Source organism: Salmo salar, chromosome 14 (assembly GCF_965601325.2).
Source record: "Salmo salar chromosome 14, fSalSal1, whole genome shotgun sequence".
NCBI lineage: Eukaryota > Metazoa > Chordata > Actinopteri > Salmoniformes > Salmonidae > Salmo > Salmo salar.
Window position 1 is genome coordinate 34024601 of NC_138304.1, and position 122900 is coordinate 34147500.

The following is a 122900-nucleotide window of genomic DNA, read 5'->3' on the forward strand; positions in this document are numbered from 1 at the left end:
GTGTTCTAAAACTTTTTACCGGTAGTGTACATTGTGGTATTGTTGTGTGGTGGGGTTTTTTGTGTTGTGAATATGTAGTGGTGTAGCGATGTTATATGATTTACTGTTTAATTGTTTGCTTAATTGTAATGTAAGTGTCTTGATGTGCTTAGACCCCAGGAAGAGTTGCTGTTGCCTTGGCAGAAGCTAATCTGCATCCATAATAAAATACCAAAAATAATAATACAAATGTTTGATGGCCCTCATATGCACAATTTTGAATCTGTTGTTATGGGGTAGGCTAGTCAAGGTAGATAAGGTATACCAGCCTGTCCAGCCCCCTGCTCCAGCACCCAGGCTATATCTACAGTAAATGACAAGTCTATTTTGGGAAGGAGGCTACACCATAATAGGAACGTCAGCTACTTGGCATCATGAGGTACCAATGAAGAAAAAAGAAACACGCGTAGTCAACCACTCACTGCAGGAGACTGAAGGATGTTATACTGCCCTGGATACAAATCATCATTGTAGGAATATTGACCAAACATAAATTTGTTGAATCTCAACGGCAAAGATTGGATCATCTTTCGGACTGTAAAACTTTGTTAAAGTTTTCGTCCACATGTTTCAGCGCTTGTTTTACCAGAGAGTGTCTGAAGACTCAAGGTGAGAAAATTATTGCTGAAATTGAATTAACCCAGTTCCCAGTTGAAATAGTCTAAATGTAAATTCAATTTGCAATAACTGAACAACATAAATTGTAACTTAATCAGGCCTAATTAATTTAGGCCTATTTTTAAATGTTGAGTTTCTTATTTTTAGACAAATCATCTTCATTAGTGTGCTGTTCTATGTTTGTGGTGACAGTTTTACACTGTCTAAAACCTATGTTTTTATAACTTATATATTGAATTGCAATGAGTAACTTGTAGGTCCGAGAAGACCATATTTAAAATGTTTTTTTGTTGCCGACTCTCTACAGTACATCAAACCAACTACATAAAACATGTATGATTTATTTGCATAATTGTAATGGTACATTTATCAAGTAATATCGAATAACGAAGCTTTTCCTTCTCTTGTGGGTTCCCTACCAAACAGCTGAACTCTCTTTGCTACTACAAATGGCAATGGACAGAGACGCGGCCTGACAGCTGAGGTTATTTTTGGGACAGGCAGCTCAGGGGAGGGAGGTGACAAAGATGGCAAATGTCACCCTTTCAAAGACAATATTTGCTCTATTTAACCTAGTTAAAACAGCATTTATCGTAATCTGACGGTGCGCTGATCAGTTTGGGTAGGCTACAGGCCTAATAAACCACCCGCTCCCCTCTGGATACGCCTTTTTAGCAAGTGTGTAGGTGTTATTTGATCTTGATATGGGTCTGGTTGATGTCCTATGCAACCGTGCTTCTCAAGTCCTGTCCTGCGGACTCAAATAATGTATAAATAAAGAACCCTGTGGGTTCCCAGGACCAGAATTGAAGAACAGTAGGCCTATGGCACCAACTAATCTAAATATTCCACTTCAGTAGGCTAGTATTGTTTTAAGTGTAACAAATAGGCAGAAACCTATGAAATATGTACCTCTAACCCAAAAACCTACTGTAGGCTATTATTTGGAAAGAATGAGGAGGATTGTTTTTCTATGCATCCCTCTTTCACTCTAGAATCTCCCTCCCTCTTGGTTAGCTCTGATGATTATTTATCATCAGTTGGACTATTTTTGCTAGAATATGATCCATTTTATGGTTGTTACTTGTAATCTTGTTAGCCTACTCTGTATCACGGTGTTTTAGTTGGAAATCTGTCCTGGGTAGGCAAATGTGCTGTACAAAACAATAAAACTGCAGATTGTTACATTGAATGGGACAATTTTATGTTCGACCTACATAGAGACATTATATACAATATTTAAGTCAGTATTCTGTATTGTTTATGTAAATGTAAACATATGAAGGCTGAGTGATTTGCTCTATACATTTTTTAATTAGTGAGATATCATTGTTATCTGTCCATTGCAGACAGACGTCACTAAAAATATCTAGGCCATAAGTGAGACATGTTAACACATTCCTCCAAGTTCCTATGAAAACAATCTTAATTTACAGCAAACAATTAGCTCTACAATGGCCCACCCAAACACAGTGTGACGCTATGTGTGAACAAGGTTTTCAAACTTTAGTCATTACTTGCTGATGTAGAGTTGTTACATTATTATGTCAGGCATGAGAAGGATGAGACACTTGAGGCTGTGTAGTGTCATGCAAGTGACATTGTAGTTCAAGAGGCAAGTGATTTAAATGATTGACAATAAGATTAGAAGGATATCTCATAGTTTTGGTTGCCTTTCGTATGCACTTCTTGATATAGCCCAGTATTCTTGATTATTCTATTCTCTCAACGGTGTGTTTCAATTCTAAATGACACTATTTTCTTGGTACTCTAGGAACTAGTAATGGACCAGAACCTGTTTGGAGGGGCCCCCAGGTTTCTCACGCGGCCCAAGGCCTTCGCAGTGTGCGTGGGAAAGGATGCCACCTTGAGCTGCACCATCGTGGGCAACCCCACCCCTCTGATTACCTGGGAAAAGGAGAAGCTACGTCTGACCTCTGGGGGCCGCTTCAAGATGGTGGATGATGGTGACGTCTACCGCCTCACCATCTACGATCTAACCCTGGAGGACAGCGGCCAGTACATGTGCCGGGCCAAAAACAATGTTGGGGAAGCATATGCATGCGTAACCCTTCACGTAGGCCTTCCACAGGAGATGGTGGAGAGGGCCCCCGTCTTCATGGTCAAGCCTACCTCCGCACGCGTAGGCCTGGGGGGCGACGTGGTCTTCCACTGTCGGGTTGCGGCTTACCCAGAGCCCAAATTTGACTGGGAGAAGGACGGGCGTTACCTGGCCGAGACGAACCGCATCAAGGTGACATCGGACAGTGACAGCAGCTCTCTGAGGATCCAGAGCGTGCGCAGCCTGGACAGCGGCACATACACTTGCCGCGCCCAGAATTCGGTAGGCCGCTCTAACTCCGCCGCCACCTTGGTTGTAGACACCCAGGACTCCCGTCATCTGGGCAAGGACAAGAGCACCTCCCTCCTCTCCCACCTGCAGAAACGTAAAGAAGGAATCTCTATCTACTGCACCGCCGAGACCAGCAGCTCCACTTACAACTCCACCACCACCTCCTCGACCGCCACCACTATGGTCACAGACGGGCTGAGCCTTCTGGGTCTAGACCACAGCAGCGCAGCACTGGTCAGTCATCTGCCCAAAGGCGTCTTCACCCGCACCTGCACAGTGACTGAAGGCAAGCACGCCAAACTCAGCTGCTTCGTGACGGGCCACCCCAAGCCTCACATCATCTGGAGGAAGGATGGGGGGAACATTGGCGAGGGACGCAGACAGATCATGTATGAGGACCAGGCCGAGAACTTCATCCTCAAGATCCTGTACTGCAAACAGAGGGACAATGGTCTGTACACCTGTAACGCCTCCAATATGGCCGGACACACCTACAGCGCCGTGCTGGTGATAGTTAAAGGTAAGCAGAAAAATATATAAAAATCACAAATGGTTGGTATTTCAAGAGCGATGTTTGATTGGAATATAAATTATGTAGAATAGTGCATTTACTCCATGGATTATTATTTTAATTTGATAGTGCATCACATCTAAGTCTTCTACAAATAAAATGTTTAGCATTAGTTTTTCCATATTCTGCCATTATCATACTCCCAAGTCTAGTTCATCACTTGGCTGTTAAAGGAAAAAGTGAGGGTAGTTTTCTTTAACGTTTCCATAACGAGGCAAAGGGATTCATGACTATTTAAGGGACATGACAATGCTTGTCATGTGGGGAGATGACCTTAGATTAACTCTCTCTCATTGCTCTTTATGAATTGCTGATAATCGACTAGTATATAACATATATAACATTTGTTTAAATATAGCTCAAATGTCTCTGCAATGCAGGCCTGCATAACATTGGAGTTTGTCATTCTTGTGATGTTGAGGTCCCCCTGTACATGGGCTTATGTATGTGAAAGCATTGATTTCAAAGAGTGTTTAAAGACCCAATGCAGCCATTTTCAAATTTTTTACATTTTACATTTTAGTCATTTAGCAGACGCTCTTATCCAGAGCAACTTACAGCAGTGAATGGATACATTTTTTAATTTTTTTCCCGTACTGAGCTCAAATAATTTCTGAGTGACAGTTAAGTACCTTATTGTGATTGCTTTCAATTAAAATGGTCATAAAGAAACAAAAATAGCTTCTTAGCAAAGAGCAATTACTCCAGCAAGAATTTTACTAGGACTGTCTGAGTGGTCTGAGTGGAGAGGTTAAAAACGAAAGAATTAGCTGTTATTCACCGCATGTTGATGTCTCAATGGCAAGGCCAACACTCCATTCCACCAAAACAGGCTGAAATTTCAGGCGGTCTTTACAAACATCTTTTACACTAAAAGAGCATTATCAACAATTTTACAATACACAGTATTATTACAATCTCATTGTGTGGAAATATACTGTATATAAAACACAGGAAAATCACATGGTCCTGCACTGGGCCTTTAAACATGATAGTGCAAGGACTCTGAAGAGGTTAACCGAGGGTGTGCTGTCCTTGAGATATCGGATAATGTCATACAGTCATGCTCTTACGGAAATTAGTCTCAACAATTCTATCCACACTAAAATAATTAACCAAAGTGAGCTAAAACGTTCACCTGAGCACAGTTTTACTTTGCCCCAACATAGACTTAAACTGTGCAACTAAGTGGTGGAATGCTGGGAGCGAAATGAAGGGGGAGTGTCATGTTTCATCTATTTTCTGCTAGTGATGAGTAGTTCACAGTTGCAATGATGGCCATTAGGTGCCAGAGCTAGGGTGATTTTCCATGAGCAACTCCTGATTTGCTAGAAGCCTGGAGCATGGAGATCTATCAATGGCGGTTGTTAATCTCTGTCTCAATTTGACAGCGAGTGCAGTGCCCATGGCAGTGATTTTGGTTGCATCTGGTTATACAGTAATTGACACTAGATAATGGATTCTTGAGAGGCTTTGCAAGCGAGAGGGACTGTATCCCTCCACCCTTTATGTACCAGTGTTTTTATTAACAGCAGATCATTTGATGACCCTCTGGTGTACAATAAGCAACTCTAGGAAATTTCATAATTGAAACATACTCAGTAGTCACAGTCCCAGCCAAACATTCAAAACACACATTCAAATGATAAGTTATATGGAAAGATGAAAGCAACACATAAACGCTAAACTAAAATGTAAGTGAATATGGTTTAGCCTCTGTTCCTTCTCAACTGTTTTCAAAGAGCATAAGCCATTATTTAATATTTTACTGCAGTGGGCTAAACAAGGGTCACACAGTATTTCTTGGTAGTCTTAAACAAATATACTTTTAAACAAAAGTCTACACCTCACACACATGGTTATGGTCTTAAAACAATAAGACTCCTGTACCATGTCAGATATGGAGTTTTAATGTATTACATTTTGAGTTTGCATCACAATGTTACACTTGATATATATCACATAAGACTGAAATATAGATGCACTATTGTAAAGTGGTTGTTCCACTGGATATTATAAGGTGAATGCACCAATTTGTAAGTCGCTCTGGATAAGAGCGTCTGCTAAATGACTAAAATGTAAATGTAAAATGAAAATATAACAAAACTGTGTGACATAGAAACACCATATTTTCGGGTGGGTTTTTGAAATAATGTTTATTAATTAAGAAATTATGAAAAATATGAATAACATTCCACCCATGAGGCAACTAGATCATTTGACTGAGTTGCCTATTTTGAAATTATGAATAAATAGAGCTGATTATTCTGAGTGCTGATGTCTTGTTCTAATATTGTCCAAATGGAAATGCAGTACATAATAATAGCCCTGTAAGTAGCCTTGTAAGCTCATTCCATAATAAAGTAAACAGACAGTTAAATCATAGAGAACTAAAGCATTCCCCAAATGGAGATGTTTCCTTTTGTTGCTGAAAATGGAACAGCACTTGTCTATCTAATCTGCTTTCTATGGACTGTAAATGTTAGTTTTATTTGATGGAAATACTCTGTGATGTATTGGAGCACATAGAAATCAGTCCTATAGAATGTGTGTGTATCACATGAGGTGGATACATGACAAAATGCTGGCTTGGACTGGTTCAACCGTGGGTTGTTGATGGAGTACAGCTGAAATACATATGTGATTGAAACTCTAGTACTGTACAAGTACTTTAAAGGTAGATTCAGTGAAATTACGTTGCCACGAGCAGCACCGGAGATATTGAGATGAGCGAGAGTCACACATAGTATCTGCGCATGTGCACAGGTTCGCTTTGTGCTGTGTACAGTGTGATAGCCAGGGCACCAACACAGTGGAGAAGTTGAGTCTCGCGCTTCAATGCTCTTAGTTGTTGCTGAAATTGACCCACTATGCTGTTTACTTTCTGCTGAGAAGTGTTCAAAAGTAAGATACATGAATTGAATTACTGGAGTCACTCACCTTTTTAAAAATGTTCTGCAATCCTCCTATGTCAGAGCCCATGGCAGGGTATGGCATATTAAAATAAATACATCCATTGTATCGGCAAAACAGAAAGAGATTGACTTTATGAGCAATTGATTTACGCATCCACCAATTTCCATAATTTCACTCACCTTCTGACAATTATTCTGTGTTCTTTCAATGATCCTCAGAGCCCAAGGTGCCGTTCAGGAGGAAGCTGCAGGATGTGGAGGTCCAGGAGAAGATGACGGCCACACTGCTGTGTGAGGTGCCCATCTCCACCACCCAGGCCAGCTGGTTCATGGAGGAGACGCGACTAGAGGACTGCTCCAAGTACCGAATGGAGGAGGAGGGCACCATGCGGCGCCTCACCATCCACAACGTCACCACCAATGATGATGCCGTCTACATCTGCGAGATGAAGGAGGGGAGCCGCACCGTGGCCGAGCTCACTGTGCTTGGTACGAGAGCCATTTTCTTGTCTCTAGTCTTCTGATAAACTCCTAATGCCTCCAATAACAAATATTATGCAACATTATCAACATTGAGATTGTTCCTACATTATACTTCGATGGAAAATATATCAGACAGAAGTTTACAATGAAATGTTGTGCAGTTTCATCATGTAATAGGCATTACTGCCTATTACTGTCAAAATACTGTCAAAATATACTGTCAAAATACTGTCAAAATATACTGTCAAAATACTGTCAAAATACAGTGTCAAAATATATTGTCAAAATATACAGTCAAAATACTGTAAAAAAAACTGTCAAAACATTTAATGATGCAAAGGGAGTCTCCAATTTCCTTTCTGACCTTTCAAGGGGGCAATAACCTTGGTATTTAGTTTACACAGTGTTAGTGCTGCAGCGTTGTAGACTACACTTGCCATTTGGTGACCCTTGTACTTGTCACTCACAGGCAACATCACTAAGAAGCTGCCCAGGAGGACTGTAGTGCCAGTGAGTGATACAGTGATCTTCTGCGTTGAGCTGGAGCACCCCTGTTCTGACGCCTACTGGACACGCAATGCCGAGCGTCTGAAGCCGGACACACGCATATTAATTGCATGCACCCTCAGGCAGTACACTTTAACCATCAGCCACTGCCAAGCTGACGACTCAGGAGAGGTGGCCTTCATGGCTGGAGACTGCAAGACCTCCACAAGATTCTCTGTCACAGGTGAGCTACAGACATAGACCTACATGCATAGCACAGACTCTAAAGCCCTTTTCCTATCGCAACATCAAATTAGGAAATCCTACATTTAAATTCCCTTTTGATTAATCTGATCACAAAGGTTAACTATATTTATTTTATTTCACCTTTATTTAACCAGGTAGGCTAGTTGAGAACAAGTTCTCATTTACAACTGCGATAACCATGATAAAGCAAAGCAGTTCGACACATACAACAACACAGAGTTACACATGGAATAAACAAACATACAGTCAATAATACAGTAGAAGAAAAAAAAGTCTATATACATTGTGTGCAAATGAGGTAAGATAAGGGAGGTAAGTCAATAAATAGGCCATGGTGGCGAAGTAATTACAATATAGCAATTAAACACTGGAATGGTAGATGTGCAGAAAATGAATGTGCAAGTAGAGATACTGGGGTACAAAGGAGCAAGATAAATAAATAAATACAGTATGGGGATGAGGTAGTTGGATGGGCTAATTACAGATGGGCTATGTACAGGTGCAGTGATCTGTGAGCTGCTCTGACAGCTGGTGCTTAAAGCTAGTGAGGGAGATAAGAGTCTCCAGCTTCAGTGATTTTGCAGTTCATTCCAGTCATTAGCAGCAGAGAACTGGAAGGAAAGGCAGCCAAAGTAGGAATTGGCTTTGGGGGTGACCAGTGAGATATACCTGCTGGAGCACGTGCTATGGGTGGGGGCTGCTATGGTGACCAGTGAGCTGAGATAAGGCGGGGCTTTACCTAGCAAAGACTTGTAGATGACCTGGAGCCAGTGGGTTTGGCGACGAGTAAGAAGCGAGGGCCAGCCAACGAGAGCGTGGAGGGTATTTTGTAAATGACATCGCCGAAGTCGAGGATCGGTAGGATGGTCAGTTTTACGAGGGTATGTTTGACAGCATGAGTGAAGGATGCTTTGTTGCAAAATAGGAAGCCAATTCAAGATTTCATTTTGGATTGGAGATGTTTAATGTGAGTCTGGAAGGAAAGTTTACAGTCTAACCAGACACCTAGGTATTTGTAGTTGTCCACATATTCTAAGTCAGAACCGTCCAGAGTAGTGATGCTGGACGGGCGGGCAGGTGCGGGCAGCGATCGATTGAAGAGCATGTATTTAGTTTTACTTGCATTTAAGAGCAGTTGGAGGCCACGGAAGGAGAGTTGTATGGCATTGAAGCTCGTCTGGAGGTTAGTTAAGACAGTGTCCAAAGAAGGGTCAGAAGTATACAGAATGGTGTCGTCTGCGTAGAGGTGGATCAGAGAATCACCAGCAGCAAGAGCGACATCATTGATGTATACAGAGAAGAGAGTCGGCCCGAGAATTGAACCCTGTGGCACCCCCATAGAGACTGCCAGAGGTCCGGACAACAGGCCCTTCGATTTGACACTCTGAACTCTATCAGAGAAGTAGTTGGTGAACCAGGCGAGGCAATCATTTGAGAAACCAAGGCTGTTGAGTCTGCCGATAAGAATGTGGTGATTGATAGAGTCGAAATCCTTGGCCAGGTCGATGACTACGGCTGCACAGTATGGTCTCTTATCGATCATGGTTATGATATCGTTTAGGACCTTGAGCGTGGCTGAGGTGCACCCATGACCAGCTCGGAAACCAGACTGCATAGCGGAGAAGGTACGGTGGGATTCGAAATGGTCGGTAATCTGTTTGTTAACTTGGCTTTCAAAGACCTTAGAAAGGCAGGGTAGGATAGATATAGGTCTGTAGCAGTTTGGGTCTAGAGTGTCACCCCCTTTGAAGAGGGGGATGTCCGTGGCTGCTTTCCAATCTTTGGGAATCTCAGACGATACGAAAGAGAGGTTGAACCGGCTAGTAATAGGGGTTGCAACAATTTCGGCAGATAATTTTCGTAAGAGAGGGTCCAGATTGTCTAGCCCAGCTGATTTGTAGGGGTCCATATTTTGCCGCTCTTTCAGAACATCAGCTATCTGGATTTGTTCTATACGTCTGCAGATACATCATATCACTGACTTTTCTCAGAATTTATCATACATACATGAGCCATTTCAAACTATACCTCCCTCCCTCCCAGCTGCCAGAAAGCATCCTCCTGATCCCCCCATCGATGTGGTGGTGCGCAACAAGACCGACTCATCCATCACCCTCCACTGGTCCCCCCCAGACAGTGACCGCCCTGTACCCATCAAGGGGTACATGGTAGAGAGGAGGAAGGTGGGTGCCCAGACCTGGCAGAGGTGCAATGGCATGGAGATTAGCCCCTTTACCGAGATCACAATCCAGAACTTCACAGAGGAGGCCAGCTACCAGTTCCGCATTTCTGCAGTCAACAACTATGGCCAGAGCCAATACCTGGAGGTGCCCGGGACCTTCTACCTTGGTGAGACAGACAAACATCTTCTTACTCCTTATTACTTGGTTTTATTGAAGAAGAAACTAATGGCAGTCTAGGAATACTCCTGGAGATGTATGAGGTAGACAAGAAGAATGTGGGTGTGTACCAAGACTTGTAGGTAGAAGGTGACTTGTACGTAAGAGTAAAATAACTAAGTACACTCTTAGAAAAAAAGGTGCTATCTAGAACCTAATAGGGTTCTTAGGCTGTCCCCATAAGAGAACCCTTTGAATAACCCTTTTTGGTTCCAGGTAGAAGTTTTTGAGGTTCCATGTAGAACCCTTTCCACAGAGGGTTCTACATAGAACCCAAAAGGTTTCTACCTGGATCCAAAAAGGGTTCTACCAGGACCCTAAAACGGTTCTCCAATTGGGACAGCAGAAGAACCTTTTTGGAACTTTTCAACAGGTACTCACAATCAAACCGTAATAAGAAAAAATATATAAAAACACCACCATGCTACTTTTGTAATGCTGATGTGATTCAACCCTTTCTTACAGAGCCCAGTGCAGAGGTGAAAACAGGCCTGATGAACAGCACAGCCATCTCAGGTGAGGAGGCCTCACTCTCCGTGGATCTGTCTGCCGTGTGCTCTGGCTTCTGGTCTATCAACGGACGCCTCCTGCGTAGTGGTGGTGACTACCTCATCACCCGCCAAAAGACCACACACACGCTGATGATCCGGACGGTCTTGATGGAGATGAACGGAGCCGTGGTAAAATTTGTGGGCGGTGGCTCTGAGAGCACTTGTATACTCAAAGTGAAGGGTAAGCACTGGAATAGGGGGCAATACCAAGAATAAGAACTGTGGATTGAATATGCATGTCTTCATTAGCATGATGCTTTGAGTTGCCTGTATAAATCAAATCAAATAAAACATGCTTTGTAAACAACAAGTGTAGACTAACAGTGAAATGCTTAATTACGGGCCCTTCCCAACAATGCAGAGAGAAAGAAAATAGAGAAATAATAGAAAAGTAAAACATGTAATAATATAATAAATAATAAATACACAATGAGTAACGGTAACAATAACACAATGAGTATAAAGGCTATATATACATAATCAAAAATTGGTATTATCTAGAACCTAAAAGGGTTCTTTGGCTGTCCCCATAGGAGAAGAACCCTTTGTTGAACCCTTTTTGGTACTACTGTAGATAGAACCCTTTTGATTCCAGATAGAACCCTTTTGGGTTCCATGTAGAACCCTTTCCACTCTTTCTTATTGATCTGTTAACTAATTTACCGCATGGTGATGTCACCAGGCAGACCAAAACTCCATCCAACCAAAACAGGCTTAAATTCCAGGCTTTCTTTACAAATAGCTTTTACACTAAAAGGGCGTAATCCTAATTTTTACAATTTCACAGTATTATTCCAACCTCATAGTGCTGTACAAGCAGTTAGGATCCTCATCTGTTAGCTGTTCTGTTGGTAGACAGTCACCATCTTTCCATTGGAATTTCCCATACAACAACTACAATTCAATACTCTGTAATTAGCATAGCCCTGGTAGCTTATGTGAAACCTCTATTTACAGCTCCACCTATCCGGTTCACCAGTAAGTCTGCTCACACTGAGGTGGTGACCTGCAGCGCCCAGTCCTCCGCCCAGCTGACCACAGAGGTGTCTGATTACCATGCCCAGGTGTGTAGTGGTCCTTTTGTAGCTCAGTTGGTAGCGCATGGCGCTTGTAACACCGAGTTAGTGGATTTGAATCCCGGGACCAGCCATGCATAAAATGTATGCACGACTGTAAATCACTTTGGATAAAAGCATTTGCTAAATGGCATATATTATCTAATGGCACATATTATATAGAAGTCCAGATGACTGAATTCATTAATGAACAAATTAATACTTTATTGGTCTGTTAGGGTTAGGCGTAGTGTTATAAATACAAAAATACTTAAGACTTTCTCTTTTGAATTGTTCAGATTCAATTCACTGTGTAAATCACTGTGTAATGCTGTCTCTTATGAGGATTGTGCATTTCAATGTTTCCTCTAACTCTAGGTGGTCTGGATGAAGAATGGACGGGAGCTGAAGATGGGCAAGAAGTATGAGTGCATAACCACTGACCACAAGAGGATCCTGATGGTACACAATGTCACTGAAGAGGACACGGGAATCTATGAGTGTGTCCTAAACGAAGACAGAATGTCCCTGAAGCTTTCTCTAAAAGGTACAACAGGACAGCCGAAATATCAAGAATAAAGACTCAACTCCTGTAGTAATCTATCATGCTAGAAATAAGAAACCACTCCAATGTCTACAACATATTAATAACTTGTTGACACCTGGTGGAAAGTGGAAACCTGATCCCTCAGATTCCCATATAATTGTAATACAATAACAGAAATAGCTACATTTTGTACAGCTTCACTGAAAACCCGTTTTTTATTTTATTTTATTTTTTACATATGACCGATATTTTTACACTCGAAATCCAGTAGGTTAGTCTGACCCCAGATCTTAAACTGACACGGCGTATGAAGTGCAACCTCTAACCTACATTGCCTACAGAAAGCCCCTCTCACACCACGTGGCACACAGCGACAGACTGGGACAACTAACACCAGGTGGTAGTGAGCCATCGAGCACGGGAAAGAGCTCTCTGTCATCATGTAATAAAGTCCAATGTGTCACTGGTACCGTCCCCAATCCTCCAACCACGCACAGGCAGATACCCACCTATCATATGATGGTGTTTGAAATGTAGCTGTTCGGTTATAAAAGCATAATCAAATATTTGTAAAGAGAATAAATCATCATAGATGATTCTGTTATTGCATATTTTTTTGTCATATTCAATTCCACATGGGCCTTTGTTAACATTTAATTATAACCTTAAGGTATTAATAGATTTCTACCACAACTCTATAAATTAAAAAAGCGTACAAATCATGTTTTTGTTCTTGATGACAAATCCATCCATGTTTCTCTTCCAGATGAAGCAAAATTCCTGAACAAGCCCAGGGGTCCCATGGGGGTGGCACCTGCCCTCAGTGGGCACCTTGAGTTGAACTGTGAGGTATCGTCTGCCAGCGGGGTGGTGGTGTGGAGGAAGGATCAGACAGTGGTCATTGAGGACCAAAGAACTACCATTGTCTCCAAAGGGACACAGAGGAGACTGGTCATCAAGAACGCCAAGAAGAGTGACGAGGGACACTATTCCTGCGAGACAGCGGAAGACAAAGTCACATTCCAGGTCAAGATAAAAGGTAAGAGAGAGAGGGAATGTCTGTAGAGCACACCGGACAAACAATATCATTGTATTCAGCTTGTATAATAACCTAGTCATATATTTTTTTTTCAATGTTTAAGCTAGAAAAACTAGTATCCCCTCAGAATCCCAGACTGCCCATACAAATACTGTTCCTGTTTTTAGTGTTCAACCCAAAAAGAAAGGTTTCTGATTTTACTCTGCCATTCCATGACTGTTCCCTCAGAAGTTCAACAGGCTGCCTTCACCAATAAGGACTCTGTACAGAAGGAAGTGAGAGCTACTCTCTCCCAGAAAGCCACTCTGAGCTGTGAGGTGTCAGATACCAAGACAGAGGTGAAATGGTACAAGGATGGCAAACAGATCATTGCAAGTAAAACAGTCTCCATGGAGACAAAGGGCAAGAGTCGTCTGTTGGTAATAGACAAAATGGAGAAAAAGGATGCTGGAGAGTACACCTGTGAAGCTAGAGCAGAGAAGCTGGTCTTTAAAATACATGTGTCAGGTAAGCCAAATATTGATTGACTGTCTATTGTCTACTTTTGACCGAGGTTGCTGGAGTGGTTGTCCATGTGCCAGTCTTGCAAATTTGAAACGTTTTCCCCCTTAGTCCTTGGAGATGGTTTGAACAATGTACAACATTTGAATTTCTTCAGCTCTGCTCATTATGTCAGAAATGTATGGTTGTTTTGTTAGTTTCAATGTGTTCTAATTGAGACTTAAAAATGTGTGGGGTTATCAGATAAAATATTGTTTGTAGATATGGGCTTCAAAGTTGTTTCATTGGATGATTTTGCTTTCATGGCTTCTGAGGACACCTCAATGATGCGATGTGTCTGTCTCTGCTATATTAGTGCTGTAGCTGGTTGACTATGACTGTTATGTATGTCAATGCTACCCATGTCTGTCCAGTGTCCAAAAATTATTCCTGTTTTCATTATTTGACCCCTACTATGCCCCTCCATGATTGTTCCCTCAGAAGCCCAACAGGCTGCCTTCACCAACAAGGACTCTGTACAGAAGGAGGTGAAAGCTATTCTCTCCCAGAAAGCCACTCTGAGCTGTGAGGTATCTGACACCAAGACGGAGGTGAAATGGTACAAGGATGGCAAACTGCTGACTTCCAGTAAGACAGTGTCCATGGAGACAAAGGGCAAGACTCGTCAGCTGGTGATAGAGAAGGTGGAGAAGAAGGATGCTGGACAGTACACCTGTGAGGTTGGAGCAGAGAAACTGGTCTATGAGATACAGGTGACAGGTAAGGAGGATATCGTCTTGTCTCCTTTCTGCCCGATTGCTTGAACGGTTGTCTGTCTGCTCTTCACATTAATGAGGAATTGGACCTTGCATGTTACAGGCACCAGCAGTCCCCACCCCACCCCCCCGCACTCTGAGCTCTTTAGCCTACTGGAGTATTTCATATCTATTGCTTCTGATATTGTTATGTAGCCCAGCTCGTTGTCTTTTTTCAATTATATGTGACATTTGAATTGTCAATTTTTTTTTTATTCTTCCACATATTCCTTGCTAATATGTATTCACTCCTTATTCGCCAGTATCTGATCAACTATCTGCTTGCACCTGTTGCCCCTGTTACGCACAGCAGGTGTGTCTTCTTAAGTACGTCTTCCTGATTTGTTTGTACATTACTGATGATCAGGCCGAAACGTATGCTCCGTTTTTGTTTATTAACTTTGTAATTTTTGTATTCTTTTGAGCGTGGATTAAATTAAGTATATTATTTTTGAACATCGGCCTCCTTGGGTTATTCCTTTTCATGGTTTTGAGTGCCAGTACCTTTTGAACTCTACATATATTTTTTTCTCCTATACACCGTCTGCCTTCCATTGTAGCCTGACTGCAAACCCTCATACTGGCTTCCTGCTCTACACATTGGACATGTTTATCTTAGGAGAAGATAACTATGAAATAGTTAGCTCTCCCCTCAGATGCTTTGGCAAGTGTACTGTTAAATTACATTTAGCTTTTGTCTCAGTAAGAAACCAATGCCTAGTTTTTTGTCATAATGATAAAGTTGAGATCTTAGGATTAGTTGATTCCATCAGACAAGGGGCTATGTTTGAGGCTTCAAGGTTGTTTCCTTGCTTGATTTGGCTCTGGTTGTTTTGCTTTGTGGCTTATGGGGATGTCTCACTGGTCTCTGTCCCTTTTGCAGCTGTGTGTCTGTTCCCATTCTATATTTGAACTGCTAATGGTTGATTTACAGAAGCCCAGGCTGCCTTCACCAATAAGGACTCTGTACAGAAGGAGGTGAAAGCTGCTCTCTCCCAGAAAGCCACTCTGAGCTGTGAGGTGTCTGACACCAAGACGGAGGTGAAATGGTACAAGGATGGTAAGCTGCTGACTTCCAGTAAGACAGTCTCCATGGAGACAAAGGGCAAGACTCGTCAGCTGGTGATAGAGAAGGTGGAGAAGAAGGATGCTGGACAGTACACCTGTGAGGTTGGAGCAGAGAAACTGGTCTTTAAGATACAGGTGACAGGTATGCAGGAGTTATTTTTTAGTTAGATGCCCTCTGTGATGTGATTTAGGTTTTGGTTGCTTGAATGGTTGTCCGTTTGTCTGTCCTATTAATTAAAATTGTATTCTCCTTATTTAAAGATAATCGTAAGAGATGTTCTGATGTCGGAGGAGATGTTATGGGACATACACAGTTACATTTTTAGTTCTATTTTTTAACTTACAGCTATTTAGTTATTTTCTAAGTGTAATTGGTTATATTACCTTAGCATTTGTGAGTTCTATCTTGCAAACATATAGGTTTAATTGGTTGTTTTGATTGCGCACAGCATTGTCCTTTGAATATTTTGTCTCGATTCACTGATGTTTCTCATGGGGATATCTGAGTGCTCTGTTTCCCAGTTTGTTGTTCTGGACTGTGTGTCCGTCTCCATGTCACATTGGAATTTCAGATGGTTTACTTTGCAAGGCTGCTCTATGTCCAATACCTCCCGTATTTGTCCAGTCTAGAGATATGGTTCCTGTTTTGATGTGATATTGAGGTTTCTCATTTCCATCATATCCCTCAATTGTTCCTCCTTCAGAAATGAAGGCTGCTTTCTCCAATAAGTGAAAGCTACTCTCTCCCAGAAAGCCACTCTGAGCTGTGAGCTGTTAGATACCAAGACAGAGGTGAAATGGTACAAAGATGGCAAGCTACTGACTTCCACTAAGACAGTCCACATGTTGTCAATAGGCAAAGCTTGTCAGCTTGTGATAGAAAATGTGTAGAAAAAGGATGCTGGAGAGTACACCTGTGAGGCTGGAGCAGAGAAGTTGGTCTTTAAGATACAGCTGGCTCTATTATTGTTCCTCGGAAGGCTTTGGAGGCTGAATAGTTGTCAATGTATATGTTCTCTACATTGTCTACAAATGTTTTCCCTAAAGGAAAGAGATGTTATATTGTTGTCTTTTTTGATTGTTTTGCAAATGTCTGAATTGTCCGTTTCCCTGTTTGTTGCATTGTCTTGGTCTGTGTCTTACTACTTTATAAATGCACCTGATTGATTTACCTAGCATTTGTATTGCTTTATGTCCCCTAATGTCTGTTGTGTGTAAGATATGTTATCTGGTTTGGTTGTTGGGATATTTTTTACCTTAAGTGTTAGGTTTCTGGTACTATCATGCACCTCCATAATTGTTCCCTCAGAAACTCAAGCCGCTTTCACCAATAAGGACTCTGTACAGAAGGAGGTGAGAGCTATTCTCTCCCAGAAAGCCACTCTGAGCTGTGATGTGTCAGATACCAAGACGGAGGTGAAATGGTACAAGGATGGTAAGCTGCTGACTTCCAGTAAGACAGTCTCCATGGAGACAAAGGGCAAGACTCGTCAGCTGGTGATAGAGAAGGTGGAGAAGAAGGATGCTGGACAGTACACCTGTGAGTTTGGCGCAGAGAAGCTGGCCTTTAAGATACAGGTGACAGGTATGGGACGATTTCAAAGCTGGCTGTCTATTGATGTTTTTCTCAAGGTTTTGGAGGCTGGATGGTTGTCAATGTACTGTGTCTGCGTTTTACATTGTCTACAATTTTGTTCTCCCAAGGAAAGAGATGTTATACTGTTGTTTGTTATGATTGTTTTGTTAGTGTGGAAGTCTGAATTGTATGTTCTTGTCTGTCTCATAATGCTTTAGAAATGCAGATTTTTTTAAATTACTCTGACAATATCGCTTGATTTCCCTTTTGTATGTCATGTGCAAGATACACAAAGGGTTTCTGATTTGGTGTTGGGATTGTTTGACCCTGAATGAAGGGTTTCTGGTTTTACCATGCCCTTCAATGATCCCCATTCAGAGGTCCAGGCTGCCTTCACCAATAAGGACTCTGTACAGAAGGAGGTGAGAGCTATTCTCTCCCAGAAAGCCACTCTGAGCTGTGAGGTGTCAGATACCAAGACGGAGGTGAAATGGTACAAGGATGGTAAGCTGCTGACTTCCAGTAAGACAGTCTCCATGGAGACAAAGGGCAAGACTCGTCAGCTGGTGATAGAGAAGGTGGAGAAGAAGGATGCTGGACAGTACACCTGTGAGGTTGGAGCAGAGAAACTGGTCTTTAAGATACAGGTGACAGGTATGGAGGATATGAAAGCTGGCTGTCTATTGATGTTTCTCTTAAGGCTTTGTAGGCTGAATGGTCCCAAACAAGATGTTGTTTTGTATACTCAAGCCGATGGCCTCTGAATGTATTGCCCATTTTGTTTTGTTAGATGTCTGTCTCTTGGTTGCATATTTGTCTAAAACTATTTTTGAATAGCTGGTTATTGACTTACTAGTCTAGCCATTGTTTTGCTCAACACTTCCCAGTCTCATGTCTGTCCAGTGTAGAGATGCGCTTCCTGTTTGTTTTGTGTTCAACCCTGAATGAAGGGGTTCTAATTCTACTGTGGCATGTAATAATTTCTCCTTCAGAGATTCAAGCTGCTTTCACCAACAAGGAGTCTGTAAAGAAGGAGGTGAAAGCTGCTCTCTCCCAGAAAACCACTCTGAGCTGTGAGGTATCTGACACCAAGACGGAGGTGAAATGGTACAAGGATGGTAAGCTGCTGACTTCCAGTAAGACAGTCTCCATGGAGACAAAGGGCAAGACTCGTCAGCTGGTGATAGAGAAGGTGGAGAAGAAGGATGCTGGACAGTACACCTGTGAGGTTGGAGCAGAGAAACTGGTCTATAAGATACAGGTGACAGGTATGATGGCATTGACTCATTCAACCGTATTTGTTATACCCAGTACTATCATCACTACGCTAACAAGTTTTATTTTTTTCTCTAGAATCCTCTGCCAAGTTTAAAAAGTCTGCCGTGAAGGATGTATGCAGTGTTCAAGCAAGTGAGAAGATTGTTTTGACCACTGAGCTGACTTCGGAGAGTGCCAGTGTTAAGTGGTTCAGGGATGGAGTAGAGTTGAAGGAGGGCACTAAATATGAGATGAAGAGAGAGGGACATTCTCGTACCCTGATTGTGAAGTCCACCGAAGTCAAAGACAGTGGCACCTACTCTTGCCACACTGATGATGACAAGCTTGAGTTCAAAGTTCAAGTCAAACGTTAGTTAGCAATTCATTCATCAGAACAATTGATTGGCGTGTACAGTCAGTACTGACATAAGAACATGCATATAAAATGAAGTAAATTAAGTTCTGTCCATGTTTCCTCTCAGATACACCGCTGAAGTTTGTGGTGCAGTTGCAGCCTGTAGCCACAGAGCTGGGTGTTACGCTGAACCTGACCTGTGAACTGAACCAAGCCTCAGGGGACGTACTCTGGCGCCACAACAGTCGTGAGGTCAAACCCGGTGGCAGGTTCTGTGTCAGCGCTGACGGTGCCAAGCGGGTCCTTACCGTAACAGGAATGACCAAAGAGGATGAGGGAGAGTACATCTGTGAATGCAAAGATGATAAGACCTCTGCCAAGGTCTCCACCAACGGTAGCTAAGGCTTTACTTTCATTAGATTTAACGCTTGGTCTCTCACCACTGCAGCACATAGTTACAGACATGTACAACATAGTTAAAGACCTGTACAACATAGTTAAAGACCTGTACAACATAGTTACAGACCTGTGCAACATAGTTACAGACATATACAACATAGTTACAGACATATTCAACATAGTTACAGACATATAGAACATAGTTACAGACATATAGAACATAGTTACAGACCTGTGCAACATAGTTACAGACATGTACAACATAGTTAAAGACCTGTACAACATAGTTACAGACGTGTACAGCATAGTTACAGACCTGTGCAACATAGTTACAGACCTCTGCAGCATAGTTACAGACCTGTGCAACATAATTAAAGACCTGTGCAACATAGTTACAGACCTGTGCAACATAGTTACAGACATATACAACATAGTTACAGACATATACAACATTGTTACAGACTTATACAATAATTCACGGGCGTCGTAAGGATTGGACCAAAATGCAGCGGGAATGGGTATGCTCATATTCTCTTTTATTGAAGAAACAAAACAAAACACACAAACAAAAATAACGACGAAAACAGTCTTGTCAGGTGCAACAAACACTGAACAGGAAACAACTACCCACAAATCCCATAGAAAAAACACCCCTCTTAAATAGGACCTTCAATTAGAAGCAACGAGGAGCAGCTGCTTCCAATTGAAGGTCAACCCAATAAACACCACATAGAAATAGACATACTAGAACTAACATAGAAATAAACTAACAAGAACATAGCCCAACAAACCCCGAAACACTCTAAACAAACACCCCTCTTAAATAAGAACATAGCCCAACAAACCCCGAAACACTCTAAACAAACACCCCCTGCCACGCCCTGACCAAACTACAATAACAAACAACCTCTTTTACTGGTCAGGACGTGACACAATATAGTTACAGACTTATACAATATAGTTACAGACCTGTACAACATAGTTACAGACATATACAACATAGTTACAGACAAATACAACGTTTTTACAGACTTATGCAATATAGTTACAGACTTATACAAATAGTTACAGACATATTCAACATAGTTACAGACATATACAACATCATTACAGACATATAGAACATAGTTACAGACCTGTACAACATAGTTACAGACCTGTGCAACATAGTTACAGACCTGTGCAACATAGTTACAGACCTGTGCAACATAGTTACAGACATATACAACATACTTAAAGACAAGTCAACATAGTTACAGACATATACAACATAGTTACAGACCTGTACAACATAGTTACAGACTTATACAACATAGTTATACAAATGCAACATAGTTACAGACCTGTACAACATAGTTACAGACCTGTGCAACATAGTTACAGACATATACAACATAGTTACAGACATATACAGCATAGTTACAGACATATAGAACATAGTTACAGACCTGTACAACATAGTTACAGACTTATACAACATAGTTAGACAAATGCAACATAGTTACAGACCTGTACAACATAGTTACAGACATATACAACATAGTTACAGACATATACAACATAGTTACAGACAAAAACAACATAGTTACAGACCTGTACAACATAGTTACAGACTTATACAACATAGTTACAGACATATACAACATAGTTACAGACAAAAACAACATAGTTACAGACCTGTACAACATAGTTACAGACTTATACAACATAGTTACAGACCTGTACAACATAGTTACAGACATATACAACATAGTTACAGACATATACAGCATAGTTACAGACATATAGAACATAGTTACAGACCTGTACAACATAGTTACAGACATATACAACATAGTTACAGACAAATACAACATAGTTACAGACCTGTACAACATAGTTACAGACCTGTACAACATAGTTACAGACCTGTGCAACATAGTTACAGACATATACAACATAATTACAGACATATACAGCATAGTTACAGACATATAGAACATAGTTACAGACCTGTACAACATAGTTACAGACTTATACAACATAGTTACAGACCTGTACAACATAGTTACAGACCTGTGCAACATAGTTACAGACATATACAACATAGTTACAGACATATACAACATAGTTACACACATATAGAACATAGTTACAGACCTGTACAACATAGTTACAGACCTGTACAACATAGTTACAGACTTATACAACATAGTTAGACAAATGCAACATAGTTACAGACCTGTACAACATAGTTACAGACCTGTGCAACATAGTTACAGACATATACAACATAGTTACAGACATATACAACATAGTTACAGACATATACAACATAGTTACAGACATATAGAACATAGTTACAGACCTGTACAACATAGTTACAGACATATACAACATAGTTACAGACATATACAACATAGTTACAGACAAAAACAACATAGTTACAGACATATAGAACATAGTTACAGACAAAAACAACATAGTTACAGACATATAGAACATAGTTACAGACAAAAACAACATAGTTACAGACATATACAACATAGTTACAGACATATACAACATAGTTACAGACATATACAACATAGTTACAGACATATACAACATAGTTACAGACATATACAACATAGTTACAGACATATACAACATAGTTACAGACATATACAACATAGTTACAGACAAAAACAACATAGTTACAGACATATCGTCAAACATTCTAGATATTAACCCATGTATTTTAATATTAACTCATTTTCTGTGTGCCTGAGTCTAATTAAGTGTCTCCAGATAATCTTTTCCATTCTGAACTGTTCAGCCCCCAGACTGGTGAATCTGACTTCCAAGCTGAGCAGCATCGCTGCAGTGGAGGGGAAAGATGTCATCTTCAAGTGTAGTGTCACCCCAGCAGACGTCAAAGTAAAATGGTTCCGCAACAACGTGCCAATCACAGCTGGGCCCAAGTATAAGATTGAGCACAGGGCCACCAGCCACTCCCTCACCATCACGTCAGTCAGTCAGGAGGATGCTGGGGAGATCAGCATGGCAGCTGAGGGCAAAACCTGCAGCGCCACCCTCCAAGTGCAACGTAAGAACCAACCTCTATTCGCTTTTACACTAACTGTATGATATAATATCTGAGCTATAGTTCTGTTCTGTATTATCATCAGATTGTTTTGATTGACTGATACACAATTATAGCCATTGTTTACAAAAATGTATAAGGCTTTTAAGCATTTTAGCTTAGAAGGGCTACAGTTATCACGAAGGAGTTGTAATATCTGTGTTTTCTTTGTACCCTGACAGTGGAGCCGGTGATGTTCAAGAAGAAGCTGCAGAACGTGACGACGGTAGAGGATCAGAAGGGAGTGAAGCTGGAGGTGGAGCTTAGTAGACCCTCTAAAGAGGTCAGGTGGATGAAGAACAGCGTGGTGCTGCAGCCCGGAGACAACATGGACATCAGGGTGGACGGGGCCAAGCAGACCCTGGTCTTCAAGAGTGTGACTACCGCTGACCGCGGCTACTACTCCTGTGAAACTCTGGATGACAAGACCCAGGCCAAACTCACTGTGGATGGTAAGTACATTTACATTTTAGTCATTTAGCAGACGTTCTTATCCTGAGTGACTTACAGTAGAAATTAGGGTTAAGTACCTTGTTCAAAGGAACATCGACAGAATTTTCACCTAGTCAGCTCGGGGATTCGATCCAGCGACCTTTCGGTTTGCTGGCCCAACACTCTTAAGCACTAGACTACCTACCGCCCAAGTAAGAGTATGTCCCATTTACAGATGCTGTAGTTTTATGATTATGTATAAATAGCCCCTAGTGATCTTAGTTAAGCACAGACAGTATTTCCTAATCTGACATGCAGTTTGAACATTTGATCTCCACACAGATGTTTATTTTTTTATATATATATTTTTGTACCTTTTTTAACTAGGCAAGTCAGTTAAGAACAAATTCTTATTTACAATGACGGCCTACCCCGGCCAAACCCTAACCCGGACGATGCTGGGCCAATTGTGCGCCACCCTATGGGACTCCCAATCACGGCCGTTTGTGATACAGCCTGGAATTGAACCAGGGTCTGTAGTGATGCCTCTAGCACTGAGATGCAGTGCCTTAGACCGCTGCGCCACTCGGTAGCCCCAGACTATTTATATCTACAGTTTCAGTGCTGAAAATAGATGCACAGGACACTTAGTGATGATTCTGTATAACCTAAACATTTAGCATATTCCAACACACCTAAACATTCCCTCTATCTGTATTTCACAGTGCAGAAGATTGAGGTGGTGAAGGGCCTGCTGGCCGAGGTCAAGGCCAATGAGAAGGAGACAGTGACCCTAGAGGTGGAGCTCAGTCAAGCTGATGTGGAGGGTTCCTGGACCAAGAGCGGAGCCAAGCTCAAGGCAGGGTCCAACTGTCGCATCACGGCCCTTGGAAAGAAGCATGCCCTTACACTGTCCCAACTCAAGATGGAGGACGCAGGAACGATTGTCTTCCAAGCGGAAGGGGTCAAGTCTTCTGGCAAGCTCATTGTTGCAGGTAGGTTATCTCAATGTTTGTCCAACATTAAGCTATTCATCAAGTTGAGTGTTATTTGAAGTGGCACCTCTTATTTAAATACTGTACCTTTTTGCATTGTGGCTCGTACAGAACCTGCTGCCATGATCTCTAGGCCCATGAAGGATGTCAAAGCTCCAGAGAAGGAGAAGGCAACACTTGAGTGTGAGGTGTCCAGAACCAATGCTGAGGTCAAGTGGTTCAAGGTGAGAAAACATATTCTTGTGGTTAATCATAGAACTCGAACATCCAGTCATGCAAAACGAGAAAGTGTTCAATGTCAGCAATTTACTTTGCATAATTGTGTATACAAAGTGAAGTAATCATTTGTACTAAAATATCACTGTTTCCTAGGGTGATACGGAACTAAAACCAGGAAAGAACTTTGGCATCCACTCCCAGGGTCGCACACGTAGCCTCCTCATCCATAAATGTTCCAAAGAGGATGAGGGCACATACGTTTGTCGAACGTCTGACGACAATACATCAGCCAAACTCACTGTACATGGTATGAGTCCCTACATGTTATTCATATGATACAACATGATACATGGTATATTATGCAATCCAAAGATAATGATCGTATAATACAATCCAATGATGATTGAATAGGCTTGTCAATGATAGATGTACTTACAGGTTGGTAAAATAGTGCATGTCTCAATTTTAAATAATAGACATCCTTCTTACCAGATATATAGCTATGAATCAATGGAAAAGAATGCCCCTATTCCATTCAGCATTAGATGTGTTGAAGGCTCTCTGATGTCTCTTTTTATGATCTCTTGTGATTCTCCCCCAAAGCCCGAGACATTAAGATAGTGAAGAAGTTGGAGGATGTGGAGGTGATGGAGAAGGAGAGTGCGTCATTCCTGTGTGAGATCTCTCACGATGAAGTGGCCTGCCAGTGGTTCAAAGGAGACACCAAACTCAAAGTCGGTGACAACATCAAGATGAGACAAGAGGGTGAGGAGGATACACACATTTAGAATTCTTTCCAAGTATATGTTATATTTTAGTAATAGACACTCATACATTTTAGTAATAGACACTCATGCATCAGCTTTTGAATTATTAGCCATCATTGATTAATTAGGTCTAATTTACTATTTCTGTGTTTTACCATTCTGTACTGTTCTTATAAGTTGCCCTCTTTCAATTAAAGGTAAAATCTATGTGCTGCTGATTAAGTCGGTGACACCAGAAGACGTGGCGGAGATTAAATTCACAGCTGAAAAGGCCTCTTCAACGGCCAAACTGACAGTGAAAGGTAAAGAAACAAACCTATTTCCAGCATGCATTCCCCATAGAATGCTATATACGGCACAATATGTCATATGATAGAATACCTTTGTTAAATGAATGATGTTCAGGTCAGCTCATCACAATATACATAACAAATTCACAGAATTCACTAACAGTTATTAAACATACCAATGGTGACTTCAGTGCTCTAACCATAACTAAAATCTGATCCAGTCAATCGGTCAGCTAGTTAGTCTGTCCTCTGTGTCCTCAGAGTTATTGTCCTGAGGTTTATTTTGGTTCAGCAGCCAGATGTCTGTGGATATTGCCTCTTTTATTCTGAAATGTTGGTGTTTTGTATCCCTGGCCAGAGGGCAAGATGACCCCTAAGAATATGTAGAGGTTGTGAGTTGTTTCCATGGAAATCCATGGTGCAGTCTTTTTTTGATATACGGTTATTTTACATCCTCTGGAAACCTGAACCACAGGACCCAGATCCCAGGGTGACCTGACCACCCTCGGGAGCTTGCTCTCATGTTGCTTATGGAGATCCCTCTGGGGTAAAGTCATTTTCTCTGATGAATTCCCTTTCCGATTGTTTGGGGCATCCGGAAAAAAGCTTGTCCGGAGAAGACAAGGTGAGCGCTACCATCAGTCCTGTGTCATGCCAACAGTAAAGCATCCTGAGACCATTCATGTGTGGGGTTGCTTCTCAGCCAAGGGAGTGGGCTCACTCACAATTTTGCCTAAGAACACAGCCATGAATAAAGAATGGTACCAACACATCCTCCGAGAGCAACTTCTCCCAACCATCCAGGAACAGTTTGGTGACGAACAATGCCTTTTCCAGCATGATGGAGCACATAGCCATAAGGCAAAAGTGATAACTAAGTGGCTCGGGGAACAAAACATCGATATTTTGGATCCATGGCCAGGAAACTCCCCAGACCTTAATCCCATTGAGAACTTGTGGTCAATCCTCAAGAGGCGGGTGGACAAACAAAAACCCACAAATTCTGACAAACTCCAAGCATTGATTATGCAAGAATGGTCTGCCATCAGTTAAGATGTGGCCCAGAAGTTAATTGACAGCATGCCAGGGTGGATTGCAGAGGTCTTGAAAAAGAAGGATCAACAATGCAAATATTGACTCTTTGCATCAACTTCATGTAATTGTCAATAAAAGCCTTTGGCACTTATGAAATGTTTGTAATTATACTTCAGTATTCCATAGTAACATTTGACAAAAATATCAAAAGACACTGAGGCAGCAGACTGTGAAAATTAATATTTGTGTCATTCTCAAAACTTTTGGCCACGACCGTACTTACGTAAAAATACTTGAAATTACTACTTAAGTAGTTTTTTGGGGTACCGGTACTTTACTTTTTAAATTATATTTTTGACTACTTTTACTTCACTACATTCCTAAATAAAATGATTTACTTTTTACTCCATACATTTTCCCTGACACGCAGAACTACTAGTTACATTTTGAATGCTTAGCAGGACAGGAAAATGGTCCTCTGAACTGGTGGACTCACTAAACACAAAGGCTTTGTTTATAAATGATGTCTGTGTTGGAGTGTGCCCCTGACTATCCGTAAATGAAAACAAAAACAAGAAAATTGTGCCATCTGGTTTGCTTAATATAAGGAATTTGAAATGATTTACACTTTTACTTTTGATACTTAAGTATATTTAAACCAAGCCTTACTGAAGAGCTCAGTGACTTTGAACGTGGCTCTGTCATAGGATGCCACCTTTCCAACCAGTCAGTTCGTCAAATGTTTACCTTGCTAGAGCTGCCCCAGTCAACTGTAAGTGCTGTTATTGTGAAGTGGAAACGTCTGGGATCATCAACGGCTCAGCCGCGATGTGGTAGCTCACAGAACAGGACCCCCGGGTGCTGTAGCGCTCGGGGGTCCTGAATTACGCTTCACCATCTGACAGTCCAATGGAGGAATCCGGGTTTGGCGGATGCGAAGAGAACGCTACCTGCCCCAACACATAGTGGCAACTGTAAAGTTTGGTGGAGGAGGAATAATGATCTGGGGCTGTTTTTCATGGTTCGGGCTAGGCCCCTTAGTTTCATTGAAGGGAAATCTTACGATGACATTCTAGACAATTCTGTGCTTCCAACTTTGTGGCAACAGTTTGGGGAAGGCCCTTTCCTGTTTCAGCATGAAAATGCCCCTGTGCACAAAGCGAGGTCCACACAGAAATGGTTTGTTGAGATTGGCGTGGAAGAACTTGACTGGCCTGCACAGAGCCCTGACCTTAACCCCATCAAACACCTTTGGGATGAATTGGAACGCAGACTGTGAGCCAGGCCTAATCGCCCAACATCAGTACCCGACCTCACTAATGCTCTTGTGGCTGAAAGGAAGCAAGTCTTCTCAGCAATGTTCCAACATCTAGTGGAAAGCCTTCCCAGAAGAGTGAAGGCTGATATAGAAGTAAAGGAGGGATCAACTCCATATTAATGCCCATGATTTTGGAATGAGATGTTTGATAAGCAGGTGTCCACAAACTTTTGGTCTTGTAGTGTATGCTGGAAGCAACTGTACAGTCAATAGATCAAATATGCTTACAAAGGGTTTCTGCATAGGCTTATAGGCTTCTTTGGTATTGCCATGGCCCGTCAAGTACTTTCTTTTCTTTGTAGACTGTATTATTTTAGTGCTGCTTACAGCTTTGATGTATGATAGAGTTTTTATATGCTACTCTGGTACTGCTTAGTATGGCTTCCTTGTATTGATACGGTTGTTATTGTTACTGTAGAGCTCCCTGTCCTGTTTGTGAAGAAGCTCAGGGATAAGTTAGCCATGCATACACACCGTGGGTTCCTGGAATGTCAAATGTCTCGGGCAAGCGCCAAGGTCAAGTCGTCAAAAACACGAAGGAGATCAAGCCCAGCAAGAAGCACGAGATTAGCAGCAAGAGTATATACCGCAAACTCACCATCAATGACATGGGCGCGGGCGACGAGGATAATTACACCTGCAACGCCATCGACGACAAGACATCCTGTAAACTTGTTGTGGAAGGTAACGGGATGAAAATCAGGACATCGTCTATTGTAAACTTCTAGGAATTTTCTTTAAAGTGTATTTTTATAAAGGTTGATGGGACTTTATAAAAATACACTTTCAATCTCTTTTAGCATGTATGAATACTTCAGGACACAGGATTACCAGTCAGTGAGTGAATGAATGGAAATAGCACTCTTATAATATCCCTAAAGAGTGTAATTAAGAGTGCTTCTCTCTCAAGTTTGACCTATACGCTCGGTATCTATGGTCCCACTAGAGCAGGCCATCAGCATTGTACGGGAGCTAAGTGCCATGGAAGTGATCGAGCCCTTCGCCGCCTTCTTCGAGGTGGAGATCAACATCAACTCAGTCAAGCCCCCCAAGTGGACCCTGAATGGTGTGGCCATGCAAGACAGCGCTGACTTGGAGATGGAGAAGGAGGGCTCCATGCACCGCCTCACCTTCAAGAAGACCAAGGCCTCCATGACAGGACCTGTCCAGTTCAGTGCTGGCAAGAGCAAGTCTGTGTCCCAGCTCACTGTCAAAGGTCAGAGGCTCCTCACACAGAGAACCATATTCCCAGTGGATATAACTGGTTGAAATGACGTTATTACAACCAGATTACAACCAAAACTGGGTTAGGAGCATGTTACATGACTTGCCTATGATCAGAGCAGTTTGCATGTCTTTTTGTCTCGACTACAGAGCGCCCTCTTGAGGTTGTAGAGCCCATTAAGGATGTGACAGCCAAAGAGAAGGGCTCAGCCACGCTGAGCTCCAAGTTCTCCACCGCACCCAAAGAGGTGAGCTGGTTCAAAGGCCAAACCCTCCTGGCGACATCAGACAAGTACAGTCTGAAACAGGACGCTGTGCGGGCTAAGCTGACCATACAGAAGCTGACTGAGGAAGACACTGGGGAGTACCGCTGTCAGTCGACTGCTGCCGAGACCAAAGCCACTCTCACTGTAGAGTGTATGTTTTGTATTGCTTTTTGGTGTTGATTTGACTTCAATGCTATTTGCTTTGCTGAGCAATGATGGTTCAAATGAGATTCCATCCTCTTAACTTAATCCAAATCCATGGTACAATGATGATGTGTGCTGTGGTTTATCACAGTTCGGAAAGTGGAGATAACCAAGCAACTGGTGGACACTGAGGTGGATGAGGACAGTGATGCAGTGTTCACCTGTGAGCTCAACTACGCTGATAAGGAGGTGCATTGGCTGCTCAATTTACAAAGTACTCTTCTCCAACGAAGTCAACACCATCACTCAGGTGGGCAAAATGCACACGCTCACACTCAAGAACCCGGCACCTGAGGATGGCAGCACCATCACCTTCAAGGTCAGGGAGGTCAAGGAGGCTGTGACCCTAAAGGTCAAAGGTAAGGACTCATGACCTAGTCATGACCTAGTCATTCAAAATACTGTAGTGTAGAAGTGGGACTAAAGAATATGTTAAACGTCTTTGACTGGTGGTTGTGGGGTTAAGTCTTGCTCTCCATTTGGATTCCTCCAGAGAAGTGTGCAGTGTTCCTCAAGTCTCTGGATGACGTGGTGGGAGAAGTGAAAGGTATGATCACCCTGACGTGTGAGGCATCTAAGCCCAGGGTCTCCCCCACCTGGAGGAAAGATGGTACGGTCCTGACCGCTGGGCCTAAGTATGAGGTACTGCACACAGGCAAGTCCCTGGGTCTGATCGTCAAAGCAGTTACCAAGGAAGACACAGGGGATTACAGATGTGACCTGGGAACTGAGCTTTCCAAGTCAAAGGTCACTGTGAGAGGTGTGTTTGACGACACAGCATAATTTGCGAACAAATGAGTATAGTGCGCTGAAGCCTCTACAGCAATTTTGTCATCATGTCCTTGAAACAAAAATCCTCTCCCCACCCTTTACGTAGACCTGAGCACAGGTATCACCAAGCAGTTGAAGTCTGTGGAGGCGATGGAGGGAGAGACATGTAGCTTTCAGTGTATTCTATCATGGGAGAACACTGATGAGTGTGCCTGGACCTTGAATGGCCAGATTGTGGCAAATGGAGGACGCTTCCAGGTCTCCAGTACAAGTTGCAAACACATGCTGGTTATCAAGGATGTGACACCAGCCAATACTGGTGAGGTGGTTTTCAACATCAAGAACCTGAACTCCAAGACTACCCTAGCTGTTGAAGGTCAGACATCTGTACCAGTTGAGGCTCTAACATCAATCTGCAGGGCTTTTAGCATTCATTGTTTTGAAACTTCGATCAACTGATCCCTGAGGTTATCGTTTTAAATTGGATATGTAGACCATTAGGAGAAACTAATCAAATTAATCAATTAATAAAATTAACCAATTTCTGAGCTTTTTTGTTTGTGTAATTGGAAGGAAATTGAGCCATCCTCAAAATTAAAACAAAGGTAATATAAATGTCCTTTATTTCAGGCAAAGCCCAATCTGTGTCACGGGAGCTGCAGAGCGTCAGCGTTGTCTCAGGGGAGGATGCTGTGTTCACCTGTGAGGTCACACAGAACAGCGCCACCGTCCAGTGGGCCAAGGATGGGAAGGACATCAGGAAGAGTGAGAAGTATAACATCAGCAAAGAGGAGAGGGTCATGAAGTTGACCGTCCGCAGCGTCACTGTCCAGGACTCTGGAGAATATAGTTGTGAGGTCATCGGAGGAGCCACTACCAAGGCCAAGCTGGTGATCAAAGGTAAGTCTGACAAGTTCCTTTCACAGACACCTTCAGTTGTTTAATGGTTCTTGTTTACTGGATATTCAGGTATCATTGACCGTGAACTACCACTTTTCAACTATGACTGCTTTTTAATGTTAAATAACACTAAATATAAGCGTTGCCTCTCCTACCTCAATGCCTTCTGCTGTGCTCCTACCGGAATGTCCCTTTCTTCAGAGCCAGTCCACAAGTTCACCAAGGAGCTGAAGGACAGTGAGGCGGAAGAAAAGGGCTCAGTGACCCTACAGTGTGAGACGGCCCAGCCTGCCTCCAAGGCCACCTGGTCCAAGGGAGGCATTGAGCTCAAGGCCGGGGGACGCTGCGAGATGACCCAAAAGGAGACCGTTCTCACACTTACCATTAAACAGCTGGAGGAGAAAGACAGCGGAACTTACACCTGTGACGTGGGCACCGCCAAGATGACGGCTAAGGTGACAGTCAAAGGTAAGATCTTGGTCTATATGTTTGTCTTTGTCTGAAATCATGGTTTTGCACATTTAGTAATTACACTCGCTGTAAATGAAAGAGCTTTGCTGACGTGCTGACTGCTGTGCATAGCAGGGCAAAGAGCTTTGAATTAATGTTGAGAATTTGGATTCTTTCCTGAAAAATGTTTTGTGAGTGATGTGATTGACCTCTGCCAACGTTTAAAGATCAGAACTTGAATATTACTAGAGGCCATATGAGTCATAGTTTGGTTGTGGTGTATCAGAGCTGACATTGTGACATCTAGTAAGATTGACTCCCCTGCTTGTCTTCTTGGGCAGACATGCCGATTATTACAACATTCATACGATGCAACAGTATTGACTGAGCATAATTCATGTCCCTTTGCTTTGCTTCATTTTTAAACATTTGGGAGATCATTCCTTCTTACTGTCTATTCCCATGCTGGTTGGTGGACAAGAAATACATTATGCTCAGAGTGTCATGTCCTGACCATAGAGAGTCCTTATTTTCTATGGTAGAATAGGTCAGGGCGTGACTGGGGGGTTAGTCTACTTTATTATTTCTATGTGGGGTTCTAGGTTTGTTTTTCTATGTGTATGATTCCCAATTAGAGGCATCTGGTAATCGTTGTCTCTAATCGGGGATCATACTTAAGTAGCATGTTTTTCCACCTGTGGGTTATGGGATATTGTTTATGTTTAGTTGCCTGTTAGCACTGCATTGTCGTCACGGTTCGTTTATTCTTTATTGTTTTGTATTTGGCTAAGTTTCACTTTCTAATAAATTATGTGGAACGCTACTCACGCTGCGCTTTGGTCCGATCATTCCAACGAACGTGACACAGAGCAGCATTTGACCTGGATGTGTTCCATCCAGGCCAGACAGTGCGCATAGTAGAGCCACCCCAGGACGTTGAGTGTTTTGAGGGGTACTCTGCCACGTTTAGGTGCCTTGTAAGCCTGCCTGACCTGACCCATCAGGTGCGGTGGTGCCTAGACCAAACCCCTCTGCAGCCCAGCCCCCTCAATGAGATCCAGGTACCTCAGGGGGGTTTCCACTCCCTCACCATGAGGGAGCTGACCCCTATGGATTCAGGCACAATCTCTGTGGTGGTTAGGGATAAGAGAGTGCACGCTTCGCTAATGATCAAAGGTAACTCCCATGGCCAGGTCCATGGTTCGAATTATATGTGAGCAAGAGGGGGCTGGGAACCCTGATAACAATCCACCCCTCCCCCATAATACTGTATCTATATCTATTGTAGGTCTACAGCTCCAGTAGATACCAGAGATGGAAGTGCATCACTGTATTTGCCCTCTTTTTCAGTTTCTCTGAAATTGAAATGATACTTGCTTGACGTTCATCTAGACTCGTCGTTGCAGTGTGCATTGTGCATTGTGAAATGCACAGTTTATCCAATATCATAAGTGACCACCGCTGGTGTCTTCGATGCCTGTGGCACCATTCATACCATCAGATCTCAGTCAACCATTCTGTATCGGTCTGCGTTGGTCTTGTTAATCATTCTCTCGTCTTTGGGTCTCCCATCCTCATGGGAAGTGCATGATGTATTTGAATCCATGACGCAGGTAAAAGAGTAAAGACAGAACGATTTGATTCTTAAAGGATGCATACTTGATGAATAGAGGCATCCCTGATCTGTAGATTCTTAGTTGTCCAGTTTATTTGCTCACTCCACTCAGACAGTTAACAAATGTCTATGTAAAAAAAGATGTATACGGTACAATACCAGTCAAAAGATTCATTTAAAGTTTTTCTTTATTTGTACTATTTCCTACATTGTAGAATAATAGTGAAGACATCAAAACAATAATATAACACATATGGAATCATGATGTAACCAAAAAAAGTGTTAAACAAATCAAAATATATTTTATATTTGAGATTCTTCAAAGTAGCCACCCTTTGCCTTGATGACAGCTTTGCACACTCTTGGCATTATCTCAACCAGCTTCATGAGGTAGTCACCTGGAATGCATTTCAATTAACAGGTATACCTTGTTAAAAGTTCATTTGTGGAATATCTTTACTTCTTAATGCATTTGAGCCAATCAGTTGTGCTGTGACAAGGTAGGGGTAGTATACAGAATATAAGCCCTGTTTGGTAAAAGACCAAGTCCATATTATGGAAAGAACAGGTTTTTTTAGCGTGTAGGCTCAGTTTACGTCAAAGGTTTGGACAATGTTTCTATTGTGTCTTGGAAAATACTGCAGGGTCATAAACTAAGGCATTATTCCTATCTTGAAACTATTCAGAATATTGTTCATGTACAGATGTGTGCCTCAATGCAAAGTTAAGCTGCATAAGTGATGCAAAAGCTCCGCAAATGTATTTCTCTGTATGCTGCTGATCCTTTGTGTACTTTGGAAGGATTTCATTTTGTGGTGGTGATCAGCTGTGAACACCATGTTCATTCCATGTACTGGTTTGATAACTATCTTCAGTTAACAAGTCATCTGTTTCATTGAACAACCCAATCATTGGAATCATATTTAGGTTCCAAAGGACAGCAATAAAAGCATCGGGATCATTGTCCACGACCCATTCTTCTCCACCATTTTGATTCTTATGCCCTTCCATTACAACTGAAGATGGCAAAGAAAATGATTTAGCCTACTTTTTAATGAAGTCGGGCATGTTGGTCTTTTTCCAGCCTTGCCTGCCAGCTTTAAACAGAAGCTTAAGAACCAGCAAGCCACGGAAGGAGAGAATGCTACTCTCTGCTGTGTGTTAGCCAAACCTGGAGCCACGGTTCAGTGGAAGAAAGGCACTGAGAATCTCAAAGCTGGAAACAAATATGAGATTAAGCAAAAAGATGCCGGCTGTGAGCTTCAGATAAAACATCTGAAGGTTGAAGACAGTGGAGAGTACTCTTGTGAGTGTGGAGATCAGAGGACCACAGCGACTATAAAAGTCAATGGTATGGGTACATGTTCTTGGTCAATGGGAATGTTGGGGAGGTCTTGTTTACAGGGACTCAGTCAGTCTTAATTGATATGTGTAAGCTCGTGTTGGTAGCAGAAATGTGTGTAGTTAGTGGACTGTATATACAGAATAACTTCATATTTAAATCAATGGTTTGTCAGCGTTACCTGTGACCTACAAACACAAGCTGGAAAGCCAGGAGGCTGGGGAAGGGGGCAGTGTTACCCTGCACTGTGAGCTCTCTAAACCTGGAGTCCCTGTAGAATGGAGGAAGGGAACACAGGTGCTGAAGTCTGGAGAAAAGTACCAGATGAAGCAGAAAGAATCTGTGAGTGAACTCCTAATCAGCAAAGTAGTACCCGAGGACAGTGGAGACTACAGCTGTGTGTGTGGAGACCAGAAGACTATAGCCAGTCTCAAGATTAAGGGTAGGGGGCAGATTGGTGTCATTAAATAGCTACTTTATGTTCCGCTGAAGTTGTTCTGTATTGTCTTTGTCACTGTCGTTATCAAAGTTTCACGTGTGATTCAGCAGAATATTTTAAAGAAGTTGGTTAGGTATAACGGCTCTGATATCTGTTGAGTAGGCATAGTTGTCAATTTGGCTTTGATACATTTTGTACATTTAATGATTCATTGTCAGCAGCAAGTTCTGAATTGTCTGAAAATCTAGTGCTTAAGTTGAGAAATGTTCCCATTTTACTATTACTCTCTCAATGTCTTATCTGTCTCTGTGTCTTATCTGTCTCTGTGTCTCATCTGTTTCTGTGTCTCATCTGTCTCTGTGTCTTATCTGTCTCTGTCCAGTTTGATCTTTGTAGTCTGTCTGTCTGAATTGCGTTGATTATCATGTTGTTAGTCTTTGTGTGCTGGTGATCATTCTGTCTCTGTTTCTGGGTTTGTTTTCATTATTCAAGTATCTGCTTTCTGAACTGTGCCATTCTCATGGTTTTAGAGGATGAACTCATGTCAGATTGCCTCATATCAGTGGTTATTGTGTTTCAGTGTATTTTATATGGTTTAATTTGAATTCACAGCCCAACCTGTTACATTCAAACACAAACTGGAGAGCCAGAAGGCTGAGGAGGGGGGCAGTGTTACCCTGCACTGTGAGCTCTCTAAACCTGGAGTCCCTGTAGAATGGAGGAAGGGAACACAGGTGCTGAAGTCTGGAGAAAAGTACCAGATGAAGCAGAAAGAATCTGTGAGTGAACTCCTAATCAGCAAAGTAGTACCTGAGGACAGTGGAGACTACAGCTGTGTGTGTGGAGACCAGAAGACTACAGCCAGTCTCAAGATTAAGGGTAGGGGCCAGATTGGTGTCATTAAATAGCTACTTTATGTTCCGCTGAAGTTGTTCTGTATTGTCTTTGTCACTGTCGTTATCAAAGTTTCACGTGTGATTCAGCAGAAGATTTTAAAGAAGTTGGTTAGGTATATAACGGCTCTGATTTGTGTTGAGTAGGCATAGTTGTCAACTTGGCTTTGATGAATTTTGTACATTTAATGATTCATTGTCAGCAGCAAGTTCTGAATTGCCTGAAAATCTAGTGCTTAAGTTGAGAAATGTTCCCATTTTAATATTACTCTCTCAATGTCTTATCTGCCTCTGTGTCTTATCTGTCTCTGTCTTTTTTGACTCTGTGTCTCATCTGTCTCTGTGTCTTATCTGTCTCTGACCTGTCTCTGTGTCTCATCTTTCTCTGTGTCTCATCTGTCTCTGTGTCTCATCTGTCTCTGTGTCTCATCTGTCTCTGTGTCTCATCTTTCTCTGTGTCTCATCGGTCTCTGGGTCTCATCGGTCTCTGGGTCTCATCTGTCTCTGTGTCTTATCTGTCTCTGTGTCTCATCTGTCTCTGTGTCTCATCTGTCTCTGTGTCTTAACTGTCTCTGTGTCTTATCTGTCTCTGTCCAGTTTGATCTTTGTAGTCTGTCTGTCTGAATTGCGTTGAATATCATGTTGTTAGTCTTTGTGTGCTGGTGATCATTCTGTCTCTGTTTCTGGGTTTGGTTTCATTATTCAAATATCTGCTTTCTGAACTGTGCCATTCTCATGGTTTTAGAGGATGAACTCATGTCTGATTGCCTCATATCAGTGGTTATCGTTTTTCAGTGTATTTTATATGGTTTCATCTGAATCCCCAGCCCAACCTGTGACCTTCAAACAGAAGCTGGAGAGCCAGAAGGCTGAGGAGGGGGGCAGTGTTACCCTGCACTGTGAGCTCTCTAAACCTGGAGTCCCTGTAGAATGGAGGAAGGGAACACAGGTGCTGAAGTCTGGAGAAAAGTACCAGATGAAGCAGAAAGAATCTGTGAGTGAACTCCTGATCAGCAAAGTAGTTACCGAGGACAGTGGAGACTACAGCTGTGTGTGTGGAGACCAGAAGACTACAGCCAGTCTCAAGATTAAGGGTAGGGGCCAGATTGGTGTCATTAAATAGCTACTTTATGTTCCGCTGAAGTTGTTCTGTATTGTCTTTGTCACTGTCGTTATCAAAGTTTCACGTGTGATTCAGCAGAAGATTTTAAAGAAGTTGGTTAGGTATATAACGGCTCTGATTTGTGTTGAGTAGGCATAGTTGTCAACTTGGCTTTGATGAATTTTGTACATTTAATGATTCATTGTCAGCAGCAAGTTCTGAATTGCCTGAAAATCTAGTGCTTAAGTTGAGAAATGTTCCCATTTTAATATTACTCTCTCAATGTCTTATCTGTCTCTGTGTCTTATCTGTCTCTGTCTTTTTTGACTCTGTGTCTCATCTGTCTCTGTGTCTTATCTGTCTCTGACCTGTCTCTGTGTCTCATCTTTCTCTGTGTCTCATCTGTCTCTGTGTCTCATCTGTCTCTGTGTCTCATCTGTCTCTGTGTCTCATCTTTCTCTGGGTCTCATCGGTCTCTGGGTCTCATCGGTCTCTGGGTCTCATCTTTCTCTGTGTCTCATCTGTCTCTGTGTCTCATCTGTCTCTGTGTCTCATCTGTCTCTGTGTCTCATCTTTCTCTGTGTCTCATCGGTCTCTGGGTCTCATCGGTCTCTGGGTCTCATCTGTCTCTGTGTCTTATCTGTCTCTGTGTCTCATCTGTCTCTGTGTCTCATCTGTCTCTGTGTCTTAACTGTCTCTGTGTCTTATCTGTCTCTGTCCAGTTTGATCTTTGTAGTCTGTCTGTCTGAATTGCGTTGATTATCATGTTGTTAGTCTTTGTGTGCTGGTGATCATTCTGTCTCTGTTTCTGGGTTTGGTTTCATTATTCAAATATCTGCTTTCTGAACTGTGCCATTCTCATGGTTTTAGAGGATGAACTCATGTCTGATTGCCTCATATCAGTGGTTATCGTTTTTCAGTGTATTTTATATGGTTTCATCTGAATCCCCAGCCCAACCTGTGACCTTCAAACAGAAGCTGGAGAGCCAGAAGGCTGAGGAGGGGGGCAGTGTTACCCTGCACTGTGAGCTCTCTAAACCTGGAGTCCCTGTAGAATGGAGGAAGGGAACACAGGTGCTGAAGTCTGGAGAAAAGTACCAGATGAAGCAGAAAGAATCTGTGAGTGAACTCCTAATCAGCAAAGTAGTACCCGAGGACAGTGGAGACTACAGCTGTGTGTGTGGAGACCAGAAGACTACAGCCAGTCTCAAGATTAAGGGTAGGGGGAAGATCTATGTTAACTATTTACAGTACTGTATAATTGTTGTGTTCTTGCGATGTTCTGATCAATTGTAGGTAATATTTCAAATGGAGTTTCAGTGCATTGTCAAGCAGATTACTTTTGGTTTTAAATATATCTGTATTCGGTCATTGTCAATTATGATGTCCATTTGTTGGTTAACTTCATCATGTTTTGTGAAATGCCATGTTATGTCTGTCTCTCTGTGTTTTGTCTTTGTGTCTGTCTATGGATTCTTTGCTTTAGTGTTACGTCAGAGTATCGTTGTTTATATCGCTTTGATTCAAGGAGTTATATTGTTGTTTACGTATTGTTTTAGTACGGTTTACTTCCATTTATTGCTTTAAGTGTGTTTCATTGACTATGTGAGGATGACTTTAGTTTTTGGTTGTTAACTGTCATCATTCGTAACTAAACCATGAATGACTTTCAGCCCAACCTGTGACCTTCAAATATAAACTGCAGAGGCAGGAGGCTGAGGAAGGGGGCAGTGTTACCCTGCACTGTGAGCTCTCTAAACCTGGAGTCCCTGTAGAATGGAGGAAGGGAACACAGGTGCTGAAGTCTGGAGAAAAGTACCAGATGAAGCAGAAAGAATCTGTGAGTGAACTCCTGATCAGCAAAGTAGTACCTGAGGACAGTGGAGACTACAGCTGTGTGTGTGGAGACCAGAAGACTACAGCCAGTCTCAAGATTAAGGGTAGGAGAGAGTTAATACATTTAGATGTGCCTTTGTCACTAAATATGTTTGGTAAAACTATATTTGGATGCGCTACAGATGGTCATTCTATCAACAAACTATATGTTGATAAGAAACTGCTTTCTAAGGTTACGGTTAGGGTTAGGGTTAACAAGAGCCTCTGATGCAGGAGACCAAACTGGATCAAGGTAGGAAGGGGAGCGTACATGGAGAACAGTTTGTCTGTCTGCTTTAACTTGTCATCTGTGCAGTTTGTCCTGCTTCTTGGTCCTGTTGACAATGTCGGTGATGATGCTGATAGTATTCGTTGTCCTTTTACAGTCAGTGCATATGTCACTGTACTTGAAGTTTCTTGTGGTTTGTTTGTGCCACTGTTTGTTGTGTTTAGAAAGGAAATTGAGTAGGCATCTTTGTCTCTGTATTCTGTTTGCAGTCAGTCCACGTGTTCTGAAGGTTTTGTCTCATTGCTTCTGGTGTTCACAGTTATCATGTATTTATTTGAGACTTGTGTGGTACATCCTTTGTTGGCAGTTTGTATGATACATCCCTCTGTTGGCTGTTTTTCTGTTATGGTCAGTCTTGTCATAAAAGGTTTGTTTATGAGGTTTTGTATTCTAAGTTGCATGTTTTATGGCAGCTCTGAAGTATTCAGCTCCTCCAGTAACTCCCAAACAGGAGGAGCCCCAGAAGGAGAAGGCCAAAAAGGAAGAAGGTAGGGAAGGACAAGGAGAGTAACAGTTTGGTTTACTGCTTGATTCTCTGTCTTTATGGTATGTCTATAGTGCCTATGTCTTGGCTGAATGCGGTGTGCAACATCCTGAATTGTCGGGAAATCTGAACATGTTGGTGTAAATTTGTGTTTAAATTAGGACAGTACAAATATACAAATGGCGGCTCACCATTAAAGCTTGTTAAGGAGGAAAATGATGCCTTTGCAGCCTGAATGGGGGATGCTTTATGTACTAGCCGGTCCACGGGGAACATAAGTGTATTACCTGGAATGCACATCAAACTTAAATGATAGTGCAAATTTAGTGCCCACTGTTGGCTGCCTAGGCTATGCAATATGCATATCACCAAATACATTTTTCCTAGTGCTATTTTCAATGACAAATTTACCTAATTTACAGGTGTAACTTTGTTTATAGTGACTGGAGAACATTCAAAGTTTCTATCTGATACCTCATCTCTACAGAATGTGCAACTTCTCCTCTGTCAATCAAGGGTGCAGGGCGGGACTAATATAGTAGCTTTCTTATTATTATGTCAGTGCTCTCCGGGATCCTTGGAACATTCCTACACCATTGAAGTTGAAATTGAAAATGGTTAAGGTAAGGTTTAAGGTTAGGGTTAGGTAAGGGTTATGGTTAAGGCTAGGGGTTACGGTTAGGGTTAGGTAAGGGTTATGGTTAAGGCTAGGGGTTAAGGTTAGGGTTAAGGTTTAGGGTAGGGACGTCCCGAGGATTCCGGTTAGCACTGACCATTCTTATTAGCCAGATTTAGTTTGTTGTTTATCTGTCAAGAATTAACCCTTAACCAGGTTGCAACTATGTTTTGTATGTGTATGCAAACCTTGTCTGTGCACAATTGTCACCTTAGCTTTGAGCGGCCTGACATTGTTTTGGATTCTCTGCTTCCCTTTGAGGGCATGCTTTTGTGAGCATACTCAGCTCAGGATCTAAAGTGAAATGTTTAAACCCCCAGCTCCTCCAGTCACTCACAAACAACAGGAGACCCAGAAGCAGCAGGAGACCAAAGAGGCCCAGAAAGAGACAGTAGAAAGGAAGACAGTAGTAGAAGCCCATGGTAGGAAAAGATAAGATATGTTCTCTGTTGAGCTCATTCTGGAAGTTATAGAATATTGAGGTATTCTGATTTCTGCTATATCTGTGAAGCCTGCTGTTCCTGCCGGCCCTAAACCAGAGCCCCAGAAGGAGACCGTAGAAAAGAATACAGTAGTTAACATTTCTGGTTACTTGTTGAAGTAAAGTTAAAAAATGTTTAGTTATTATGGTGTTTTGTCATAGTCTTGGAGCCCGCGACCCCTATTGCTCCTGCCACCCCCAAAACGGAGCCCCAGAAGGAGACATTAGAGAAGAAGACCGTAGTAGAAGCCTCTGGTAGGAAAGGTGAACTATCTGTTGTCTGTCACAGCAATTAAAAAATAAATTGTATTCTGGTGTTGCTGTATGTAATTGTGTTGTTTTATCTGGTCGATAATTGCAGTCAGATAGGCCAACAAGCAGCAGTTCATATCTGTTCCTTTGTGGCTTTAGCACTGTGTGACTCATTTTTTGGGTCTGTGTTTCAACTTGTGATCCTCTTAGTATTTTCTTACTTGACACAAATATGTAATAATGTAGTAATGTAATAATAATATGTTTTTACTTGGTTTTCCCTCAGCTTTAATGGCAGTGTGTGTCTGTTTTAAAGATGTTTTGTTATATGACGTAATATGAATTCATGTTCATGCGTGTGTTATTGAGTTTTCTGCTTTCTAGACAACTGATGAAGTTCAGTTATACACTGAGTGTCCAAAACATTAAGGACACCTGCTCTTTCCATGACATAGACTGACCAGGTGAATCCAGGTGAAAGCTATGATCCCTTATTTATGTCACCTGTTAAATCCACTTCAATCAGTGTAGATGAAGGGGAGGAGGCAGGTTAAATAAGGATTTTTAAGCCTTGCGACAACTGAGCATGTTTTGTGTATGTGTGCCATTCAGAGGGTGAATGGGCAAGACAAAATATTTAAATGCCTTTGAACGGGTTGTGGTTGTAGGTACCAGGCGCACCGGTTTGAGTGTTTCAAGAACTACAACGCTGTTGGGTTTTTTACTCTCAACAGTTTCTCTTGTGTATCAAGAATGGTCCACCCCTAAAGGACATCCAGTCAACTTGACACAACTGTGGGAAGCATTGGAGTCAACATGGGCCAGCATCCCTGTGGAGCGCTTTCGATACCTTGTAGAGTCCACGCCCCGACGAATTGAGCCTGTTCTGAGGGCAAAAGGGGGTCCAACTCAATATTAGGAAGGTGCTCCTAATGTTTTGTCTACTCAGTGTTTTCTGGTAGTCATCTTGATATTTTGTCATAGTCTCTAAGCCTGTTGTAGAAAAGAAGACCGTAGAAGCCCCTGGTAGGAAAGATGACCTATCTGTTGTCTTTTCAACTAATACCTGTGGGTAGTCTGTCACATCAATTCAAATATGGCTGCTCTTTGGCCTATCTGTTCAACTTCAAGCAAACATCATTCATGGCTTTAGTATTGTGTGGCACATTTTGGGGGTGTATATAGTCATTTTGGTGTTTTCTTATAGCCTTTAAGCCTGCTGCTCCTGCCACCCCCAAACCGGAGCTCCAGAAGGAGGAGACCGTAGAAAATAAGACTGTTGCAGATGCTCAGGGTGGGTACTTTCGTATAGGGACTGCTGCTCTTTGGTCAGTCTGTTCAAGCGAACGTCATTTGTGGCTTTAGCATTGTATGGCTAATTTTGTGGTTTCTGCTTCACCTTGTGGTCCTGTTAGTGTGTCCTGTAAGCTTCTTCTGTTTAGTCTTTGTCCTTTACTTGCAGTGTAGGCTATGTATTGGCAGTCTGTGTCACTGTCTGTTTCTCTCTTTGAAGACTGTTGTATGACGTTGGGAATTCATGTTCATGAGTTCATGCTTTTGGTTGAGCTTTCTGCTTACTAGACAGATGATGAAGTAAAATTATATACTGGTAGTTATTTCGGTGTTTTGCTATAGCCAAGAAGCCTGCTGCTCCTGCTGCCCTCAAACTGGAGCCACAGGAGGAGACAGTAGAAAATAAGTCAGCAGTAGAGAAGATCAGCTATCTTTTGCCTGTTAAGCTCATACCTGTGCAAAGTCTGTCATATCAATTCAAATTCTACTGCTCTTTATCCGTTCAATTGGACATCATTTGTGATTTCACATTGTGTGGCACATTTTTGGGTCTCTGCTTTATCTTGTGTGGTCCTATTAGTCTGTGTCATGTATGACGGTTGCCCTTCACTCAAAGGGATGTAATGGCAGTTTGTCTGTTTAAATACTTTTTGTTGTATGACATTGGGAAGTTAAATCATATACTGGCTTTGCTGTTTTGTCATAGCCGTGAAGCCTCCTGCCGCCCCCAAATTGGAACCCAGGAAGGAGACAGTAGAGACGAAGACAGTAGTAGGAGCCGCTGGTAGGAAAATATGAGCTTGCTGTTGTCTGTTGAGCTCCTACCTGTGCATTGTCTGTCCCATCATACTGTGTTTCTCAATGTAGACTCAGAATGTAGACTCTTTGCTCTTGATTCGAGTTGTATGTGGTGAACAGTGTGGCTAGATTCTTTCTGAAGGCAAGTTGTGTCACATAGTCTTTCTGTAGCCCTTCAGTTAGCTTCCCTTATCTTGTGGCTTCAGCTGGTTTGTCAGGCTGTTCTCTTAAGAGGTGTTGAGGATCTTATCAAGTGTATTACTGTGCCACAGTAGAGAAACCTCCAGTTCCTGCAGTCACCCTTAAACCAGAGCCTCAGAAGCAGGAGACCAAAGAGAGAGGAGATTAGTTTGTCATTCTTAAGTTCAGTACATCGGTCCATTGTTCGTATGAATGGATAAAAATGTTTGACTTTGGACGTTGTTTGCTTCCATCAGGTTTGCACGTGCATTTTTTTAAAATGCAAAAGTTATTCAACTCGTACTTTAGGCTATCTGATATAGTTCCTGTTCTTTTCATCCTTAACTCGACGAAGTACATTCTTTATTGACAATATATTCAGTAGATTTTGCTACAAGTATTGTTTTGTCTGCATACTTTGCCATGCTTCTAAATGGTGGTGGAAAGAAAGTAGGCTACAATGATGGTTGCCATTTGAATGGGTAAGACTTGAAGCTCCGTGGACATTGGGCTTTGTTCGCTTCCGTCTGGTTCGCTTAGGTGCACAATTTTAAAGTTGATGTTATAATGAAGATATATTCAACAGATTGTTCATGTTTGTACTGTAGTTGTGGAGACACCAGTTGCTCCTGTCCAGTCAAAACCAGAGACTGAAAAGGAGGAGAAGACAGTGGTAGAAGCCCATGGTGGGAAAAGAGGAGCTTTCTTTTGCAGTCTATTCCTGTATAATGCTGCCATGGAGCTTGCAGTTGTAATGTATTAGGTCTTCACTTGGTTGTCTTTTGTTGACCTTGCTGGAGTCTCCTTGTTGTAGATTCCTTGTTGTAGTTTGATTATGATATTCCAGGTGTATTCTGCGTACAAAATATTGAATTTAGGCAGAGACCAGGATTGTTCATGCAGTCCTGTACATAACCTTGGTTATGTGTAAACCCAGAGTAGTTAAAATCTCACTTTCAATGTGGTGGTGGGTCACACACACAAATCTTTTTTTGAACTGCTGGCCTGGACGGATGGACACCAAGCAGAGAAGAGTGCATACATTAACGGTCATTGAAAGTGTTTACCATACATAGAGACACCATCCCAGTGGGATCGTCTTCTAGACGCTAACACCATACGGGTTTGCGATGTCTCTTTTTGAGGCATTGTGACAGTGGATGAAGATATTTTTTAACCCTTTATTTCTCAGCTCTTCCAGCCACATTCAAACACGATCTTGAGAGCCAGGAGGTTGAGGAGGGGGGCAGTGTTACCCTGCACTGTGAGCTCTCTAAACCTGGGCTCCCTGTAGAATGGAAGAAGGGAACACAGGTTCTAAAGTCTGGAGACAAGTACCAGATGAAGCAGAAAGATTGCAGTGTGAAACTACAAATCTGTGATTTGAAACCTGAAGACACAGGAAACTACCACTGCAGCACTGGAGACCTAGAGAGCTCAGCATACCTGAAAGTCAATGGTAGGATGATGAAGACCTTTTCACTGCAGCCCAATTCTTCCCTAGCACAGAAAATATCACCTTGATTTATGATAAATTGATCTGAAGCACCACATGTATTAACTGAAATGCAATAAATAGTTAGTAAAAATAAGTGATGCAACAAAACAGTTGGAATAATACCTACCATTTATTATGTAAGTGTAGGCTTATAATTAATCTTTTGCGATTTTGATTTGTCAGCTCTCCCAGTCATATTCACCAAAGATCTGCAGAGCCAGGAGGCTGAGGAAGGGGGCAGTGTTACCCTGCACTGTGAGGTATCTAAACCTGGAGTCCCTGTAGAATGGACGAAGGGGGAGGTGGGTCTCTGCCCCTGTGCCAAGTATGAAATCGTCCAGGAAGGGCACAGCGCCAGACTAGTCATCCACAGCTTAGACTCTGAAGACTCAGGCAGCTATACTTGTGACAGTGGCGACCGGAAAACCACAGCAAAACTTTCTGTGAAGGGTAGGCTGAGAGAAAACTCTTCTGGTTTTAGCTGTGTATGCTGTCGGGAAAGAAAATCAAACTTTCCCACATGTATTATACATATTTTGTGGTTTGGAGGCACAATTCTGCCCTCTAAAAGTTTCTCTATCTCACCTCTCCCAACCTACATCATTCCTACCCCCCTCTTGCTTTCCACAGCCCTGCCTGTTTACTTCAAAACCCGACTACAGAATCTAGAGTGGGACGCAGGTGAGATCGCCATCCTCCGCTGTGAGATCACAAATCCTGGGGCCAGCGTTGTCTGGAGCCGGGGCGACAGGGTCTTGGAGTCTAACAACAAGTATCAGCTGAAACAGGAAGGTGCCATAGTGAAGCTTATCATCTATAACCTACAAGGGGCTGACTCTGGGGAGTATATCTGTGACACGGGTTACCAGAAGACCTCATCCATGCTCACTGTACAGGGTAGGGGACAAGATGAAATGTCTGCTACTGTCTTCTGACATTATTTTCAATCATTCTCTCTCTCTACACACCTCTTGAATCATGGCACCTCTTTTAATTCACTCTATCCCTACCACCGCTTTCCATCCTGAGTGATTCCCACAAGACTAATATCACGCAAGGCTTTAGAGGACCAAAGATCTAAAGAGCACAGAAGTAAAGCTTGTTGGGATCTTCATACATTTCCTGATTCACCTACTGCTTCCTATGTCTTTCATATCCTTCACATACCTTCTTCTGCACTTCTACCTTCATAACCATTCCACCCGAGTGCTCTGCTGTTAAGGACAATGATCTGTCTCACACTTCCACTTCTTCTGTCTTGACAGGAGCAACCTTATGTCTTGACAGTTGTCTCTGTATTGTAACTGTATTGAGTGTGTATGGTTAGGTGCCTTATTTCTGTTGTAATCTCACCATGTACACCCATATAGACACTAGTGCTCCCTTAGAGTGAGATTCGCATCTAAGCAGTAACACATAACTGGCTTTTTAAAACAGAGCTGGAGGTGACCATAGTGAAGGTCTTGAACAGCTGCTCGGTGCGCGAGGGGGAGGACGTTCACTTTGAGTGCCATCTGTCCCACGAGGATGCCAAGGGGGTCCAGTGGAAGCTTGCGGACGTCCCTCTGCAGAACAATGAAATGAATCTGATCCGCAGCCAAGGCAAGGTGCACAGCCTCACCCTCAGGGGGGTCACCCAGGCCGACTCGGCCACAGTCGCTTTCACCGTGGGCCACCATACCTCCACCGCCAGCCTGACCGTCCGAGGTAAGGGGTGCATATACATAGTCCAAGGTTAGGAGTATACAGTATATAGTCATATGCTGTACATAGTCTGAGGTAAGAGATACAACTGCTGGCGATCAGCCCCAACCTTCTCCCATTGTACCCCAATACCAGGATCCATTCTGTCCATTCCAAATCCGTTTTATACCCTGAACGTCCAAGGTAAAGGGTACATATACTGTATAGTCTGAGGTAAGGGGTTATATAATATATGTATGACGCTAATCACTGACTTTTACTAGACCTAACCCTTTTCCATTGTACCGCAATACTTGGAGCCATTCTGTCCATTCTTTCATAGATTCTTCATGTCTTTTATCTTCTCTTATCAATAATGGATCTCTCAATTCATGTTCATCTTGTTGTGGAGATCGATTATTATAGCAGTGCATGCCATTGGTAGGCCACTTGTTAATTTCTCTCACATTACAACATAACAAGAAACCTCCCCGTTTTTGTCATTTGCTATTTGAAACCTGCAGTGGTTAATGTCTGTTTAGCAAATGCTTTTAAATGTTGTGTTGAATGTTTCCTTTCAAGATATTGGATGTGATTAGATGTCCGTCCCGTCCGTGTCCACTCCCTAAACCTGGTAACGTCTCCATCAATCTTAACCTGGTCTGTATCTATCTTGCTGTGTCCCCCCAGGGGCTCCTGTGGTGTTCAAGAAGGAGCTAGAGAGCCAGGAAGCAGTTGAGGGGGGCAGTGTCTCCCTGACCTGTGAGATCAGTGCTGAGGGCAAGGTGACATGGAGAAGGGGCTCCGTGCTCCTCACCCAGGGGGAGAAGTATTCCATGGAGCACACAGGTTCTACCTACATCCTGATGGTTCACAAGCTGAAGGTCGAGGATGCTGGAGAGTACACCTGCGATACCGGGGATAAGCAGAGCACGGCCACCCTGACAGTCAAAGGTAATGGAGCCTCTGTATTCACATCGGTCTCTCGTTTGCTGTGACTCTACATTATCGTCTGCTTTCATTCAGTGTGCCAACGGACTAAGAACTTCCATCTTAATGCCAAGGCAGCATCGACTCTTCCTGGGGTCCAAGAAAATTAAGGCAGTTATACAATTTTAAAAACATTACAATACATTCACAAAAGATTTCACAACACATGAAGTGTGTACCCTCAGGCCACCACTCTACTACCATATATCTACAACACAAAATCCATGTGTATGTGTGTGTACAGTGCATCCGGGAAAGTTTTCAGACCCCTTGCCTTTTCCACATTTTGTTATGTTACAGCCTTATTTAAAAAATGGTTACATTACATTTTTCCACATCAATCTACACACAATAACACAGAATGACAAATCAAAAACAGATTTTTAGAAAATGTTCAAATTTATAACAATAAATATCACATGTACATAAGTATTCAGTCCTTTTACTTAGTACTTTGTTGAAGCACCTTTGGCAGCGATTACAGCCTTGAGACTTCTTGGGTGTGACGCTACAAGCTTTGCACACCTGTATTTGGGGAGTTTCTTCCATTCTTCTCTGCATATCCTCTCAAGCTCGTCACTGCACAGCTATTTTCAGGTCTTTCCAGAGTTGTCCGGGTTCTGAATGGGCCACTCAAGGACATTCAGAGACTTGTTCTGAAGCCACTTCTGTGTTGTCTTGTTGGAAGGTGAACTTTCACCCCAGTCTAAGGTCCTGAGTGCTCTGGAGCAGGTTTTCATCAAGGATCTCTGTGTACTTTGCTAAATTCATCTTTCCCTCGATCCAGACTAGTCTCCCAATCCCTACCGCTGAAAAACATCTCCACATCATGATGCTGCCACCACCATGCTTGACCGTAAGGATGGTGCCAGGTTTCCTCCAGACGTGATGCTTGGCATTCAGGCCAAAGAGTTCAATCTTGGTTTCATCAGACAAGAGAATCTTGTTTCTCATGGTCTGAGACGCTTTAGGTGCCTTTTGGCAAACTCTGAGTGGGCTGTCATGTGTCTTTTACTGAGCAGTGGCTTCCGTCTGGCCACTCTACCATAAAGGGCTGATAGGTGGAGTGCTGCAGAGATGGTTGTCCTTCTGGAAGGTTCTCCCATCTCCACAGAAGAATTCTGGAGCTCTGTCAGAGTGACCATCGGATTCTTGGTCACCTCCCTGACCAAGGCTCTTGGTTTTTGCTCTGACATACACTGTCAACTGTGGGACCTTATATAGACAGGTGTGTGCCTTTCCAAATCATGTCCAATCAATTGAATTTATCACAGATGAACGATCAAGTTGTAGCATACAAGCATCTCAAGGATGATCAATGGAAACAGGATGCACCTGAGTTCAATTTCTAGTCTCATAGCAAAAGGTCTGAATACTTATGTAAATATGGTATTTATGTTTCTATTTTTAATACATTTGCAAAAATGTATAAAAAACTGTTTTCACTTTGTCATTATGGGGTATTGTGTGCAGATTTATATAAAACAAATATAATAATTATCCAATTTAGAACAAGGCTGTAACATAACAAAATGTGGAAAAAGTCAAGAGGTCTGAATACTTTCCGACTGCACTGTATAGTGCGTATGTTACCGTGTGTGTGTATGCATGTGTCTGTTCCTGTGTGTCTCTTCACAGTCCCCGCTGTTCCATAAGGTGTATTTGTATCTTTTTTTATCTGATTCTACTGCTTGCATCAGTTACTTGATGTGGAATAGAGTTCCATGTAGTCATGGCTCTATGTAGTCGTGGCTCTATAGCAACCAGTTTTAGAAGTATAATCTGTGAGTAAGCATAGTTGTCGAGGTAACAATAAAATGTTTGTTGATCATGAAATGTAGGTTTCATAATCAATATGTGTTTTTATGTTTGAACCACAGTCTATTTGCTGTGTTGGGGACTACTGCATGTTGGTTTTGTTTTCATATTCAGACCTATACTAAGCTATTGTGTCAGAGATCACTTTTTGCATATACATATGTCTACAGTACCTTCCTACACGTTAGCCATTACGTAGGAAGTGAAAGTGTGTTTTGTGTAATATTGTACTCTTTCAATGAGAAGTCCTAAACATTGAGTTGGCAGAAATAGTTTCACTAATATCCATGGTGTCTCCTGGAGTGCAAGTGTCCATCCTCTTTAGAACTCACTTTTAAATCGGGATACCAATGTTGGTGCTCTAATGTTGAGTGTTTCACCTTAATGAATCTCCTGGGAAACCTTGACCCTGGGAACCTTTAAATCTCTCACTCCCCCATCGTCAAATTCATTCGCCTCCAGAGTCTGTACGCATCACTCGGGAGCTGCACGACATCACAGTGACCACCGGGCAGGATGCTGTCTTTGCGTGTGAGTTGTCCCAGGAGGGCGTGACCAACGGAGAGTGGTGGCTAGGGGATAACCTCCTCCAGAACAACGACCTGAACCAGATTACCTTCCAGGGCCGGGTGCACCGGCTGACACTGCAGATGGTCACCACTGATGAGTCAGGGGACGTGGCGTTTGTGGTGGGCGAAGAGAAGACCGTCGCCTGCCTACTGGTGGAAGAGAAGCCCAAAGGTAATGGAGATGTTAACGGAGACGTTAAAGATGGCCATCTAGTCCTCACCCTTCTTCATCTCTATCTTCCATCAAACAGCATTGGAACAACCTCTGTTCATCTGCTGTGCACCATCATCCATTCCATTCTAACCTTTCTTTAGACGTGTGTTGGCCATCCTCCTGGCTTTTCTTTTTGTAGCATCTTTGTCTTTAAAGATACTATAAATTGAAGTTGACAACAAGATGGTTGTCACTTACATAAACATATCACTTTGCTAACTTCAGTATCAATTTGAATATCAATTGAGTGATGCACGCCTAATAGACATAGTCTTTATGGTTAGCATTGGCGGCATTGTAGACCTGTGGAAAAAGAGCCACTTTAAACACTGCCCATAGAAATACCATACAAGTTTGACATGCATGACATCTGACACTCAAAGTGCATTACACTGTATGTACTTAGCTTGGGATTTCCCATATCTACAGTGTTAATCCTAGAGAAGCCTCATGACACAGTGGCCCTGGAGGGTGAGACAGTCACCCTGTCCTGCACCGTCTCCGACCCCACGGCCACTATCACCTGGAGCAGGAATGATGTTGCCATCAAAGCAGGCCTCAAGTACGATCTGCGGAAGAATGGAGCTCTCATGCAGCTCCGTATCCACAACCTGGAGATGGAGGACTCTGGAACTTACTGCTGTGATACCGGGGATGCACAGTGCACCGTCACATTGACTGTGGAAGGTAAAGAATGATGCTGCCACTTGAAAAGTTTGGACCCTCTACACTGCATCTAATGGGTACTAGAAAATAGTCTTCTAAAATTGAAGGCTCAGGATCAAGAATAACTCAGGACGAGTTCCCCCACAATACTGTTCTTAACTTGCTTGCCCTCTACAAACTATCAGGCACCCAGTCTTCCGTCAACATACAACAGAGCCATCTTACGCCCCTGTCCACCATGCCACCATTGTCTACACATCTTCTGTTGTCTGACACTGATGTCATGTCTCCTACTTCCACCAGGTGCCCCGGCATTCTTCCTGAAGGAGCTGAAGAACAAGGAAGCCCAGGAAGGCGACGATATCACTCTGCGTTGTGAGCTCTCCAAGGCGTGCACTCAAGTGGAGTGGAGGAAGGGAGGCATGGTCCTCCAGGCTGGTAAGAAGTATGAGATGAGGCAGGAGGGCTGCGTTCAGGAGCTCCGCATTCGTAACCTGGAGCCAGACGACAATGGATACTACACCTGCGACGCTGGAGACCAGCTCACCACGGCGTCGGTGGCAGTGCAAGGTATCATGTCACAACTACACCATCTGTCCATGAAAGGGTTCATTTCTGTATCGTTTTTTCATTTCTCTAGGATCAAGGAATGCATTTCGAATAGTTTATGATACACTTGTTGAAACCACAAAGGCTATTGTATGTTTTTCAGCAAGTTAAAGATGATCAGTTGTAGGATGTAATTGTAAATTAAAAAGATGTAAGATTTATTTGTTTACATAGACAGACAGTTTCCAGTCTTGATTGAAAACAGATAGTTGACATTTAGTTGAACAAAATGTATATTGTATCATGGAATGTGTAGGGAATAAATAACCCAGTGAAGTGAGCAAGGAGGCTTGCCCTCTTAAAGTCAAAGTTTAAATGAGGAATGAGACAGGTCGAAGTAATCTTTATTATCCCATAGGCTGGCATTGTGAGTTTGAGGTGAGTTGTGTGAGTGGCAGTAGCTGAGTGTCTGACTGTATCTCCACTACTCTGCAGAGGCAGAAGTCCTCATAGTGTGTGGTCTAAAGAGCACCGATGTCTTTTTGGGCGAGTGGGCCACCTTCTCCTGCCAGCTGTCCCGCGGTGTGAGGCCCGGGGAGGTGCAGTGGTGGCTGGACGGGACCCTTCTCCAGGATAGCCCCTCCAGCGAGATAGGGCTGAGCCAGGGCCACGTCCACACCCTCACCCTAAAGGACCTGGCCCCAGACGCCTCTGGCACCGTCACGTTCAAAGCCTGCAGCCTGGTGTCCTACGCCAAGCTCTTAGTTAAAGGTATCAGGGAGGAGGAACTAGAGGGATTGAGAGGAGGAGGAGAGTGACTTCTAAAGATCCAGCTGTGTTCTCCAGACCTTGCAGCATCAATGCTCATAATACTCAACATACATATGTGTGATTAGATATAATATTCAATTATGGTATTTATCTGTAAGTGACCACCAGAGCATTTTCACCACATTGAGAGTAGACTACTATTTGCACACTTTCTGTCTAAGGCTAATGTTAATCTTGACAGTATTATGCCAGTGTCCTCAAGAGTTCAAAGCTCCCTGATTCAGTAGTGGGAATGACTAGTTCAGTAGCTAAGGTCTTTTTGTGCCTCATCCATGCATGCTTCCATGCATGAGCATACATTTGAGTCATTTCACTAATAGAGTTAGAATGAGAGTTTTCATGCTGCATGCTTTTGATAAGACCAAAACATACAAGATGGTGCAGCAGTAGAGGATGTTTCCACCAGTTTCTTAGTAAGATGGAGCAAGAGCAATGTTATCCAATGAGGATTCACACCCATAGTTCCATTGTGTATCTATACTTTTAGCTAATAATGGCAAATGGTACCTAACAGTTGTGGTTTACAGAATATCTAGTTGTAATAGAGTAGGACTGGTGGACATATTTTGATAATTAAAGGTGGAATATGCAGAAATCGCACCGTCATTCCTGGTTGCAAAAATGTGAATAGTTCTCCTAACTTCAGTTTGTGTGTAGAGAATCATTGTACCATCTAAAGCGCTTTCAAATACATTTTCAATAACCAAAAATAATGTGTTTGAAGCTGGTTTACAAAACCGAAAGTAAAAGATGCAAAAACGAAACTTAAGAACGGTGAGCGTAGAAATAGCGCACATAGAACATATCTACCACTTCTTAGATTTGCTTTCAATGAAAATAACAGATCTATAACTCACATTTATATGTGAATTTGCTCGGGTCACCCAAAAATGTACATGTTGCAGCTTTAAATATAGTTCTAGGAATCATCCACTCTAATCTTATCCAACAATTATAGAAATCATATCTGCCTACTGTAGTGTATTCACATTGAAATAGATGACATATTATGTCATCTATTTTGTGGCAGTATGTGGGATGTATGATTGCTGATAATAAGTGATGTGTGCACACAGTTAGTAATTAAGAAATAAAGTGTGCATTGTGTATTTTATTAACTTAGTTTTGATGCAGTTCTATGGGTACAGTGGGACAGATTTTACAACAGCAAAGTTTGTTTACAGATATGTCAACCTATAGAATCAGCAGTAGCTGGAAATTACAGTGTAGGGCAGTGCTGCTCCACCCATCCACCCTGGCCGGCCACTTTCCCTTACTTACTCTCACTCTCACTCTTCGCTTCACCTCCACCCTGCACTGCACCGCCCCTAGCCTGCAAGCACTAAAACTCTCTAATCCTTCCTACCTGTGCCCTGTCAGTCTGGCATCTCTATCCACCCGCTGGCATATCTCCCCTTTCTCATTGGTTGGTTAGTGGGCAGTAGTTGTGTCCAACTCCCCCTGCCTCTTGAGATGATTGGGCTTTTCACTCCCCCTTCAGTTTGGAGTAACAAAAACCTCTGTCACAGATAAGTAGACATTCACATACTGTATCTAAGTGCATATTTGGCCACAGAGTGCTGCATCCATAAGATGTACTGTTAATCAAGGCACCTCTAAGGGCTTGCCACAGCAGCACACAACACATTCTAAGCCACCTCTGATACCACCAACAACTCAAACCATTTATCAAATTTCCCCCTTGGGGATCAATAAAGTTAACTCAATTCAAAGTAATATACATCAAAATACTCCAAGGTGTACTGGGGTGTTTATAAAGCCCAGGTATTGTTCCTTGGCATGTCGAGAGAGTGCATGTCAGTCATGATGACCTTGTCATATGACCCCTGCCCCCACTCTCAGACCCCACAGTAGAGGTGGTGAGCGAGATGCAGGACCTGCGGGTGGCTGAGGACAAGCCGGCTGAGTTCATCTGCCAGTACTCCCGGCCGGTCCAGGCCCAGTGGAAGAGAGACGGTCGGCCATTGCAGCCTGACGGCCAGAGGGTGGTAGTGGAGCAGGACTGGACCGTGGCTCGCTTGTACATTAGCCACGTGTCCACTGAGGACAGGGGGAGATACTCCTGTGAGGCAGAGGGGACCTGTGTGGTTGCCTTACTGGAGGTGGAAGGTGAGCTTCTCTCCGTTTGGAAAGAGCACCTTGCTATTCTACCCTTCCCCTGAACTTGTAAAAATGTTCGTTGTTGTTTTCAATTATGATCAGCAGATAGCGATTTCAAGTGGGTCTTTTTTTTATCCTTTAATTTATGCCATCTTTCCCCACACCCCTCTTTAGCAGGCAAGGCAAAATGATAAATGTACATGACTTCTAAACCATGAGACATGACTTCTAAACCATGAGACCTGATCAGGAAAAACTCTGATCAAATAGGGCACTTGTTTCTCATGGTCAGGTCACATGCACAGGAAAAACTCATGGCCCTAGTGTGAAAATGGGTATCAGAAAACAAAGCATTGTAAGATTCACCAAAGACTGCATTGACATCCCTGGCAGGTCATTTCATGCATTATGTGTGTGTCCAGCAGTTTTGGCAGGTTTTCATTGTGAGGTTCCGCTTGAATAGAAGCAAGTGTCAAGCATAAAAAATCCACTTGACCTACAGGGCACCGTAAACCTGAAAACCCCACAACAGCTTGTCTTATGACACATTCTCCCCTCTCAGTCAAAGCTATTCTTTTACAGTAAACTGCCCTCTCCCTGCTTCCCTCTCCTCCCTTACAGCCAAACCCATTGAAATCCTACAAGGCTTGGAGAACATGGACACCATTGACGGCGGGGAGGCCCTATTCGAGTGCTCCATCTCTCGTTGCGAGATCAAAGACTGCCGCTGGCTGATCGGGGGCAAGCCGGTGAAGGAGTCGCCCACCACGGAGATCGTGTCCTTCGAAAGTGGACGCCGCCACCTCTTGCTGCTCAAGGATCTGCACGTTGGAGACAGCTGCAAAGTTACTTTCCAAGCCGGCACCGCAACAACCTCCGCCATGCTCAACGTCAAAGGTGTGTCACCCCAATTAATGTCCAACTTACAGTATGTTTGTTTGTCAATTAGTCACTCCATTTAATGTTTCCTTATGTTTGTTAGTTCCTGTTTTTTCTGGAAACATAAGTCTTAGGCCTGGTCTACTGGTGGAAATTACATACTACAGATGAAAATAAGGAAAATCTGCCTGCAATTGCTATAGGAACTAAGACTAGCATTAGTTTCTGTATATGTAACAGTATTGTGAGTCTTGAGTTTATGTTAGGCATTATATGACATGGATTTTGTGTGAGTAGGCTGGCAGCTGGATGTGGTGAGTGGTCTGGAGGATAAGGTAGCTGTGGTGGGAGAGACTCTAGAGTTCAGCTGCATGCTGACTGAGCCTGTGCCTGAGGCGGAGGTAGCCTGGTACTCTAATGGAGCCGAGCTAAAGGCTGATGACACCTGGGGCATGAGGGCTGACGGCTGCTCCTACCACCTGGTGCTTAGACAGGCCCCAGCCATGCCACCACAGGAGATCACCTTCGCTGCCAGGGACGCCATCTCCATGGCCAAGCTCACCATCATCAGTAAGTGTCTGAACAGCCATTTTGGAATCAATAATAGAAGCGTTCTCCAGGGAAGTGATTCTCAATTCTGTTAGATCCATTCGTCTCTCTTTCTCCTATTCTCCGGTGTTGCGGTCTACATTCAGAACCACATTCCTGTTCATGTTAAGTACTGTTGAAGTTATATGGCTACAGGTTAATCTGCCTCACCAAAAGCCCATTCTGGTGGGAAGCTGCTATAGACCACCAAGGGCACAGTATCTGGATAATATGTGTGAAATGCTTGATAATGTATGTGATATCAAAAGAGGTACATTTTCTGGGTCATTTAAATATTGACTGGCTTTCATCAAGCTACCCACTTTAAGAAAAAGTTTCAAACTGTAACCAGTGCCTGCAACCTGGTTCAGGTTATCAGACAACCTACCAGGGTAGTTACAAACAGCACAGGGTTGAAATCATCAACATGTATTGTTCACATCTTTACTAATGCTGCAGAAATTAGCTTGAAGGCAGTATCCAAATCCATCAGATGTAGTGATCACAATCTAGTAGCCATATCTAGGAAAACCAAAGTTCCAAAGGCTGGGCCTAGTATAGTGTATAAGAGCTCATACAATACGTTTTGTAGTGATTCTTATGTTGATTATGTAAAGAATATTTGCTGGTCTGTGGTTTGTAATAAAGAGCAACCAGACGCTGCACTTGAAACATTTATGACATTTCTTATTCCAGTTACTAATAAGCACCCATTAAGAACATGACTGTAAAAACTGTTAAATCCCTGTGGATTGATGAGGAATTTAAGAATTGTATGGTAGAGTGATAAGACAAAAGTTATGGCAAATAAGTCAGCAGAACCGAATGGCAAACGTACTGCAAATTAAGAAATCATGTGACAAACTGAATAAAAAGAAGAATAAACTATACTATGAAACAAAGATGAATGATAGTAAAAAGCTTTGGAGCACCGTAAATGATATTTTAGGCAAAAAGGCAAACTCAGCTCCATCATTCATCGAATCAGATGGATCATTCATCACAAAACCCACTGATATTGCCGACTACTTGAATGATTTTTTTCATTGGCAAGATTAGCAAACTAAGGCATGACATGCCAGCAATAAACACTGACACTACACATCCGTGTATATCTGTCCAAATTACGAAAGACAAGCGTTGTAATTTAGAATTCCGTAAAGTGAGTGTGGAAGAGGTGAAAAAATTATTGACAATGACATGCTACCGGGGTCTGGATGGAAAATAGCGGATGAATATTACCACTCCTATTTGCCATATCTTCAATTCAAGCCTACTAGAAAGTATGTGCCCTCAGGTCTGGTGGGCACAAAAGTCATTCTGCTACCTAAGAATAGTAACGCCCTCATTACTGGCTCAAATAGCTGACCAATCAGCCTGTTATCAACCCTTAGTAAACTTATGGAAAAAATGATATTTGACCAGATACAATGCTGTTTTACGGTAAACAAATTTACAACAGACTTTAAGCACACTTATAGGGAAGGACAGTCAACAAGCACAGCACTTACACAAATTACTGATTGGCTGAGAGAAATTGATGATAAAAAAATTGTGGGGTCTGTTTTGTTAGATTTCAGTGCGTTTTTTGGAATTATTGATAGTCTGCTGCTGGAAAAACATATGTGTTATGGCTTTACATCCCCTGTTATATTGTGGATCAAGAGTTACCTGTCTAACAGAGAACAGAGGGTGTTCTTTAACATAATCCAGGTCAAATCAGGAATTCCTCGGGGCAACTGTCTAGGCCCCTTACTTTCTTCAATCTTGATGAACGACAAGCCAGTGTGTCTATGTACATTTGAAGTCGGAAGTTTACATATACTTAAGTTGGAGTCATTAACTCGTTTTTCAATAGTTTTAGCAAGTCGGTTAGGACACCTACTTTGTGCATGACACAAGTCATTTTTCCAACAACTGTTTACAGACAGATTATTTCACTTATAATTCACTGTATCACAATTCCAGTGGGTCAGAAGATTACATACACTAAGTTGACTGTGCCTTTAAACAGCTTGGAAAATTCCAGAAAATTATGTCATGGCTTTAGAAGCTTCTGATAGGCTAATTGACATCATTTGAGTGTACCTGTGTGTCACATGTGTCGTAGTGGAGAGAAGACCAAGGCGCAGCGGGAATGTGAATACTCATACTTTTAATAAACTCAAGTAAGGCATCCACAGGAAAAAAACAATAAACGCGACAGCAATAGTTTTGCAGGCTATACAAACGCAGTGCAAAAACAACTACCCACAACCCCAAAGAAAAACACACACTACTATACTGCTCAAAAAAATAAAGGGAACACTTAAACAACACAATGTAACTCCAAGTCAATCACACTTCTGTGAAATCAAACTGTCCACTTAGGAAGCAACACTGATTGACAATAAATTTCACATGCTGTTGTGCAAATGGAATAGACAACAGGTGGAAATTATAGGCAATTAGCAAGACACCCCCAATAAAGGAGTGGTTCTGCAGGTGGTAACCACAGACCACTTCTCAGTTCCTATGCTTCCTGGCTGATGTTTTGGTCACTTTTGAATGCTGGCGGTGCTTTCACTCTAGTGGTAGCATGAGACGGAGTCTACAACCCACACAAGTGGCTCAGGTAGTGCAGCTCATCCAGGATGGCACATCAATGCGAGCTGTGGCAAGAAGGTTTGCTGTGTCTGTCAGCGTAGTGTCCAGAGCATGGAGGCGCTACCAGGAGACAGGCCAGTACACTAGAAGACGTGGAGGAGGCTGTAGGAGTGCAACAACCCAGCAGCAGGACCGCTACCTCCGCCTTTGTGCAAGGAGGAGCAGGAGGAGCACTGCCAGAGCCCTGCAAAATTACCTCCAGCAGGCCACAAATGTTCATGTGTCTGCTCAAACGGTCAGAAACAGACTCCATGAGGGTGGTATGAGGGCCCGACGTCCACAGTTGGGGGTTGTGCTTACAGCCCAACACCGTGCAGGACGTTTGGCATTTGCCAGAGAACACCAAGATTGGCAAATTCGCCACTGGCGCCCTGTGCTCTTCACAGATGAAAGCAGGTTCACACTGAGCACATGTGACAGACGTGACAGTCTGGAGACGCCGTGGAGAACGTTCTGCTGCCTGCAACATCCTCCAGCATGACCGGTTTGGCGGTGGGTCAGTCATGGTGTGGGGTGGCATTTCTTTGGGGGGCTGCACAGCCCTCCATGTGCTCGCCAGAGGTAGCCTGACTGCCATTAGGTACCGAGATGAGATCCTCAGACCCCTTGTGAGACCATATGCTGGTGCGGTTGGCCCTGGGTTCCTCCTAATGCAAGATAATGCTAGACCTCATGTGGCTGGAGTGTGTCAGCAGTTCCTGCAAGAGGAAGGCATTGATGCTATGGACTGGCCCGCCCGTTCCCCAGACCTGAATCCAATTGAGCACATCTGGGACATCATGTCTCGCTCCATCCACCAACGCCACGTTGCACCACAGACTGTTCAGGAGTTGGTGGATGCTTTAGTCCAGGTCTGGGAGGAGATCCCTCAGGAGACCATCCGCCACCTCATCAGGAGCATGCCCAGGCGTTGTAGGGAGGTCATACAGGCACATGGAGGCCACACACACTACTGAGCCTCATTTTGACTTGTTGTAAGGACATTACATCAAAGTTGGAGCAGCCTGTAGTGTGGTTTTCCACTTTAATTTTGAGTGTGACTCCAAATCCAGACCTCCATGGGTTGATAAATTGGATTTCCATTGATTATTTTTGTGTGATTTTGTTGTCAGCACAATCAACTATGTAAAGAAAAAAGTATTTAATAACATTATTTGATTCATTCAGATCTAGGATGTGTTATTTTAGTGTTCCCTTTATTTTTTTGAGCAGTGTATATAGGACTCCCAATCAAAGGCAACTCAACACACCTGCCTTCAATTGGGAGTCCAATCACCAACACAACACTTAACACACACAAAAACTCTGCCACATCCTGACCAAAACTAATACAATTGCTCCCTCTGCTGGTCAGGACGTGACAGAACCCCCCCCCCCCCCCTCAAGGTGCAGACCCCGGAATGCACCTTAAAAAAGAAAACACAAAAAAATCCACAATACCCCAACAAAACCAATAAACAATAACCCCTAAACAATAAGGGAGGGAAGGGAGGGTGGCTGCCGTCAACGACGGCACTGTGCTACACCCTCCCTCCCCAACTCACCTATCCTGGAGGTGGCTCAGTTGCAGGATGTGGACCTCGCTCCACCTTCGGCGTCGCCCACTTCGGTGGCGCCGATAGCTGCGCCGGGCAGACAGGCCACTCGGGCTGACCCTGGCAGACGGACCACTCTGGCTGGGCCGGAGGACAGGCAGGCCACTTGGGCTGGGCCGGAGGACAGGCGGGCCACTCGGGCTGGGCCGGAGGACAGGCGGGCCACTCGGGCTGGGCCGGAGGACAGGCGGGCCACTCGGGCTGGGCCGGAGGTCAGGCGGGCCACTCGGGCTGGGCCGGAGGAGGACAGTCGGGCCACTCGGGCTGGGCCGGAGGAGGACAGTCGGGCCACTCGGGCTGGGCCGGAGAAGGACAGTCGGGCCACTCGGGCAGCTCCGGGCAGTCGGGCCACTCGGGCAGCTCCGGGCAGTCGGGCCATTCTGGCAGCTCTGGGCTCCAATCTCGCCCTGCCAAATAGCCCTTGTGCCCCCCCCAAAAAAATTATTGGGGCTGCCTCTCGGGTTCTACCTGCCTCCCAGGCAGGTTGTCACAGTGGACCCGCAACTGATCCCATGTCCAGTCAATCATTTTCCTCCAATACTTCCAGCGACCAGGATGCCATCTCCTCCCGAGCGCGCTGCTTCCAATAGTCCTCCTTGACTTCCCTCTGTCCTCTTCTCCGCTGTTTGGTCTTTTTGTGGTGGGTAGTTCTGTCACATGTGTCGTAGTGGAGAGAAGACCAAGGCGCAGTGGGAATGTGAATACTCATACTTTTAATAAACTCAAGTAAGGCATCCACAGGAAAAAAACAATAAACGCGACAGCAACAGTTTTGCAGGCTATACAAACGCAGTGCAAAAACAACTACCCACAACCCCAAAGAAAAACACACACTACTATATAGGACTCCCAATCAAAGGCAATTCAACACACCTGCCTTCAATTGGGAGTCCAATCACCAACACAACACTTAACACACACAAAAACCCTGCCACGTCCTGACCAAAACTAATACAATTGCTCCCTCTGCTGGTCAGGACGTGACACTGTGGATGTATTTCAAGGCCAACCTTCAAACTCTGACCACTGTTCAGTTGGGTTGTCAGGTACCACAAAAAAGGGACTTAGGAAAATTACAATTGGTTTGAACACGGCAGCACGGCTAGCCCTTAAAAGTGCACAGAAGTGCTAACATTAATGATATGCATGTCATCTCTCGTGGCTCATAGTGGAGGAGAGATTGACTTCAGCACTACTGGTTTTGGTAAGAAGTGTTGACATTCTGAAAGCTGTCAATTTAAGCTACTAGCACACAGCTGAGACACCCATGCTGTCACGCTCTGACCTAGGAGAGCTGTGTTTTCTCTGTTTAGTTAGGTCAGGGTGTGATAGGTGGGTGGGCATTCTATGTTTTGTGTTCTATGTTTTGGCCGGGTATGGTTTCCAATCAGATGCAGCTGTCATTCGTTGTCTCTGATTGGAAGCCATACTTAGGCAGCCTGTTTTTCCCTGTGTTTTCATGGGATCTTGTTTTTGTGCAGCTGTGTTTGAGCAGCCCCAGAACATCACGTTTGTTTCAGTTTCACCTGTTTATTGTTTTGTTCGGGTTCACTAATAAAACATGTGGAACTACCGGCACGCTGCGCCTTGGCTGATTTATGACAGGGAATTCGAAGACAGCACACGTGACAGAAGATCCCACCAAAAGAAAGCCAAGCAGCGTGCACTCACCAGGAAGACGAGCGGGACCAAGCAGTGTGGATCAGAGGACTGGACCTGGGAAGAGATCCTGGATGGGGCAGGACCTTGGACAAGTCCGGGAGAGTATCGCCGCCCGCCGGAGGAGAAAGAGGCAGCAAAGGCAGAATGGCGATACTGGGAAGAACGGCTAAGAGAGCTACAGGAGCCCGAGAGGCAGCGCCCCCAAAAATGTTTGGGGGGGGGGTGGGCACACGGGTAGATTGGCTAAGGCGGGTTTAAGACCTGAGCCAACTCCCCGTGCTTACCGTGGGGAGTGAGTGACTGTACAAGCACCGTGTTATGCGGTGGTGCGCACGGCGTCACCCATGAGCACCACAGCCTGGTGCGCTCGGTGCAAGCTCCTCACCGTTGTCGTGCTAAGGTTGGCACTCAGCCAGCTTGGAGTATGCCCGCTCAGCATTCCTGCCCTCCAGTGTGCCTCCATAGCCCAGTGTGTCCTGTGCCTGCTCCGTGCACTCTCCCTCCAGTGCGCCTCCCTAGCCCAGTACGTCCTGTGCCTGCTCCTCGCACTCTTCCTCCAGTACGCCTCCATAGCCCAGTACGGCCGGTGCCTACTTTGAGCACTCGGTCCTCAGTACGTCTCCCCAGTCCGGTGAGACCTGTTCCAGCTCCACGAATAAAGCCTCCAGTGATAATTGAGGGTCCGAAGCCTGTAGAGATGATCCATGGCACGAAGCCTCTAGTGATGATCCATGGCCCGGAGCCTGTAGAGATAATCCATGGCAAGAAGCGTGTAGGGATTATCCATGGTCCGGAGCCTGTAGGGATAATCCATGGCACGAAGCCTGTAGGGATAATCCATGGCCCGGCACCTGTAGAGATGATCCATGGCACGAAGCCTCCAGTGATGATCCAGGACACGGAACCTGTATTGATGATCCAAGGCATGGAGCCTGCAACAATGCTCCTCAGTCCGGAGCCTCCAGTGATGCTCCTCAGTCCGGAGCCTCCAGCGACGCTCCTCAGTCCGGAGCCTCCAGCGACGCTCCTCAGTCCGGAGCCTCCAGCGACGCTTCCCAGTCCGGAGCCTCCAGCGACGCTTCCCAGTCCGGAGCCTCCAGCGACGCTTCCCAGTCCGGAGCCTCCAGCGACGCTCCCCAGTCCGGAGCCTCCAGCGACGCTCCCCAGTCCGGAGCCTCCAGCGACGCTCCCCAGTCCGGAGCCTCCAGCGACGCTCCCCAGCCCAGAGTCTTCAGCGACGCTCCCCAGCCCAGAGTCTTCAGCGACGCTCCCCAGCCCAGAGTCTTCAGCGACGCTCCCGCAGCCCAGAGTCTTCAGTGGCAGCCTGCAGCCCAGAATCTTCAGTGGCGGCCTGCAGCCCAGAGTCTTCAGCGGCGGCCTGCAGCCCAGAGTCTTCAGCGGCGGCCTTCAGCCCAGAGTCTTCAGCGGCGGTTGGCGTTCCAGAGCCTCCGGAGATGATCCATGGTCTGGTTCCTCCGGACACACAGAAGCGGGGGGATCAATGGGCGGGGGGGGGGTGCTACGCCCGGAACCAGAGCTGCCGCCAATTATAGATGCCCACTCTTTCCCTGTGTTTTCGTGGGATCTTGTTTTTGTGCAGCTGTGTTTGAGCAGCCCCAGAACGTCACGTTTGTTTCAGTTTCACCTGTTTCTTGTTTTGTTCGAGTTCACTAATAAAACATGTGGAACTACCGGCATGCTGCGCCTTGGCTGATTTATGACAGGGAATTCAAAGACGGCACACGTGAGACATGCGTACCCCACAAGACATGTCACCAGAGGTCTCTTCACAATCCCCAAGTCCAGAACAGACTATGGGAGGCGGACAGTGACTACATGGAACTCTATTCCACATCAGGTAACTGATGCAAGCTGTAGAATCAGATTTTTCTTTTTTAAGATACAAATACAACCTATGGAACAGCGGGGACTGTGAAGAGACACACAGGTACAGAGACACACATACACACACAAACAATAGCACTCTACACACGTACATTGAAATAACGTTGTATGGTGTTATTATACATTTTGTATCGTAGATATGTAGCGGTGTGCTAATGCTATATGATCTTTTGTTTGTATAATATAAGTGCCTTGGCAGCAGCTAATGGGGATCCTAATAATTACAAATACAAATTCCTCTCTCTTCAAACCCACCACTGACCCGCTCTCCTTTTATAGCTGTTCCTGACCCCCCGGAGGACCCAGAGCTGGTCAGTAAGAGTAAGCAGGCGGTGACCCTGTCTTGGTTCACACCCCTCAGCGACGGAGGCAGCCCTATTTTGGGCTACAGGGTGGAGATGAGGCTGGCGGACAGTGTCCTCTGGCTGCCGTGCCATGCAGAGCCTGTGTGTAACACAGAGTTCTCTGTGGATAACCTCATCCCAGGGAGCGGCTACAGGTTCAGGGTGGCAGCCATCAACAGAGCTGGGACAGGAGAACCTGTCCAGTTGCCTCAGAGCGTTCAGCTGGGTGAGTTGCCTATATGATGAGCTCACACCTGAGACAAACATAGATATCTCTATATGGCTCTGTCTCAAGCCCAGCATGTTGAACACCCTAATTATAACCTCGTCCTAGATCATGTATGTGTTAGTTATACCATTTAAAACATAGGAGAGTCTAATGCATTTCCCATTGGCATGAATTGTATCTGTAGTGTCCCATCTATTGGAAAAAATATAAATCAATCAACAACCAATCAATCAACGAACAGTCAATGAATCGTTTTGGTCCATAGAGGCTCCAGTGACAGTAACACAACAGTTGGCCTGTCCAGACCTGCAGGAGGGTAAGATGGCCCGTGTGGAGTGTGAACTCTCTGCTGAGGGAAGCTCGGTCACCTGGCTCAAAGACAACAAGGAGCTGGAGTATGGGGTCAAGTACCAGGTCACCACAGAGGGCAAGACACAAGTGCTGCTGATCAAAGACTTTGAGTCTGCTGACCAGGGTGTGTACACCTGTGTGGCCTCAGACGAGGCAGAAAGCTCCCTTAATCTCAACCTACCAAAAGGTACACATGCCCAAACAAACCAGAATATTATACCATGTAAGTTTAATTTTGCTTTTCCATTCGCCCACATTAATTTATTATGAAACTCTTGTAAGCCATTCTCCTCAAGCCAAACTGGAAGCTTGGTGGAGATGTGTTTGTTATTTGAGGTTAAGGTAAGTTGATCTGCTATTTCTAGCAATCAATCAAATGTATTTATAAAGCCCTTCTTACATCAGCTGATGTCACAAAGTGCTGTACAGAAACCCAGCCTAAAACCCCAAACAGCAAGCAATGCAGGTGTAGAAGCACGGTGGCTAGGAAAAACTCCCTAGAAAGGCCAGAACCTAGGAAGAGAGGAACCAGGCTATGAGGGGTGGCCAGTCGTCTTCTGGCTGTAGATTATAATTATTATCAGCTAGTAATGATGTGAGGTGAGCTCATTCTTCCAAAGTATGCACGAACACACTACTCCTATCAGAAAATAATATAATCCCGTGGGTATTTGTCACTACATGATCAACATAGTTCTTATAAATGTAGTGTGTGTTGGGGCTGCTATACTGTAGAGGTGTCCATTTGCTGCGTATAACATTCCATTGTGTCCTGGTTGTAGGTGGAGATGGGGTTCAGTTGGAGGAGGGGGCCCAGCCCAGCCTGCCTCCTGAGGCTGCCTCCGAGGGTGACGTCCATGCACTGTGGGAGGACCTGGCCAAGAAACGCCGCATGAGCCGAGAGCCCACCCTTGACTCCATCTCTGAGCTGCCTGATGAGGAGGACAAGGAGCCCAAGACACCCAAGGGACCAGTCAAGGAAAAGAAAGCCCCGGAGATGGTGGGGGTGAAAGCCCTGGAGAATGAGAAAGTGGATGTGAAAGCCCCGGAGAAGGAGAAGGTGGAGGTGAAAGCACCAGAGAAAGAGAAGGTGAAAGAAAAGGAAAAGGTCATAGAGCATGTCATCGTCCCTAAGAAGAAGGTGTTGGAGCCAAACTTGTACACTAGCTCTGAGGACGAGTCCAGGCCTCCAACACTGGTTTCCTACCTGAAGAAGAGCAGCAAGTCCTCCCTCTCTGTGTGTGACCAGACAGAGTCCATCTCCACTGAGAAGTTCTACGCACAGTTCAAGTTGAAAGAGGAGACCACAGTCCAACAGACCTCAGTCCAACAGACCTCATCTTCAGTACAGCAGATCACAGCACAGACCACAGACATCACGAAGGTCGGTGATGAGGAGGATGAAGAAAAGGGGCTGCTGGATGCTGCTGTAAAGATCCAGGCTGCCTTCAAGGGGTACAAAGCCCGCAAGGACATGCGTCCAGTCTTCAAAGACGTCTTCAAGGACCAGACCAAGGAACCCAATGGCACCATCCACCTGGAGTGTGTGGCGGAGGGCAAGCCAGAGAAGGTGCGCTGGTTGAAGGATGGCGAGCACCTGGCAGACGGCAAGCACCACCACATTGACATCTACAACGATGGCACCTGCTCTCTGGTCATCACCGCCGTAACCACCAAGGACACGGGCGTCTACACCTGTGAGGTCACCAACAAGTTCGGTGTGACCACCCACAGCGGCAAGGTGACGGTGGGCTCGGCGCGGGAGGCATCTGGAAGGAGGCCCCTGACCATGGGCTACAGTGCCGACAGCGAGGCGGAGAGCTCGTCGGCAGAAAGCGAGATGGACGAGTCTCTGAGGCAGGCTAGCAAACGGCTTCGCCGCCTCCTCCGCACACGCCTGCCGGCCACGTCGGAGGAGGAGTCGTTCGTCAGCTGTGATGATGAGGCTGAGCTGCAGGCCCCCGACCCCAAATCGTACCGCGAGGACGAGCGATACATCTACATCCGCTTCGACAAGCGGTCTGAGGCCCAGGTGGCGTCTCAGCGCTTCAAGGAGATGTTCACGGCCCAGGGGGTCCCTGTGGAGACCACCATCCAGGAGGCTGGACCTCTCAAAGTGGAGCTGCGCATCATGAAGATGGGATACACTCAAGATGGCTCTGCAACACCCACACAGGAGAAGCAGCTGCCTGCGTTCATGACAGGAGCCCCCGGTATGAAAACCAGAGAGTACATTTCTCTGTACGTCTTGCTGCAATTAAGTTTGATGTTGAGATTATAACATAGAATTAAATAGGTATTTAATTCTATCTCTATCGGTAATCCTAAATCATTTTGTCTACCATTCTATTTAGTAATCAAAATTAACCAGTTAAATCACAAAAAGACTAATGCCTTGGTAATTCAGGAAAGGTCATATTGATTTTAAGTCAAGCAATGTTTGATATTGAAGTAATGTAGTTTATTTCGCTTGAATAATATAAATACATGTTTCAATGTGTTTAAATTCCAAACTTTTTTGCACATTAACAGGAGCCTTTGCTTGTTAGCTAAGACGTTTAGTGTGTACTTGCTAAATAATTTGTCAAATTGTCCTCATCCAGGCTTTCATCTTGCTTTCAATGGTGTGTTGTGTGTTCCGTGTGGTTACTACATTACCTTTTCTGTCTTTGTGTGTGACCTAATGTTCCTTTTCTTTTGTCCAAACAGTTTGTATTTCAGTCATGTCAGTGTGTGTCTTCTTTGATATGTTTGTTTTGATGTAGTGTCATGTGTCCTCAGTTTTGTCCCAAACATTTGTTTGTTTGTCTTTGCTGTAATTTAATGGTTGCTTCAATTTCTTTTTACCCACTTCTTTCCAGTATTGACACTATATATCCGTTCTATTCACACTTACCCTCCATTTCTCCTCATGTTGTGCTGCCCTGCCGTAGTCCTCAGTTTTAAATGTGTTTGTGTCTTTGCTCTCCTTGACCCACTCCATTCTAGTATTGATACAATCCTTTCCATCCAATAATCCTCATGTTATACTGCCTGCCTTTACACCCTTTCATATCTGTGCTATTGTTGTACTGTAAAAGCAAATTGTAAAAAAATATATAGATAATCCTGTTCAGTAAGAATTACACATGGAATACCAGTCAAATTAATCCCCTGCATAATGAATAAAACCTCCTAATTTATTGTTGTGCCTAACTGATTGTCCCTGTCTCTCCCCCAGCGGCCCCAGTCTTCCTGACTGAACTCCAGAGCCAGGACGTGCCAGACGGTTACCCGGTCAGCTTTGACTGCGTGGTGATCGGGAAGCCTCCACCCAGTGTGCGTTGGTTCAAGGATGGTAAGCTGCTGGAGGAGAACGACCACTACATGATCAACGAGGACCAGGAGGGCTGCCACCAGCTCATCATCACCACCGTGCTGCCCTCTGACATGGGCGTCTACCGCTGTATGGCTGAGAACACCAGCGGCATCGCTGCCACCAAGGCTGAGCTAAGGGTCGACAGTGAGTACAGAACATATGATATTGATTGGTAGGTTGGTTATTTTGTTTATTTTGTTATGTTTTTGTTGTTGGTTCTTTTGGTTATTTCGTTGTTTATTTAGTTGATTATTTGGGTATTTAGTTGGTTGGTTGACTGTATGCATAGGATATCCTCATCCGTGTTATTTTGAGAGTAATTGTGTAATGCATCTCTCTTTCCTCAGTGTCTTGCAGCTCAGACTACGATACTGCAGCTGATGCCACTGAGACAGGCTCCTATATCAGTGCCAAGGGTTACATGTCTAGGTGAATGAGACAACCCAGAGTTTACAAGCCCTTTGACTTTGAATGTAACCTTCTTTACAATGGAATCCTGATTCCTAATAGTACCTAAAACGTTTCCCTGGTCATGTTACTTCTTTACTGACAGCTTTACTTTCTTCCTATCCTCTCCCCTCAGGGAAACGGAAGCCTTTGAGTCTGTGGTAGAGGATGAGCAGATGCCACAAGTACTGGATGAGCTCCATGATGTGCACGTCAGCCCAGGCTCACCCATCGCTAAGATGCAGCTGAAAGTCAAAGGTTGGTCTGTGGGTTACTCTCCACCTCCTCTGCATTAGTCAAACCCTGCTAGACTACGTTGTCTCTGTGCAGGTACTTCAGAGGTCTAACTTTAATAGAGAAGAATTAACTAGAGTCATGCGTACCTAGATATGGTAGAGCAGCTAAAAAAGCCAAGTAAACACTAAAATCACATTTTATTTGTCACATGCACCAAAATGCTTACTTACAAGCCCTTAACCAACAATGTAGTTCAAGAAATAGAAAAACTAAAGTAAAAAAAATACAATAAAATGTAAAAGTAACTCAAGGAAATTAGATAACAATAACGAGGCTATATACAGGGGGTACCGGTACCAAGTCAAGGTGCGGGGTACAGGTTAGTCAAGGTAATTTGTAAATAGACTATGCATAGATAATAAACAGTGAGTAGCAGCAGTGTAAAAACTACTGCCCACAGGGCAGGTAAGTCAGAGGCAATTTATTATTTCTGCCCCCAGGGTCAATAACTAAGTGAGTTACTTACTCTTTGTTGATATTTCCCAGGGTTCCCTAGTCCAAGGGTGTACTGGTTCAAGGACGGCCACCCGCTGCGTTCCTCAGACAGGATCCTGCTGCTGGACAAGAGAGACATCCACAGCCTGGAAGTCCTGGAGGTGAAGAGGGAGGACACAGGAGAGTACTCTGCCTACATCAGCAACGCTGCTGGAACAGCATACTCCTCTGCTAGGCTGCTGGTTCTGGGTAGGTCTACTCATGACTGAAAGGTTTATATTGAGAGGGATTTCTGTCTTCTACTTAGGATGATGTATTTAGTCTGCATTATGATATGTGTGTTATTGTATACACAACATAACATTCTTGTATTTACTGAAGAATTCATGGTTACCCTCTCAACAGGTCCAGGAGAGCTCACGCCTGTAGAGAAGCACGGTATTTAATTATGATTTTATAATATTCATTGATTTATTTATTCATTCATTACTGCTTGCACTGTTGCCTATAGCATGCCACATTGTTCTGAATTTTGAGCTACGTGATGATGACGCTTTTCTACACCCATGTTTGACTTCCTAGATCCCAAGGTGCCTCTGGTGCCGCCCCGCTTCCTAGAGAGGTTCAGCAACAGGAAGGTGAAACAGGGAGCCAGCGTCACCATGTCTGTCAGAGTGGAAGGTATCTATCAACAACACTGTACACTGAACTCATATATAATGATGGTATATTTAAGCAATAAGGCCCATGGGGGGGTTGTACAGTATATGGCCAATATACCACGGCTAAGGGCTGTTCTTATGCACTACACAACGTGGAGTGCCTGGATACAGCCCTTAGCCGTGGTATATTGGCCATATACCACAAACGCCCAAGGTGCCTTATTGCTATTATAAACTGGTTACCTACTTAATTTGAGCAGTAAATGTTTTGTCATACCCGTGATATAACACGGCTGTCAGCCAATTCTCATTCAGGGCTCGAACCACCCGGTTTATAAAACATATTATGAACTTGATAATTTGTGTCATGCCTAAGAACAGCCCTTAGCCGTGATATATTGGCCATATGCCACACCACCTCGGTCCTTATTTATTCATTATAATATGCTTGTACGTTTTTGTTTTGTAGTGTGACGCTAAGCTATAGAAACATCAACTTCAACCTCAGATTGTTTTGGCATGTAGTAATAGGTTTCTATAGCCGCAGTAACAGTACAGTATATCTCTCAACCTTGGCTGAGAGTTGACCAAGTCAGAGGAGCAGACCCAGGAGCAGACCCAGAATCAGTCACGCGTCCTATGAGAGATACGCTTCCATAAAGGATATTGTCATTCATCATACAGACATGCATGCGAGTCCACAGACTACTGTTTGATAAGACTATTCATCATACACCATGTGAATTCCCAAGTCCCACTATCTATATGTGTGCTCTCCAAGGTTCTCCCACCCCCATGGTGACTTGGCTGAAAGAGGAGTCTGCTGAGGACGTGTTGTGGATCAAGCCAGACACTAAGGGTTACAAGGTGGCCAGCTCTGGGCGCCAACACAGTCTCATCCTGATGGATGTGGGCTCTAAGCATGCAGGCACATACACCTGCATCGCCACCAACAAGGCCGGACAGTCCATTTGCACTGCCCAATTTGAGGTGGAGGATGGTGAGAAATTGAACGATATACCGTACTTGGTTTGTTTGTTTGGATCCCCATTAGCTGTTACAATAGCAACATTTCTTGAGTCCACAATACATATAAACAGCAAAACATACTGACACATGCTTTTCTAATCATACATAATATAAATTGATGTAGTATATGCGTGGCAGACAGCAAGTTCTAATGTGAAACATTCCTAATGTATTATCTGCTTTCTGTTGTAGCACCACAACCAAAGGAAGAGACCACAATCCCTCTGGGGATTACTATCAGCCCTCCAGACGAAGATGTTGGCAGAGGAAAAATGCAGTATCTAGGTGAAGTTGGATCAGAAGAGTTCCTTATGAAGCTCACCTCCCAGATCACAGAAATGGTATCTGCCAAGATCAGCCAAGGTGAGTGAAAATGTGTCATGGGCTGTTCCATCAAAGCTCCAAAATAGGGCACAGTTAGAACATTTTCTTATTTGATTTAAAGAAATGTTCTTCCACTCTTTGTGTTGATTTAAGATCAAGTAAATACACTTTGTGATTTGATGCAAATTTATTTAGATTTTACATGTAACTTATAATGACTTCTAGAATAGGTTAAAGTAATGTAATATTAATATCTGGGAAATGGGGATATAACAGACAAATACATCCTGTTGTATTGTACAGTCTGTGTGCTTTTATTGCAGGCTAAAACATTTGTATCTGCTTGTCTCTGGTAATACAGAGAAGGTTCTTAGTGTTTTAATAGCATAATAATAATATATATATATATATATATATATATATATATATATATATATATATATATATATATATATATATATATATATATATATATACATATATAATATTGCCATTGATCAAGTCTAAATTCAAATTGTATATATACATTACCTTTGTAATGCTGTCATAAACACTATAAGCTATCTGTCATAACACTTCATCACAGTTTATGTAATGTTATGACAAGTTACTGTCATCCCACATGCAGTCCATCAGGCAAAGGGCCAACTAACACACCAGCGTTTGTTGGACTCAGCTACACCGCTGCGACTGTGGATATGTCCGTTCCTAATAGAGCTTCATGCAGGCTTTAAGAATGAACAGCTCAAAGAAAATGTCATGCACATTGCCTCTTGCTGCTCGCCATTTTCTTTATGTGGCTCAGTTGGTAGAGCATGGTGTTTGCAACGCCAGCATGGTGTGTGCAACGCCAGGGTTGTGGGTTCGATTCCCACGGGGGGCCAGTACAAAAAAAAAAATGAAAGAAATGAAATGTATACATTCACTACTGTAAGTCGCTCTGGATAAGAGCATCTGCTAAAATTTAATATATATTTTTTTTTTTATAAATGTGATTTGATCTCTCTTCTCACTCGCTAATACTTGTTCTGCTTGTGTTTTGAGCAATGTGTGGATTCCTACACCATGTCCTCCCCTACGACCGACAGATATGGATTGTCATTGCTTCATTTCATCATCCTTCAGCCCTCCATCCATCCATTAATTCACTCACATGCTCTCATCCGATCGTTAATTTGTTATTCAGACAGCACACAGAACCATCAAGTGCTCCAGTGGATGAAATCATGGCCCAAAGCCTCCAGTATGTATCCACAGTACATAAAGATCTCAGCTACTCTCACTAAAAACGATACATCCTTTACCCAAGTTAGAACATAAGAGGAAACTCACTATGTCCTCTTTGCATCTGTCTCTAGCTGTCTGACTTGGATTGGATTCATTGAATTTAATAGAGGAGTACCACTTGACATGAAACAAGGGGTTAGAAAATGACGTCCCTCTGTTCGTGTTGCACGACAGTAAGAATATCTTGGCTATCACCGGCGGTGATGACTTGTGGAGATGACATTAACATACAGTATTTCACCATTCAAGACACATTTAAACATTTTGAAACAAAATGGTCAAGATTCCATCGTATAGTGGGGGACAAAACTATCATTAAAACAGTACCATTATTCTGCTGCCATTTCAGTATAACAAAGAATATATATATAAGTGGTCAAACATTTCTCCCTTTATGATTTTGTGCTCCATGATATTTATTTGATGCATTAGTAGAAGTTGTGTCTTGGCAAAGCAGTGATTACCTGAGCACATGATTCAAATGGCTTTGAAGTGATACTCAGGATAGCATATAGCTGAAATACATGCCTGCACTCAGACATGTATGGACACAACTTAAGACCCCACGTCTTATTTGTACAGTGTCTTTCTTATGCATGCATCTAGTGTTCTAACTAGTTTGTAATAGTGAAAACTATTTAATCAAATAACTTGTGCAGTAGCAGCAAAACTGTTGATGGCACTAATGTGTAGCTTAGCTAACCTTCTGAGGAATCTTGATAATTCATTGTGCTAACTTTAAAATAAATGTGATACTATTAATTTCACGTGTCAAGAAGCCAAAGCTACACATTCCAGTTGGTCTGTCGATGTTTCAGTGCCCAATTTCACCTTTCTGTGAATGTGTGTACAGTATTAGGCCTATGTGCAGGTAACTGCCAAAATAAAGGAAACACTTGTGTAAATGAGGGATTCTATTGACACTTAATGTAGGTGTTTACTTTATTTTGGCAGTTACCTGTATATACTGTGATATTCTGAGGTGTGTGTATTGTATGCTCTCCTGGCTGTCTCCCTCTGAACCCCTCCCCCTCGCTGCCCTAGCCTCACTACGTGTCCCGGGAGGCGATAGTGACGACGAGACCAAGACACCCTCCGCCTCACCACACCACGGTCGCTCTCGCCCCGGCTCCATTCTCGCTGACTCCTCCTCTGAGTCTGACGACCCTGATGCCAGGGGAGAGGTATGGAACTATATAAAAGGATCTGTCATTCTTGTTCTTTGTTTGGAACACCTCAGTATCACATCACTCATACTGGGTCCTCTCTAATGACTCTGAAGTTTTTTCTCTTATATTTTTGACTGGATTTGCAGGCTACTTACTTGACTTATTCCTTTCAGCTTCTAGTGCAGAAAAGGGCCTCAACTGGCCTGCATCACCAGCAAACCCAGTTCTGGGCAAATCTCTTATAAATACAATTACGTTTTTTCATTCAAGTCACTGCAAATGTAAGCTCTTATAGACAAGACTTTGTCTGATGTTCGACTCTTTCTACAGATGTTTGACATCTATGTGGCTACGGCTGACTACAACCCCACCATCCCCAACAAAGATACCATTTCCCTGAAGGAGGGCCAGTATGTTGAGGTTCTGGACTCAGCACATCCACTGAAATGGCTGGTCCGGACCAAACCCACCAAAACCACTCCATCCCGCCAAGGCTGGGTCTCACCTGCCTACCTGGATAAAAAACTCAAGGTGTGTTTGAAGATACAAGTAATTGCTTTAGCACCAATATTGTACATCGACCTCTACTCTCTTGACCCTACTTTAGTTAAATGTTATTTTGTTCTTAATGTTATATTAAACTATTGTGTTCTAGCTGTCTGATGTTGCTGGTGACATCCCAGAGGGAGGTGGAGAAGAGGTCTCAGAAGGAGAATACAAGAAGAGACTACTGTGAGTCTAGAACTTCTAGAACTTCTCACACTCTCTTCTATTAGGGCCAAAACTTAAACTGAGATCAAACTGCCATGCAACTCTGACTCTGGGTGCTTCTACACCTGCATTGCTTGCTGTTTGGGGTTTTAGGCTGGGTTTCTGTACAGCACTTTGTGACATCAGCTGATGTAAGAAGGGCTTTATAAATATACTGCTCAAAAAAATAAAGGGAACACTTAAACAAAACAATGTAACTCCAAGTCAATCACACTTCTGTGAAATCAAACTGTCCACTTAGGAACCAACACTGATTGACAATAAATTTCACATGCTGTTGTGCAAATGGAATAGACAACAGGTGGAAATTATAGGCAATTAGCAAGACACCCCCAATAAAGGAGTGGTTCTGCAGGTGGTAACCACAGACCACTTCTCAGTTCCTATGCTTCCTGGCTGATGTTTTGGTCACTTTTGAATGCTGGCGGTGCTTTCAGTCTAGTGGTAGCATGAGACGGAGTCTACAACCCACACAAGTGGCTCAGGTAGTGCAGCTCATCCAGGATGGCACATCAATGTGAGCTGTGACAAGACGGTTTGCTGTGTCTGTCAGCGTAGTGTCCAGAGCATGGAGGCGCTACCAGGAGACAGGCCAGTACATCAGGAGACATGGAGGAGGCCGTAGGAGGTCAACAACCCAGCAGCAGGACCGCTACCTCCGCCTTTGTGCAAGGAGGAGCAGGAGGAGCACTGCCAGAGCCCTGCAAAATGACCTCCAGCAGGCCACAAATGTGCATGTGTCTGCTCAAACGGTCAGAAACAGACTCCATGAGGGTGGTATGAGGGCCCGACGTCCACAGGTGGGGGTTGTGCTTACAGCCCAACACTGTGCAGGTCGTTTGGCATTTGCCAGAGAACACCAAGATTGGCAAAATCGCCACTGGCGCCCTGTGCTCTTCACAGATGAAAGCAGGTTCACACTGAGCACATGTGACAGACGTGACAGTCTGGAGACGCCGTGCAGAACGTTCTGCTGCCTGCAACATCCTCCAGCATGACTGGTTTGGCGGTGGGTCAGTCATGGTGTGGGGTGGCATTTCTTTGGGGGGGGGGCCGCACAGCCCTCCATGTGCTCGCCAGAGGTAGCCTGACTGCCATTAGGTACCGAGATGAGATCCTCAGACCCCTTGTGAGACCATATGCTGATGCGGTTGGCCCTGGGTTCCTCCTAATGCAAGACAAAGCTAGACCTCATGGCAGGAGTGTGTCAGCATTTCCTGCAAGAGGAAGGCATTGATGCTATGGACTGGCCCGCCCGTTCCCCAGACCTGAATCCAATTGAGCACATCTGGGTCATCATGTCTCGCTCCATCCACCAACGCCACGTTGCACCACAGACTGTCCAGGAGTTGGCGGATGCTTTAGTCCAGGTCTGGGAGGAGATCCCTCAGGAGACCATCCGTCACCTCATCAGGAGCATGCCCAGGCATTGTAGGGAGGTCATACAGGCACGTGGAGGCCACACACACTACTGAGCCTCATTTTGACTTGTTTTAAGGACATTACATCAAAGTTGGATCAGCCTGTAGTGTGGTTTTCCACTTTAATTTTGAGTGTGACTCCAAATCCAGACCTCCATGGGTTGATAAATTGGATTTCCATTGATTATTTTTGTGTGATTTTGTTGTCAGCACATTCAACTATGTAAAGAAAAAAGTATTTAATAAGATTATTTCATTCAATCAGATCTAGGATGTGTTATTTTAGTGTTCCCTTTATTTTTTTTTGCAGTGTACATTTAATTTGATTTGATTCCAGAATGAATGTAAAAAGAAGATAGTTAGGATTCGGCTCTGCAAGAAACACAACCACAAGCAAGAAACACCACCACACTCAACGACACCCCATAATAACCACAATGCTCTGTCATCCTTAGCCAACTGATTCAAGACATGATCAACAGCGAGGCAGAGTTTGTCAAAGAGATGGACTTCTTCACCTCCCACCACGTCAAGCAAGTGGAGAGCCCTGACGCCCCATCTGACATCACCAGCCAGAAGGAGGCCATATTCAGGAACATCAACGAGATCAAGGCCTTCCATAGCGAGTAAGTACCACTGACTGTTTTTTTGGCCCGTCTTTAAACAAACTTCAACTTTTAAGGATTAATGAAGCTTTCATAAACCCTTTATAAGGCCTGTATATATGCTTCAGAAATGACCTAACTGGTTCTATTGCATTGATGTTTTGTCATTGTATAATACCATACCATTACAAAACATTAACACCTGCTCTTTCCATAACATAGACTGACTAGGTGAATCCACCTGAAAGCTATGATCCCTTATTTATGTCACTTGTTAAATCCACTTCTATCAGTGAAGATGAAGGGGTTATTTTTAATCCTTGAGACATTTGAGACATGGATTGTGTATGTGTGCCATTCAGAGGGTGAATGGGAAAGACAAAAGATTTGAGTGCCTTTGAACGGGGTATGGTAGTAGGTGCCAGGCACACTGGTTTGAGTGTGTCAAGAACTGCAATGCTGCTGGGTTTTTCACACTCAACAGTTTCCCATGTGTATCAAAAATGATCCACCACCCAAAGGACATTCAGCCAACTTGACACAACTGTGGGAAGCATTGAGTCAACATGGGCCAGCATCCCTGTGGAATGCTTTTGCCACCTTGTAGAGTCCATGCACCAACGAATTGAGGCTATTCTGAGGGCAAAAGGGGGTACAACTCAATATTAGGAAGGTGTTTGTAATGTTTTGTACACTCTGTATATACCACTTATAAAGTGGATAGTTTGGGTTCTGGATGCTGATTGGATGTGTTAGGTTCTAAATAAACACAGTAAAAAACTCAGACTCTTATTAAAGCTCAAACAAAGTTTATTCACCCACTGGGTCATACAGCTGCATAAGACAAAGACATATCCACACAAGCACTAGTATTTAATCCTTTCTCCTATGCTGAGCCCCTCCTTACACATCTGAACAGCCAATACACCTCTGTTGCTATGCAGAAGATTAGTGATATATGTTCTTCCTCACTTCATCTAACCTGACCTCTGCTCAAATTCCTCACTCCTCCCCAACTCACGGCTGTCATGAGACTGTGTCTCTTCTCCTCCCATAGGATCCCTAATGTCTGACAATAACATATCCTGGTAGAATGTAAACATTCTACATTCCCCTCTCTCCTCCAGTGACATGAAAAAGGATATTTAATGTTTTCAAGTCTAAAAGTCAGAACCCAACAGATGAAACAGCATTCCAGCTGTGAGTATATCAGACAATATACCATAAAATTACACTAAACAAATATAAACGCAACATGTAAAGTGTTGGTCCCATGTTTCATGAGCTGAAATAGAATATCCCCAAAAATGTTCACACACACAAAAAACGTATTTCTCTCAAACTTTGTGCACGAATTTGTTTACATCCCTGTTCGTGAGAATTTCTCATTTGCCAAGATAATCCATCCACCTGACAGGTGTGGCATATTAAGAAGCTGATTAAACATCATGTAATATTTCTAATTGTATATAACTGCCTTAATACAAATACAAATTACACAAGTGCACCATTGTGCTGGGCACAATAAAAGGCCACACAACACAATGCCACAGAAGTTTTGAAGTGTGGGCAATTGGCATGCTGACTGCAGGAATGTCCACCAGAGCTGTTGATAGAGAATTGAATGTTAATTTCTCTACCATAAGCCGCCGCCAACGTCATTTTAGAGAATTTTGCAGTACGTCCAACCTGCCTCACGACTGCATATCACGTGTATAGCGTTGTGTGGGTGAGCGGTTTGCTGATTCAACGTTGTAAACAGAGTGCCCCATGGTGATGGTGAGGTTATGGTATGGGCAGGCATAAGTTACGGACAACAAGCACAATTGCATTTTATCAATGGCAATTTGAATGCACATCAATACCGTGACGAGATCCTGAGGACCAGTTTCATACCATTCATCCACCGCCATCACTTTATTTCAGCATAATAATGCATGGCCCCATGTCACAAGGATCTGTACACATTTCCTGGAAGCTGAAAATGTCCCAGTTCTACCATGGCCTGCATACTCACCAGACATGTCACATATTGAGCACGTTTGGGATGCTCGGGATTGACGTGTGTGTGTGTGACGGCGTGTTCCAGTTCCCGCCAAAATCCAGCAACTTCACAGAGCCATTGAAGAGGAGTGAGACAACATTCCACAGGCCACAATCAACAGACTGATCAACTCTATACGAAGGAGATGTGTGGCGTGCATGAGAAATGGTGGTCACACCAGATACTGACTGGTTTTCTGATCCACCCCCATACCTTTTTTTTAAGGTACCAGTGACCAACAGATGCATATCTGTATTCCCAGTTGTGTGAAATACATAGATTAGGGCCTATCTCAATTGACTGATTTCCTTATGTGAACTGTAATTCAGTAAAATCTTTGAAATTGTTGCATATTGGATTTATATTTTTGTTCAGTATATTTTTTACTGTTCTATTTATCTTAGTAACCGGTTTGTTAAAGCAATAAGTCACCTCTGGGGTTTGCGTCATGCCTAAGGTTTGCGTAAGAACTACCCTTAGCCGTGATATATTTGCCATTATAAACTGGGTGGTTTGAGCCCTGAGTACTGATTGGCTGACAGCCATGGTATATCAGACCGTATACCATGGGTATGACAAAACATGTATTTTTACTGCTCTAATTACGTTGGTAACCAGTTTATAATAGCAATAAGGCACCTCGGGGGTTTGTGGTACATTGCCAATATACCACGGCTAAGGGCTGTATCCAGGCACTCTGTTTTGCAATGTGCGAATGAACAGTCCTTAGCCTTGGTATATTGGCCATATACCACACCCCCTCGGGCCTTATTGCTTAAACATATCACACCACCTCTGGGTGTATTGCTTAAATATACTGGTAATAATTACATTTCTCACAAAGCTGCTGAATGAATTGACCCCATACTGTGTGATGTGCAGGTCCATGCTCCCTAAGTTGATCCACTGCGACACTGATGATGACGTGGCCATGCGCTTCCTGAGGAGTAGCGAGGGCTTTGAGAAATACCTCCAGTACCTCGTAGGCCAGCAAAAGGCAGAGGCCGCTATCAGTGACAAGACCGTACACCGCTTCTTCAAGGTAAGTGAACCCTTCACAAATACTGTTAGCACAAATGGTTATTAATGTGTAAGTCTCGTCATCTTTGGGATTATGATGGCTGACTGATGTAAGGCTAGTAATGGCCATGTTTCTAAACCCTGTTGTCTTTGTCACAGGAATACACAGACAAAGAACAGGCCAGTGCCGACCCTGCTGAAGGTCCTGTACTGAGCATCAACGCTTACCTACAGAAACCTCTGGACAGAATCCAGAAGTACAAGGCCTTGCTCAAGGTGAGAGTTTAAAGCTGTAAATAGGTGTCATAGGCGTTGTAAGGTACAGACCAATGCGCAGCGGGTATAGTGCTCATCTTCTTTCTTTATTTAGAGTGAACACTCAAACAAAATAAACAAACGACAAAACAGTTCCGTAAGGCACACGGCTATACAGAAAACAACCACCCACAAACCCAAAGGAAAAAAGGGCTGCCTAAGTATGGCTTCCAATCAGAGACAACGAAAGACACCTGCCTCTGATTGGAAACCATACTCGGCCACACATAGAAAACTAGAACAAATCCCCTCTAAATAAACCAACCCCAAAACACACAAAAACAACACCCCCTGCCATGCCCTGACCATACTACAATGACAAATGACCCCTTTACTGGTTAGGACGTGACAATAGGGTATTCTTTGTTCTTGTTCACTAGAAATGAATGCACCTGAGCCTAAATTGTCATATGTTTTTATGTTATAAAATCTTGTTTAAATATTACTGTTATTATTATTATTATTATTATTATTATCTTAAATCGTTGTGCCCATTTCTGTGACTGTAGGAGCTGATCAGGAACAAGGCCAGGAACGGTCAGAACTGCTGCCTGCTGGAGGAGGCCTATGCCATGGTTTCATCACTGCCTCAGCGTTCAGAGAACACACACCACGTCTCCATGATAGAGAACTACCCTGCCACTCTGGATGTATTGGGGGAGCCCATCAGACAGGTGAATAACCAAAATCCATTTGCTTCCTTCTGGTGGCTAGTGAATACGACCATATTCTTGAGGATTTTCAACTCATTTTGTTTCTGTAGCCTATGTGACGGTGTTGTGTTTTCTGAAAGGGACCCTTCATGGTGTGGGAGGGTGCACCTGGGGTAAGGTCCTCCTCCAGAGGTCACCATCGACACGCGTTCCTCTTCAAAAACTATGTCATCATCTGCAAATCCAAGAGAGACACCAACACAGACACCCAGGGCTACGTCTTTAAGAACATGATGAAGGTAAGACTCTTCATTGCTCTTTCTAAAAACTCCATATGTAACTCAGCATGTCAATCCACTGAAACAAGTCACTAAAGAATTTGTCAACTCGGAATACCAGACAATTCCAATCTGTTGTTCAGGGTTGGCATAGAAATAGATTATTGCTGCTGGAGAGAATATATCATCAATGTCACACTTCCTATGACATAGGAAATTATTTTTAACAGATAAATAAAGTCAATCATTAGTCTTGAGGATAACTACTGTTTCTCTGTCTGTCTTCCTCCCTAGCTGAACAACATAGATGTGAATGAGACAGTGGAGGGTGACGACCGGGCCTTTGAGATCTGGCACGAGCGTGAGGACTCTGTTAGGAAGTACACGCTTCAGGCTCGCACCGTCATCATCAAGAACTCCTGGCTGCGAGACCTCAGGGAGCTGCAGCAGCGCTACACCATGCCTGCCTGGAGTAAGTCTGACACACACACATTCACTCAGATCCACCAGACAAACAGAGACATAGTTTGACATAGCATATTGTGATCTAACCTTCACTATCAAACAAGTACTTTTTACATACTATGAAATTGCATACTATAATTTAATCGGTAATTGCATAAAATGTGTCATCTCTCCACTCAGGATTGATTGATGTGTAAATACATCCCTCTATCTGTCCAGGTATGCCTGACTTTGATGAGCTTCTGGCTGACTGCACAGCGGAGCTGAGACAGACGGTGAAACTGGCCTGCAAGGTTACTGGAGTACCCAAACCTGTGGTCACCTGGTACAAGGGTAAGAGACACACCAGCGAGACCACTGTGCGAAACCACGCAATAGCTGTGCATACAGTGCATGTTTGTTTTTATCTACATAGCCCATACCATGTTCATGTTTTTGAGGTAGAAACACCTCCTGTGTTAAAACTGTTTCCTCCTCTGATGACAGACGGGCGTGCAGTGGAGGCCGACCCTCACCACATCATCATCGAGGACCCTGATGGTTCCTGCACCCTGATCCTGGACAACATGACGGCTGATGACTCTGGACAGTACATGTGCTTCGCCACTAGCACAGCAGGCAACGCCAGCACCCTGGGAAAGATCACTGTCCAAGGTCAGTCTCTATTACAGAGGGGAAATGACAACAACATTAGGCTTGAACTGTGAAAGTGAACATAGCGCACACCCAGACCCTACTCATAAGAATCATTGACATACAATGAGTATCCAAAACATTAGGAACACCTGCTCTTTCCATGACATAGACCGACCAGTTGAATCCAGGTGAAAGCTATGATCCCTTATTGATGTCCCTTGTTAAATCCACATCAATCAAATCAGTGTACATGGGGGGGAGGAGACAGGATGAAGAATGATTTTTAAGCCTTGAGACAATAGAGACATGGATTGTGTGCCATTCAGACGGTGATTTAGGTTCCTTTGAACGGCTTATGGTAGTAGGTGCCAGGCACACCGGTTTGAGTGTGTCAAGAAATGCAATGCTGCTGGGTTTTTCATGCTCAGCAGTTTTCTGTGTGTATCAAGAATGGTCCACCACCCAAAGGACATTCAGCCAACTTGACACGACTGTGAGAAGCATTGGAGTCAACATGTATCCCTGTAGAACGCTTTCGATACCTTGTAGAGTCCACGCCTCGATAAATCGAGGCTGTTCTGAGGGCAAAAGGGGGTCCAACTCAATATTAGGAAGGAGTTCCTAATGTTTTGTACACTCAGTGTACATGTCAACAGTAAAAGTGATTGATACTTTGCTTTGGGGAAAAAAATCTACAATTCCAAGAATCTAAATTGTCTGGGAGGAATGTTAATCTTGTAAAAAAAATAAGCCTGTTTTCAAGAGTAAATATTGTGTGTGTGGTAGTGCCTCCTCGTTTCGTGAACAAGATGAGGAATGCTGTCTTAATCGTTGGTGAGGATGCTCAGTTCTCCTGCACCATCCAGAGTGCCCCCAGACCCAAGATCAGGTACACTACACCACACCTGTCTCCTAGGCTCTTTAAACTGACAATCTTTTAGTGACAGTGGACTGTGCCATTTGTTTCTTCCTACTGTGCTCATTATGTTGCCCATTCTTAATAGTTAATATACTGCATAAGATAATAAATAAGTATGCGTAAGGTAATTCATATTATCTCAATGTCATTTCATGCGTGTCCCTGAACAGGTGGTTCAAGGAGGGCAGGCTGCTGACTGACCAGGAGAAGTATCAGACCTACACTGAGTCCCGTAGTGGAGTCCTGGTGCTGGTCATTAAAGGCCCTACGGAGAGAGACCTGGGACATTACGAGTGTGAGGTAGGCCTTTAATTCACCACCCCTCAGCTAAAGAAAACAGGGCCGGTGTCCCAGCCAAATAAAGCCTAGTACCAGACTGAAATGTACTTTCAATAGGGATTCTTAATCCAGGACTAGCCTAATATGGGTCCAGGAAACCATTCCATACAGTTGTAAAACATTGGACTGCAAAGCACCTCTTGTGAATAGCTGCTGCTGTATCACAGATCAATATAAAAGAAACACGAGAGATACAGTAGTAGTAACATGTAACAGTAGTTACATTATTTGGATGCTTGGCATCCTCCAAAGAGGATTGTTTTCATGAGACATTACATTGATAAGATGAAGCCATTGTTTCAGTAAGCCTAATGTATTCTCCTCCCTGCCCATCCCAGTTGTCCAATCGACTGGGCAGTGCTAAATGTGCAGTTGATCTGTGCCTTCCTTCTGCTGTGGCTAGAAGAGGAGAGCAGGCGATCACCATCGAAGGTAGGAATACTCCCATTCATGCACATTCCGTTATGCATTAGTTTCATAATTTACCTCTTTTACCAGGTCCTTAAAATGTAGAGAATGTATGCTTTAATTTCCATAAGCCACGTTCATTCAAAGGAAAAGATGAACCATCAGTTCATCAACAATTTAGATGATGTAGTCTTTTTGTCTTGACATTAGCTATCAATTTATCTGACTAACTCCATAAGCCTCGTCCTGCTTTCCTTCTAGTCACTGAGCAGGAGACTAAAACACCAAAGAAAACCATCATCATGTAAGTGTGACCAGGTTATGATACAGGCTAGAAGAAGCATGCATACTTGTGTGTGACCTCTGCATGCATGGCCAGGCAGTATTTGAACCCTGAGTGTAAGAGGGGCTCGCTCAATGCCAAATATAACTTCCAAGGAGCCGGCATATGGAATGGTTCCATAAGGGAATGGTTGTTAATATTTTTTGTGTCTGCACATTTTCCTTAACTCATGTACCATTGCATGACATGTTTGTATGAGTAGAAAAGACTTCACTTTGTGTGTGTGCGTGTCCATGTGCGTGTACACGCTAATTAACATCTTTTGTATGTAGGCTTATTGTGAAAACAGCATGCCCGCAAGTTGTTCTCTCTCTCTGCTGTCTCTCTCATACCTTCTGTTCTATTCCCTGCATACAATACACTCTTAGAAAAAAGGGTTCTAACTGGAAGCAAAAATGGTTCTTCATAGGGTTATCCTATGCGGACAGCCAAAGAACCCTTTTAGGTTCTAGATTTAACCTTTTTTTTAAGTGTACCTTCCGGTCTGTCCCTCTCTCACACCCTCTGTGCTGTGTACCCTTACAGAGAGGAGACCATAACTACGGTGGTGAAGAACACCCGTATGAAGCGTCGCGGCGTGTCTCCATCTGGGTTCAACCGCTCCGAAACCACCACCCCAGATCTCCCCACCACCCCCACCGGCACGGCCAGGCAGAGGAGGCAGGTTTCTGCCAGCAGGAAGACCACTATCCCCACCCTGTACGTCACGGAGCCCGAGGGGGGTTCTGGGGCCCGGGCCGCAGAGAACAGGTGGGTGGAGGTAGAGGAAATCATTGAGTACAAGGTCAACAAGTCGCCCAGGCTATCCAGGAGAAGAGGGGTCTCCCCAGCTGGGTCGGAGCGAGCGAACACCCCCTCCTTCACCCGGCCACAGAGGTCCCCGAACCCCAACACCAACAATTCCAACAACAAGCTGGTAGAGCTGCAGAACTGCTCCGAGCTGGAGGGGGCTCAGCCTATAACCTGGGATGATGATGAGGAGGATGAGAACGTGGCTGGGTCCGAGGTCACCCCTGGACTCAGTGAAGAGGCCTGCGAGGTCTCCTCTGTTCTAATCCCTAACGACCATGAACATGATGAGGCCTGGCTAGAGGAGCAGCAAGAGGCCTTTGTCACAGAACCGGATGATGACGATAACATGGAACCTCCCAGGAAGCTGGAGCCTAAGACCCTGACCCAGGACGGTCGCGTTCTCACCCTGGAGGACCTGGAGGACTATGTTCCCAGGGAGGGGGAGACCTACGGCTCCTCCAACACCAGGCCCTCCCCTCCCGAGAGACCCTGTGAGATCTCTGTGCTTCAGAGGGAGATTCGGGGCTCTGTCGTGGGCCAGCCAGTGCTGCTCAATGTGGGGAGGCCTGTGGTGGTGCCCAGGGGGAGGCGCAGCCCTGGCTTCTTCAGCCGCTTTAGAGAGTACCTCTCAGGCAGCATGTTCTCCCTGGCTGGCCCCCACCACCACCCCAGCAGAGGCCAGTCTAGAAGTGAGAGCGAGATTCCCATCCAGGTCAGCCACGCCAAGCAAGAAGTCAAGCTTGCATACTGCTCTGAGGTGCAGAGAATGGAGGGAGGGCAGCAGAGATACAAAACCAAAGTCTACACGTCAGTGGGCAAGCCAGTCACTCTTCAGATCAGCCAGAACCGATATCAAAACCAATAACCTAGTGTGTGAAAATCAGTTGCTGGATTAGAACCAAGCAGGTTTTTGTTAATTGGTGATACGTACAATAGCCGTTTTAGTCTTAAATGGGAACATTACTACTTAAGTGTTAAAAAGCATATTCTAACCTTGCATTTTATTGCAAATGGGAGGATCATTCCATTTTGAAGCAACCCATCTGAAAGTCAAATGCAGACACAGGAAGTCAGTTGTTTTGGTCAGACAAAGTCGTTTTTAAAGGACAAAACATCAAAAGGGGGTTGGATATGTTTAGGCTAAATGATTTCCGAACGCCATTGTATACTATCCAGGCTTCAATTTATTGTTGCCTTGCTTGCCACGTATTTGATGTACAGAAAAATACAGAATAATTGCAAGTCGTGCAACATGGACTGACACCATTTGAAAGTTTAAAAAATCCATCTGCTTTACCCTCAGGTGACAGATGTTTTGAATGTCAACATCTTGATGTTAAACTTCTGTTCTGTAGGAGAACATCAGTACAGTACCATATTTCTCTCTGTGTGTTGTCTCTGAAGTTTATTGAACAAGAAATATCCACCTTGACTTGTAGCATATCAGTTTGTAAATAGGCTAACCAACTCCTGTGAAAGGAAAAATGTTTGTCTCGACAGTAACTTACCAAACCAATGACTTCAGCAACAAAAGGGAAGTCTGATTTGAAATGTTATGAGGAAGGGGTAATTCTGGGATAATATTATCCAACATAAAAACATTGACAAGATTGCTAGAAATACAAAATAAGTATAAAAGAGCATTGATTACTGACATTGTTGGATTGTGTGAAACATTGACGATGTTCTTTCAACTGCAGTCACTGTCTGCTTGAGAATACAAGAAAGCCAGATTAAAGACTAATTCATGGATCATTTAATTGTACTTCAGATTGGGCTGTACTGTCCTATGGAGAAGTCTAGAATTTTCTAAGCAATTCTAGATGGGCAGTTACATGTTGTGCAGTGCTGATACTTTTACGTTAACCGTGTATCACTCACTTGTGGTGTGGACTGTGGAATGATATAGGTCTATAATTGTGTTATACAGGTCTCGTATAAAGGGTCTCTGTTTACTTTAGGTTATATACATCCAAAACATAGACCTATTTAGGATATTTCATTTTGAACTGGGTCATTTGTTTTATAGAAAGGCACTTCATTATCAGTTTCTTGAGAGCAATAAAGAGTAGATTGACCTCAGATAATTAAGTATTTGTGATTACTTTAAGGTAAAATGTAATTAATTATATTTAGAAAAGTGCCAGCATGTTATGTGTTAGCTTTTTGAAAGCTGATTTGCGTGTTTATCTGATTGACATAATTGAATTAACCCAATGAGTCCCACTGTAACGCCGGTGCGTTTTGGACTTCTGGGTAGAACCATTGGATTTGTCTTGTTTCTGCATCCGTAGATACCAACCATTAGTCTGTGTAATTAACGGGGGCTGTGCTAGAGCTGTGTTTGTGAGACAAGTGCCGATCCCAAAGGGGCCCTGGACTGGGTCTTTTTACAAAAACGTATGTAGTCTGAAAGGTTTGAGCAACAAACTATTCAAAGATATTTATGAAAAGGTGAGACTCTCACGAACACGTGCATGTAACTATGACGCTCAAAACCTACACAAGAGTTGTTAGAAGGTAAGGGGTTGTTCTACATAGAAGATCATAGGAAATCCCAGGACATAGTGTCTATAATAAGCTCACATAGTGGCTCTCACAAAATCCAAATAGTTGTCATTTCCCAGTGAGCATACAATTTCTGTACTTACAGCATTCATATCAATTCATTTGATCAGGTTTTTGCTTTGGCTGATAATTTTTTTTTAAAAACATTGACATTAGTCAATAAAACTCATGAATGCAACTGTTTTATGTCAAATCGTTTTGTGTTCTACTTGTAGCCCTGGTTGTCCTGAAAATAACACTCCATTGTGAGGCTAAATATAAGGGCTGGACATGCAGATAAATGAAAGTCAGATACATTAAAAGACGATTTTTGCTGGGGTCGTGGGACTGATAGGGTTAATATTAATCTTGTCACATTCGGTTCAGGTGAGAGCACAGTTACATAGTTAGTAGTGAGCCATTGTACACTGGATTTATTAACTTTGTTGCAATATATTGTTTTAAAAAGTGAATTACCGCTTTCCAAAGTAAGAGTAATGTTTTGTTTTTATGTTATTTTAAACGTCTTGTAAAAGCATTGAATGTTTAACTTTGTAAGAAATTCAACATAAATCACATATAGGTTTTGACTGCCTGCACATGTTTAGTTAAGAGAATGAATAGTTAATGGATTTTTGGGAGGGTACTCCCAAGTGTTTAATACATCAAAATAATTAAATAGCAACTGATGAACTGATCAGCCTGTTGTTTTATTCACTCTTGGTGAATGTGTGGGTTGGTTGGTAATGCAATCACCGACTGTAAATGGTTGTGCTTTGTCTTCCTCCAGTCTACATCCTCTTCAATTACATTGAATCTTTCACGTATAAAAGTGTAGGCCTAAGAAATACTAGTCAGAATTGGGGGTCAACAATGGTAGCTCTAACCATTGATTATACATTTCAGGTCAGGTGCTTGGACTTCAGCCATTTTGCCATACTGGTCAGACTTCTGCCATACTGGTCAGCAAATCACTGGCCGCTTTCAGTCAAGTTAACAGGATCACTACACTTAAAAAAATAAAGAGATATCCAGGCAAAACAGTTTTATTAATTTACTTGACTACACTTGTAAAATACATAAAATGTTACTAGAAATACATATTACAAAACAAGGACTCGTTGAAGGCTGGGTAAATTGTCAATATTTGGCCAAAGATGACACATTCAAAGCAGTGGTATAACATTTGCACCATTAAAAAGCTGTTCAGAGTGAAAAAGTTAAATATATTGCAATAAGTAATTTGTGCGAAGGAATGTTTTCTTCAAAGGGAGATCAAATACAGAGGACAAGAAGCTATAGAGTATGTCATATTAGTTACCAACGAACTGAATTTGGGTTCTGAATGGAAAACATGTTAAACTACAAACTTAAAATAAGTGCAGCCTTTTTAGAAGGCTGCCTTGAACAAAGAGGTTTTGTGGAATTCAATGTAACCAGTTTCAAGTAAAGCAGATGCTCTGTGTGCTTGGTTCTAAGCTTTTCTATATTCTCCTGAGGACAGAGCCAATATTTGCTCCATTTATTTAATATTCATTCTCTTTAATTCTCATTCAAACATTTTCTTTCCAAAAAAAGGCCAACTGAATATCATAATATAGGTGAGATTGTAAAATAATAAACATACAATACAAAAGTTTTACACCATTACAATACAACTGTCAAAACAACAAAAATATATTAGGGGTTAGACTACGTCACCGTGAGTTGTGGTCTCCAGAAGTGTAACTTTGTTATACAGAGGTAAACATGATTGTAAATCCTGAATGGCAATCCTTTGTTTTATTAGTGAATGAATATTGTACTTCATCATAATTGTATCAGTATGGTAAAACAGGGAAACTTCAAACAGATCTTTTCACACACAAGATGTCTAGGATCATTAACAAACAGCAGCTAGGCTACAGTAAGTTCCTGAGATCAGCTGTAATAAATATGGTGCTTCCCTGTGTGACTATCTTAGAGCCAGAGTTAGCCTGTGCTTAGCTAGTGCCCAAGCACCTGGCATTGTGATTGTTTGTTAGCTGCCCTATGTTGACAAACTACTATGAGTCAAGAATACCTCTTTTAAAAAGAATGAAAAGGCAACAACATAAAAAAATATATAACCATTGATTTTCTCCTCTTCACATTTCTGGCTATGGCATCTTGCTATGGCCATTATGACAACCAATGCATCTCTGTACAACCACACTAACTGGTTTAAGGACATTTCTGCTGGACAGAAACAGAACAGCAATGACATTTGCGAACATACCATACCAGTGTCTACTCTTGCTGAACAAATTGGTTTATCCACTAGTCAGTGTTGTGTTCGAGACCACGTAAAGCGAGACCAATTCAAGACCAAGACCGGAGCAAATAGAGTCCGAGGCAAGACCGAGTCAAGACCGGGAGGGGGACAAGGGGTCCGAGACAGAAAAATGCAAGTCCAATTCAAGACCATGATTGTAATTTGGTCAAATCACCACCATAATGTCCAGTATTTCTGTTTTCATATTTAACAACATATGGATTCTTTAGGCATTCAGAATAGTGAAAAAATGCATGCTGAGGGAAAATACAACGTGTGTGAAACATTGTTGCATTTAAAGTGGAACTGATAGCATTTTAGGAACATGAAATGTGTTTATATACACACCCAGAAAGAATATTACACTTTTAAAAAATCTGACAAGCAACCACTTAGATATGGTCATTTTCACGTTTTCATAAATTCTTAGAATGTTGGGGAATTACGTATACTAAGGCATCTGTGAAAATCCCATAGCAATATAGAGTGGGAAAGTGGCCGTGTGTTTGGACAATTAATAGACATTAGACACTGCAGTAAATAAAACATCTGTCTTATCCAGGATCGGAGTCTACACAGACCGGTGCGCTATAGCCAATCAGAGCCACAGTAGGCCTTTAAACAAACAAGCCATTTGCCAGAATGAATTTGCGAACGCAGTTCAAGTTCTTGCTTGCTAACCAAATGATACCTGCATCTCTAGCTGTGTATAGCCACCGAAAAACGATGAGGGGGAAAAGTCAGTCAGTCAACAAACAGCTAGTTAGTTTAGCTATCTAGCTAACGTTAGGCTCCGTGTTTTTTTAGCTTGCTACATAGTGTTTTACAAAAAGTGCACTCTCATACATGAGTGTGCTGGTATTATGGTTGCTGTCCTTTCAGAATCACGAACCTGTCACACACTGAAGACCTACAGGTTCACCACTGTACTAACCTGTCACACTGAAGGCCTATAGGTTCACCACTGTACTAACCTGTCACACACTGAAGGCCTATAGGTTCACCACTGTACTAACCTGTCACACACTGAAGACCTATAGGTTCACCACTGTACTAACCTGTCACACACTGAAGACCTATAGGTTCACCAATGTACTAACCTGTCACACACTGAAGACCTATAGGTTCACCACTGTACTAACCTGTCACACACTGAAGACCTATAGGTTCACCACTGTACTAACCTGTCACACACTGAAGACCTATAGGTTCACCACTGTACTAACCTGTCACACACTGAAGACCTATAGGTTCACCACTGTACTAACCTGTCACACACTGAAGGCCTATAGGTTCACCACTGTAATAACCTGTCACACACTGAAGACCTATAGGTTCACCACTGTACTAACCTGTCACACTGAAGGCCTATAGGTTCACCACTGTACTAACCTGTCACACTGAAGGCCTATAGGTTCACCACTGTACTAACCTGTCACACACTGAAGGCCTATAGGTTCACCACTGTACTAACCTGTCACACTGAAGGCCTATAGGTTCACCACTGTACTAACCTGTCACACACTGAAGACCTATAGGTTCACCACTGTACTAACCTGTCACACTGAAGGCCTATAGGTTCACCACTGTACTAACCTGTCACACTGAAGACCTATAGGTTCACCACTGTACTAACCTGTCACACACTGAAGACCTATAGGTTCACCACTGTACTAACCTGTCACACACTGAAGACCTATAGGTTCACCACTGTACTAACCTGTCACACACTGAAGACCTATAGGTTCACCACTGTACTAACCTGTCACACTGAAGACCTATAGGTTCACCACTGTACTAACCTGTCACACTGAAGACCTATAGGTTCACCACTGTACTAACCTGTCACATTGAAGGCCTATAGGTTCACCACTGTACTAACCTGTCACATTGAAGGCCTATAGGTTCACCACTGTACTAACCTGTCACACACTGAAGACCTATAGGTTCACCAATGTACTAACCTGTCACACACTGAAGACCTATAGGTTCACCACTGTACTAACCTGTCACACACTGAAGACCTATAGGTTCACCACTGTACTAACCTGTCACACACTGAAGACCTATAGGTTCACCACTGTACTAACCTGTCACACACTGAAGACCTATAGGTTCACCACTGTACTAACCTGTCACACACTGAAGGCCTATAGGTTCACCACTGTACTAACCTGTCACACACTGAAGACCTATAGGTTCACCACTGTACTAACCTGTCACACACTGAAGACCTATAGGTTCACCAATGTACTAACCTGTCACACACTGAAGACCTATAGGTTCACCACTGTACTAACCTGTCACACACTGAAGACCTATAGGTTCACCACTGTACTAACCTGTCACACACTGAAGACCTATAGGTTCACCACTGTACTAACCTGTCACACACTGAAGACCTATAGGTTCACCACTGTACTAACCTGTCACACACTGAAGGCCTATAGGTTCACCACTGTACTAACCTGTCACACACTGAAGACCTATAGGTTCACCACTGAGAAAACATGTCTATACTAGATAAAAGCTGTTAAGATATTCATGTTTCAAGAAAGGAGTTTATGTATTTGGCCTGGAGAAGCAGTTTTATGCGCTGACTGAATGGAAGCTGATAATTATGAGGTTTTTTACTCTGCTGATCTCGGCTGGTCCCAGGCTGAGTTAAGACGGAGTACAAATGTATCCAACACTGAGACAAGACCGAGACACTCAATGTGGTCTCGAGCACTACAACACTGCCATTCGTGGGAATGAGTCTTGTTATTATGGCCTTCTGTTGTTGAAGAGCAGAGAGAACACAGTTAATGCTTTGGGGCTATAATACTACTAAATGGACAGAAGAGAAAAAATGGCAGAAACTCCTGTATGTAGTAAACAGAGGAAAAACATATTAGGGACCATCTCAGTTACAAGTTAACCATTAATGGAGTGTTTTGTCTTTGTGGATAAAAAATAAATAAAACTGTGCCAAATGAGTAAATAAAGCAAAATAGTCCACTTCTACCTCTACTTACAGTTTTTATCATCTTAATACCTACCTATATCCTCCCAATATGTAAAAACATAGGCTAGATCTTAGTGCACACTCAAAAGGCTACCGTATGTGGTTAGGTGCAAGGGATGTTGTCTGGAGTTCCTTCCCACACCAGTATCTGACGGAATGTTCAGGATTGGAATAGAGGGGCTGACATTTTGTAAGGAGTAGCCAGGATGGCTGGAATGGATGTCAGGCTTCTCGTCGCTTAAGAAGACAAGTTGGTTTTCTGGACTTTTTTGATTTCCTTAAGAAAGAAAGTAGGTTTGAGGATAACATTTTGGAGATGGTGAAATTCAACACTGACAAAGATCTATTAAGGATTTAGCAATACACATTATGTGACTAATTGGTTTTCAACAAGTTAAATGGTGCGTATGGTCCAGTCCATCATACCAGCTATGTCATGTCGATACCAACTGACCTCAATAAGAGTGTCTTTCAACTTCCCATAGGCATCGTCAAGACTATCATTGACAATGACAACGTCAAATATGCCAGGATCTTTGCCTGAAAGATATGAGAAGCAGTTTTAGACAATTTTTGAACATTTCATTTATAAACATGCAACTCGGTTTTAGCACAAAGTCTCTCCAGAATCAGACTCACTTATCACCATGTCCACCTGAGCAGCATGCAAACGTTTCTGGAGGCTCTCCTCTGACTCAGTCTCTCGGTCTCTTAAACGTTTCTCCTAAAATTACAAATGACAGAAGAAGATTAATTAAGTCATGGGGGTTTATCTTTGGATCACAATCCCAGACAGTTATTATAGGTTTATAACCATATTACACATTTAAACAGCATTCAATATGGTATTTCAAAGTAAAACGAGACAAAAATGGCCCTGGTAAACAGTTTTATAATGGTGCCTGTCTCTCACCAGGATGCTCATGGACGGAGGTTGGATGAAGATGTAGATGGGGTTGAGGTCTGTCGTCTTGACTGCCCTCACTCCCTGCATGTCGATGTCCAGGACGCAGATCAGGTTCTTGTCCTTGACGGCCTGCACGGAGGCCCTGCTCGTCCCGTACATGTTCCCGGAAAACACTGCGCTCTCAATGAAATCCCCTTTGTCGATGCTGGCCTGCATATACTCCCTTGTAACATAATGGTAATCTGTAACACAACAACAGTTGCATGTTAAAAGGTTGGTTGTTGAAACCAATAGGACACAGTGGACAGCATAGGTGGTTGAAGCTAATTAAAGAGATGCAGCAGGAGGATTTGGAGCAAGATCATCCATCCTGGGAGATTAAAAACCCTACCTACCTTTACCATTCTCTTCACCAGGACGAGGGCTCCTTGTTGTGTCTGGCGGATGAGAGCACACAATTGGATATCTTATTTCTGTAACTGACACCTCCCTGACATTATACAAAGTTAACATGGGACTGGAGCAGAGCACACTTACGTGAGACGCTGAAGCCAAAGACGCCCTCGTACTCCTTGAGCAGCTTCTTGAGCAGTGTGCTCTTCCCAGCCCCCGACGGACCACTCAGCACCACTGGCCTGGGTCCTGCCATAGCTGGGGGAGAGAGAAAGAGACAGAGGGTTAGAGGAGATAAGAAGAAGAAAACACACACACACACCACAGGGTGTGGTGGTTAATCAAACAGAAAGATCATTTTACACAAATGGTTGGAACTGGTGTCATAAGGAGAAACAGACAGATTAAAAACATACCTAGGCCTATCCTTTACTCACATGAAACTGGTACAATCTCAAGTAGCCTATATTGAAAAAGATCAGACATGTGGTGTAGTATAGGCTGGTACTACCACACTGATCTCATGAGCTTACATAAATGGTTCACCTGTAATATGAGGCTAGGTGTAATATGAGGCTAGGTGTAATATGCTTGGTCTAAAGGATACACTATAGGAATGAATATGAAATGGACCTAATGAACCAAGCATCCCATAAAACATGGAACAAACAGATGAATTGCCTTTTGAAAAAAAATAAACATTTCAGAAGGTGATTCTGTAGTAAACATCCTAAGCAATCAGAACAGGGTCCAACAAGACTAGTAGGACCAACACAGCTAGAGCGGTTATTAAGTCCCATTAGGCCGTTACCACGGCACCATCTACTAATTGGAGTGCCTAAAATGACCCTGCTGCTTCTGATTGCAAGGTATAAGTGCTTTCAGTACACTGTCTGCAATTACTGTTTTTTTTTACCAGAAAATACATTTAAAAAGACTAAAATGATCCTAGGCTAAATGTTTACTTGTTTCTTATGATGTAACCTAGGCTATTTTTGTATGTGTTGTCCAATTTAGACATACCCGGCAAATGTTACACTAATAGGTCTAGGCCTAAACTGAAACTAGTACAATCTGAAAGAGGAACAGCCACATACCGTGGAGTTATTTGATTTTCAATCTAGCTTGTGTACTAAAAACCATCAGCCGAGTCAACACAGCCGGGTCAACTACAGAGATAATGACAGTGATAATAGCAATGACAGACTATTTTGGAATTAGTTAAACAAAACAGCTTAACAATCATATTTTTTTCTGACCTATCCTATTCCAGAATGATCTTTGTCTTTAGTTGTTAGCCATATAGGCTAGATCATATATATAGGCTAAAGTCCCTCTTCCTCCTTACCTTCAGTCACTTTCAGTAGACGTGTGAGTGAGGGAGAGCAGCAGGATGTGGGAGGACTGGATTGGCAAGAAAATGAGCAGCACTATTATATACCGGAGCCGGGTGTGTCAGTCTATGTGGTGTGTGTGTGTGGGAGCAGACTGAGCACTGTACAAAACATAGGGAACTAAATCGCTGCTCCCTCCAATCACCGCTCAGTAAGTTACATAGTAGCCTAAACCCTGCCCAGCAGCTCGTGACATAGCCTAGATATTGACAGCTTCTTTCAGTTGTCTACGGAAATGATAAACGAATCATGCAAAACACAAAATAATCTCAGGTGAGAAATGATCATACAACAGTCTACTGCATTTCTATTAAACACTGCAAACATAACTAGACCTAAAAGGCATATCTCATAAATTACAAATTCCTCTTCCAGCCACAAAATAACATTGCACCTTAAACGACCATGTCATTTATACATTGCTAGCCTATACTGTTTTAGGCTACTTACTGAAAAGTAATGTATCAGTGGGTTTGGTTAGATGTCCAAAAATAAGAAACTCCATGCGAATGACGTGTCATACTTTACTTAAGTGATGCCGCCTCCTCATAAATCTACAGATGCTAATTTAAAGGAACTAGAGTAATCTGTAAAAAAAAAGGAGTTTGTTATAATAGCCATGTAGTCTATGATCTCATATAAGCTCATTTCCATTTTAGAAATGATTCTCTCTTGTAATAGGCTAATTAGACCTGAGCTCACCCCCTGCAAAAAGGATAGGAAAAACCTCAGTGCGTGTAGCCTGACAGCTGCAGGTGACAGAAGCATTCATTCTCTGCCGCCTCTTGAATGTTTCAACCACAAACAAATGCACAGCTCCTTTCCAAGTCAGATTCAGTCATGGGGTTGACGCTGGGATGCAGAGGGTCAGACTATTGTCACAAAAACATGTGGACCGAAAACAGACTATAAGAGTGGTTTAGGCTACATCCAGTCATAAGAAACCACTTCTCGCTGGGTTCAGATTTAACCTTCTCTTCCTTACAGTCAGAATACCAGCCAGAAATGGTACAATTCAAGAGAAGGTGACAAGTTAGCCTGTACAGCAAATATTCAAAACAATTGGGTCTACAATGACACCATACATAGGGACATCTTATAGGCTTGGCCTAACATCTAAAGGCACCACTTTTCAAACGTGACAGAAAAATTGGCTATGGGCTACGTCTCCACAGGCAGCCCAATTCTGAAATTGTTTCCACTACTTGGCCTTTTGCCCAATCACACCAGATCTTTTCCCATCAGATATTTTTCAGATCTGATAGGTCAAAGGACAAATTAGTGAAAATAATATCAGAATTGGGCTGCCTGTGTAAACAAAGCATGTGTTACAGAAAACGAGGTGCATGTGAGCCGACTGCAGGCACGGGATAAGGCTAATTGAAATGGTTACAGAAAACATTGTTCTGCATGCCATTACAGATTTGGCATTAGGTTTACTTTAGCTTAACCCTTATATATGCGTTCCACTGTTCCATAGCATGTGATCGATCTTTGCCAGACAGTGACCAACCTTTCATCATGTGAATTCAGTTGGCTCCTAATTTCATTAGGCTGTTACTGATTAGTGTGTTTTCTAATCAGCTGCAGCCTGCGATAAAGTGCTCAGTTAGGTAAGATACACTACATGTCCAAAAGTATGTGGACAGCTGTTTGTTGAACATCTCATTCCAAAATCATGGGCATTACTATGAAGTTGCTATAACAGCCTCCGCTCTTCTGGGAAGGCTTTCCACTAGATGTTGGAATATTGCTGCAGGGACTTGCTTCCATTCAGCCACAAGAGCATTAGTGAGGTTGGGCACTGATGTTGGGCTATTAGGCCTGGCTCGCAGTCAGCATTCCAATTCATCCCAAAAGGTGTTCGATGGGGTTGAGAGCAGGGCTCTGTGCAGGCCAGTCAAGTTCTTCCACACCGATCTTGACAAACCATTTCTGTATGGACTTCGCTTTGTGCACGGGATTATTGTCATGCTGAAACAGGAAAGGGCCTTCACCAAACTGTTGCCACAAAGTTGGAAGCACAGCACTCTCCGGTCCCGTTCTGTGAGCTTGTGTGGTATATCACTTCGCAGCTGAGCAATTGTTGCTCCTAGACATTTCCACTTCACAATAACAGCACTTACAGTTGACCGGGGCAGCTCTAGCAGGGCAGAAATGTGACAAACTGACTTGTTGGAAAGGTGGCATCCTATGACAGTGCCACGTTGAAAGTCACTGAGCTCTTCAGTAAGGCCATTCTACTGTCGATATTTGTCTATGGAGATTGCATGGCTTTGTACTCGATTTTATACACCTATCAGCAACCATGCTCTGAATGCATGTGTGGGTATGGATGTGGGTAAGCAGACAATCAAGCCACTATGCCCCCCCCATGATGAGTTCAGATTTTTTGTGGCTGCCACCCCATCAAAGTTGCCTATCCCCAATATAAAGCACATTGCATGAGAAGGTTCTTACCTAAAAAGGTCTTCTATCCCTATTCTATGCGGTTAAAATTAGGCCAAAAAATGATTTCCCATTCAACAGTAAGAAGGCAAAAGCTGCCAAACCAGATCCAATCTGTACTAACAATCAGTTTTCCTTTTCTCCCCATATTGTCCCCTATAATAACTCCTAGCTTTCTAGAAACATCCAAGTTGATAAGATATCAAACCATAATAGAGCAATGCACTTGATGCCTAATTTAGGCACCACTTACTGCTATAGCCTAAATCTAGCAGGTTAGCTGTGTGGGAGAGGATAGATGATGATTATGTAAACAAGACATTTCAACGTCAACACAAATGGACAGAGAATTAGACAGTTGGGTCATTCCTACTATGCCGTGCCTATTGGAGCTCATACTTTTTGGGGAAAAGCATATATTTTGTGTATTCTATCAGAAAAAGGACATTTGACTTTCAGAAAAACATATTGGTCAAGCTCAGGCACGTAAAAAAATATATGTATTTTCCAACCTGTTAGCTGCATAATCCTAAATGGGTGGAATTTAACAGGGTGGGAATGTGGAGCCTAAATTAGCCATAACTCTGTGAGTGAGCAAGATTGAGCTAGTATTATGGTGAACATTTGAGCACGATTTTAAAAATAGATAAAACAGTGTTTATATTTATTTAGCTTTGCACCATTGTTTCCCCACCAAATAAATTATGACATTGCCTGAATGTGGTGTCGATTTAGGAAGGGTTTGTTCCTTAAACGGAGATTAACAACAAATTAACAGGGTGGGAAGTGATATCAGAAAATCTTAAATAAACCATAAATACAATAATTATTAAAAAACGTTATTGATGAAAGACAATTTAACTTGGACTATAAAATAACTAAGAAAGATTTAATCTTTTATGGTTTATATTTCTCGTGGAAATTGATGAATAACACCCGGGGACATGGCAAAAACGTCTACATCCACTGAAAAAGTGTTCAAAATTCATAACATTTCCTCTCAAGAGACATATTTTTGTATTTTTGAAGTAAAAGACACCTGACCTTATATTTAAAGTATTTTGGAATCCACATGTTACAGTAAATAAGTGATATTTCCTGGGGACAGAATAATGCCTTGAACACGGATTGACCAATGCGTATGGCCTGTGTGACAGACTGGCTCGCTTCAGTGATGATAAAGAAAAACAGCAGGCTATTGAGAAATAGTTCATAGACTAGCGGTCAAAATAATATATGGTCATCCTACCTGAGAAGAGCCTGGATAAATACCTCGTATACATCTACAATGACTGCGGTTCAATATCTAAATAATGTCTCAAAGACGTCTTTTCCGTACTTATTAGGTTGTCTTCTCCCTTTTCTGTCTACATTCCGCGTGAGAGCCATTATATAGATTGTGTTTCGACGTCATCATCACGAGCCAAATAAACGAGAGTACATCGTTCAAATACCAGTGTGCATCCGTCCTCAATGGAGTACAGTCAAAGAGAAAACGCTGTCGTATTTTTGTGAGCGTTTAAACTCCGCGCGCGATACATAGACCGTTTGAAAGTCTACATCCAACCCAATAAGCAGAAATAATATAATTACTTCATATAAGTATTTTACAGAGGTTGCAGATTCAGCATTACGAACTGTGCGTAATGAACGCCCCCAGCTAAAAAGAGCTATTTGCGTGCAGATGATCGGCGCACAAACACTCGAGACGGAACAGTTAGCAACGGTGTGGTTTTCGGTCTTAGTTTAGTTAGTTTTTCACTTTTTTTTTTAGCTAGTTAACTCAGTTTATTCGAAACACGGAAAAGGTTACTATCCATGCTTCTAACCATCGCTTGCTATATCATCCAAGTGCTAGCTATCTCTTCGTAAGCGGACGTGGGAGAGAAAAGCCAGAAGGAAACTCCCCGGATGGACAACGAGAGGGCCTAAACAGTAAACAAAGCTTTCATCGTCTTTATTCAACACTATAATAATGTTTGGTGCTTCGAGATCTGGGGGTGTAAGGGGAGGGCAAGACCAATTCAACTGGGATGACGTGAAAGGCGATAAACACAGGGAAAACTACCTCGGTAAGTGGAGAAAAATGGGCATTAATCCATCGTCGTCAATGACCTTTGTCTGTCTACTGTAGCTAACGATTCGCTTCTTTGCGAATATACAGCAGGGCGACTATCCAACTAATAATTCGGTCAAATGTTTCTAGTTAGTAACTAGCTAGCTACTTTCTAGATGAAACTAGATACAGTAAGTAGCTACTTAGCAAGTTATAATAATCGACAATGTAGTTAGTAACGTTAGTTACCGTAAGAAAGCAAAAGGTTGTTAGCTTGTACTCATGTATTCTCGAGTGCCACGTTCTTACCTTTTTCCGAAGTGTAGTCAGTCCCTCATTAACGTTGCATTACTTGTCAACAACTCAGATTGTCTGCCTGGAATATACTTTTTTTTAAACCCAGCTAGCTATATTGGAATGGTGAATTTGAGATTAAGATAAAACTACGCGCAAACAATTGACTGTGCTACCAAGGAGAGCGGCCACGCACACTCGACTGCAGCTGGTCAGGGAATGCAATGATGCTAGTCTGCGCACATACATGGCTTGCTATATTATATACATGATGTTATCCAAATTAATACACTGGTCACGATCGATTACTATTTTACACTGTGCAGCCAGGAGAAGAGGGGGGTGTATTCAACATGGCAACGTTTTGCATCGTTGCATACTCTTTGATTGTAGAAGAATAGTTATGGCAATCACTTATTTATGTAACTTTATTACTTAAGCCATGTCTCTGATTTGGACATGCATGCATTTGGAGTATATTTACATCCCTGCTATTGTTCCATCCCCAGGGAACTCTCTTATGGCACCAGTGGGGCGATGGCAAAAAGGCAAAGATCTGACGTGGTATGCCAAAGACAAAAAAGGCGGTCTCAAGCCTATGTCAAGAGAAGAGGAGCTTGCTGCTGTGAAGGCAGCAGAGCAAGAGGCACTGCTGGCTGCCCTGTAAGTGGAACATCAGACAGAGACAACTACCTTACAGAAATATTAGAGTAAAATGTCAAACTAATGTCTTATTCATTCTTTTCAGAGGCCACAAGAATATAAAGAGACAACCATCTGGCCTGACCAAAGAGGTGCTTTTTTTTGCCTTCATAGTGTTTGAGACTCATTTGTATTATGTGTTTTTTGTTTACACAAGTTCTAGTATGTTTTGGATTATAATCATGTCTTAATTTGATAGTATCACAACTGCATTAGACCAGGGAAGAGGACATTTAGTTTCAATCTCATTTATTTAGATTTTTTTTTATAGCATTTGTCACAGTGATTTAACGTAACTAGCCTAGTCATATTTTATCATAAATCTTAAGGATGAATACGGGATTGCTTTTGTAATGCCGATTCCAATGTGTCCAACAGGACCTTGCAGATGTGTGCAGGAGGGAGGATGCGGAAGCTGAGGACAGAGATGTGGACAGAGTTTCTGGCCTTGGAAGCTCCGGGTAACTGACTGAACTGTTTGCAAAAGTGGTTGCTTCTCAAATTCTGTTTTAAAGCTGGGTTGATACTGTAGGAGACTTCTCACCAACAATGTATATATATATATTTTAATACGTAATTTAGTAGACCCTCTTATCCAGCGCGACTTACAGGAGCAATTAGGGTCAAGTGCGTTGCTCAAGGGTACACCGGCAGATTTTTCTCCTAGTCGGCTTGGGGATTCAAATCAGCAACCTTTTGATTACTGGCCGGCGCTCTTTAACCGTTAGATTTTTTTTCTCCCACGCCTTCTAAGCATTCTCTCAGGTCGCTCTTCACTCTTGTTTAGACTTTTTTTAGCAGCATATATGAGTCCATGGCTGAGTATCCCCTTGAAATTCAAGTGGAAGAAACAGTGCTTGCCATAATGGATTGGAGTGTACTAGTTGAGTAACTATGAGTATGTTTTCTGTCACCAGTGCAACGTCACGGAAAATGGTGTTCTCCCAACAGGAGAAGGAAGCTGCCAAAATAGGCTTGTCAGTCTTCACAGTAAGTTTATTTTTATGCTCTCTGAGTAAAGCATCCTCACGCAAAGGTGAGCCATCTAAAATAATACACAACTCTGTGTAGGTGTCTTAATCCATTTGTGTTAGCTACATATTTTTCAAACATGATACCGCTTGGGAATTGATTCTGTAATAGTCATGTTACATGATTACGGTCATAATGGAGAGCATTGTTTTCACAGCACCATAAAACAGAAGGGAAGTCTGGAAACCAGGAAGCCTCTGCCAGAAAAACATCTGCGAACACAGAGAAACAGGATGTGGATCAAAGGTAGTGTGTTATTTATCACAGTGTGTTGACAATCGAATATCTAAGGTAAATTTCTTCAGATTACTGTCTCGAAAAAAACTCTGGCTTGTCTGTTATACTTTCCCATCATAGACATGATAGCAGCAAAAAGAAGAAGGAAAAGAAGCGCAAAAAAGAGAAAAAGAAGAAAAGGCAGAGAAGAGACTCTTCTTCCTCCTCCGATTCGGAAGATGACAAAAGGTTAGTGTGTTGTTTTTCCCTTTTAGACCTGTAGGTCACTTGTATGTCATGTTATCTTTGCCTTTCCTTTTTTAAATGATAAAATCACAAGAAAACAGAACACCAATGTCCAATAATGTTACAAGTGGCGCAGCGGTCTAAGGCACTGCATCTCAGTGCAAATCCAGGCTGTATCACATCCGGCCGGGATTGGGAGTCCCATAGGGCGTCGCACAATTGGCCCAGCGTCGTCCGGGGTAGGCCGTCATTGTAAATAAGAATTTGTTCTTAACTGATTTGCCTAGTTAAATAAAGGTAAAATGTAAAAAAGGCTTATTTGCTTTAGCACTAGAGGGTGCTAAATCACTGTTGGTGAGGTAGAGAGCTGGTCTTTGGTTCCATCTCAAAAGATGAGTTTTTGCCAACCTGCAAATGTTCTGTCAACCATTAAATTTTGTATGCTTGGTAGAAACATAGAACAGGTTGTACCCTTACTAGGGATGTGTCAGTTAATGTGTCCAGCTGCTGTATTCTGTGGTAATACAGGACTGATTTATGTGGGATGTTTAGCAACAGGAAGAGGTAGTCTTATTTTAAGTAAGGTGTAGGGTTGATTTTGAACTGAGTGAATGCATCATCCAGCCCATGTCATGGTTATCTTGTTTGGGGACGGGCCTTATTTATTATTCTCCTATGGAACCCAGATAGTTATCCTTTTATAGATGAGGCAATGGTTTGTATCATAACATTCAGTGTATCCCTAATTTATCTTCCTCGGCTTACTTTGACCCCTGCCTATTAGTCCCAATCATTGATCGTGTGTGTGTTTCTTTACTCCTCAGGCGCAGAAAGGACCATCATCATAATCCATCATGCCTCAGTCAGACTGGAGCCAGACCCCATGACAGCCATTCAAAGGGGGGACCAAAGGGTGAACGCCACCCCTCCTCTCAACGACGCCAGCAGAGGCATGACACACACTCCTCCGACAGGGAGTCCCCCGTCCCCCGTCACCGTGCCAGCCACAAGGCAGCCCATGCTGCTCTGACACAAAGCCACAGGCGGCGCCATGACACAGACTCTGATGATTAATGTCCCCCCCCACTCAGACACGTTGAGGGAGAGGAGTGCTCTAGCCCACAGCAGAGCAGCTTAACTGGTCTATGGACTGTCCTCATGTACTTCTGGACTGGACTCAAGGGCTGTGGTTGAGAACAGTAGGTCAATCTGTAGGCTACTCCTCAAACCACTAGCCGGCTTGTGGCCTTATTTGAACTGACCAGTTTTTATTACTTTAATTTTGAATTGTTAAATTTGTTTCTATTGGTGTTTTTATTTTTCTGAACCAGCTCAAATGTATTTTATGATCTGTGTCTAGCTACCAAAATTGAAGGACACTATTCATGCAATTGAATCAGGGACTACAAAAAGCAAGTTAAGTGCATGTGTTCTTGGTGCTGAAAATAGGTTAGGCAATACAAACTATTGCTGTCCAAGACATTAATTCCGGTGTGACACTTGCCCATACTACCAGTAAAACATGTATTTAAATGTGTGCCACACCTAAATGTTACTGAGTCTTCTCTTTGGTTTGTCAGTCTCGTCATCAGTTGAGAATCTTCACTTCTCTCCATCACACTACTCAGCAGTTTTGCTCCTTTTCTTTCCTCTATCAAGCAAGAACTCCTTTGCCCCATCACTCTTTTGTGTTCTAGGTTCAGTTGCCTGCCTCCCTGGCTGGGGTAAGATACAATGCACTCCAGTGGTCATAATGGAGTGTAGTGTTTGTATTTGCCTTAAATCAGGTCTGAAAGGGGGCATTCTGCTGGCTGGCACCTGATGGTGCACTAAAAAGAGCAAGGCATTCACAAAGAGTGCAAAGAAGAAAAAAAGTCTGGTCTTTTATATGGCAGAGTACCATTAGCACTGCCACACACAAACCAAGCTGATGGACAAAGCCACACTGTAAGGGACTCGAGACTCCTGCCTCCTCCTTCCACGACCACCATACTTCTGACATGTTTTATAGGCTTGGCTGCATTAACCATGGCAGTCTAATCAACCTGAAGGAACATCCTATAATGCTCCCCAATTATTGCCACCACCCATCCCTGGTGCAGACCTAATGTAGCAGACAGGCCAAGCTGTAGCCATTTGTAACTTATTCAACACCCGCTTTGGGTGGTTAGTTGGCTGCCATCACCTTGGACCAACCCACTCTCTTCGTCCAGATCATGGGGGAGAGTAGTTGGGTGTGGTTGAGGATTTGGGACCAAAGCACAAGCAAAGTCCATTTTTAGATTAGGTGTCACTTTGAATTCATAATGGGGAAAGATAAAGGCTTGATTAACTCCTACTCATGGGGCAGTGTGGGTTTCTAACCTGGAAGTTATTAATAAATATGGAAAAATGTACAATATTTGCATTGTACCAGTTGGCAGATTCATTCAGTATATGTTGCCTTCCTTGCTGTTGATCGATAATGTTCACTGTGCCTTCTGCCCTCTGAGTCCAAGGAGGAGATAGAGGTTAACGGTGCAATGTCAGCATGATCAAATCCAATAACAAATTCACTTAAAAGAGAATTACATGAAAAACAGAACATGTAAACATTCTCTAATCACTTTAATTACAGTGCTTTTCTCCAAAAAATTAAAGCTGAAATAACTTTACATTTAAAAAAAAAAAATGTTTAGACAAAAGTTCTGCTAAAGAGATTAACGTTTCAACAAAAGGTTCAGGCAATCAGTTTTAATCCAACGCCTTGCTTTAAAAGAAAGACTAAGAAGTGTCCATAGCACTCTGGTGGAATAACACCCAGAACCTTTTGATAAGAAGCACAAAAGGTTTGTAATGGAACAGCATGTTTCTTTGACATGAGGACAAAAGTATCCCCTCAGAACTTAGCCAAGGACAACATGAGCTACAAAGGACAAAAAAATACTAGCGCCCACTAAGTAAAAAATATGGAGTTCATACATATTTCATATTGCCACTGACATTGATGCATGCCTTGTTCCAAAACTATTAATATACTTTTATCATTCTCAATAAAAAGGGATGAAATCAAGGTCTTCAGGTCATGGAGGACATCAGAATTTAGAATACAACTGCTTTTGTCATATCAGAGCATCATATAGCATATACCTTGAGTGCAGGGGTAAACAACCGGGGGTCTGCGATGGAGGTTCAATGTTTTTATGAATATCACTAGCAACAACAGACTAAACACAGTTTGAATAACATACCTACAGTAGAAAAGAGGAAAATATCTTATTTCTAATGATGTCAACTTTATTTCTCCACTCCTAATATTGAACAAATTACACTCACTGGAGTATCTGACAGGCTTTGAAAAATAGGCTACCAGTGTGGCAAGTGCTACTGGCTGCTGGTAAGTGTTCTTGACTTGGACATACATTTTTGCCAACACATGGATAGCGAGCTAAACAGCTGCGCTTAGCGAAAGTGTTTGCAGTTACCTTTCTAGCTATGTTAGAGTTTACACTTCCTCTTCCAATTATAAATGTGGGGAGGTCAAACTAATGAAAAAACATATACCAAATCTATTCATTTCAAAATGTTTTGATTACTTCGCCTTGACATTCACCTGATGAGACATGAGGGAAAAATGTTTTGGCTAACATAATGGGAGTCCCTGGGTCAGCGTTTTGCCTGGGAGGGGGTCCCTGGGAAAGAAAAGGTTGAAGACCCCTGAGTTACAAGGTTGTTGTGGCGCTAAGTCATTGTGATGGTGATGTTGAGGACATCAAGGTATCCCAACCCTTGAGCACCTGCAGCTGACAAGAGTAATGACAATGCTTATGTAGACAAAATGTTTAACAATCAATGTGTGTTCAAGATATTAGATTCTGCACAGAACATGGATTATAGCAAATGGATAGGCAGGAATTCTGCTTCTCTAGGCATTGTGAAAATCTGTTGCTTTGCACAGAATCTGTGCATCTTGAACATGCATTTGTCCAACATACAGACCACATCATGCACTTTTTTTGCTATTAAATTCAGGCTCACTGCGACAAAGGCAGTACACATGATTATTAACCTGAGCCACTTTCATACATCATAATGCTGACCAGACAGCACCTCTGTCCATCAGAAAGCAGGTGAATGATGAGATTCATGAACATAGTTACTCTGCATGGCAGCCACTTCTCAATGAAAGCCAACATGATCTGACACACAACAAAGCTGGTAAGTGTCGACAAGAGCTCGACTTTGAAGCCCACTAACCTCTGTTTTAGGCTTCATCTCAATAATATTCTCTTCAGTGTTTTGCTAAATGGTATTTTGGGGTAGCAGGATATTGTAGCATTCAGAGGTGTAAACCATAATTGTTGCAAGTAGTACATCTGTATGTATGCTTAATTCAGAAGAAACACTCCTTTCAGTAAATATTACCAGCAGACTTATGTAAAAAAGTCATTAAACATAGGGTCCCATCAATTATTTTTTGCCTCCCTTTTCTATTTACTAGACATTTATATGTCTGCCCAAGGGTCAAGAGGAGGAAATAACCAAGGTGGATTTTTTAAAAGTCTGCAATAAGCTGCCTCTTAAACCCCCCACCACAAGACTATTTACATTAAATAAGAAACCCAGACAGCTTTCCATGATTGGGTTATTATCCTCCCTGGCCCATATGGTGTATTGTTGTAACGAGAGATGAGAAATGAGGGCAGCTTTCCAGTAGGTACTTTTTGACAAAAGTCACTTAATTTTCAACATCAGAAGAGTACAAAGCAAAGATAGAGAGAAGATACAGTGTCACACTTTTCACACTACTGAGCCGAGCCAAACTGAGCCGAGCAGAGCTGTACTGCGCCAGCCTGGTAATTCTTCTACCACACAGTTGCTAGAACCGTGCAGGAAAGGACAACGTGAAAGAAAATCATCTGAGCCACTGTACGGTTTGAGTCGGCACGATAGAGTGAAAAGGGTATATGTGAGTTGAGGAGGACAGTGGATTAGGCCTATTTCTGGTTTTTTAACTGATTAGACAACCAATCCAGTCCTTCATAGAGACCGTCTCCGCTGGTGGCACAGGTGGCCTGGATGTACCAGTTTCTATGGCGGAGAGAGTGCAGTCCCAGCTTGTCTGTGAGTTCGGCTGCATTCATAGCATTTGGGAGGTCCTGAAAAGAGAAGTTCTCCCATAATGAGACAAAAGCCAAGCCAGGGAAGGACATCCGAAGTATATAACAGGTGTATCGTCCTTTATTTTATTAATACAAAAAAAGCAAGTTGGAGGCTTTTTGCTTTCACACAATGGACAGGTGAAAAATGTAGGAGTACCTGTTTGTTAGCGAATACTAATAAGACTGCCTCTCGTAGTTCATCCTCTGCCAACATTCTCATCAGTTCTTCCCGGGCTTCGTTCACTCGCTCTCTGTCATTGCTGTCCACAACGAAGATGAGACCTGAAACACACCAAAAGAAAAACATTTTGAGTCAACATCTCTAGTCTGTTGGTCCACCTTTGACAGGAGTCAAATTACTTGCTGTCAGCACACATCTTACCCTGTGTGTTCTGGAAATAGTGACGCCACAACGGTCGAATTTTGTCTTGACCACCGACATCCCACACTGTAAAACTTATGTTCTTGTACTCGACTGTCTCGACATTAAAACCTGAGTTGAAGAAAGAAGACATTAATAACCCACACAATCTATTTCATGCAACAAGTGAACATGTCCAGGGGGAAATTGTGTTGTTTCTAATTCTATATTTTTAAATACTCAACGTTACACAAAATATGATATTCATACAAACTGGGCTGACAACACTTAGGCCTACATTCCACCACCAGTACTACTACTTACCTATAGTTGGAATGGTAGTTACAATTTCTCCAAGTTTGAGTTTGTAAAGGATTGTTGTTTTACCAGCAGCATCGAGACCCACCATGAGGATCCTCATCTCTTTCTTGCCAAATGCTTTAAAGAGGCTTGCAAATAAATTCCCCATAGTGAAAGACGGATTCAACTTTGGCAGTAGGAATACTAGAAGAGAACAAGAAGAGGAACCCACCGTCAGTGTGTAGTTGTGCGCTGCCAAATACATAAGGTTTACCCATCTTATAAACTAATTGAGTTGGTTAATATACCTAGTATATCAACTTTCTGCCAACTATGTTAGTTAATTAGCTAACAATATAACTAAGAACAAGAAGCTAGTTAACTAATCATATAGTTCGCGTCAACGCGTAGATAGCTGCTAGCTAACGTTACACAAATCATTTCATAAACTAACCAGTTGGATAAATGAAGATAACCATCGCGTTGAAAACTGTCTTGCAGCGAAAGACAAATGGCTATTACGTTAGCTATATCGAAATACCACTATAAGTTAGCTCTCTAATAGATAACTAGCTGACTGTTTTGCTAGCTTTAGCAAGCGGCGCCAAGCTAGCCTAACCAGCCATCTGGCAAGTTTTTTTCAGACCTTTTTAACTAGCTAGACCCCTTTACATTATATAGCTAAGCAGCTAAATACAATGTATGTGACTATTATCATATTCAAACAACATCAAGCGTAACAATTACAGTTTTCTGCTTACAGTTGTTTTCAATCCTTTCCTCTTTAAGGCGTTTCCTTCCTCAAGATGTCGGGTTATTATTTGGCCACGTCAGAGCTTCCAGAACGACTTCCGTGAAACAGAGCGTTTGGTATGTCGCGCCCTATGGGCTGGAGGCGAATGGCACTCATTTTCACATTTTTGTGCTGCTAAAACATGTTTGCTTGTTGCAGGTGCGTGAGAATAATTATTCGATTATATGAAAATAAAAAACTCACACACTGCTTTTTCTTATATAACTTTAGTTTGAGGAATGCCAAAAGCTTGGCCAGAAAGGTAAACTTATAGGGAAAGACAACATTTTAAGGGTTGCAATGTATTGTATTGAACATTATCTCCAATCAGAAAAATGTTTTACCTGTTGATGTGCCATTCAACTTGATCTCCTCTCTTCCTGTACAGCATAGTGAAAGCTACTGAAGAGTGCTCTTATTGGCAAACGCAGTGTTTTCCTTTTCTTTCTAATGAAATTGTATTAGTCACAAGTGCCAAATACAACTGGTGTAGACTTTACCATGAAATACTTGCTTACAAACCTTTCCCAATGATGCAGTTTAAAAAAAGTATAAAAAATAAAATACCAACACAAGAAATAAAATAAAATAAACAAAAATGGAGCTATATACAGGGAGTACCAGTGCCAGATCAATGTGCAGATGTACAAGGTATTTGAGGTAGATATGTACATGAAGGCAGGGTAAAGTTACTAGGCATCAGAATATATAATAATAAGAGTAAAATAAAGAACAGAGTAACAGCTGCAAATTATGAGTGCAAAAGTGTGTGAGTGTTTATGTGTCGGTATGCATGTGTGCGTATGTGCGTATGTAGTGTATGTGAATGTGTGTGGGTTTTGTGTGGGAGTGTCAATGTAGTGTGTGTGTATATTGTGTGTATACTGAGTCTTCCTCTGGCACCGCCTGATATAGAGGTCCTGGATGGCAGGGAGCTCAGCCCCATTGATGTACTGGTCAGTCCACACCACCCTCTGTAGCGCTTTGCGGTCAAGGGCGATGCATTTGCCATACCATGCGGTGATGCAGCCAGTCAAGATGCTCTCGATGCTGCAGCTTTAGAACTTTTTGAGGATCCGAGGGCCCATGCCAAATCTTTTCCTGAGGGGGAAGAAGCACTGCCATGCCCTCTTCATGACTGTGCAGATGTGTGTGGACCATGTTAAGTCCTTAGTGATGGACCTTGAAGAGCTCGACCCACTCCACAACAGCTCCGTCGATGTGGATGGGAGCGTGCTCTCACCTCTTTCTCCTAGAATCCACAATCAGCTCCTTGGTCTTACTGACATTGAGGGAGAGGTTGTTGTCCTGGTACCACACTGCTAAGTCTCTGACCTCCTCCCTGTAGGCTGACTCATCGCAGTCGGTGATCAGCTCTACCACCGTCTTGTCGTCAGCAAACTTGATGAGGGTGTTGGAGTTGTGCGTGGCCACGCAGTCGTATGTGAACAGGGAGTACAGGAGGGGACTAAGCACACACCCTTGAGGGGCGCCGTGTTGAGGGTCAGCATGGCGGTGGTGTTGTTGCCTACTCTCACCACTTGGGGCCGGCCCATCAGGAAATCTAGGATCCAGTTGCAGAGGGAGGGGTTCAGTCCCTGGGTCCCTGGCTTGGTGATGAGTTTGCAGGGAACTATGGTGTTGAGCTGTAGTCTATGAATAGTATTCTCACATAATTATTTCCCCTCTTGTCCAGGTGGGAGAAGGCAGTATGAAGTGCAATTGAGATTACGTCATCTGTGGATCTGTTGGGGCGGTATGCAAATTGGAGTGGGTCTAGAGTGTCTGTTATGATGGTGTTGATGTGTGTCATGACCAGCCTTTCAAAGGACTTCATAATTACAGATGTGTGTGCTACAGGGCCATAGTCATTTAGGCAGATTACCTTGGAGCTCTTAGGAACAAGGAAAATGGTGTCACCTTGAAACATGTTGGGATTACAGGCTGAGACAAAAATAGATTGAAAATGGTTGTAAAGACACTTGCCAGCTGGTCTGCGCATGCTTTGAGAACGTGCCATGGTATTCCTTCTGTCTTGGTTGCTTTGTGATTGTTAACCAGCTTAAACGTTTTGCACACAACACAACCACCCATTATCTTTGCATTTGATAATACTCAAGAATGGGTTTGCAATCTTTGTGCATTGGGCAATAATTCACTATGACATAATTAATTCTTTCTGCCATAGACTTCAGGAGACTACAGGACTTCAAGGGACTTCACTAAAGGCCCACAAGATCCAGACCAAGGCTAAAAAAGACCCAGCTCCTCTTTCTCCACATCTAGCACAATGGAAGACCATCAGTTTGTGGAAAAATTAAGAGTGCATGTGGTAAACTGCCTTGTTTTATTCAAACTCACTAAGGATCAACGTTTCCATTATAGGCCATTTCAAACCCTCCTTTATTCCTTGACATCTTAGCAACAGGGCAGATTGAGTTACAACACTGAAATGTTTGATAAGGTATGAAAAAGATTCTGTAACTCTAACCAAGACCTGTGACACTGTTTGAAAAAGATTAGTCATAGCAAACCCATGAATCCAATCCAATGTTTTCATCATCAGACTTATGGACATTGGTTGTCCTAGTTCTACTCTAGTGTATATATAATAATATAAGTCAAGGGGTGGTGGTGCTGCTGTCACTACAAAACATCCTTGTTTCTTTCTATACATGTCCTGTCTTGCCTCCCAGGTGTTAGATTGAGTAGAGTAATGAACCGCCCTTGCCGCTTGATATTGCCGCCACTGTACAATGTACAATGGCACATAGGCCTATTCATGTGGGCAAATCTGCAGTGCCAATCCGGGGCATTTGAGGGGTGTCTACGAGACACTTGGCTTTTCATCATGTCTGTCTTCTCACGGTCTCAGGGTGAAACCAGGGTAGCTCAGCTGTTGCCATTATGGGGGTGGAGTGCAGAGGCTAGCCAGCCAGCCAGCCAACCCGGCCCAGAATCACCCCTTTCTCTGGCATGGCAAGACCTTGTCCACTGAATAGCTTACCACGAAACAATGTCCTCTGTGTGACTGTGAGACAGGTGTCCGTACATTGACAATAGATGCTAATGTGAGCAAGCAAAAAGATGTTATTGGAAAAAGCAATGAGAACATAATGCTGCTGCCACAGGGTTGGTTGCAAGAATAGATGTATGACTTCATTTTCCATTACTTGACTACTCTATTCATAACCAAATGTTAAAGTGTGAGTTGGTTCCATTTCAAGAGAGAGCAAATTGTGAATGTGCTTTTATATTCTGATATACAGTATGTGTGTGTTGTCTGTTGGTATATAATGGTTTAAAGTTGATATGTTCACCTGCCCAGAGACTGCAGTTAAGTAAATTAGCTGTTAGCTAAATCTGGGGCAATGCATCACTTCTAATTTCTGAGACTTAGCCTATGTTGTTGTACATTATCCTTTAACAAATAAACATAATAAATCAATTAAATACAATTCAGGCTAAAGGTTTCCAAGGGACAGAATGGGGATGTTCTCTAGGCCTACTAAAGATAATTAATTCACACTATTGTGATTGTAATTTGTTGTGCATGTCACATAGGCCTATATTTGTCTGACTGGAATCCAATACATTTCGTCCCCAAAAATATTCCAAATTCTTCCTCTGATTCACAGAAGCCTAGTAATCAAATATTTATGTGCAACAAGTTGAATTTTAACCAGGGTCAACCATGTCTGCCCCTTCTCCAGTGGAGAGGGCAGTGCCTGGGACTCAGAGCAGCAGGGGGGCGAGTGGGTCTGTGGTTGGTGGAGGACCACACAGCGAAGCCTGCATAATGCCGTCTCACTACTGGAACCTTCATTTGTGGTTTTGGCCTGCCAAATGCCTGAGGAAGAAAAGCTTTCAGCATAGGTTCGTTTCGCAGGCAGACAGTGTTGTATTCACTTGTAAAGGAGTGCTGTGTTTTCTCTGCAATATGGTTATTTTTATTTTGGATGGTTGGGGTTTCACTGTTCTAATGTTGCAGTCCTGTGCCAGATGAATCTAATATTTGTATCATTTGGCCTTTAATTCTCTTTCGTTCATTTCCTTGTACATCTCTGTTGTACTTTTGAGACTAAGATAAGAGTACCATGATTTGTGCCTTATATACTGGATTTGGCTGCATGATTTCAACAGAATAAATTGTAAACTGTAGTAGTTACAATCCACATTTTTTAAGATCAGGTTTTAGGCCTAAAACATTTAGAAAAAACAAACATGATGATTTCAATTGTAATCGTCACAAGTTTTTGTAGTTAAAGCGTATCTGTTTTTGACAGATGACATTAACACATTTTGGCAATGGCACTAGAAACATTAAAATATCACAACAAGCAAAAAACATTACTAGCTATAAGCACTAGGTATCATACTGGTATAAACCTAGCACTGGGGAATCCCTTTCTCAATAGTGACCTAACGCCCTCTATGGGTCAAACAGAGACTGCATACATAAGAGGTTGACAGCAAAAAGTGACTGGGATTTCCCCACTAATAGGGTACTTACTTATAGTTGACTACCTAGTTGAAAAAATGGAAACCACTTTTTGTTTGTTAAAAAAACTGGGTAAGATTACTAGGCTATCAGCTCTTTTCATTATTATTGTGGGACACTTTTATCAGTTTCAGAAAAGTATGATTCAAGTCAATTATTTCCTCTTTTCCTCACTGCTTAAAACAGCTCCACCCAACTGGGTCTGCACTTCATGTATCAGTGATTCCAATGTTGTCATCACTTTTAGTTTTTGTCATAGCTATGATCATTAAAGTTAAATATTCAGCTTTAATTAGTTACAATTAGTTGGGTCGTTATATCCAAACATGCTGTAAGACCAGAAAAGAAGGACTATATTTAAAGACATGAAAAGCAAGATTCCTCTTTACAAATACATCAATGCTGTTTGTGAAAAATCCCACCAATTCAAGTTCATACACAATAGGGGGTAGGCAAGGTTGCTTTGTGGAATGTCACACAGTCTTGTCAACGATTTTCCTCAAAACTATGGATCGTTTATTGGGGTTCTATTTAACAAAACCAGGCTGAATAAGGAATACTATTACAATCCTTCAATTTCACAATGAAGGCTTGAGCGTCGACGCTCCCACCCAGTCCATGCATCAATACAGTGTGATTGTAACACCCTCAGTACCGTAAAAGCAGTCAGTGCATTAGCCCCAGCCCCAGAACTAGCACGCAGGAACGTGATTAGACAGATGGAAGGCAAGGGAACGAACGGAGGCCTCAACAACAATGCATGCTCTGTGACTCCTATCCTCCTAGCCTGTAGAGTTTGGGTGATTTCCTACTTCCCAACCCATGCCCGAGGGCCACATTAGTAAATGCAGTTTAACAAGACCAAATTAAGCACATCCAGCAACAAAGCACTGTTTGACTTGGAGAGGACTTGCTTGCTTACAACTGGAACCAATGAAAGTCCGTCGGTCACCCGCCCCCACATAGTGCCTTCAGAAAGTATTCATACCCCTTGACTTATTCCACATTTTGTTGTGTTACAGCCTGAATACAAAATGTATTAAATATTTTTTTTCTCACCCATCTACACACAATACTACATAATGACAAAGTGAAAACATATTTTTAGAAATGTTTTGAAAATGAAATACATAAATATCTAATTTACATAATTATTCACACCCCTGAGTCAGTACTTTGTAGAAGCACCTTTGGCAGCGAGTTTTTATGGGGAAGTCTCTAAGATCTTTCCACACCTGGATTGTGCAACATTTGCCCATTATTCAAGTTCTTCAAGCTCTGTCAAATTGGTTGTTGATCATTTCTAGACAACCGTTTTCAGGTCTTGCCATAGATTTTCAAGTAGATTTAAGTCAAAACTGTAACTCGGCCACTCGAACATTCACTTTCTTCTTGGGAAGCAACTCCAGTATAGATTTTACTTGTGTTTTAAGGTTATTGTCTTGCTGAAAGATGAATACATCTTCCAGTGTCTGGTGGAAAGCAGACTGAACCAGGTTTTCCTCTAGGATTTTGCCTGTGCTTAGCTCCATTCCTTTTCTTTCTTATCCTGGAAAAACTCCCTGGTCCTTGACGATTACAAGCATACCCATAACATGATGCAGCCACCACTATGCTTGAAAATATGACGAGTTGTACTCAGTACTGTGTTGTATTGGATTTGCCCCACACTTTGTATTCAGGACAAAAGGTGAATTGCTTTGCCACATTGTTTGCAGTATTACTTTAGTGCCTTGTTGCAAACAGGATGCACGTATTCTGTACAGGCTTCTTTTTTTTCACTCTGTCATTTAGGTTAGTATTTTCGAGTAAATACAGTGTTGTTGCCCCATCCTCAGTTTTCTCCTATCACAGCCGTTAAACTCTGTAACTGTTTTAAAGTCACCATTGGCCTCATGGTGAAATCCCTGAACTGTTTCCTTCTTCTCCGGCAACTGAGTTAGGAAGGACGCCTGTATCTTTGTAGTGACTGGGTGTATTGATACACTATCCAAAGGGTAATTAATAACTTCACCATGCTTAAAGGGATATTCAATGTCTGCTTTTTTTATTGTACCAATAGGTGCCCTTCTTTGCGAGGCATTGGAAAACCTCCCTGGTCTTTGTGGTTGAATCTTTGTTCTCTGCTCGACTGAGGGACCTTACAGATAATTGTATGTGTGGGGTACAGAGACAATGTAGTCATTCAAAAATCACCATAAAAACTATTATTGCATACAGAGTGAGTCCATGCTACTTATTACGTGACTTCTTAAGCAAATGTTTACTCCTGAACTTATTTTAGGTTTGCCATAACAAAGGGGTTGAATACTTATTGACTCAAGACATTTCAGCTTTTCATTTTGAAAAACAATGTTCCGTTTAGGCCAGTGACTAAATATTTTTTGTAAAATTCAGGCTGTAACACAACAACATTTGGAAAAAGTCAAGGGGTGTGAATACTTTGTGAAGACACTGTATATCCCCAGTCAGTTAGTCTACAGACACACTGAGTAAGACAGAGCACAGGTGTAGGTGATGATGTTTGAGAGGTTAGGTCAGGGGGAAACACCTGCGTGGCATCATGTCAAATATACATTTTTTATTTTGGTAGTATTTCATTTTATCCTGTCAATAAGCCAAAATGCCACAAGGACGGATGTGAGAGCAGAGCAATCACTTTTTCCCTGCAGGTTTTGAAATAACAAGCGCTATACGATGCTTGAAATACTCTTTGTAAGGCTAGAATATGTGAATAGGCGATTCGGTATGTTACAATACAGGCATAGTATTTTTTAGGTGCCGCATTCTGCATGGGTCTCATTCTCAATTTATTTCTCAATACATTACACAATTTATTTATCTAAATGTATTTCTTAACCTAATATTATTTCCCAAACAAACAATTGCGCAATCAAAACGTGTGTCAATGTTTATACATTTTACTCACTGCATCATGAATAGAAATACAACATTTATACCACAAATAGAGCTAAAATATAACTTTTTTTTACAGTAAAATCTATTAATATTCATATTCACTGTTTCTGGACGAAAGGTTCTTCATATCATACATAAGTAGTCATCTGAAAAATATACCGGATAAAAAGTTAATCATGCTCATTTGCAACATACCCTGACCTGTTTTTAGTTGGCGAGATTCTGCGGACATCCTCCCATAGTCAGAGTGGTAGCATCCATATGTTGGTGTTCTTCCTCTTCTCTTAATAGCTATCTGAAGAGTGACTGTTCACATGTGTGGACAGACTGTTACAACTGAGATAATACAGGGTCTATATCTTCCACCCTCCCTTCTGAAAAAACACAAACACAAACACATGCAAACACGCACGCTCTCTCTCTCTCACACACACACACACACACACACACACACACACACACACACACACACACACACACACACACACACACACACACACACACACACACACACACACACACACACACACACACACACACACACACACACACACACACACACAGTTTCCTTATGCTCGTCAATAGCTTCTCCATATCAACCTTTTGTTGAAAGGAGACTGGGCCCCAGCAAAGACAGTAAGGGCCATAAGATTATTTGTCTTAAACACCTGCTGTAGGCTACATATGACCATGGGAAATGTTGAAGTAGCGTCTTCAGCTTAGGTCATCAACCCTGGATGTGTTATTCATGTAGCTGAGTCATTCATGCCCAAATCAAAGCAAATTCATGGGTAACCAGGCAGGGAGTCTGCAGGGCTAGTCGGCACTGTCTGAATGGAGGAAGGAGGCCAGCGGGCTGATCAGAACAGGCTTTCCTCACTGTAGGAAGTGGGTATTGGTCTCAGTAGGGGGCAGCGTGCTCCCCTCTGAGATGATGCTTGGAGAGGATAAAACACGCTCAGTAAGGGACTTGGGAATAGTGGACTCTTGGGTGTGTGTTGTTGCTGTGTGTATGTGTGTGTTTTTCTGTGTGTGTGTGTGTGTGTGTGTGTGTGTGTGTGTGTGTGTGTGTGTGTGTGTGTGTGTGTGTGTGTGTTGCTGTTAGTCGGTTACTGTGTGTGTGTGTGTGTGTGTGTGTGTGTGTGTGTGTGTGTGTGTGTGTGTCTTAGAGCCCTAGTGATGTATCGGTTCACTAATATTATCGTCTGATTAACGCTTTATCGGTATCGGTAACCAGTAACCGATATTCAATAAATTGGATGAAAAAAAGGAATCTCATGCTGATCTGAACATTTGCGGCCATTCCCATGTGTCATTCACTTCACAATGTAATAAATCAACAATTTAAACATTTCTTGGAGAATTGCTGTTTTGGATGGCAATCGGTAAGTTTTGTCCCCCCAAAGAATTGCTATGATTCCCCCAAAAAACATATCGGTCGGGCTCTAGTGTGTGTGTGTGTGTGTGTGTGTGTGTGTGTGTGTGTGTGTGTGTGTGTGTGTGTGTGTGTGTGTGTGTGTCACAGGGGGGTATTTTGTCATCCTTGTAGCAGGACTACACAGGGGTTCCAGGGTGGGGGTTAGATTTGGGGCAAATAATAATAATCAGAATAATGATGATAATAGAAACACATTATGGAGCAGATTGGTCCAATGGGACCACTAATAGACTGCCCTGTGAGCAGTACAATGGGGCGGAGGAAGGCCAAGCCGTGCTGGAACTAAAATGTAAATGTAGACAGGCATGGATGCCTTCCTCTGCGCCTGATGTGCTGGAATATTGGCCCTGGCCTATTCCCCAAAGGGAATGGGGTGTGTGGGGCTGGAAACAAACCGAACATTATTACCACGACCCACATGGTTGCCGTGAGAGGATCCATGCTGGCTTTACCCCTTTGGCAACAACCGCCACTGGGCACCCTACCCCACGCCTCTCACAGTAGGGGGCGCTATAGAGCGAGGTGGTGTGGGGTAAAGGATAACTGTGCACCATGGTGTCGGCTGCCAATCACCTTTGTGTTGCGATTGTCAGCGGCCTGAAAAGGTCGTTAAGGGGATTTACATAACATTTTGTACGCCTTGGGCGCATAAGGAAATGTGTGGTACCCCGTTGAGGGTTCATCTTCAATGAGATTTTGATGACGGATTGTGCCAAGAAGAAGACTAAATGAAGTAGACCAATCACTATAAATTAAATGTCGTCAGCAAAAGTAATTAGGACTTTAGGTATTTTGCATAAGATTATCCCAATTACAATAAGGAGCTAAGCAGACCACAAGGCACAATAAAACAATAGCCCCTATACTAAATCATTCTGAAAGAAACCCAATCCAATCCTGAAGACAGAAATCCATTCTCCATTTGCCCTAGCTTCTGCAAAAATATGAGGAGGCGCTTTCCTATAGCAGATTCAAACAAAATCTGTTGTAGAATGTATCTACTAACCAGTAGCATTAACTTGTGGGAGCTAATTTGGCCAACATTAATTCCACATTGGTGCTGAGTGGGATGATAAGTGGTGACTGTGTGGGTCATTGGACCCATGGGGAATATCTACTAGGGACATGTGTGACGGACGATTGAGACAAGCGCTTCAATGATGCACTTCCTCAGGGAAAAGGGTGTTACCAAAGAATGTCTATTTAGTTGACTGGATTGGAGTGGAGGTTATCAAGGACTGTTTTGATGGACTTTCATTATTCATGTGGATTAGTCTTTCCGTCTCTGTCTGACCTCCATTGCAGTGTGCAAAAAATGTACTGTTTTTCTGAGTTGAGAACATCAGGTAATGATGTGACCAATTATTCAGAAACCTGACGATACTATCAACAGTAGTTGAGGTTAATCAAAGAGAGGGGGGAAAAAAAAATGTTTTTCCTCAGTGGTGTCCGTTTGAAGTTTCTCCCTGTTCGTCTGCCATGAACTGTACCTGAATGATGACTAAAGAAAGAATAAAGGATGCCCCACCCTGTACCTTTAGTTTGCCATGATTAAATCAAAGACTCTGTAGAGGAGGCATCAAAGGTAAGATGTTAACCTGTTCCACCTTGGGCTAGATAATTGGTTGGAATGTAGTAGCGTGTCGGAGCACAGACTGAGGAGAGCAGAGAGACCCAGCGCCAATTGAAAACCTGTAGCATCCTAGGTACCTATACCTACTACCTTTAATTTGGCATTGCCGAGCCTTGCAATTGTGACGGCGTCGATGCCAAATTATTTGGAACCCACCCTCATTCAATTTCTCTAACACTGGAAGCATCCGACTGACAGGGTGAATGTTAGTGACCCTGTGCGTCTGGAGAGAGAGACCTAGACTCTGACAAAGCCAACAGTCTCATAACATATCTCTCCAAGGTGGTCTGGGTCTGGACTGACTGGGGTCTGTTTTGCTGCTGACAACTCTTTTGTGTGTATGCATGTCCATCAGTGATATAATAAAGCCATAAGCTATTGGTTATTCCAAATTGTGTTATGTGATTATTATTCCTCTATACAAAGTAACCTTAGTACACCTGCTATGTCATCTTGGTAATTGGGCAGAATATCGTCATGGAATTAGTGACATTTCTGAAATTATCCAAATAATTGTGGTAGTGCAGAATTAGCACCCATAATTATCTGACAGAAGTTGAATCAGTAGTTCTTCCCAGGATGTCATCCAGCCAGTGTACTTTGTGGAATCAACAGAACAATAATGTTTTGTTTGTTATCATTATTTCAGTTGCCTGATGCATTTTCCCGTGTGTGTGTGTGTGTGTGTGTGTGTGTGTGTGTGTGTGTGTGTGTGTGTGTGTGTGTGTGTGTGTGTGTGTTGTTCCAGAGGGGAGCACACCTGCCTACCTCCAGGCTAAAATAGACCACAGTGGGCAGCTTCTCATTGCTGGCTGGAGCCACAGCTCCTCCTGTAATAATGCATTAGAGGGCTTGTCATTTTACTTTATTGTAGCCCTCTGACAACCCATTAGACACAGCAGGGTCAGAGGTGTCAAACTTCTCTGACTGACAGACGGAGGGAGGATGGAGGGAAGGGGGATGGACAGATTATGGCACAGACGAATTGGGCTGCTCCCAGAGTCAATGACCAAGTCCTACCCTGGGGCACCTCAGCACACAACCCGGGAGAGCTGGACGTACTTTAGTTTGATGTATCACCTTTTATTCCACCTTTTGGCACACAAAAACAGGAAACAGGGTTATACTATACATACAGTGATATATATCTTTAGAAAATAGGGCAGTGTAACATGGCCTTACATCCCTGTTGGTTTTTCAGTAACCTTTATAATTGCTTCCCAAAAGAAGGATAACAAATATAAAAGGAACTGAAGTTGAATGCAAACATATTTGTAATTGTATTTGTGTGTTTTTTCAATTTATTTGAGAGTGAAAATGAACATCTGATTAACATATTATTTAATGTACGACATGGGGCCGTGTGCTTGTGTATAGGAGTTTGAGTTGGGGGGGGGGGACTGTCCGGTCCACCAAACTGCAGACCATTTAGATGAAACTGCATTGGATGGATATAATGGCAGTCTAAAGTCTAAAATCCTTGTTAAGTCCCTCCATCTTTCAAACTCAACTGGATCACACCAAGAATATCTTATTATTTTATCCTGTCTTGATCCTCTAATCCTTCAACCATTTCCATCTTCTCCTTTTCTCATTTCAAACGAGCAGCTGTTTTTTGATTGTGGAGCATTGAAACATCGAGAATTGGTCCCCTCTTCCACGAAAAGAAAAGTAACTATATTGAGGAGAAAAAAGAGGTACAGCTTGACAGAGCCAAGAATGCAACTGGATCTGTTTCAGTGTGATAATGAGGTGTTTTCTGTGCTCGGAGCTTGTATTGACATGGAGACTAATTATTTCCACGTAGTACAACACTGAGGGAATAATGTGGAGGGATGGGAAAGACAATAAGCAGTGATTACACTTGTAGACAAGCCAAGATGCTCAACTGCTACTATATCACTTGAAACAAGACAGGAAGTCCATCAATAGCAGACTGACCCATACACTTTTTGTTTGTTGACCATTTCAATTATTTTCTAGACAGAAAATATGCAACTGATGAATAGTTAATTTAGCAGTGACGCCATGATGTCCGAACCGGCAATGGTGGAATATATTGTGAAGAGACGAGAGAAATAGAAAAGCTCAAATCTTTTGGAATATACGCACCTCCCTCCATTCTTAGATTTTCCAATAAGAGAAATAATGCAATCTATGTTAACCCCTCGCCCCCTCCTTAGTGGGAACTAGCTTTAGTTTGAAAGGTGGAGAACGGCAGTGCAGAGGGGGTTCGGGGGGGGGGGGGTCGCCCCAATAAAAACAGCACTCAAATGCAATTACAGTGCTGTGAAGAATGGTCTTGTCAGTAATTTGCTGGCTAAAACCAAGGAGATTGCAGGTCTGGGGCCGCTTGGAATTCTGAGCCTGCAGTGCAGTGTGGGAAAAGCAGTGGGAAGGCAGGCAGCGCCCTTTGTGAGGTAATTACTGGAACTAGCAGCGGCCAGCGCCAGTCCCTGCTAATGATAACCTCTCTACCGGGGGACTCCCCCTGCTAGTCACCTTGTCATTGATACACCCTATCGGACACATGCACACACACACACACACACACACACACACACACACACACCCACACACACACACACACACACACACACACACACACACACACACACTATAGACACATGCACACATGCACACACACTATATGCATTCACAGCCACATGAACAGCCACGCACGCACAAATGCATGCTCCCCCCCCCCACACACACACACACACACACACACACATTGTTAGATATTACTTGTTAGATATTGCTGCACTGTTGGAACTACAAGCACAAGCATTTCGCTACACACGCAATAACATATGTGACAAATAACATTTGATTTGATTTGACAAAGTGTTGCTGTGGTATTGTGAGTAGATTAATATGGTTGCTTTTGTTTAGCGGACAGAAAATGTCTCTCATAGTTGTGTTTTACGCAATGTATTTTCATTACCGATTGTCTGGGTTATCTGTTCAGTTACTACAGATGCAAGTCATTTTAAGTTCTCTGCCACGAGATGCAGTGCATGGTCCTTGTTCAAGGAATGACTGAATACCATGTTGTCCCACATTGATAAGATCAACTGAGAAGAAATCCATGGATGTCATACATGTTAAACTGCTTCAGCTTGAGAGGTGAAAGGTGACTGAGTAATCATGTCAGCTCCCACCTAACTGCCCCCGCCACCTTGGTCTAGCTGACCTCTCGTCAACCCCTGCCCCCGGCCCCGCCCCCCAGACTGCCTTTACAGTAGCACACCCACCTCACAGAGCGAGCTCATTAGCATCCTCCCTGCTATTACCCTCCACGTTTGACTAAAGGTGGCAAAGTTCCTTTGTTCGCTTTAACAATACAAACAAGCACTTCAAAAGAAAGAGGAGTGCTGTGCAGGTGCTACAGCTTTCCTGGTGGTGGCTCTCATCTGTAGAAAGCAAGGGGATAACCCAGTTCTAGCCATTCAGGGCAGGTGACACACTTCTCACGTTTCCCCTTCATGGGTGTAAAAGATGAAATAGGGCAATGATTGGCACAACTAAAGCTATAAGATATTTCACAGCAACAGAACAGAGGCATTCGTGTCCAGTGTGAAGTTACCATATGTTATACATCTAAATAGATGAAGATACTTTTATTTTATATTAAATGTGTTTGCTTCTTAAATTGTTTGTAGTATTGTATGTTCTTATTACATTGTATGTTTGAATGTTGTAATTTAATTTAATTTGTTTATAAATTGTGTTAATGCAAGGCTCCCTTGGAAAAGAGGCTTTGGTCTGAATGGAACCCCCTGCTAAAATAAAGGTTCAATAAATATAAATAAATACATATTTCACCCCAGGACCTAGTCTGGATTCAATGATGGAGTGTGATGTGATTGTTTATTTTAAATGACTATCAGTAATCAGGTTTGTGTTAGAAACAACACGTCTATGTTTAACGTAAAATATGTGTTTGAAATCACATTTACCTTGATTGGAACGGGATTTATATTGCTGCAAGTGATAATATTTTGCACTTCTGTAAGACTAACTGTAGGCCTCCGTAATAGTTACACCTCAATCTAGCATTATCGACATAGTTTACCTAAAAAAAGGTGTAGAAGGAGTCTATAATCATGCCATTGTGTCACTCATTGCACTATGGTACTGGGACTGAAACACACA

General features: G+C 42.9%; 4 protein-coding genes across 24 annotated transcripts; 2 read left to right on the forward strand and 2 right to left on the reverse strand.

The window, feature by feature from the left end:
- Positions 1-415: 415 nt before the first annotated feature.
- Positions 416-87365, forward strand: LOC106569344 (obscurin). Of its 14 annotated transcripts, none has more exons than XM_014140620.3 (73): positions 416-648; positions 2432-3530; positions 6716-6985; positions 7449-7709; positions 9776-10081; positions 10597-10863; positions 11640-11746; positions 12116-12284; positions 13051-13323; positions 13552-13830; positions 14305-14583; positions 15553-15828; positions 16996-17271; positions 17641-17916; positions 18255-18530; positions 18616-18888; positions 19002-19268; positions 22071-22340; positions 22559-22828; positions 23534-23803; positions 23915-24027; positions 24176-24329; positions 24626-24787; positions 24987-25091; positions 30528-30797; positions 30999-31265; positions 33947-34213; positions 34380-34646; positions 35256-35522; positions 36364-36630; positions 37591-37857; positions 38312-38578; positions 39216-39290; positions 40283-40384; positions 40606-40707; positions 41903-41989; positions 42695-42772; positions 45902-46171; positions 46838-47101; positions 49418-49696; positions 50168-50425; positions 50708-50974; positions 51449-51724; positions 53648-53914; positions 54527-54802; positions 55082-55354; positions 63460-63750; positions 64019-64291; positions 64887-66317; positions 67325-67606; positions 67810-67891; positions 68046-68167; positions 68693-68890; positions 69047-69079; positions 69224-69322; positions 70085-70303; positions 70525-70695; positions 72988-73127; positions 73443-73643; positions 73768-73844; positions 75760-75930; positions 78836-78995; positions 79133-79249; positions 79798-79962; positions 80082-80240; positions 80514-80691; positions 80904-81017; positions 81171-81338; positions 82107-82209; positions 82410-82539; positions 82917-83010; positions 83248-83290; positions 83855-87365. In XM_014140620.3, the coding sequence occupies exons 2-73, from the start codon at positions 2441-2443 to the stop codon at positions 84984-84986; spliced, it is 17655 nt and encodes a 5884-aa protein (XP_013996095.3). In that variant the 5' UTR covers positions 416-648; positions 2432-2440; the 3' UTR covers positions 84987-87365. The 14 variants fall into 14 exon arrangements, with proteins under 14 accessions (XP_013996095.3, XP_082817044.1, XP_045550168.2 ...); XM_082960918.1 differs by having other exon boundaries at positions 64019-64228; XM_045694212.2 differs by having other exon boundaries at positions 40606-40698.
- Positions 87366-87698: 333 nt separating this feature from the next.
- On the reverse strand, positions 87699-99671 carry LOC106569342 (guanylate kinase). Of its 8 annotated transcripts, none has more exons than XR_014380343.1 (8): positions 98360-98514; positions 93413-93526; positions 93271-93312; positions 92882-93117; positions 92608-92692; positions 92423-92508; positions 91154-92245; positions 87699-90819 (listed from the first exon to the last, which is right to left on the reverse strand). XR_014380343.1 is itself a non-coding variant. In XM_014140592.3 (7 exons), the coding sequence occupies exons 2-7, from the start codon at positions 93522-93524 to the stop codon at positions 92207-92209; spliced, it is 600 nt and encodes a 199-aa protein (XP_013996067.1). In that variant the 5' UTR covers positions 93525-93526; positions 99476-99671; the 3' UTR covers positions 87699-92206. The 8 variants fall into 8 exon arrangements, 3 of the variants coding, with proteins under 3 accessions (XP_013996067.1, XP_013996065.1, XP_013996068.1); XR_014380344.1 differs by having other exon boundaries at positions 87699-90533; positions 91070-92245; XR_014380342.1 differs by having other exon boundaries at positions 87699-90723; positions 90926-92245.
- cssa14h1orf35 (chromosome ssa14 C1orf35 homolog) lies at positions 98582-103206 on the forward strand. Its single transcript, NM_001140253.1, has 8 exons — positions 98582-99182; positions 99970-100123; positions 100209-100254; positions 100541-100623; positions 101080-101152; positions 101352-101440; positions 101552-101659; positions 102481-103206. Exons 1-8 carry the CDS (start codon positions 99086-99088, stop codon positions 102728-102730), a joined length of 900 nt encoding a protein of 299 aa, NP_001133725.1. The 5' UTR covers positions 98582-99085; the 3' UTR covers positions 102731-103206.
- Positions 103207-104246: 1040 nt separating this feature from the next.
- Positions 104247-108328, reverse strand: LOC106569343 (ARF GTPase 1). The gene is made up of 5 exons (XM_014140595.3): positions 108220-108328; positions 107483-107662; positions 107180-107290; positions 106955-107079; positions 104247-106794 (listed from the first exon to the last, which is right to left on the reverse strand). The coding sequence occupies exons 2-5, from the start codon at positions 107625-107627 to the stop codon at positions 106633-106635; spliced, it is 543 nt and encodes a 180-aa protein (XP_013996070.1). The 5' UTR covers positions 107628-107662; positions 108220-108328; the 3' UTR covers positions 104247-106632.
- Positions 108329-122900: the final 14572 nt, after the last annotated feature.

Excerpts from the sequence above, each read along its gene's own strand:
- LOC106569344 (XM_014140620.3), top strand. The coding sequence starts at position 2,441 with ATGGACCAGAACCTGTTTGGAGGGGCCCCCAGGTTTCTCACGCGGCCC. Across the intron at positions 40,385-40,605 it reads GACAGTAGTAGAAGCCCATG|TCTTGGAGCCCGCGACCCCT; the intron begins GTAGGAAAAGAT and ends GTTTTGTCATAG. Across the intron at positions 83,011-83,247 it reads GCAGGCGATCACCATCGAAG|TCACTGAGCAGGAGACTAAA; the intron begins GTAGGAATACTC and ends CTTTCCTTCTAG.
- LOC106569342 (XM_014140590.3), bottom strand. The coding sequence starts at position 98,393 with ATGTATACGAGGTATTTATCCAGGCTCTTCTCAG. Across the intron at positions 93,527-98,359 it reads TTTATCCAGGCTCTTCTCAG|CTATGGCAGGACCCAGGCCA; the intron begins GTAGGATGACCA and ends TCTCTCCCCCAG. Across the intron at positions 92,246-92,422 it reads TGAAAGACACTCTTATTGAG|GAAATCAAAAAAGTCCAGAA; the intron begins GTCAGTTGGTAT and ends TTCTTTCTTAAG.
- cssa14h1orf35 (NM_001140253.1), top strand. The coding sequence starts at position 99,086 with ATGTTTGGTGCTTCGAGATCTGGGGGTGTAAGGGGAGGGCAAGACCAA. Across the intron at positions 99,183-99,969 it reads ACACAGGGAAAACTACCTCG|GGAACTCTCTTATGGCACCA; the intron begins GTAAGTGGAGAA and ends TTCCATCCCCAG. Across the intron at positions 101,153-101,351 it reads TAGGCTTGTCAGTCTTCACA|CACCATAAAACAGAAGGGAA; the intron begins GTAAGTTTATTT and ends TTGTTTTCACAG.
- LOC106569343 (XM_014140595.3), bottom strand. The coding sequence starts at position 107,627 with ATGGGGAATTTATTTGCAAGCCTCTTTAAAGCATTTGGCAAGAAAGAG. Across the intron at positions 107,291-107,482 it reads AACTACCATTCCAACTATAG|GTTTTAATGTCGAGACAGTC; the intron begins GTAAGTAGTAGT and ends TCTTCAACTCAG. Across the intron at positions 107,080-107,179 it reads CTATTTCCAGAACACACAGG|GTCTCATCTTCGTTGTGGAC; the intron begins GTAAGATGTGTG and ends GGTGTGTTTCAG.